The sequence below is a fragment of the Panthera onca genome, chromosome B1, assembly GCF_046562875.1.
Source record: "Panthera onca isolate mPanOnc1 chromosome B1, mPanOnc1 haplotype 2, whole genome shotgun sequence".
Classification (NCBI taxonomy): Eukaryota; Metazoa; Chordata; class Mammalia; order Carnivora; family Felidae; genus Panthera; species Panthera onca.
This window is the reverse complement of record NC_138342.1, coordinates 68,217,734-68,361,912: the sequence shown is the minus strand read 5'-3', so window position 1 is coordinate 68,361,912 and position 144,179 is coordinate 68,217,734. Positions and strand designations below refer to the sequence as shown.

At 40.3% G+C, this 144,179-nt stretch overlaps 2 protein-coding genes, 1 non-coding gene and 2 pseudogenes across 8 annotated transcripts in view; 2 read left to right on the top strand and 3 right to left on the bottom strand.

Moving 5' to 3' along the window:
* Positions 1–42,205: 42,205 nt before the first annotated feature.
* Positions 42,206–104,712, bottom strand: GPAT3 (glycerol-3-phosphate acyltransferase 3). 3 transcript variants are annotated; one of them, XM_078445964.2, is made up of 13 exons: positions 104,371–104,711; positions 103,941–104,218; positions 95,796–95,862; positions 61,485–61,755; positions 57,650–57,724; positions 57,038–57,127; positions 54,818–54,911; positions 52,329–52,444; positions 51,069–51,124; positions 50,460–50,545; positions 48,830–48,958; positions 48,266–48,345; positions 42,206–43,491 (listed from the first exon to the last, which is right to left on the bottom strand). In XM_078445964.2, the coding sequence occupies exons 2-13, from the start codon at positions 104,079–104,081 to the stop codon at positions 43,395–43,397; spliced, it is 1,302 nt and encodes a 433-aa protein (XP_078302090.1). In that variant the 5' UTR covers positions 104,082–104,218; positions 104,371–104,711; the 3' UTR covers positions 42,206–43,394. The 3 variants fall into 3 exon arrangements, with proteins under 3 accessions (XP_078302090.1, XP_078302091.1, XP_078302092.1); XM_078445965.2 differs by having other exon boundaries at positions 104,517–104,711; XM_078445966.1 differs by lacking the exon at positions 57,650–57,724 and having other exon boundaries at positions 104,371–104,712.
* Positions 104,713–125,488: 20,776 nt separating this feature from the next.
* LOC132693500 (U2 spliceosomal RNA) lies at positions 125,489–125,595 on the top strand (annotated as a pseudogene).
* A 2,378-nt stretch (positions 125,596–127,973) lies between these two features.
* Positions 127,974–129,407, bottom strand: LOC132692345 (vascular endothelial zinc finger 1 pseudogene; annotated as a pseudogene).
* A 1,495-nt stretch (positions 129,408–130,902) lies between these two features.
* LOC132693395 (U6 spliceosomal RNA) lies at positions 130,903–131,009 on the bottom strand. The gene has a single exon (XR_009616781.1). It is a non-coding gene; the product is annotated as a U6 spliceosomal RNA (small nuclear RNA).
* Positions 131,010–141,954: 10,945 nt separating this feature from the next.
* Positions 141,955–144,179, top strand: part of ABRAXAS1 (abraxas 1, BRCA1 A complex subunit) — a 15,894-nt gene continuing 13,669 nt past the window's right edge. Inside the window, exon 1 of one of the 4 annotated variants that reach the window (XM_060654688.2) lies at positions 141,955–142,141. In XM_060654688.2, the coding sequence (XP_060510671.1) occupies positions 142,055–142,141 (87 nt within the window). In that variant the 5' untranslated portion in view covers positions 141,955–142,054. The other 3 variants (XM_060654690.2, XM_060654689.3, XM_081795552.1) reach the window with 3 other exon arrangements.

The window sequence follows — 144,179 nt, the reverse complement described above, 5'->3', positions numbered from 1 at the left end:
TCAAACTACAGTGAAGAAATTGTGCCCCTGTTTACAGGTAAGGAAACGGAAGTTTGCAGGGATTACGTGGATTGCCCCAGGTTGTGTAGCTAAAAAGCAATGGAAAAATGGATTCTGATAAAGGACTATCTGACTCTGCCCTTAACATCTTTTTTTTTTTTCTTCTTTTCTTGGGGAGGTTCTTTTTCGTTTTGTTTGTTTTTTTCATTTTGCCCTTAACTTTGATTCATCAGCTATTGACCACTTTTCATACTTTCTTGACAAAAACCAGGAGAGGCATCCTACACTCAGCCCACTCTCTTCTTCTTCTAGAAGAATCTGTGCCAGGGCCCACCCAGTGCCAGGGCCCGCCCATCCTGAGAGTCCATCAGAGCACAACACGCTTAATTCCTGAGGCCTCCTGTCTGCAGACCCTCCCGGGACCAGCCTGGCTTCTCCGCAGGAGGATGCCACGCTCACAGATCGCTTCCCTCGAATTCAAAGCCGCTTCAACCCGGATGCAACTTTCAGAGCTTCCAGGCCTGTTTCATCAATCCGCTACTCCCTCTTAATATTGGAGGCAAATACATCGGAGGTTCCCACTTATTTTCCACCTTTGAAATTTTCTTTTTTTTTCTTTTTTTAAATATTTATTTATTTTTGAGAGAGAGAGAAAGAGAGAGAGAGAGAGAGAGAGAGAGAGAGAGCGCGCGCGCGAGCGGGGGAGGGGCAGGGAGAGAGGTTGACACAGAATTGAAGCAGGCTCCAGGCTCTGAGCTGTCAGCACAGCTCCATGCTGGACTTCAACTCACAGACCACGAGATCATGACCTGAGCTGAAATCAGATGCTTAACCAACTGAGCCACCCAGGTGCCCTCCATCTTTGAAATTTTCAATAAAGCCCAAATCTCATTTTTTAACATTTTTTTAACGTTTGTTTATTATTTTTGAGAGACAGGGAGAGACAAAGCATGAGTGGGGGAGGGGCAGAGAGACAGGGAGACACAGAATCCAAAGCAGGTTCCAGGCTCCAAGCTGTCAGCACAGAGCCTGATGCGGGGCTCCAACCCACAGACTGCAAGATCATGACCAGAGCCGAAATCAAGGGTTGGGTGCTTAACTGACTGAGCCACCCAGGCACCCCAAGCCCAAATCTCATTTTGAATTGAGGGCAAACTCCTTCTGACTCAAAGGTTTACTTGTATATTTTTATCTTAGATACTCCCTAAACACGGAGTTATTTGCATGGCATTTCACAGCTATGGGTATTTTATTTTCATTAAAAAAGGAATGTCTGGGAGCGGATCATCTCCACTCTGAAATGACATCCGTCCTTGTATTCTCATGGCCTCTGTACCTGTTCCTTTAGCACTTGGCTTATGCTGTCTTTTCTGCAGCTATCTGGAGACTTCACTCACCAGCCTACTCCAGGTAGAAAGCTCCATTGAGAGCAGATTTGTTTTGTTAATCTTCTGTCCTTGTAGGCTCTTTACATAGGAAGTGCTCAAAAAAAGCTGTTGAGCTGAATTTTATCTTTCTCTTATCCATAAACAAAGTCCAGAGAATATCCATCCTCTAGAGTGACCAATTCATCCTGGTTTACCAGAGATTTCATAGGGTTTGGCACTGAATGTCACATGTCCTGGGAATACCTGGATGGCTGGTCACCTACCACCCTCTCTCGCATATGTACATCTTCCTAAAGGGCCTCCCACTAGTCTGGGGGAATACTCCAAAGCAAAACCAAAATCATCACATGTACACATTTGGACTTTTCTGAGACACATAAAATAGAATCCAACATAGGTGTAGAGACGTAATTAGCTACCAGATAAACTTCAAAAGAATACAGGATTTTATCCCTAAAGATATTTCTTTTCTACTTCTTTTAAAGAACTTCATAGTTATATCATAACTGCTGAGGATGCAATTAGAGGGGTAAAATGATAGCGGAAGGAAGCCAGACCCTCAACATGTACCGTCATCTCTTAGAACACCAGTGCAATGTGAACTAAACTGCACCTGTGTGATTTTAGCAGCATACTGTGCACATGTTTAAAAAAAAATCAATTTTTCTTAAGAGCCAAAGGGTTAAGAAGAGGTCGCAGGCACAATTGAAGAGCCTAAAAGCCAGATATTATTTTTGAGAGACTATAATAGCCTGGTGATCAGTTCAAGAAAATCACAGTCATTCAAGATGATGTCTTACATGTACTGGCTTCTCTGTAAAATGAATTTACCTTTTCATTATTATTTACTGAGTGAGCCAGTATTTCATTTGTATGGATTTTATCCAGCAACTAGAGGGGGAAAAAAAACACAGAAAATCTAATAAAAAGATGAAGCTGCTGTACAATATTTTGAGTCTGTATCCTGTCTTTTGAGGTCACATTTCTGTCCTTTTTATGATGTTCATTTTAGAAAATGAAAAAAAAGTATACATATGGACATATGCATTTTATGTATTCCAATGGACAGTAAATTCAACCTGACAAGCACAGAGATATACTTATCAGGAATGATAACAACAGAATAGTGGCAAAAAGAGATCACAGTCTCACAAACAGGTTGGTATCATTGGTTTATCATTTGAGTAATAATGTAGAATCTTGTCTGCCTGGGACAGGCATTTCATTTCTACTATTTCCGGATGGGTGGTGGGGGTATAATACGGTTAGATTTGGCACACGGTACCATTCCCCACGCAGAAAGTTGAACCCCTAGAAAACATGTTCGTTAGCAAGTCTCTGCTCTTGAAAGGGACCTTCACTAAACCCCCGACATTTCCATTTCTCATCATCTACTATTAATTCCTGGGTGATAGAAAGCTTCACAGTTACACATCTTGTTTATAATATCATTGCATCGCACTGCCATCCAGATCAGAGTTCACTAAAAGATCTTTTAAAATTAAAATCTCTTCTGCAATCATTTTCCAATCTGTGCACCCCTAAGGGGCTACAGAGTCACTGCAAAGGGTCTATGACTCTATTTTGGATTTTCCCAAGCAATAGATACTAAAACCATAGCTACTAGAAGAAACCCAAGTGTCCAATGACAAATGCGTAGATAAGCAAAATGTGGTATATACACACAATGAGATATTATTAAGTCTTTAAAGGAAATTCTGAGATGTGCTATAATATGCATGAACCCTGAAGGCATTGTGCTAAGTGAAATACACTCATCACAAAAGACCAAATACTGTATGATTTCACTGATACGAGGTAGAGTAGTCAAACTCATAAAGATGAGAAGCAGAATGGTGATTCTCATAGGCTAGGGGCCCTGGGAATGGGAATTATTGCTGAATGGGTATAGAGTTTCTGTTTTACAAATGAAAATAGTTCTGGAGATGAATGGTGGTGATAGTCACACAACATTATGAATGTATTTTATACCATTGGACTGTGCAATTAAAATGGTTAAGACGGCTGGGGCGCCTGGGTGGCTCAGGTCATGATCTCATGGTTCACTAGTTCGAGCTGTGCGTGAGGCTCTATGCTGACAGCTCAGAGCCTGGACCCTGCTTCATATTCTGTATCTCCCTCTGTCTCTGCCCCCTTCCTCAAAAATAAACATTTTTTAAAAATTTTTAATGGTTAAGATGGCAAATTTTGTGTATTTTACCACACATAAAAAAATTGAAGAAAAATACATGTAACTACCATCATACAAGGGTTTCAAACTTTTTAACACAAAAATAGTGTCCTCATACTAAAAAAAAGTTTGGGAACTGTCAGTCTAGTGGGAAAGTATGGGTGGGAACAGAAACTGGGTTTATATCCTACCTCAGACGCAACTAGCTTTTGGAGCCTAAATAAGTTATTTGTCTTCTCTGTACCTTCTCTGCATCGGAAAAATGAGGACCGTGAAGGCAAGCTCATTGGGAAGCATAAAAGTACCCATCAAAGGAAATAGTTACGATTTATCCAGGTTCCTGCCCATTGCTAAAAACCATGACCCCAGATAGCTAATTAGCAATATTCGTTTCTCAAGTAAGTACCATCTCCACCTGGAACCACAATTATGAACCCCAATTTCACTGATTAGGGTTATTCATTCCAAGCCTATCCCTAATTGTCAATACTTGACCACATCGTGGTTCTCGATTCTTCAGCTGCTTTGTGAGCCATAGAAAGCTTACCTGTCAAATGACATTGCTTACAGCAGCCAGACACATGAGGTGATCTTCCCTGTTAATCAGTGAGCCATCTGGGTGTCTGTACTACCAAGATGCCAAAGCCATGCAGGCAGCCCGGAACCTTATGAGTCCATCAAGAGAGAGCCAACAGTCAGTCAGTACCCTCAGCCTGCCGGACTACAGGGAACAGTTGGGCCCCGTGTCACTGAGGTGGGAAGGTGGGACAGACAGGTGTTTGCTTGTTTGCCACACTAGCTATTACAAAATCTTCAGGCCCTTATACCTATTGTTGATTTCCCCTAATTTGAGAACTCAAGCTGAATCCTAAATCTTACCTCCAACTGAAAATCAAAATTAAGCTAAAATCGACAATAAAATCTGCAGTAATTCTGAACAATGGTGATCACTGAGCAGCACAGTTGTTCACTTTAAAGCTAAGTTTAAGAAATTCAATACTAAATACCTATTTGAAACCACAGCTCTGTGGCCCATCTTGATAGATATAAAATAACATTACTGTTTTTATGAAATAACATTAAGGAGGAAAAATGGAATATAAAATGGTATTTTTAAGACAAAGTAATAGATTGACTCATTATAGCTATGCAGAATGCTTATATGGACATTAGTAAAGATAGATTATTTTGAATAATAAAATGGCTTAATATTTATTATTTTTGGTAAAATTTGTTTACGGTTAGAAGAAAGTTAGAATGGAAGAAGAGATGTGCAGAAAGATTCACTACAACTTAAGTGCAGCCAGTTTTAAACAAGTGACCCTGTGATACTAGCCCATAAAAAAGCTCCCTTGGAAACCTCTGACAGCCTCAGGGTCAAATGTCTAGAAGTCAGTGGCCATTTCATTATCTAAATCCAGTGGGTGCCACCCTAGACAGACGCTCCACCATTGCCTTTATTTTCGTTGTTCATTGCTCTGCCCCCGGTTAGAAGCTGCGAGTTGGTAGAGAACCGTAAGTGCAGCTCCACCGGAAATAGGTAAAACCCCCCAAATGTTTGGTCAGATGGTATTATCTATCAGAGCAAAGGGGTCACAAAGCCAATCATGAGAGAAGACTCTCTGCTATATGTTAATGTTGACCTTCTCTGGAGCAACGTGCTCTCTCTAGCTTCTACACATGTCTAATCACTAGGGAGTTGTCTAGCTACACGAATTTTTCACATTTGTCAGCTAAATCAGCGCTCCAAATGCACAATGCAGCACTTAGAAACATTATGTGAATTTATTAAATTCTCTGGAGGACTTTGGGTCCATAAAGCAGTAAATTGATTACAGGGAACCGAGGCCATAATATTTTCATCAGCAACAAAAGCAGCCGTGCTCCCATATTGTCCATGGCACGGGAAGAGGAAGTGTTCCTCACTTTACGTAAGCCGGCAGGCTGAGAATCACACAGCAAATGAGAAGGCTCTGGGATGCGCCAACATAATCTGTCATTTAATCAGTTTCTTTCAGGATGCCCGGTTTCCAGTGCACCAGTTATAAGAAAACATGTGAGAAATATAAATGGCCTCTTTCTACTCTGGATTTGCCTATGAAAGCTTTCAGAATTAGCCCTGGAGATGATCTGCTCATTGACTTTACCGTGAAATTGCCTATTGACTTTGCTATCAAAATAAGGAGCATTAGTAGCAAGCCAGGAGGAGATAACGGGTCAATGTAGATGACATAATTTTGATACTAAACATCCTTATATGTGGTTTGGTGGCCATGTGACTGACTACCAATACCCTCTCCAAAGAGGGAAGGGACAGTTCTAACAGTTCTAACTAGAATGCCTAGTATGCCCGGAATTACTATCGGTGCTTCCCCATGTTATCCTACTTCGAGTACTGCAAAACCTTATCAGCTAGGAACTGTAATTCCTGCTTTCAAGTGAGAAAACCAAGACTTAGAGTAGTTCAATAAACTGCCCCAAATCACAGAGCTAATAACATGTTTAAGTTGGGGTCTGAACCAGAACTGTGTGTTTTCAAAGACGTCCTTTTTGTATGATCCCACTTCAAAATATTTGCTACTCATTTCTTCTAAAACTTTGACTCTTACAGAAGGGAACTGAGCCTCCTAGCAGTTTGTCAAGTTATACATACCAGATTATTAAGAATCACTTTACGAGTTGTTTTTAAACGTAGTAATTTCTGCCCCTGCATGGGGCAAATTTCACCATGGGGCAAATTTTTGCACCTGCATGGGGCAAATCTCAATCTTTCTGGATGATGAGAAGGTAAATCTGGGGGCAATCATGTTCGTGTCTTGGCATGAGACGTGTCACTTTAGAACCTTCCCCTAGAATATAACATTGACCATTTTACCGCGTCTTTGAACTTTCTGCAAGCATCCTGGAAAAGAGTATGATTGTAAAATGCAGGTATGACGAGTGATTTCTTTTAGTTTATCGCTGGATTTTAATAAACATCTAAAATAACCATAGTGTTCCCCTCTGTTTGAAGGGTGTTAGCACAAGAAGTATAATCAGAAGGCCAGAAGTTATTCCTCTGTAGCTTCCAGAATAGTACAAAAGGTCTCTGTTTGAGGGAAACAGGGCCTTGGATTTAGGGAATCCTAAAGGGAAGAAAGGACCATGTATTTAGGGAGTATTGACTTTCCTCCCTGCACCACAGCCCTTGGACCAAGACCTTTACTATGATGGAGCAGAAGCAGGGTCTCCATAAGGCCTGAAAACAGCTGGGCTAAAGGCTAACACAGAAGGACAGGCTCTGTTTTATTAATTTGTGGATTCCCAGTGCTTGGCAGACTGCCTGGTACATAGTAGACCCCCAATAAGTGTTTATTAAATTCGACTGAAATATTAAGACAGCTCAGCAGTTTGTCAAGCTATACGTATCAAAGTATTAAGAATTACTTTGTGAGTTGTTTTTAAATGTAGTAATTTGCAAGCGCAAATGTATTTCATACGTGGTTATTCACTAAGCCAAGTTCAGTACCTTCCCAGTTCATCTTAAAGCCATATATTCAAGCAACCCTTGACCCTGGAACAAAAACCAGCCACTATACTAGAATTTTTTCTAGCGTATATGCCCATCCAGAACAGTCTTTCAAAACTGGAATTATCCAGGCCACACCAGGGCATATAATCAATTTGGAATTAGCCATCGTTTTTGTGTATTTCTTCTCCCCCATTCAACTGGCTGCAGTTGTAGGACTCGCAAAGATTGTATTTCTCTCTGATTTTTTTGCTTATGAATGGTGGGGGGGGGGGGGGCAGGTTTTTTCCCCTTATTGCTTGTGTGTTGCTAAAAAATCCTATCAGTTGTTCATAAAATAACCTAATTCATTTTGAGATTAATATTGTAAACTCTATCACTGCCCAAATCCAAAAAGTCTCAATTGCTACATGAAACAGCACCACCTACTGGCACGATTGTCACATTACAACCTCATTTTTTTAGCTCTGAAATGTATCTAAAATGCTGAATTTTCTCCCTTTGGGAAACTTTGACAAGCAACTTCACAAACAGAACCAATTATAAAGAATTCAGAAATAATGAGTTTATTGCCCTATATTACCTTCATAGGAACTACTCCTTGATCACAGTATTTGGGGTTTTGGGGGTTTGTTTGTTTGTTTGTTTGTTGTAAGGAAAATACCTCATCTCTAACTTTTTTTTTTTACCATAAAGTTGTAAAAGACAAAAATTTCCTTCATGTCTGACACCAGCATCAGATGGATTCAAACCAAGCATTTCATGTCTTTGTGTTAAATTAGTTTAGCAGTACTATCCCATGTGTAGTAAATTTATTCCTTACAAAATACCAAAACAAGCTTTAATAATAATCATAGTTGGTTTTCTCACTGTGAATATTTTATTTTCTCATAAAAAAAAAATCCATCCAACAAGTATTCACTGATTACCCAGACTTGAGGATACCACAATGAAGAACACAGATCTTATCCCTGCCCACATAGCCTAGAAAGAAAAATAGACGACCTGTACAATGTCAGAATTTTTATAATGGAGGAAACCAGAGGCTGTGGGATCATAGAACAAGGGCATCTAACATAGTCAATGGGAATTCAAGGACAACTTTATAGCCGGTAATGTTGGTACTCCAACCAAATCCCCTCAACACACACTGAAAGTCACTGGTAACTTCAACAGATAGTTCTAGTCACACTGATGGTTTCCTACATCAAGCACTTTCTTGCCCCTCAGTAGACAATCCTGAAGTATATTCCAGTTGGGCACCTATGAAGTCCTTAGTGCAACATGTGCAATCAGTACTTTGACAGGACTGTTAGGATTTCACTAGATTCAATAAATAATAGCCATCTTCCCCACAAATGCTATCAGATAATTAATAAATAAGACCAAAGAGTAACGCAGACAAGACTTGGATATCATATTGTTACTATTAGAAAATGTGGTCCATATCTTTAGACAAGTGAGTTCCACTATAGTCAACCTAAGAATTAAACTTATCTTCTGGATAAGCACCACTGGAATGGGCAAGCCCCAGAAAGACAGCACCTGTCCCTGGTATATTTATGGCAAAGAGGGTCAGAGTAGAATGCAGGGTGCCCGGGTGGCTCAGTCAGTTAAGCATGCGACTTCACCTCAGGCCAGGCCATGATCTCAAGGTTCGTCCCGCCCCACGTCAGGCTCTGTGCTGACAGCTCAGAGCCTGGAGCCTGCTTGGATTCTGTGTCTCCCTCTCTCTCTGCCCCTTCCCCACTTGCACTCTGTCTCTCTCTTTCTCAAAAATAAATAAACATCAGAAAGAAAGAGAGAAAAGAATGCAAGCTTCCTGCAGGCAGACTCACTCCCAAGAGAAAAAGAGGAGAGTGTGGGCCACACAGTCTTGGTTACTCCTTCCCCCCACCCCACCCCTCAAAAAAGCCAAAAGTCCTACACTAGCAGATCTCCCTTCACACAAAATAAAACATCCTCAATGGAAAGAAGTGTCCCCAACACTACCACCAACACTCCATCCTGTCAGCAACACCCTAACATAATTTTGCTAGTCCAATGATTCCCCAACACCATTCAATAAATAGCAACAAAATCTTTTCATTTCCATACTCTCAATACTCTTTCCAAGTGATATTGGCCCCAATTAAGTAATCAATTATATGAACAATCATTAAATCAATGGTCTCTATGACATTAATAAATGAATTTTAGCCGTGTAGTGGCCCCCTATAAAAGGCATTTAAGAAAAGCTTTGCTTTTTTCTGATTTTTCTTTTGACATTTTGTACCCTTAAGGTGCCAATACCATTAGATATTTATTTAACCCTCACTAACCTACTGAGGTTAATACCGGTCTTATCCCCACTATAGTAGTGCTCCCTTACCCGTAAGGAATACATTCCAAGGTCCCCAGGGGATGGCTGAAAACACAGGTAGCACTGAACCTTAAATATACTATGTTTTTTTTTCCTAAGTATAAGTACCTATGATAAAGTTTAATTTATAAATTAGGCACCGTAAGAGATTAATAACAATAATAATAACATAGAACAATTTTAACAGTACACTATAGTAAGAGTTATGTGAATGCGTTCTCTCTCTCAAAATGTCTTGCACTCACCCTTCTTGGGCTGACATGAGATGATAAAATGCCTGGGAGATGAGATGAAGTGAGGAGGAGTAGGTAACTTCCTGACGCAGAGTTAGGCTACTATTGGCTTTCTGATGATTGGTCACAATTCTCTGCTTCTCCCCGCCACGCCCCCATGGATGGTGGTAATGAACCATTGATGGTAACTGAAACTGTGGAAAGTGAAAACTACAGAAGGGGCAGGGAGTGGCACTGTACCCAGATCAGGAACCTGAGACACAGACAGGTGAGAAAATTTGCTGAGTCACACAACTAACAGAAGTGGAGCCAGGATTCAAACCTTGGTCAGTCCAACCGCCAAAACCCATGCCCTCGAGCCCTACCCTATTGTTCCCCTGTAATCGTTAAGCTAAATGTGTGTCTTAAAATAAGTCAATTTGCTTTAAATTAGAAACACCAAGAGGACAAGGAGGTCTGAAACTAATTAATGAAGAATGTAAATTGATTCCAAAATCATTTCATGATTAATTATCACTCAAGGGCACAAACCAAACTCTGCTTGGAACAAAAGATTCCCAAAACTAGAAAGAGGAAGGAAATGTTTCTATCTTTTTAGACAAACCATTGCCACATGCCTTCCAATCTGAAATAACCTTTGTAATACCTCTGACTCTTTGAGGTTCTGTTTATCCCTATCCTCTATCTCAATGAGATTCTTTCATTTCAGTGGTTTTGATGGTCCACAGGCACCACCTGTAAAATATATACAATTCTGAAAAATGCTGCACACAGAACATACATACACATTGCATACTGCGATTGCAGCCTTTTGCTATTTGGTATAATTATTTTCCATGCCTTTAAGTTCAGAGGAGTCAGAAACATATTCCTAGCACCCGGAATGATACCTGACAAATATTAGGAATCAAATAGGCATTTATTTGAATGAATGAATAAATAAATGGAGGTTTCTGAAGTGCTTGACTTACTAAAAAATAAGTTTCTCACAGGATTTTTCTCCTTTGGAAATATTTTAAGTTTATTTATTTATTTTTGAGGCACAGAGAGAGAGTAGGGGAGGGGCAGAGAGAGAGGGAAACAGAGAATCCCAAGCAGGTTCCACACTGTCAGCACAGAGCTCAAGGCAGGGCTCGACTCACAAGTTGTGAGATCATGACCTGAGCCAAAACCAAGAGTTCAACACTTAACTGACTGAGCCACCCAGGTGCCCCTCCTATGAAATCTTTAAAGGTATATTAAGTGGACCCAAAATAGATCAATTGGAGAGAACTGACTTTGTGGTCAAGTTTTTTGTTTTGTTTTTCTATTTTTTTAAAGTTTTTTGTTTATTTATTTTGAGAGAGAGAGAGAGAGAGAGAGAGAGAGCAAGCAGGGGAGGGGCAGAAAGAGACAGAGAGAGATAATCCCAAGCAGCCTCCCAGCTGTCAGTGAGGAGCCCTATGTGGGGCTCGAACTCACAAACTGCGAGATCATGACCTGAGCCAAAATTGAGGAGGATACTCAACCAACTGAGCCACCCAGGCGCCCCTATAATTTTTTTAAATGTTTACTTATGAGAGAGAGAGAGAGAGAGAGAGAGAGAGAGAGAGAGAATGAGTGGGAGAGGGGCAGAGAGAGAGGTAGAAACAAAATCCGAAGCAGGCTCCAGGCTCCCAGCTGTCAGCACAGAGACTGATGTGGGGCTCAAACTCATGAACCCAGTGGAAATCAAGAGTCGGAGACTTAACCAACTGAGCCAGCCAGGCGCCCCTTGTTTTGTTTTTCTTAATGGAAATAAGATAGTTGGACCAAGAGAAGCTGGACCTAAAAGGAATACACATTATCCAGAAATCCTAAACTTGGTGTTGAATTCAACTCAATGTATCTTCCCTCTTGAGGAGGAGGGGAGTTTTTGTGGTTGTATTTATTCTCAGGAAACAAAGTATCTTGGCCCTTGCACAGTTGTATGCGTGGGGAAAGGCTATGGAATGTAGCACTGGGTTGTGTTACTCCTTCAGTTTACGCAAATTCCCAGGAAGCATCCTCCTATATCTTGTCACTAAGGTAACATGTTCATGTCACTAAGGTCCCTTCTCCTTCGCCCCCCGAAACTACAGGGGATAATCACCAGACTCGGGCCGGCTTCCTCATTCCCCTTACCGCATGACTGATGCGATGCTTGTTACATGACCCAAATCAGGCCAGCATCCTCCTTGAGATCCTTCTATTTGTTCCTTAGTCATAATGCAGAAACTATATGAAATCTGGACATCTGGCAACAATCTTCTCTGAAGCAAGAGGAACTAAACACCAAACAGAAATGAGAAACAGAGAGGGAAGGTCCTGGCAACACCGGGTCCTGGATCTAGCCTCCAAGACCTTGGCTGCTACAGCAACTCCTTCAGTTCTGTGAGATAAACCCTTTTCTTGCCTAAGCTAGTTTAAAATAAGTTTCTATCCCCTGAAGTTGAAAGAAAGCTGATTAATATACCAAGGCTTTGCCATAGCCAGGTAATGTAAACATCTTTTATGACATTGGTTCTATGGGGAGACATTTCTAAGTCCAAATTGCCCAAAAGCCCTCATAAACTTTTTAAACACAACCTTTCTGGCAAGTTGAGGAGCTGAATTCAATATCTTTATAATGCTGACCACAAGATGGCACCTAAAGCATTCTTTCAAAAACTTCTCAACCAGACGCTCTCCATGATTGCCAAATTCAAACGTCTTATTTATGCCCCACATAGATCCTATTAGGTTGCAATATTGTTCCCTTCTAGAGGATTCCATACGCATCCTGGTAGTTAAGTGAGCTTCACAGAGCATCTTGCACTTAATTGTCTTTAGCAGATTGTCAAATCACCAAAATAGTGAACAAACTTAAAGAGGTAGGTGTTGGTCATTTCCTTCAGGATAACCGATCTGCCTGTGATGTGTTCAGAAAATTTAGTCATATGAGCATGCTGTACGACAGGTGAAATCACTAAACCCCTATTTACACACCCACGAAATGAACCTGATTATCTGTCCTTTTTATGGCCAGACACAGCCCTATATTATTTTTAAACCGTTTTCCCTGTTGACAACTCAGAATCACCAGCTTATGTCCCTGTCTATAAACCAGATTTAGTGTCTACCAACTGGCCCAAAAAGTCTTCTTAAAACTTGCTTTCAGTTTTCAATCATAACTTACTACACATAAGGTCAACACAAAAATATACTACATCTTACAGATTGTATCTTTGGATTATGCTTGAATGTGAGTTTATTAAAATGGAAGGGCACAGCCTCTTAGATAAAATATAAAGGTTCTACCACCAGAATAAGTGTTTGTGAACCCTCTTTATGGGGAAGAGTCCTTCTCTGTTGCCCCTCCTTTCATAGTAAAACACCATCACATGTTATATGCTGATCACAGCCCGTAATTTTTCTTTTCAGCATTTGGCACAATTTTTAATTATACATCTCCATTTCATTATTTGCTTAATATTTTTCTCCCTTTCTCTACAGTTGCTATCCCCTTGAGGGAAGAACTGTTTTGTACCACTATGTACTTAACACCTATGCCAATGACTGGCACTCAATAAATATTTATTGAATAAATAAATGAGTGAGAGCATCACAATTCTAAGCCAATTTCCTGAATACAGAGTGTTACTATAAAACAGGTTCAATTAGTTGTCTGTATGCAATCTGCCTTTCTCTCTCCCACCCCAATACACACACACACACACACACACACACACACACACACACACTCACACCCATTTCTAGGCACTGTCTTTTCCTGCTTAATAGTGGAAAGAGCTTAAATCTAGAAATCTGAGTCTCTTCTTTTTCATTTGTAACAGCCTAACTCAGTTAATATTTATATGTAAAGGTGTTTAGTAAGTTGTTATATGCATAGAAGGATAAGATAGTGTGTGTATTGCTAATAAAGTATTACTTCTGAACTGCCCACCCCCTTCAGGGACCTTCTACCCTCTTTCCACCCTTGCTCCCTTAAATCCAGCAGCCTGATGACTAATGGGTTGGGGGGCGGGGAGGCGGGAAAGGTGGATAATAGAACAAAGAGCCTGATAACCCAGAACCCAAGAGGAAGTTACAGACTGAAAAGAGTTTAGTATGTTAAACTTTGCTCAGGTGTTGGGAGACTAACCCCTCACGGAGTCTCCTTGCTATTGCTGGAACCTTTAAGGAGGTCCAATAACAGCACACTTCTTCTCTGCCTGACTCCTGAACCAAGCCAGAAGTGCCATAAAGGAGTCAGAGACAGAGAAGCAAATTACCAACTGTATTCATAAAGGCTGGGCTGGAGAACAATGCCTATCGTCCGAGTCAGACAGCCTTCCTAAGCCTCTTAGGTCTTGATCTCAGAAACTCATCTAAGGGAAAGCTGACTCGTGCAGTGGGCAGATGCATGCCTGGAGGTCACTGCCTGAGCAGGGAAGGGCAAAGTGACCAAGCCCCATTCTTGGGACTTTTAGTGGGTTACCTCCCACCAATCCAGAAGCGTGTCTGTCACACACTTGGCATCTTTATTTTCAACTTCTAACTGAATTTAGTTAGAAATATAAACATCAAACCATGTGGTATTAACAGTATCTGTGACTTAACCAGTCAATATCACAAATATTTGCACATTTTACAGTTGTTGCAGATCCCATGAAATACGGCATAAATTCATCACTACTTTCAAATTACAGTAGTTATTAGACCTACTTACAGACCTACTGAAGATGTACATATATTATAAATGTTAAGCCAGTTTAATAACTATATTTTAATATAATTGGTTTCCTTTGTGATCCTACTTATTTTATGCTTTGAAAAGTATTTTTCTGAGCTTTACTAGACTAGCATATGATTACATGGCACAATAAAAGTTAAGCATCTCTGTTCTAAGGAGAGCCAATATAAGATTTTAAGCCAGCGACACGATCAGATTTGTCTTTCATAAAATAAACTCTGAGGATCTTTACAGAGTGATCTAGGGTTAGGGGAAATTAACATATCCTACAAAATCCTTTACAATGTGGCATTCAATGCCCTTGCCTGCCTATTGTCCTGCCTTTCTCCCACATCTAGCTGACCTTCAGGACAACTGGTCTTCTCACTCTGTCCCATACATTTCATGTTCTTTACTTCTCTAGGACTCTGCACATGTGATTCTCTCTCCTCCGCATGCCTGACATCCTCTCTCCCACATCATGTGCACCTAACATTCTTCACAGCCCAGTTCACATCACCCTCTCTTTGGAGCTACATTCTGCCATATTCCCATAACCATAGCACCTTGGACATAAGTTAGCCCCGCACATAACAAATGGCATTCCTCGTCTGTCTCCCAGACTAAGCTGTAGCATCTGTTGTCCTGCAATCCGCAGAAATACAGTCTGCCAGCCCTTGTGATCTGTCTGGTCTCATGCTGGTTTTGCTGCTTACACAATTCATTCTACCTTTCTTTGCTTCAAGGGCCTCAGTACCCACTGCACGCAGTAGTGTCTTGTGCCTGTCTCCTTCTCTTTGGCCACCATGTCCCTACAAGTCACCCTGGGCCCTCCTCATCTTCACACCAAAGCCTCTGCAAGTTCCTAGTTGACTCCCGGTCAATCCCGTGCCCCTATGGGTTTCTGTTCTATGCAACCTCATGCGTGCATGTGGGTGAATGGGAAGGGATTCTCTCCACACATTCCATGCCACCTTTTCTGCTCTTATTTAGCTGTGCCCATGTTAGCAGGAGGGTTGGGACAGAAGGATTTCTTTTCAAGACCTGCTGCCTCCAAGCTTCACCTGGGAAATGAGGGCCAGGTTGTCTCTGTTCTGGCATTCTCCAAATTTATTGAAAGTGTCTCGCCTTGGGGCGCCTGGGTGGCTCAGTTGGTTGAGGGTCTGACTTCGGCTCGGGTCATGATCTCGCAGTTCATGAGTTCGAGCCCCGCATCAGGCTCTGTGCTGAAAGCTCAGAGCCTGGAGCCTGCTTCAGATTCTGTGTCTCGCTCTCTCTCTGCCCCTCCCCTGTTCATGCTCTGTCTCTCTCTGTCTCAAAAGTAAGTAACACGTTAAAAAAAAAAATTAAAAAAAAAAAAAAAAAGTGTTTCGCCTTTTTGATCGTCCACATCTACCACATGGTTCAGTGTAGGAGTCCCCTCTGAGGCATTCACCAGCCTCAGAGTCTCAGTCATATTCCCCCCTGAATTTTGGCTTCCCACCAGTCACTTAGGTTTTAATGCCTATTGGATGGGGAACTGCTCCCATGCCTTTGTGCATCCTTCTCTAGACTATAATTAGAAAATAAAGTCAATGTGAAAGGAAGGAAGGAAGGAAGGAAAAAAGAAAGAAAAGAAAGTCAGTGCTGAAGGACTCCTCTGCTCTCTCAAAAATCTGATTCTTCCAAAAGGAAGGTTTTCAATATTATAGTGAATGTTGCAGTGTGTTTTTAATCAATCCAGTAACTCACTTTTTACATTTTTCAGAGCCGAAGCAACAAATGCTTCCAATAGGCAGAAGCCTTCTGGGGCAACAAGAAATTTGCAGGAAGAAAAGCATTTGCAATTTTATCTTGTCACACTAGTCTACGTGTTATGTGCAGACTTGGAAATGAACAATAAACGCATTTGGATGTGGTGTTTTAGAGTCAAATAATGAGCTAAACTAGGCCAACAGAAATCTTGAGAACTAAATCTAGCATTATTGAAAGTCAGAGTCAGGAAAACCTGGAGAATTCATTTTTGTCTAACCCTCTCACTTCAAAGATGAGGCACTGAAGCCTCGGGAAGGGACAAACAGGTGAAATTGCACGACTCACCCAAAGACACTTTTTACTTTTAGCTGCTACCTATTGGGTACTTGCTCTGTGCCAAGCACCCTGCTGTCACTGTCACTGTTTCAGTTACTCCTCCCAGCACCCCCTGAGCATTGGTGTGACTGGGCTCATTTTTAAAGGAGTAAGTGGGGCTTACGAAGGTTAATTTACTCGCCCAAGGTCATAACGCTACTAAACGAAGGGCATTTAGTTTTCAGTCCCATGATGTTCAATGCCAGAGCCCAGGCTCCTAACCTAGACCTACTGTGTGTCAGAGACCATGCCGAGGCCTGAGAACACAAAGGTAAGTAAACAAGATACCACATGTGGCCCTGAGCTGCTGAGTCCGATGACAATACAAGCTACTGTTAGTCCACTGCTGTAGCCACATTTCCGTCAAGTTAGAAACAAGGATTTCTCCTTTGAAATCTACTCAATAACAGCTACTCACTCACAGGCAATGTCGTTTAGTGCAAAGTTCAAGGACTTAGGGTCTGAAGACTTTGTTCCAATCTCCACTCTGCTGCCTGCTTATCAGGTATTGAGTTCTGTGCTGGCCTCTGTTTTCTATCTGAAAAGGTATAAAATGCCCATCCTGGCTAGCTCACAGGATGACTGTGAATTTCAAACATCAAACACTTGAAAGCCCTCAGGAAAGCTTAAGAACTGTTGCAAACACCAGCTGAAGTCACATTGCATATTCTCCCACAAAGGTGTCTGACCATTTTTATAAGTGATTATAGTCAGTTTGTGAAAACTTTAAGAAGTAAGGCACAACAGTAGTTCAGAGATGAAGGGGAAGGATGGGAAAAGAAAGGAACCACAAATCACTTCCTTAATCATGCCTTAATCAATGCCCTAATCATGTTCTGGCTCTGAAGTCGATCAGTGGTTCTGTGGGTGTTACATTTATTAGTGTGCTTCTTAACATATATACATGTGGTACGGACATTCTTTTTTATATATTAAATACTAAATAATAAACGTTTGAATTTTTAAACAAGGAAAGTAAGGCATTTACTGGGGGGAAAAAGCTGAAAAGCAACAAGTTAGAGATATGTAGACTCTCTTTAGAGGAACTTTTGTGTTTGGGGTTCTTTTACAAGGAGAAAACCCACAGAGATTCTATGGCTGGATGCAGGGGAGATGATAAAAAGCAACACATATGACCTACTGATTTCCTTAAACTCAGATACCCCACCACGTTTCAGCCTTAGAAGAATTCAGGGCTCACTTTTCCCTTTTGGATGGTAGGAGATCATTTCCTCTTCCAAGAAAGAACTCTCACCTACTCTAGAGAGATAACACATTTGTCATAACTATAAATCTATTTGGAAGAACAACTGGGCTTTACACAGGCCATCTGGAGAAGACAAATGTTTCATGTAAGCATGTGGGAAATTTCACTGACAACATATGTAGCTAAATGAGCTGTCTTCACCATTGCCAAAAGGAGAAAATTCCATTACACACAAGGAAGGTATTTCAACGATCACCTCAAAATACATACACATCAATATTTTAATTTAACTAAAACGTATGTAACGTGTGTAGCTATGTTTCTTTTCAATATACTGGCCACCAAATATGCAGCCCCTGCCGAGACATGCGTTGGGTTCACCCCCACAGGGACAGCCTTGAAATCACTGCGTTCATCTGCTCATGTTTCAAGAAATGTGTCTTCCTGCAATCTCTCCTGCTTTGCATACCCTCCACGCCTCTGAACACTTGACATGATGTTATGGATGAGGATTAGACAGGAAATCGAAAGTTCTAGTCCTACCCCATCCCAGCCCCCTGTCACTAATTCACAGAGTGATCTCAAACAAGTCCTGTGGCCATTTTCATTTTATCCACTCTAAAACAAAGAGCTCATTCCTTCCCTATTTACATTTTGGGGGGGTTTGCGAAGATACCATTAACATTTCATGCTAACATAATATTTTACAACTTAGTAAGTGTCTCAAATAGATTGTTTCATTCAGCCACAACTTTACCCCCATCTTACAGATAAGATATTGAAGCTGTATTAGGGGAAAGGTAATGCTACAATTAATAAATTGGGAAAAGTCAGTGGCTTAACACAGTAAGGTCTAATTCGCATTCATGTAACAGTCAGTGCGACGCAAGTGCTCCCGGTCACTGAGTAGCTCTCCTTCCTAAGGTGACTGAAGAGCCCGGGCTCATTCTGACTGTGGTGCCACCAGACCCTAGGACCTCAGAGTCCTCTGCCTCCAGCTGGCAGACAGTCAAAGGAAGAGTGGAGAAAGCATGCCCACTTCCTAGCAACCTCAGCCTGGCAGTGACCTGATGACTTCCATTCGCATTGCATTGGTGAGAACCAGTTATTAGCTCTACCTAGTTGCAAGGGGGACTGAGAAATGTTGTCCTTGGCTGAACAGCCACTTCTCAGTGACAGTGCTAGTCTGTGAAAGAGAAAGTATAACTTCATGGTGAGCAGTTAATTATCTCTGCCATGACAGAGTGGTTATGTAATTACTTCAAGGTTGTATAACTAGTAGATAAGTATATTAGCTATCTATTTCTGCGTAACACAATACCATAAACTCAGTGGCTTAAAGCAATACACATTTGTTTTCTCACAGCTACTATGGGTCAGGAGTCTGGACATGGGTTGTCTGGCCTCACAAGTTACTACAGAGTCTCACCAGGCTGCAGCCAAGGTATCAGCCTGGGCTGAGGTCTTATCTGGAGGCCAGACTAGGGAAGGATCCACTTTCTCTCTCACATGGTTCTTGGCAGCATTTGGTTCCTTGAACCTGTAAGATTCATGGCAACTTCCTACTTCAAGGTCAGCAATGAAGAGAGAAAGACTCTAGAGTGAGTAAGCTAGAAAGACAGAGTGATATATAATGGAAAGGAATCATGGAAGTAATATCTTGTCATCGTTGTTATATCCTACTGGTTAAAAGCAAGTCACAGGTACACATACACCCAAGAGGAGGGGAATACACAAAAGCGTGAATACCAGGAGAAGGATCATGGTCTGTTCGTCAGAAGGATCATAAAGTCTGTTCGTCACAGTAAGAAACTCAAACCCAGATTTTCTCATTATGAATACAATGTTCTTTCCATTTAATCATTTGTTCAACTTTCAACTCCATAGTCCTAATCTGTAAAATGAGGGGAATGTTTTCATATAATATATCCAGTTGTTCTAATGAACAAATGAAATAATGGATGTGAATGCACTTTATAAGCTGTAAATGCAATGTGAATTAATGTGCATTTATTGTTATTTTATCCCCTTGCTTGTGATTTTTCTTGCCTGTCTAAATCCTACTCTTCTCTCAAGGACCACCTCAGTGTAACCTCCTCCATGAAGTATATGTGCCAGTTGGGATTAGGTTTAGTTTCATGTAATAAGAAAACCAAATGATGTCTCAAATAACATAGAAAGTAGAGCTGATAAGACAGAACCACAAAGTCACTGGGACCCAGATCTCTGGTCTGTCCTGCCTAGAATGTGGTCCTTGTCCTCAAGGTCCAAAATGGCTACTGGAGCTTCAGCCATCACATCCCAAACCAACGAGCTAGAAGGAAAAAATATTTTTTATGGATACCACCCAGAAGTACTTGTATTCATGGTCTTCTGACAAGAAACTAGTCCTATAGCTAAACATGGTTGCAACAGAGCCTGAAGGATACAGTTTTCCACTGGATATGCTGAAATTGTAAACAAAAGTGGGGTCCCACAACAAAGAAGGAGGAAGAGAATGAATGTGGAGACCGTAAATGGTCTCTGCCACATGGTGTTTTGGAAACATCAAGTACACACACATATTTAGAGGAAAGGGGACAAATAAGAATTTCAGCAGCTTTGAACCAGATTATGGAGAGCCTAGAACTCCAGGCTCAGGAGCTGGACTTCATGTGGTATCTAATAAGGAACTATGACATAAGAAAGGGGATTTGGGGAAAATGCATTCTAAGGGTGGCTTCAGACTTAGAGAATTTGGGTTCTAAAATTTTTGTAATCTAGCAAGCAATTGAAAAAGTCTGAATGTTGACTGAATGGTGATGCCAAAGAAGAATTAAATAAGAGAAACATTTTAAAGGAAGAATCCAGTTATGTGTAAAAATCCCAACACTGGGGGTTATGCAGAGAACCATAGTCTCCCCCACCCTTATTTGAAATCAGGATTCTTAAAATGCCAACCACCATTACCGGCTAGCTACAAATCTGCCCACACAGCAGAGGCCACATGCAGCCCCTCCAAGAAGGACACCAATAGCAATCTCAGAAGCCAGGGCTCAAAAGCCTGACTCCCTGTCATGGCCCCTCCCACCTCAAGATGCTGGAGACACCTAACCGAAGATCTGCAGACAACCCTAGCTCTTGCCCAAGGGCCATGGCAACAGACATCCTGAGCTACACACCCAGCCTGGTGAGGCACCCAACATGGAAAAGTAACATTTGTTTCCACCCAGTCAGAGGCTGTCGGGAAGATTCTACTTCAGTGACCATGGAATAAATGAATGAATAAAAGTCCCTAAAGTTTTTGTTCAGAAAGTTGGGCTATGGAACAAGTGATTGTTCTCCAAGTAATCTGAACTGTTGCCAGAAGATCTACTTTCTGAATTTTATCCGTAAATATGACATGACAATTCTTCTGAACAAAATCTTCTGAATTGGAATTTATTAGAAAGAGTAGGGGAAAAGAAGAAATTTAAAACCGTGACCACATAGCAATTTCCATTATAAAAAAAAAAAAAAAAAGAATGCTAATATGACATTATTTACTTTCTTAATAGAAGATGAAGTTGAACTTCTGGCCTCAGACTTTGGCTTATGTCTATGAATTTTCTTCTAATGATGTAAGCAATTATTTGATGAGACCACTTTAGAAGGAAGAGAGATCAGCACTAGGAAATTAAATGCTTCTTTCTCCAAAGCAAATCTCATAAGAATTCACATATCCACTTGGAAATGCTTAGAAGAACTGAACACATTTAAAAATAATTCTGATTTGGTCATCACTTCAGTGATTCCTGTGCCTTTGTTAGCTGAAGGATCTGTGCTGCCAAGATACATGATTTTGATCTAAAACTACCTCAACAACCTATTAATACTAGCAAACCAACAATGAACTGAGCATAGGACGTGAACAAGGCCAGACAAGTGCTAAAGGAGTCACACTGTAAATAGAAGAAAAGAGAAGATTGGGAGAAAACAAGGTCAGAGAAACAACCAAAATGCTTTTCTTTTTTTTTTTTAATTTTTTTTTTCAACGTTTATTTATTTTTGGGACAGAGAGAGACAGAGCATGAACGTGGGAGGGACAGAGAGAGAGGGAGACACAGAATCAGAAACAGGCTCCAGGCTCCGAGCCATCAGCCCAGAGCCTGAAGCGGGGCTCGAACTCACGGACCGTGAGATCGTGACCTGGCTAAAGTCGGACGCCTAACCGACTGTGCCACCCAGACGCCCCAAAATGCTTTTCTTTAATACAGACTAAGATTCTCAGCCACGAAGACAAAACGGGTTACTTCTTACATTGTTTTTCCAAATGGTGCCCTGGTTTACACATGCTGAGATTCTGAGCATTGTTTTTTCTGTATTTTTCTGTAAAGCAGCATTCTCTTCTACAGTAGAAGTGTGTTTACAGACCTGCCTTCTCAGGCTCCCCCAAAACGTGGGACTTGAAGTTTTATACTATAGCATTAAGGTGACTGAAGAGCCCGGGCTCATTCTGACTGTGGTGCCACCAGACCCTAGGACCTCAGAGTCCTCTGCCTCCAGCTGGCAGACAGTCAAAGGAAGAGTGGAGAAAGCATTATAGAACCCTTAATTCTCAGTATTAATATATCCTTTAAGAGTCTGTTAAATTATCCCTTTTATGTTCAGCTGTCAGAATGGTGTGTTCTATGATGAAATTTACCACTCTCCAGCTTTTTACATAAATATGTGTTTAGGGTTGACTATAGGGACTTCGCTCAGACTACATACAGAGAGTAGAATCGGGTATAGATTAACAACGAGAAATATTCAAGACCTTAAATTTTTTTTCCCCCATTTCACCCCAAAATGGTAGACAGAGACTTCTGGAAAGTATTCCTCCAGTTCCTACGAGTTTGCATTGAGTCGGCCTTACCTCATACTGCCTGGCTATTTGCCCTGGCACTGACCAGAGATTCTGTGTTCTACAGCTGCTGAAAGAATCAATTATAAATCTGCAAGCTGCACTGTCTATGGAAACACCCCACACTGGCTTCTCGGCCTCAGACAGCAGTTCTGCACCAGGCAGGAAGATTCCAGAAGCTCCTGGGCACAATTACCTCTCTCAGCTAGACTCAGTTTTAATTACATTTATGTTTGATTGAGCTTAGTAGTGGAGGCTGTCCAAAAAACTACTCTGAGGAAGACATTTAGGTTCTTTTTTTTTTTTTTTAAGTTTATCCATTTTTTGAAAGTGGCCAGAGGGAGAGAGAGAGAAAGAAAGAATCCCAAGCAGGCTCACACTGTCAGCGCAGAGCCTAGCATGGGGCTCAAACTCACGAACTGTGAGATCATGACCTGAGCCGAAACCACGAGTCAGACGCCCAACCAACTGAGCCACCCAGGTGCCCCAAGACATTTAAATTCTATAAACATTCAACAAATTGTGTTGTACATATTTTGTATTTAAATCATTAAAATTAGGTCCAACAACTGAGGGAGGAAAATCCCTTAAAATTGCCTGTTTGCTGCCTTAAAGCTGTGTTTTGATTTTTGTCTTGCAGAGCCCTAAGGTTTCATAGATTTCCCTGGAAAGCATCGATGGAGGCGAAGGGTGACCAAGTGAATGAGGCTCTGGCTTCTAGAAACCCATCCCTGATTCTATATTTCATTTAATGGACTGTGTTTGGGAGTTCTAAGGAACATTTCATTTGGAGGGGGGAGAAAAAATAATCCCTTAGCTAAAAAAAGAAATGTGTCTGTGTGTGTATGTGTGTATATGCATGTGTATGTATACATATATATATTATACATCTATATTTGTAAAACCATTTGTTTTAGGGCTGTTTCATTTGCAACACACTATAGCTATAAACTTAACTGAATCTAAATGCAAACCTACTCTAGCTTGAATAGGGGGAAAGATTCTATCGACTATTTTATCTGGAAAGTCAAAGGGTTTCTGGCTTCAGGCATTGTGAAATGAAACATATCAAACTATATCATCAGGATAGGTCTCTCTTTTTTCTTCCCTGCCTTCCTTTCTGTTGGCTTCATTCTCAGGAAGGACCTTCCATGTGCCACCAAAGATGACCCCCAGGAGCTCTAGATCTATGTAGTTCTTTCCATGTGCAATCTCAGAAGAAAAGAAACTATTCCTCTGTGTCCCTGTTGCTCATTCAAAACGATTCTGCTAAGGGGCGCCTGGGTGGTTGATAAAGCACCTGACTCTTGATTTCAGCTCAGGTCATGATCTCAGGGTTGTAGGTCAAGACCCACATCGGGCTCTGTGCTGGGCATGGAGCCTACTTAAGATTCTCTGTCTCCCTCTCTTTCTGCCCCTCCCTTGCACACTCGCACAGCATGCACACAGCCCCTGTCTCTCTCGCTAAAAAAATTTAAAACAAAATAAATTAAATAATAATTAAAAAGAAAAGACTCTGCTTGACACTCTTAGGTCATATGTCCACACTTAAACCAGAAGAAATCCTCTAACTCGCCAGCCTGGGGGCCACGTGCCAACCTTCGTGGCAGAGAAATTGTTTTCTCAACATGATAACATGGCAATAAAAGGAAAGAATATGGGAAAGAGAAAGGATAACATTTACCCACTGCATCAAAGTAATATCAGACTTGTTTCCTAGTAATATCAGATCTCAGTTTTCAAAATGAAACTTGAAAGTGTAGGCTTAAAACATTTTAATATTCTTTGTTTTGTAAAGCCAAATTAAAATCTATCCAGGAGAGTGACCTAGTTATTTAAAAAGTCTATGTCTTAAATATGTTTCAAGGACTTGTCCAATTGTAATTTAAAGAAACATGTAAGATTGAAAGCACAGGTGGGGGCGCCTGGGTGGCTCAGTCGGTTAAGTGTCCGACTTCTGCTCAGGTCATGATCTTGATAAAGGACCATAAGGCAAGCTGAGGGCCAAGCACAAGCTAGCACAACTCCTCCACCCCCACGACCACCCCACATGTGGGATATGTGTGATATTCCTCAGGCACTCCTGGCTACCCAAGGACAAAGGAAAGGACAGGAAACAAATGGTTAAACTGATAGATTCTCCAACAGTTTACAAATATCTTAGCATATTACAAGAAAAAAGCAATCTTATCAATAGCCTAATCTCCAGGAACTCCCTACTATTTTAATGATGATGCTTTGCTAAGGAGAAAAACAACCTTAACTTGACAATAGCTATGCCTCTAGCAGTCTGTAAAACCTCTTTAGCATATAGAAATCCCTTTAATAAACTTCCTCTTGACTTTACCTCCCCCAAACCCACAGTAGAAAAGCAGTCACTCTGCACAACCCCAGTGCAGCTCTTTCTACCCACGGGGTCCTTTTCCCATGCTTTCATAAAATCACCTTTTTGCACGAAAGGCATCTTCAAGAATTCTTTCTTGGCCATTGGCTCTGACCCTCTATTGCCCCAAAACTTCATCAATCTCAAAATTCGTGAGTTGGACCCCCACATCAGGCTCTGCACTGGCAGTGCGGGACCTGCTTAGGATCCTCTCTCTCTCCCTCTCTCTTTCTTTTTTAATTTTTTTTTTTAACGTTTATTTATTTTTGAGACAGAGAGAGACAGAGCATGAACGGGGGAGGGGCAGAGAGAGGGAGACACAGAATCCAAAACAGGCTCCAGGCTCTGAGCTTTCAGCACAGAGCCCGACGCGGGGCTCGAACTCACGGACCGCGAGATCATGACCTGAGCCGAAGTCGGCCGCTTAACCGACTGAGCCACCCAGGAGCCCCTCTCCCTCTCTCTTTCTGCCCCTCCCCCACTTGTGCTGTCTCCCTCAAAGTAAATAAACTTTTTTAAAAAGGGCACAGTTTGAGGGGCACCTGGGTGGCTCAGTTGGTTGAGCGGCCGACTTCGGCTCAGGTCATGATCTCGCGGTCCATGAGTTCGAGCCCCGCGTCGGGCTCTGTGCTGACAGCTCAGAGCCTGGAGCCTGTTTCAGATTCTGTGTCTCCCTCTCTCTGACCCTCCCCCGTTCATGCTTTGTCTCTCTCTGTCTCAAAAATAAACGTTAAAAAAAAAAATTAAAAAAAAAAAAAAGGGCACAGTTTGAAAAAAGATCCACTCTGCAACCATAATGAAAGCAAACAAACAAAAAATCAGGAGCAGCTCTTTCACTTCCCCTTTCTCTTTTCCTTCACCCTTTCCTGAGTAATTCAGGCCTAAAGGTGGAGCAGAGTCAGATGGGCATCACCCTGGTAGTAGGAAGGCCAAGGTGGTCCAAGCCCAGCCCAATGCAGGGTGATAGGGGGTGGGGGCAGCCTGATAGGATGGCACACCAACACTACAGCATGTCACTGTACAACCTGTGCATGACCTGGATCTAGTCATGAAAAACATCATGAGGGGCGCCTGGGTAGCGCAGTCGGTTAAGCGTCCGACTTCAGCTCAGGTCACGATCTTGCGGTCCGTGAGTTCGAGCCCCGCGTCAGGCTCTGGGCTGATGGCTCAGAGCCTGGAGCCTGCTTCCGATTCTGTGTCTCCCTCTCTCTCTGCCCCTCCCCCCTTCATGCTCTGTCTCTCTCTGTCTCAAAAATAAACGTCAAAAAAAAAAATTAAAAAAAAAAAAAAAAGAAAAACATCATGAAAAACCCACCCAAATGAGAGGATACACTAACAATAACTAGCCTGTAATTTTTAAAATTGCCAAGGTCGTGAAAGTCGAGGAAAGATTGAGAAATGATCACAAATTTACCCATTCATTTAGCAAATATTAAGCTTATAGTGTAGTGGAGAATGCATAAAACAAACGCATCATGTCTGGAAATGAGTGCTAATGGGGAAAAAAAAGAAGAATAAAGAAAAGCAGGGTAAGGGGATAGGGAGTGACAGGGGCTGCTACGTGAGGGAGGGTGGCCAGCAAAGAGGGGACGTTTGAGCAGACAAGTCAAACTGGAAAGGAGCTTTGCAAATATCCAGAAGAAGGTCCTAACCTGAAGCAACAAGTGTCAAGACCCTGAAGAAAGACTATCTTTTGGCTTCAGAAAAAGAACAAAAAGGCCATGGTGTGGGGAGAAGTCGAACAAGGGAGGGAATGCTAGAAACCAGGCTGAGGGAGTGACAAGTGACCATACGGTAGCAAGCCCTTGGAGGTCAGGATAAGGATTTGGGATGTGATTCTCAGTGTGAGGGAAGCCACCGGAGAGGTTTGCATGTGGGAGTGACATGCTTCAGTCACAACCGGAGGCTGTTTACCAAATAGACAATTTTGAAGCCAAGAGCAGAGGCAGGGAGATCAGTTGGAAGATTCTTACTGTAGCCAAGGTGAGGGATGACGGTGGCTTGGGCTCAGGCAGGAAAGGTAGGAAAAGAGTAAATGGCTCCAAAAATACGAACGGGGAGCATTTCGGAGGCAAAGAGTTCTGTGATTATAAACAGCCCTCTCCTATTCGGGTTTTTATTTTTGTTTTTGTTTTATTGGGAGGAGGGGTAATGTATAACAGAACAAGAAATCCATTCACTACCATTTTCCCTAATTTCACCAGAGAGCACGTATTCATCCACCACAGCTTGCTCAAATGTGTTCCCTCCCACACACACAGCTCCAGCCCCAGCATTAATCACTTCTCCAGACTCCTACAGCATTTTCCTCCAGGGACAAAAAACGAAGGAAAGAAGGAAAGAAAGAAAGAAAGAGAAAGAAAGAAAGAAAGAAAGAAAGAAAGAAAGAAAGAAAGAAACACAAGGCCTTGCTACTTCCTGTGTAGTTAGTGGTGTTGTCTCCGCTTCTAAATTCTTAGCTTCTTTAATGCAGATTCCTATCCTGGGCAGCATAGAACCTCGGGACTAACAGAACCTGTCATCATATGCTTTTCATCAAACATATGTCAAATATCTAAACAATATTACTAATACAAACATTTTCCAGGGCACCTGTGTTATAGCAAATACTCATTGCCCAGGAAGAGACAAGTGACGAGCACTCGGGGAATCAGAAAAATATATTTATTTTGCACCAGTGTTGGCCCAGCGGAGTCACCTCCAAAAGCTGAGCATCCGGCTCCGGTTTTACTGGTCTTTTAAACACATGTGCTTCCGGGATGGGCAGAGCTAGTACAATCAAGCTTCAGGCTCCTGGCCACAGGCTGATACAAAAGGCAGGCAAGATTTGAAGAAGCCAAAGCATGCAAGGGGAGTGTCTGGCCTCGACCATCTGGCTGCACCTTTTTATCTACTTTTTTACCAGCTTTCCTTCTCACCTGGGTGGCTCAGTCGGTTAGGCATCCGACCCTTGTTTTCAACTGAGGTCATGATCTCACGGTTTCATGAGTTCAAGCCCCACATCAGGCTCTGCACTGACAGTGCAGAGCCTGCTTGGGATTCTCTCTCTCTTCCCCCCTCTCTCTCGGCCCTTCCCCTGCTCACACTGTCTCTGTCTCCTCAAAATAACTCAACTTAAAAAAAGAAAAAGAAGCATTTTCCAAAAAGAGGTATTAAACCAAGGGACTTCTTGGGTGAAACAGTAGTATCTCATTTGTCACTCCATTTGTTAACCAAATTACTGTAGAACCCACTGGACAGAACAGGGTTTCAAAGCCATTCCCCTGCCTCATCCTGAGCAAAATTCTGGCTCTTCAGGAACATTTTCAGAACCTGCCTTACAAACAACCAGCACTGAAAATTCCTTCCAGTTAGGTAATTTGGTACTCTTTTACTTATACCTGATTTAGTAACAAATAGACGTCAGGGCTACCTGCACCAAAAGATGGTTGCTATAATAAATAGGCCTTACCCAAGGTCAAATCCTCAGTAGACTCAGTGAATAAGCATTGTCAGATGTGCATTCCACAGACCTTAGGTTCGCTACCTTCTCCCAATCACAGAGCTCGATTCCATTGACACTGTAAAACTGTAAGAGTATACTTTTCCATAAATTCTCTCTAAGGAATGTTTAGGCATTTACTATCCCTGGGTTATTTGAAAAAAATTAAAGGCCACTAGGAATTCATTGCGATGGTTTTGTCCCAATAAGCTTCTTGATTTTTTAACTTTCCATCTTTGTCAGTAGATTTCCATAAACTCAGAGATTTGTCTTTCTTTGTCATTGCTGTGTCTCTAGACCTAGAACTGTGATGGACACAGCAGGTGCAAAATATATGCGTTTTACTTTATAAAGCCAGAGAAACAGTAATTTGAAAGCTTTCCCAACTCTAACCTGTGATTCCCAATTGATTTTTATTACTGGCAAGGATGTATCTTAACTAAGTCAAGGACACAGTTTTTCAAAAAAAAATTAAAGTCACTTATTTTCAAAATACGTATCCTATTTCACCTTGAGAGGAGACTGACTCTTTGGTCCCACTCTTCCAGACATCCTGCTCCCTAATCTTTGAGCTTGGGACTCAAAGGGATCTAAAATATTTTAGTTCACCAAGATAGAATACATACTCTGTTTTCAAAGCTATGCTGGGCATCTTTTCCAGATATAGAGCCAAGAACCCAAGAAACAGCCAGAACTGCTACATGCTTCCTACAACAGCAATGCGGCACGCCTCGGAGGGATTTTTGACCCCTGCGAAGTGCCATAAAGGGCCTTGATGGGACGGCAGCCTACGGTGTAACGTGAGCATCAAGAGAATTTGCCACTTACCACAATGCAGACAGAAAATATCACTGAACCTATAGCTGCTTTTGTGCTGTTAGGGTATTTATTCTCTACACACACTAAAAATCTAACAGCTTTTCCTGTATTGGTCTGTATCTTCCTGTGTACTTTCATCAGAGTATTTAATTTATAACTTAGCAGTTATGATTCTGAAGGAGACTTTTTTGCTCTTTATATTAAAATAATGGCTCAGAGAAACATTTTTTTTAGAGTTGTTGCTTTCTAGAGCTTTTATTTCTACCAACATATACCCACCATCTTTTTACATGATAAAAGAAAATTATTTTGAATGCTTTCTTAAACTAGCAAAAAGGTTATGACTACTCAGGCCAAAGACTGAGGGAAGATAGGTTAACCCACAGAGAGAGAAGCAGAGCAGAGAGGCCAGCTGTTGGCTTTCACTTTGAGGGCATTGGCTAAACCAAGCAAACTGGAGCAGTGGTTTCCAGAGCATCGAGGGCCTAAGGAACAAGAGATAAAATTGAAGACTGACTCAAGGTTGGAATTGGGAATCTCTAGTCTCCAACCAGAGACCCTTCAAAGGTGGGATCTCAAAGGGCTACAACTTTTAAGGAAAAAGAAAGTAGAAATTTCCCATCCCTCACACCAAGATGCCAGCCAGGGATACTGTCTTTATCAAACCTTAGTGCTAAGTGAAAAGGAAAAATAATTTTCCCCAAAGGATTTACAACAACTTGGCGATTAAAGGGAATGAACTGCTTTTAAACACAACAACATGGATGAGTCTCAAAAACATTATGCAGAGAATTTAAAACCACAAGATGGTTCTCATTTGGATTTATAGGCTAAATCCTCACTGTTTACATGGTTCAATAAACATCAAGCCAATAATTTAGTTTAAAGTGGTCCCAGATTGATAATGCTCTACAGCAGGAGCAGGCAAACTATTTGGGGTGCAGGACAAGACAGCAAATACTTTAGGCTTTGAGGGCCATTCAGTTACTGGTGCAACTACTTAACTCTGCTGTTATAAAGCAGAAGCAAACGCAGGCAATGTATAAATAAATAGGTGTGGCTGCTTTATAATAAGATTTTATTTACAATAACAGGCAGAAGGCAGGATTTAGTCTATGGGCTATAGTTTGCTGATTCCTGCTTTAAAGGTTTAAAGGAAGATAAAAAATCCATAGAAAATGACCAATCATGGTGAAATATCTCTAAACACACAAAGAAATAAGGCTCCATTAATGAGAAGCAACGGGGTGGGGGGAAAGGTGACTCATAAGATTTTGGAATCATTGGAAAAAATACAAAATCAATAAGCATAAGATGCTTCAAAACTTATTCAAGAGTAAGTACCTTCGAAAAAAAAACAGATTTAACTCATGGAAATGAGAAACTTAAAAATCAAAATTAAAAAGAAATCAATGAAAAAAACGTAACAGTAGACTAGATGGAACTGAAGAGAGCATTAGTGAAATTGTATAACTGAAGATTGTCAAGAAAAAAGTCTAGAGAGGCAAAGAAATGGCAAACATAAAAAATAGATTAAGAGACATGTAGGATACAATGAGAAAATCTAGTATTTGTTTTAATTAATCAGACTTCTAAAAAGACAGGAGTGGGAAACTGAGACAAAGGATATCTAAAGGATCTCTGAGAACTTTTGAGAATTGATAAAAAATACAAATCCACAGATGAGAACCCAAGAAGTCACAATTAACAAGAAATTCACACCTAGATACAGCAGAGTGATCTTCTAAAATAACAAAAACTGAGAAATGATCTTAAATACACCAGAAGAAATATCCTCCAAAAAAGTCATAATTAGGCTGATAGCTGACTTCTCAACACCAACTACAGAATAATCTTTAATGTACTCAGAGAAAAATAAGTGTTACTCTGAATATAAACTTCTACATCCAGCAATAACTTCAAGAATGAGTACAGACATATCTCTGAAGGCAAGGAAAATAAAAGCAAAAATAAACTATTGGGCCCTCGTTCAGATAAAAAGCTTCTGCACAGCAAAGGAAACAACCAACAAAACTAAAAGACAACCTACAGGATGGGAGAAGATATTTGCAAATGATACAAAAAAACAAATAAGTCAGTGAAGAAATGGGCAGAAGACATGAACAGACACTTTTCCAAAGAAGACATCCAGATGGCTAACCAACACATGAAAAGATGCTCAATATCGCTCATCAGGGAAATACAAATCAAAACCACACTGAGATATCACCTCACGCCAGTCAGAGTGGCTAAAATGAACAACTCAGGAAATGACAGATGTTGTCAAGGATGTGAAGAGAGGGGAACCATGTTGCACTGTTGGTGGGAATGCAAACTGGTGCAGCCGCTCTGGAAAACACTATGGAGGTTCCTCAAAAAATTGGAAATAGAATTACCCTGTGACCAGCAATAGCACTACTAGGAATTTATCCAAAGGATACAGGAGTGCTGATTCATAGGGGCACAGGTACTCCAATGTTTATAGCAGCACTATCAACAATAACCAAATTCTGGAAAAAGCCCAAATGTCTATCAACTGATTAATGGATAAAGAAGATGTGGTATACACACATGCACGCATGTACATACACACACACACACACACACACACACACACACACACGCACACAGTGGAATACTACTTGGCAATGAAAAAAAGTGAAATTTTGCCATTTGAAACATGGGTAGAACTGGAGGGTATTATGCTAGTGAAATAAGTCAGTCAGAGAAAGACAGATATCATATGTTTTCACTCATATGTGGAATTTGAGAAACTTAACAGAAGACCATAGGGGATGAGAAAAAAAATCAGTTACAAATACAGAGGGAGGCAAACCATAAGAGACTCTTAAATACAGAGAACAAACTGAGGGTTGAGTGGGGGGCAGGGGAGAGGGGAAAATGGGTGATGGGCATTGAGGAGGGCACTTGTTGGGATGAGCACTGGGTGTTGTATGTAAGTGATGAACCATGGGAATCTACTCCTGAAGCCAAGACTATATTGTATGTTAGCTAACTTGACAATAAATTATTTTTTAAAAAATGGGTATAAAGTGTATACTTACAGAAAAACAAAAACAAGGAGTTAGCCATTATCAAACTGTGATCCCAGATGTTAAAACTCAGATAAGAGGCAAGAAATAACAAAGAAAGTGGGAAAAAGTGTGGGTAAACATTGCCTGTATAAAGTAATAACCATGTTGCTGCTGATGACAATGATTATGACAATTTGTGAGACTATGTAAGTAATTAAAATACATAATATCATATACCATAAATTGGTGGAGGGGTGGTGGTGAATGATTGGAATTCAAATTCTAGGGTCCTTGAATTATTCAGGAGTGTAAGGGTAGTGACCCATTTTAGACGTTGGTAAGTATGCAAATTAAAAATTATAAGGCAACCACAGAACAAATAGAAATGAGACCATTAACCAACAATTAAGTAGAGAAAATGGAAAAAGGAAAGTAGTAAGTCCAAAAGAAGGCAAGAAAAGAGAAAAAATGGAAGAAAAAGTACAAAATAAAATAATAAAAAATAAATCCAACTATGTTATTACAGTAAATACAAAAATTTTTTAATGTTTATTTATTTTTTGAGAGACAGAGCATGAGCAGGAGAGGGGCAGAAAGAGAGGGAGTCACAGAATCTGAAGCAGAGTCCAGGCTCTGAGCTGTCAGCACAGAGCCTGATGCGGGGCTCGAACTCACAAACTGAGAGGTCATGACCTGAGCTGAAGTCGGACACTTAACTGACTGAGCCACCCAGGCACCCCTACACTAAATATAAATTTTGCTCTCCTACAGTGCAGATAGTTGATGTAAATTGCTACGTTTCTGGAAACAGTTTGGAAGTTTCTACACTGAAGTTAAACATGTTTATACCCTACTATGGAGCAATCCTAATTCCTACTAAACATACCAACTAAAGAAAAGCTCTTGTGCATGCATACTAGGAGACATTTACAACAAAGCTAAAAATAGTACTACTGTCAATCAGTAGTAAAAGGAATAATAAATTGTGACTTCTCATGCCTCCTAGGATATAGTTATTCATGTTTTACTTATTGGCCTGGGTAACAACTAACCAGGGTAATACTGAGAAATAAGTTTGCAATTTATCATTGCCCTGCACACTTTCATATATATTGTATTCTATAATTTCACAACACATTAAAAGATAAGTAGAAATCAGAGAATTGCCAAAGGCTGCAAAGCCAGCGAGTGCCAGAGCCACAATTAGAAAATGTCTTTATGATTCTTTATCTCATCATTTTAACCATTATTCCAAAAAATAACATCAAATACTACTAGCATCAATTCACTAGAAACCAGTGTTAAATAAGCAAAAGCAAACACACAGCTTTTGTCAAAATCCCTACTAGGGTCCCTAGTTTTAAGTACCAACCTTAAATGCCAATTTCGCCCCATCTCCCATTCCATCCTACTCTGGCCAAGCAGAAAGCCACACCTCAGAAACAAAGACTGAGAAAACTCTGGCCAAAAGGCAGTCCTCATTATGTATAGACTACATTATCTAGAGTCACAAGAAATGAACAGCCCTTAAATTATCAACAGAATACCCAACGTGTAACATAGGCAGAAGGAATGATGGCAAATCACCAAAGCAAAGCTGAATATGCCTTGGAAAGACTTGAGGAAAATTTCCTCAAGACAGTTCTTTGTTACAGACTATGATCCAGGTCTATTTCCCATGCTTCCAGTACGTTTACTGTTTCCTACCATGGTTGCTCATCTAATCCTAAAATGTACCAGGATATTTCAGAACATCTTGACATTCCTAAAACCCTGTGTCTGTAACATGACCAGGGCAAAGTTGGAATTTTAAAAGGCAAACTTGAGGCTCAATAAATGAATCTGTGCAAGAGGTTAGATTAAAAGTCTTTTCTAATGGGATTTTTCTACCAAATTCTACCTACCCTTGATATGCCATTATAATCAGAGAAGACTCAGAAGTTTAGAAGATTACATTCTGGGCATAGTACTTCTAAAGTAGGTACAAAACAATATTAGGGATATAGGGGAAGATGGCAGCATAGGAGGATGCTGGGCTCACCTCGTTCTGCTGATCGCTTAAATTCCACCCACATCTGCCTAAAGAACCCAGAAAACTGCCAAAAGACTAGCAGAATGGACTCTCCAGAGCCAAGCATAGACAAGAGGCCCACAGAAGAGGGTAGGAAGGGCGGAGAGGCGGTGCACGTTACACGGACTGACGGGAGGGAGCCGGGGCGGTGGAGGGGCAGCCTGTCCTGCAAGGCAGAGCCCCCGAGTCTGGCTTGCAAAAGTGGAGGGGCCGGACAGAGTGTGTTCTGCCAGCCAGCGGGACTTAACATCTGGAATGTTATAAGTCAACAGCTCTGCTCAGAGAGCAGGAGGGTTAGAGGACAACGGGACGGAGAGTTGTTGAGCCTCAGAAGGACAGAGGTCAGTGGGGGAACAAAGGCACTGGCAAGCGCCATTTCCCTCTCCCATCCCGCAGCCTAAATTCCAAAGGGAACCAGCTCCCATCACCGAACTTGCTTGTACCTCGAAAACGCCCAACATTGTGCTTCTGTGGATCCATCCCTCCAACGGGTCTGCCTCCCTCCCGGTGCTGCCAGGCCCCTCCTGCAGGGGACCACCAACAGTAAATGGAGCTAAGCCTGCCCCTCCGTCCCCTGTGCACCTTGCAGATCCACCCCTTCTAATATGCCCTTGGCCAGATCCCATCCAAGCAGTACCACAAGCCTGGCAGTGTCCAAGCTACCCAGGCAGGGGCCACACCACTCCACAGTGAGTCCTGCCCCTGGGAGAGGGGAAGATAAGGTACACACAAGTCTGGCTGTGGCCCCAGCGGTGGGCTGGGGGCAGACATCAGGTCTGACTGCAGCCCCGCCCACCAACAGAAGTTGCTCCTGACAGCACAGGGGAAGTGCCCTGCAGTTTGGAGCTACCACAGGCACTAACCAAAATGATGAACGGAAACATTCTCCTCAAAAGAAACTCCAGGAAGTAGTGACAGCTAACTCATTGATAAAAACTGATTTAAGCAATATAACGGAACAAGAGTTTAGAATAATAGTCATAAAATTAATCACCAGGCTTGAAAAAAGCATAGAGGACACCAGAGAATCTATTGCTACAGAGATTAAGGGACTAAAAGATAGTCATGAGGAACTAAAAAATGCTATAAATGAGGTGCAAAATAAAATGGAGGCGGCCATAGCACAGATTGAAGAGGCAGAGGAGAGAATAGGTGAATTAGAAGATAAAATTATGGAACAAGAAGAAGCTGAGAAGAAGAGAGATAAAAAAAATCCAGGAGTATGAGGGGAGAATTAGAGAACTACGTGATGCAATCAAATGGAATAATATCCTTATCATAGGAATTCCAGAAGAAAAAGAGAGAGAAAGGGGCTGAAGGTGTACTTGAACAAATCATAGCTGAGAACTTCCCTGATCTGGGGAAGGAAAAAGGCATTGAAATCCAAGAGGTACAGAGAACTCCCTTCAGATGTAACCTGAATCAATCTTCTGCACAAATATCATAGTGAAACTGGCAAAATACAAGGATAAAGAGAGAATTCTGAAAGCAGCTAGGGATAAACATGCCCTAACTTACAAAGGTAGACACATAAGGGTATTAGCAGACCTATCACTGAAACTTGGCAGGCCAGAAAGGAGGGGCAGGAAATCTTCAATGTGATGAACAGGAAAAATATGCAGCCAAGAATCATTTATCCAGCAAATCTGTCATTCAGAATAGGAGAGATAAAGGTTTTCCCAAACAAACAAAAACTGAAGGAATTCATCACCACTAAACTAAGCCCTACAAGAGGTCCTAAGGGAGATTTTGTGGGTGAAATGTTGCAAGGACCACAAAGTACCAGAGACATCACTATAAGCATGAAACCTACAGACATCACAATGACTCTAAACCCGTATCTTTCAATAATAACACTGAATGTAAATGGACTAAATGCTCCAACCAAAAGACATAGAGTATCAGAATGGATTAAAAAAAAAAAAAAAAGACCATCTATTTGCTCTCTACAAGAGACTCATTTTAGACCTGAGGACACCTTCAGATTAAAAGTGAGGGGATGGAGAACTATCTATCATGCTACTGGAAGTCAATCATATCAGACAAACTAGACATTAAATAAAAGGCTGTAACAAGAGATGAAGAGGGGCATTATATAATAATTACAGGGTCTATCCATCAGGAAGAGACAACAATTATAAATGTCTATGCACCAAATACGGAAGCCCCCAAATATATAAAACAATCAATCACAAACATAAGCAACCTTATTGACAAGAATGTGGTAATTGCAGGGGACTTTAATACCCCACTTACAACAATGGATAGATCATCTAGACACAAAATCAATAAAGAAACAAGGGCCCTGAATGATACATTGGATCACATGGACTTGACAGATATATTTAGAACTCTGCATCCCAAAGCAACAGAATATACTTTATTCTCGAATGCACATGGAACATTCTCCAAGAGAGATTACATACTGGGTCACAAAACAACCCTTCATAAGTATAAAAGAATTGAGATCATGCCATGCACACTTTCAGATCACAATGCTATGAAACTTGAAATCAACCACAGGAAAAAGTCTGGAAAGCTTCCAAAAGCATGGAGGTTAAAGCGCATCCTACTAAAGAATAAATGGGTCAACCAGGCAATTAGAGGAAAAATTAAGAAATATACGGAAACAAATGAAAATGAAAACACAACAATCCAAATGCTTTGGGATGCAGCGAAGGCAGTCCTCAGAGGAAAATACATTGCAATCCAGGCCTATCTCAAGAAACAAGAAAAATCCCAAATACAAAATCTAACAGCACACCTAAAGGAAATAGAAGCAGAACAGCAAAGGCAGCCTAAACCCAGCAGAAGAAGAGAAATAATAAAGATCAGAGCAGAAATAAACAATACAGAATCTAAAAAAACTGTAGAGCAGATCAACGAAACCAAGAGTTGGTTTTTTGAAAAAATAAACAAAATTGATAAACCGCTAGCCAGGCTTCTCAAAAAGAAAAGGGAGAGGACCCAAATAGATAAAATCATGAATGAAAATGGAATTATTACAGCCAATCCCTCAGAAATACAAGCAATTATCAGGGGATACTATGAAAAATTATATGCTAACAAACTGGACAACCTGGAAGAAATGGACAAATTCCTAAGCACCCACACACTTCCAAAACTCAAACAAGAAGAAATAGAGAACTTGAACAGACCCATAACCAGCAAAGAAATTGAATCCGTTATCAAAAATCACCCAACAAATAAGAGTCCAGGACCAGATGGCTTCCCTGGGGAATTCTACCAGACATTTAAAGCAGAGATAATACCTATCCTTCTCAAGCTGTTCCAAAAAAATAGAAAATGGAAGGAAAACTTCCAGACTCATTCTATGAGGCCAGCATTGCTTTGATTCCCAAACCAGACAGAGACACAGCAAACAAAGAAAACTACAGGCCAATATCCCTGATGAATATGGATGCAAAAATTCTCAACTAGATACTAGCAAATTGAATTCAACAGCATATAGAAAGAATTATTCAGCATGATTAAGTGGGATTCATTCCTAGGCTGCAGGGCTGGTTCAATATTCACAAATCAATCAATGTGATACATCACATTAATAAAAGAAAAGATAAGAACCATATGATCTTGTCAATTGATCAGAAAAAGCATTTGACAAAATTCAGCATCCTTTCTTAATAAAAGCCCTTGAGAAAGTCAGGATAGAAGGAACATACTTAACCATCATAAAAGCCATTTATGAAAAGCCCACAGCTAACATCATCCTCCATGGGGAAAAACTGACAGCTTTGCCCCGAGATCAGGAACACAACAGGGATGTCCACTCTCACCACTGTTGTTTAACATAGGGTTGGAAATTCTAGCATCAGCAATCAGACAACAAAAGGAGATCAAAGTCATCAAAATTGGCAAAGATGAAGTCAAGCTTTCACTTTTTGCAGATAACATGATACTCTACATGGAAAACCCGATAGACTCCACCAAAAGTCTGCCACAACTGATACATAAATTCAGCAAAATTGCAGGATACAAAATTAGTGTACAGAAATCAGTTGCATTTTTATACACCAATAATGAAGCAACAGAAAGAGAAATAAAGAAACTGATTGCATTCACAATTGCACCAAGAAATATAAAATACCTAGGAATAAACCTAATCAAAGATGTAAAAGATCTGTATGCTGAAGACTATAGAAAGCTCAAGAAGGAAATTGAAGAAGATACAAAGAAATGGAAAAACATTCCATGCTCTTGGATAGAAGAATAAATATTGCTAAAATGTCAATACTACCCAAGCAATCTACACATTCAATGCAATCCCAATCAAAATTGCGCCAGCATTCTTCTCAAAGCTAGAACAAGCAATCCTAAAATTTGTATGGAACCACAAAGACCCCCTAATTGCCAAAGTAATATTGAAGAAGAAGACCAAAGAGGGAGGCATCACAATCCCAGACTTTAGCCTCTACTACAAAGCTGTAATCATCAAAACAGTGTGGTATTGGCACAAAAACAGACAAATAGACCAACGGAATAGAATAGAGAACCCAGAATTGGACCCACAAAAGTATGGCCAACTAATCTTTGACAAAGCAGAAAAGAATATCCAATGGAAAAAACATAGTCTCTTTAACAAATGGTGCAGGAAAAACTGGACAGCAACATGCAGAAGAATGAAACTAGACCACTTTCTTACACCACTCACAAAAATAAACTCAAAATGGATAAAGAACCTGAATGTGAGACAGGAAACCATCAAAACCCTAGAGGAGAAAGCAGGAACAAACCTCTCTGACCTCAGCCGCAGCAATTTCTTACTTGACACATCCCCAAAGGCAAGGGAATTAAAAGCAAAAATGAACTATTGGGACCTCATGAAGATAAATAGCTTCTGCACTTCAAAGGAAACAATCAACAAAACTAAAGGCAACTGACAGAATGGGAAAAGATATTTGCAAATGACATATTGGACAAAGGGCTAATATCCAAAATCTATAAAGAACTCACCAAACTCCACACCCAAAAACCAAATAATCCAGTGAATAAATGGGCAGGAAACATAAATAGACACTTCTCTAAAGAAGGCATCCAGATGGCCAACAGGCACATGAAAAGATGCTCAACGTCGCTCCTCATCAGGGAAATACAAATCAAAACCACACTGAGATATCACCTCATGCCAGTCAGAGTGGCCAAAATGAACAAATCAGGAGACTATAGATGCTGGAGAGGATGTGGAGAAATGGGAACCCTCTTGCACTGTAGGTGGGAATGCAAACTGGTACAGCCACTCTGGAAGACAGTGTGGAGGTTCCTCAAAAAATTAAAAATAGATCTACCCTATGACCCAGCCAATAGCAGTGCTAGGAATTTACCCAAGAGCACAGGAGTGCTGGTGCATAGGGGCACTTGCACCCCAATGTTTATAGCAGCACTTTCAACAATAGCCAAATTATGGAAAAGAGCCTAAATGTCCATCAACTGATGAATGGACAAAGAAATTGTGGTTTACATACACAAAGGAATACTACTTGGCAATGAGAAAGAATGAAATATGGCCATTTGTGGCAACGTGGTTGGAACTGGAGGGTATTAGGCTAAGTGAAGTAAGTCATACAGAGAAAGATAGATACCATATGTTTTCACTCTTATGTGGATCCTGAGAAACTTAACAGAAGATCATGGGGGAGAAGAAGAGGGCAAAAAAAAGTTAGAGAGGGAGGGAGGCAAACCATAAGAGACTCTTAAAACTGAAAATAATCTGAGGGCTGATGGGGGGTGGGAGGGAGGGAAAAGTGGGTGATGGGCATTGAGGAGGGCACCTGTTGGGATGAGCACTGGGTGTTGTATGGAAACCAATTTGACAACAAATTTCATATTTAAAAAAAAAAAACAATATTAGGGAAGGGTAACATAAAAACAAATTAGGGAAGGGTAACATAAACATTCCTCTCTAGGAAGCATAATCTAAATCTGAGCAGTATTTGCTTTCTAAAAAGATGTTTACGGAAGCATGGCAATTCCCCCAACTGCAATTCACTTATTGTGCAATTCACAATAAGTTGCAATTCACTTATGCCAATGAAAACTAGCTGCCTAAGTCCAAGACCTACAAAGGTTCCCACTGAGATAGCATTAGACTTTCTAGTGAACATGTGATAGCATTATTGCTTCCAGAGTGCACTTGGAAAGATACATCTTACTGACATCCAAACAAAACAGCTGTTAGTTGTTCTATCAGCTTTTCTGATAACTGGGCTAATTAATACAATGGATTCATTAATTCAAGTTATATTGAATATGAAAAGTAAAAGGGAAAAAGGAACTCAAGGCAAAGAGTCACCCCGAATCAGTCACTTGCTGATTTTCAGTCAAGATCAAAGGGAAGAATCGGGGCCCCTGGGAGGCTCAGTTGGTGGAGTCTGTGACTCTTGATCTCAGGGTTGTGGGTTCAGGCCCCACGTTGGGTGTAGAGATTACTTAAAAATAAAACCTTTTAAAAAAAAGATCAAAGGAAAGAATCAAAGAGTAAGAACATAGGGAAAAAGGATGGGGGGTGCAAAGAACAGAAGAGTAGCTCACCATTTGGGTAACCTGGTTGCACATGTTCCTTTGGGAGCAAATCCATCTAGTTTGATAAGAATGTAAATCATAGCCCTATACCGGACATATGTATAGTGAATTAAAAGATAGTTACTTGGGTGGCTCAGTAGGCTAAGTATCCAAATTCAGCTCAGGTCATGATCTCACAGTTCAAGAGTTTGAGCCCTGCCTCGGGCTCTGTGTTGAAGACTCAGAGGCTGGAGCCTGCTTCAGATTCTGTATCTTCATCCCTCTCTGACCCTCCCCCACTTGTGCTCTGTCTCTCTCAAAAATAAATAACCATTGGGGCACCTGGGTGGCTCAGTCGGTTAAGCGTCCGACTTCAGCTCAGGTCACGATCTTGCGGTCCATGAGTTCGAGCCCCGCGTCGGGCTCTGGGCTGATGGCTCAGAGCCTGGAGCCTGCTTCCGATTCTGTGTCTCCCTCTCTCTCTGCCCCTCCCCCGTTCATGCTCTGTCTCTCTCTGTCTCAAAAATAAATAAACGTTAAAAAAAAATTTTTAAAAAAGTAAATAAATAACCATTAAAAAAAACTAAAAAGGAAAAAAAAGAGATAGTTGCCTGAGTTCACCCACAAATCAAGTGAAGTTTATGACTTGCTCAAGGCAGAGTCCACAGGGTCAGAGTCCAAATCATCAGGCAAAAAAAAAAAAAAAAAAGAAAAAGAAAAGAAAAGAAAAGTGAGAGACTAAGAGAAAAATTACCAGGTGTACTCACAACGGCAAAGAAAAGACCTTCCCCCCCCACCCCCCCCACCATTCCCGAAACCAGCCAGGGCGTGCCCAGTTGTGGTTTGAAATAAAGGCAGGAACCAATCAAGTTCTGCTGAGCGTTCAAATTTAAATGTCAACCAATAACAGCTCTGTAACCTCAAAAAAATCCCTAACTTGTTTGTGCCTGTCTATAAAAGAACCTGTAAGATCCTTGCTCGGTGCCTCTTAGCGTCACCGGCAACGAGTGACCTCGAACCGAGGACCGGGTTCGAACCTGCAATAAACCTGCAATAAACGACCCTTGCCGCTTGGCTTTGACTCTGGACTCTGGTGGTTTGTTTTCGGGGGGTCTCTCGAATCGGGGCATATCAAAAAGAAAAGAAAAGAAAAAACAAACCAAAACTAGCTGTTCATGGTCTCATTTCTCAGATATTCCAGTCCAATATAATCTAACTATGTAATTGATATGGAAAACAAACAATTCTTGTTTATAATAAGAAAAAATTTAACCTTCCTCAGACCAGAAGAGGGTAGAGGTGAGGGAAAATAATGCAACACACATTTAGAAATATATAATTTATTTATATTCACTGTAAGACAGTTTCACATTTGGTACACAGTTACCAGAAGAGATGGAACACTCCCAGAGTTTAACATGGTGTTATATTGCTATCAAACATTGCTTACACTGAGTAAATTGGGAAACACTTATCTTCCCCTTAAAAAAATTTAAGGCTCAGTTTCCAAAAGGTAATTTTACCACTCATTCTTCTGTTTAAAAAACTGGGAACATCCTGAAATAAACCTCAAAGGGGTAGAGGGTGAGTAGCAGCACACACGCCTGGCTCATTCATACCTCCCCTGAAGACAAAGTGATTTTTTTGTTGTTAAAGCCTCCTCCTGTTTGAAAATATGCTTCGGTACAAAATCAAACAAATCCGTAAATGGGAGAGGCACTACGTATAGATCTCTACTGTAACCACAAGGAAACCTTAAAGCTTTACCACCAGTGGCCAGCTAAAAAGTTGTTTATTCAAAACTTGCCTACATACAAGTGCACACACACAGTAACCTGCATTCACCTTTCTTCGGTAAAGCTCACCAAGTAATACTTCTCTTCTAACACACTAGTAAAAAAATATTTACATTTGCTTTCAACTTTCAGATCAAGTGGCCACAAATCTGTCCTTTCTCCTAAATACGATCCTCATTTTTCTTTTCAACCTTGCAGTGGAACACAACCCTGGCAGTAACCTTGAACTGATGTGTACTCCCACTGTTTAAGTGATTGGCGGAGGGGCGGGGTGGTGAGAAGGAGTGAGAAAACAAATCATCAAAAGAGCCTGGGGGATTTTTTTTTGAGAATTGCCATATCAACAAGTTCCAAACACAGTGAGTTCCAAAAGTGTTTTAGAAGCACTTTTTCCTGTACAAATATTTCATTCAATCAACAATGACTTCATCATTTTACACAAGACAGAATCTGTTTAAAGTCAGTAAACTACCTTATAATTCATGAGGCTATTGATATGACAACAAAAGCCAAAAAGGGCCCCAGATGGGTTCTGCCTCTGGCGTAAAGAGGTAGAGACAATTCATCCTATAGAAAAGATTAACATTAAAAAACAAAAACAGTAAACCAAAACAATACTCCACTCTCCCTCTCACCCCACCAAAAACAACACATTCCATTTCTAGGGGCTAGTTCTGGTAAGCCAAATTTTATCACCAGGGTGGGATTCAGTCTGATTCAAAGAGATCCATTGCCTACAATCATCTTGCTGTAATTCTTCTGCTGCTCTTCCTTAAAGGTGTCCTTCACCTTTGCTCTCTTCAGCCCTCCATCCCTGGGAATAGAAAGGCAAATAAATAAAAGATATTCCCAGCAATGATTTAAAAGCATTTGCTGTTAACACACACTGTGTGGTGCCATGACACTTTAAGTGGCTGGTCAACAATGGGGCAAAGCACATGGGATTTGGAAGCAGAAAGACCAAGATTTCAGTCTCTGTTCTACCGCTAACTAAATGTGTGTTACTCTGGGGAAGGAACGATCTCTCTGATGCTTAATTAAAATATAGAATAATATCTCCACTCAGTTTCCTTTTAGAAGTTAGGGTTGCTAGGGGCGTCTGGGTGGCTCAGTCTTTTAAGCGTCTGACTTAGGCTCAGGTCACGATCTCACAGTCCGTGGGTTCGGGCCTGCATTGGGCTCTGTGCTGACAGCTCAGAGCTTGGAGCCTGCTTTGGATTCTATATCTCCCTCTCTCTCTGCCCTCCCCCACTCGCACTCTGTCTCTCTCTCAAAAATGAATGACCACTGGAAAAAAAAAAATTAAGAAGTTAGGGTTGCTATATTCAATATTTGGACTTTACATGTTTTTTTTTTAATTTTCTAAATGTTTATTTATTTTTTAGAGAGACAGATTGCAAGCAGGGAGGAGCAGAGAGAGACAGAGACAGAGACAGGGAATCTGAAGCAGACTCCAGGCTCTGAGCTGTCAGCACAGAGCTAGACGCAGGGCTCCAACTCACAAACTGAGAGATCAGGACCTGAGCAGAAGTCAGATGCTTAACCAACTGAGCCACCCAAGGCGCCCCTGGACTTTATATTAAAACTAGGATTGTTTGCCTGTCTTTTTCTGCAAGGAAAGCAAAGTATTGTTTTCTTTCATCCAATCAACCTATGTCTTACTAGAAAACCCATATGGAAAATTTAAGGTACACTCAAATAGTGGTGAGGGTACTGTGTATGTACGGGTAAATTCCTTAAAGATAAGTGGGTTAATCATTATTCAAACCAAAGCCTTTCTTCCTTTCTTTCCTATGTCTACATAGGAAGACATATGGAAAATACATAGAAAATATGGGAAAGACATAGGAAAATACAATGAAAAGTTGTATTTTCATTCCAAGCACTACATATTTCAAGCATTAATGATCTCCCATATTACAAAACAGACTCAGAATAAAAACGAACAACAAAATCATAAATTGCATTTAACCAGTAGTTAGTGCCTATGTAAGTAGCATTCCTTAATTCAGAGTCTGTGAATCTTTGAACTCTCTCCACGGTGGTGAAAACACAGAGCTGCCTGGGTTATAAGGACTCTGCATGCCTTTCCTTCTTTGGTCAACACAAAGGAACAACAAACTGTAAGCTCTGAGAGGAGAACTGGACTATAAGGGGCCACGATCTCTCTCCTAATCTAATGTTTTTGATTTTAACTCCTAAGAGCATAGATGGTGAACTTGCTTACCTTATACGGTACCTGTTTAATTTTAACCCAGTTAAACACAAATGTTTACCAAGTGCCTTCTGATGATGATGAATGGATCACAGGTTAGCCTGTAAACTCTGCCATGAGGACAGAACTTGACCTACAAACAGACGCCCGCCTGAACCACTGCAATGTTTTGGCCTCTGAAGTCAAAACCAAGACTCAGCCTGCCAGTGAGTCCTCAACTTAAAAACAGACTAAAGTCCACCCATCTTCCAGGGGCTCAGATGTAGGAAATTTCCATGAAACAAAGTTATAAATTGTTATTAGCTCCCCAGAATTGTCCCCCAAAGCCTCTTTTATCCAGAAGAGCTGCCTCTAACTATTCAGAGCACTGATGTGAATTCTGAATAGTAGGAACTAAGGGGGGGGGGGGGGGGAGGCAGAAGAAAAGCCTTTCTTTCTTTCCTAAGGTCCAAGCCAAAACTGACAAAACAGTTAAAAACATTTGCCCTTGAGCATCCTGACATTATTTTGATGCAACTATCCCAAGCACCCAGGTATCACACACAGCTCTGAGCACCCCAACTGTGACCTGCCCCCTCTAGAGACTTTAAAGTTTTACCCAGTTCCCCTCTGCAATGGCAGCAGACCTGAGCTCCTAAGGATAGCAGCAACCATATGTAAAAACCTGTTTAAGATGATACAACCGAATTCTCATTTAATCTAGGAAAAAAGCCATGTAGACATGTTAATTCATACTCAGTGTGTGAATGACAGGTACACCTGAAAAGGCAGTGAGCCTTGCATATGGCCCAATAAAAGGAAATTGAAAAATTCTCAAAATCTGACAGATTTTCTTTAAGCCAATCTGATTGGGATCTGTCCTGTGGCTGACTTCCTTAGGCTGTTGTCTTTCAAGACTTTCTTCCTTTCTTTGGTGTCTGAGGCTACTGATCCCAAACTCCTAGATTTTCATATGGCTTCAGGGCAGGAGGAGGGCTTTGATGTCAGGTGAGAGGAAGGAGAGTAAAGAACTGAAAACAATGAGGAAAGAGGAAGCCAGATCCAGAGTGAACTTGGATTCACTAGGGCATTGATAAACTAGGACATGTGTAAGCCTGTCATTTCATGATATTATGATGTCTGTAATTTAGTTTCACCTATTTCAGCTTAGGTAGTGTGATACAAATGTTAGTTTTAACCTGTCTTGACCCTAGTCCTGGCCTTAGGACCAGTCAAGTTGCCCTAAATCAAGAACTCATACTCTGGGGATGATCAGCCAGGCATTTAATTAGAAGACCACCCTCCAAAGGTGTCACTATAAGGCATCAGCTATCTCTGTCTCCCATCAATTTCCCAACCTTTGTTAATTCACATAATGAATTTTAGAAATGGGTTTTCACTACAGAAATGATTGCCTTCCTAATTAGCATAACAGACGCCAGAAACAGGTTTCTTGGGTGAAATTGGTTGTACTCAAGGTATATGAATGGATAAAATATTCTAGAGACATTCCCCACCTTTGCATAAAGGAGTATAAGAACCCAGCAAGCCCTTATTCCAGAGGCTAATTCCTGAGCAGTCCCGGGTCCCTCTGCAGTTAGCTGAACTGGCTGACAACCTGACTCAGTCAAATCCTGCTCCTAGAACATAACTATAATTGCCTTAAGTGAACTTTTCATGCAGTGTTTTCAAAACACCAAAAATGATAAACAGAGGGACTTTATTAAACTTACAGGATTTGAAGTATGAACTGGTTTTTTTTAAGTTTATTTTTTATTTATTTTGAGGGGGGGGAGAGAGAGAGGGAGAGAGGCAGAGCAGGGGAAGGGGGTAGGGATAAAGAGAAAGAATTCCAAGGAAGCTCTGCACTATCAGCACAGAGCCCAACACAGGGCCCAGACTTATGAACCATGAGATCATGACGTGAAACAAAATCAAGAGTGGACGATTAACCAACCGAGCCACCCAGGTGCCCCAAAGTTTGAACTGCTTTATGCAAGCTTGCTAACATAATGTCTGTGTGTGTGAGAATTTAATCTCCCACTATAATGTAGGTATATAGTTAACCCTCACTGATACAGACTAAATGTTTATGCCTTCCCGACCCCCACCCCCCACCACCCAATTCATATATTGAAGCCCTAACCTCCAATATGATGGTATTTAGAGAAGGGGCCTTTGGGAGGTAATGAGGTTTAGATGAGGTCAGAAGAGTGGTCACTAATCTTCAAGATAGGATTAATGTCTGTATAAAAAGAGACACCTGTGAGCTTGCTCGCTTCTCTCTCCCCATACTCATACAAAGACGAGATTGTGTGAACACAAGGCAAGAAGGCGGCCATTTGCCAGCCAAAAGGGAGAGAGAGCTCTCACCAGAAACCGACCTTACTGGCACCCCAATCTCAGATTTTCAGCCTTCAGAACTGTGAGAAATAGATTTGTTTTTTAAGTCAACCCCATGTATGGTAGTTTGTTATGGCAGCCCAAGCAGACTACTACACTCCCCTACAACCTTCCTCAAACAAATAAAGAAAAAATTAAATCCAAAGTTTCCATAACTAAAATATTCCACTTATTTCCTTTCAAGTTTTTAAGTTTTCTCTAATTTAGTTATAGCTAGCATTAAATATGAACAAGCCTATAAGTTGCCCCTTGCTCCCAGGGTCCGTTCTCCAACCCCAAATCTATTCTCACGTTCTTCTTCAGTAAAAGAATGCTAAATTTCAGCTAGACACATGGCCTTCCAGAACAAAGACGGCATTCTCCAGCCTTCTTTGCGGTTGCCGTCATATTACTTGAGTTCTAGCCAATGGATACAAATGGAAGTGGCTGGTCCAACCTATAATGGTAATAATGAGAGGGGTGTCCTTGTTTTAAGTCTTCCCTACTGGCCATTTTCTGGACACATGGAGTAGCCCTGAAGCCATCAGCCTGGACCCGAAAGTGGAAGCACACTGAGGATGGGATACAGAATGAGCTGTTATACGAGCCTGTGCAGCCTGTGTTTAAGCAAGAGGGATAAACTTCTACCTTATTTAAGCCATTGGTATTTAAGTAAACCGCTCTTTCAGCTAAACCTCTGGCTAGCTAGCACAATAAATGACATTACTAAAGACGATTTTTTGGGGGGTGCCTGGGTGGTTGAGTGTCCAACTCTTGATTTCAGCCCAGGTTATGATCCCAGGGTCATGAGATTAAGCCCCATGTCAGGTTCTGCATTGAGCGTGGAGCCTGTGTACGACATTCTTTCTTCCCCTCTCCCTCTCCCCCGCTCGCTCACTATTTCTTTCTCTCAAAATAAACACACTTCTAAAAATAAATAGATAAATAATGCAAAATAAAAGTGATTTTTTTAACAAAAAAGAAATGATAGTACATCTAAAAAATTTCTCACCAGGGAAGCTCAGTCAATCCTCCTTGCACAGCAATAGCAGACTTAACCCTGTTAGCAAACTGGACAGCATCTTCTCCTTCCTGGGGAAAAGAAAATTACAAGTACATCCTGGGAATAGAGTTTTCAAACAATTCTTAAAATATCTCACAATCATTTAGATTTGTTTTAAAATGTAAGAGTCACCTTTTAGCTCAGTTCTGTTCTCAATCATAGCAAATATCATTTGGTCTGCCAAGAAAATGCAGTGCTGTAATGTTTAATTTTTATCGTGTACTTATATTATTAGCCTTACCAATATGTAACATTCCATAATATTTGTAGGTTCGCTAAACCAACAGCAAGTATAAAAACCATTATGGAAAAGAGTTTCTGAATATAAAAGAGCCTGACTTGAAGACAGCCAAAATACATTTCATTTTAAATGACTCGTTTGCTGAGAAAGCAGAAAGGAAGCCCAGCTCTTGCTACTGTGAGGAAGGCAGGCACCCAGGTTTTCAGGGAAAAGTGTTCTCCCCTGGATCTGACTGGATAAAGCACCAAAGACCAGTTGTTATCTATGGATACCTCTCTGGTCATGGGAGGCATGTACCACACGTCACAGACGATGGCCCAGCTGGTCATCATTCGAAGCAGGTAGCTCACCATGTTGTATTTACTACTGTTCCAAAATGCATCCCCAAACTGAGGGTTATACTGGGAAAAAAAAAAAAAAAAAAAAGAAGTAAAAGAAAGAAAAAACATTGCAGTCATGAACTAAGTGATGGCTTATCCACATTAGTGTTTCCGAGGCGACAGGCCAAACATCTCTACTGAACCCCAAGAGAAAGAGAAGCTACTTTGCTTGATAGAAATGATCAAAAAAGTAAACCAAGCCAGCTAACTCCTCTGACCAGAGCCCCAGAGTGCTGCAATAAGAGAGTTATCCACATGAGTCTTCAGTATCTGTCTCCCACTTCACTGAAATTGAGCAAAAGTAGGCACAGTACCTCTTTTGCTTATTACCGTGTCCTCAGGTAATACAATGCCTGGTACATAGTCCCCTGGAACCCGTCTGTATATGTACCAATAGAGACAGAATGATTGAGCAAACAGGGCAAAATGTAAACAGTTGGTGAATCTGAATAAAGAGTATACAAATGCCTTAAGGAAGACCTTATACACAACAGGTCTTTAGAATATGTTGGTTGGCTAAATATCTCTAACATAATGGCAGCACAATATTTCCACCAAGTAACGGTATAACCGTGAGACAAATTACACGACATCTCTGAGACTCAGTTTACAAACTGAGAAAGTTTAACTAAAGTTGTGGTTTCTAAACATTCTGGGTTAGCAGCAAATTACCAATCCTTTTCTTCAATTACATCTCACACAGAATCCCAGGATATAAAACAGATTTGCAAAAAGGAAAAACAGATGTGGAGAAAAGAGATCGTTGGTGCACTGCTGGTGGGGACGTAAATCAGTACAGCCACTATAGAAAACAGCATATGAGAGCATCCTCAAAAAGTCAAAAATTAGAACTACCATATGATCCAGCAACCTCACTTTTGGGTATGTATCCAATGAAAATGAAAACAAGATCTTGAAGAGATATCCGCCCTCCTATGTTCACTGCAGCATATTTTTCACAATAGCCAAGATATGGAAACAACCTAAGTGTATGTCAACAGATGAATAAAGATGTGGTGTGTGTGTGTGTGTGTGTGTGTGTGTATACAGATGATATTTGTGACAACACAGATGGACCCTGAAAGCATTATGAGGAGTAAAATAAGTCAGACAGAGAAAGGTAAGTACTGTATAGCCTCATTTATATGTGGAATCTAAAAAAGCTGGACTGATAGAAACAAAGATTAGAAAGGTGGTTACCAGGGCCTGAGGAGGAGAGACGGCACAGTGGAGGAACTGGGGAGATATTGGTCAAAGACAACAGACTTACAGTTATTAAGATAAACAAGTCCTGGGGACCTAATACACAGCATGGTGAATATAGTTAATAACACTGTATATTGTACACCTTAAATTTACACAATGTTATATGTCAACTATATTCCAATAAAGCTGGGGCGGGGGAAGAGTGTACAAGCACTTGTTATTCTTACAGATTTTAACACTGAAGTTATATCAAAATAAAGTTACCAAGTCACTCCCCTTTTGGGAGCCTCGGGGCGGGGGGGTATATCTGTTTTACCTTAATTGCAACTGGATGTATGGTTCCTCCAATTTCAAAGCTTCCCTTTTTAAACATCATGACTGAAGTATTGTTGATGCAAGTCCCTGCAGAAGGGAGAAAAGGGTATGGTGACTATTTTTAAAGGCAGTTTTTCTCTTTTAAACAAATTTTTAAAAGGAATTATTTTGACACAAAATAAAATATTCAAATCCTAGCAAAATTGGAGTTTACTCTTATTTCACAAATCAGTCCCTGCTTAATTAAGTAACTCAACAGTTCTAAGCAAGTTTAAAGACAAACTTTTACTTTGTTATTAAATACTCTGGAGATAAAACTTTTGCACAACAGGTGATAATTTTAATACTTTAAAAAATACTTGAAAAAATTAGGAACACTACCTGTACAAGTTCATTACCCAGAAATAACTTTTAAGATCAAAGAGGCACCATGCCTTCCATCAAATGTCAAAAGAAAGCAAGGGATTATTGGCTGAGAGAAGGCCATCCCATTCCTATAGGACAGCAGAGATCTGGACTAAGAGTGAACTTCTAGAACAATCCGATGCCTCACATACTTTTGGTGCTGGTTGGTATCAACTATAGCTTGGTAGGCAGTTACCCTTCTCACCTTCAGGAAAGATTAATATGGGTAGTTTTTTCTTATCAGCAATGTGTTCTTTTAGTCTGTGAAGAAAAATAAAGGATCAGAATGCTACCTTTATAAAAATAGAGGTGGGAATCCACTTTGGTGTTTACACTCCACTAGCACAAATATAATTGTATAGCAATAAGGAGGGGGAAAAATAAGACATAAGTAAAGGGAAAAACTCAAGTTGGTCCCTTTCTAAAAAGCATAATGCTATCTGTACTATTTTAATTTCTCTCATTTCAAAGTGAGCAGTTTTCAGTGCCTTCTGCCTACTCTTAAAATAGAACGCTAGGCAGTCATGTGACATGAGCTCTGGAGCCCCCCGTGTCATATAGTTTGTACCCTTCTCCATGTACTTATATTTCCTCATCTGAAAAATGAGAATACTGATCACTGGACCTGTCAGGCTTATGGCCATTGAGTATAAAGAAATTCCTTAAATGAGTCAGGCTCTGCTTTCCTGTGATATGTAATAGAGATGCCAGAAAGCTGAGAACGATGGAAGTTCTTCCAGGCTTAGATCCTGTCTCCCCTGCAGCCAGCTTTATATTCCCAACTGCTCACCAGAAACTGGTAAGACTGAGAGAGAGAAATTACAGCTACCCGTGTCCCATGCTAAATAATCTCAAACTGGGGAATGGTTTCACTAACCTTCAACAGATTTCAACAAGTACTTTTCATCTTACTCTTAAAAAAGCATGCCCTACCTTCAAGTTTCTAGAAGCAATAACCAGACGGCCTTCACTTAAAGGCCTCAGGCAAAAAGCTGTTGTTTCCCAACAAAGGCTTCTGATAGCTCCTCTCAATCCCAAACCCCAGAGATTTCTTCTGTTCCAATAAAGAGCATTAGCTCTGCCAGTCTCTTGATGGATTTAAATGATAACAGACATTCAGCAAACAATCAGCCATCTATTTACTCAGCAAACAGTTACCAATTATTTAACTTTCGTGGTAGTAAGTTCTAATTCTGCAAATTCAGGGACTGGACTATACCTAAACCACAGCAATACAAAATGTATGGGACTTCTAATCTCATCCTATAACCCACTATGACTACAGAATTCAAATTTTTAAGAATGTAGCTCAGACAGGTGATTCAGCAAAAAAAAGTCAACCACAAAGAAAACCCCATATATTTTAGGTTTAATCCTTAGTACTGCTCTGCTGTCTTTGCAGGAAGGCCAAGATTTATCAGATTTTATGTTACCCCAAAGAACACCGGGCAATGTCTCTGCTTACCGCTTAGTGACCAGGTGTCGATCTTTCATTTCTGATCGTTCAAACCAGACATGTGGACAAGCCTTCACCATGGCTCTCTGAATAATTCCCATCAATCCACCGTGAACCTGGCCAACCTAGAAGTACCATTAGAAAAAAAGAAAAATGTAAAGGCACAGATATGCAAAGAAAGCTTTTTTTTTTTTTTAAAGTACCAGTAAGTTCGTATTCCCCACCAAGAGAAAAGATTGGCCTTCTTCTACTGACTGAAGTTCTTAGTCTAATCAAAAGATATGAATGGCCAGATATAAGCAAAAAGTGTTCTTTAGTAGCACCTTTGAATTTAAACTGTGTTCCTACACTAGTTATAATCTAGCTTTAAAAAGTAAAGGTCTTTCAACTCAGTCAAGATAAGGGAAATGCAAATTAAAACTACACTGAAATACCATTTTTCAATCATCAGACTGACAAGGACTCAAAAGCTTAACAATGCACTCGGAGCCAAGACTATGGAAAATGGCACTCGTACATTGCCTGAGATGGGGGAGATTATAACACCCACAGAAGAAAACTTGGCAGTATCTATCAAAACTACATACACATTTACCCTTCAACTCAGTAATCCCACTTCTGGGAATTTACTCTGAAGATATACCTCCAACAAGATGAAAATACATATACACGAGGTCTTAATTGTAAGATTATTTGTAATTCCAAGATACTGGAAACTACCTAAATATTCAAACTTTAAGAAATCAGATGAATAAACTATGGTACATATATGCAATAGAGTATCATGCAGCTGGGAAAAGAGCAAGGTTGATCTCTATGACTGATAAGGCATGATTTCCAGGAGATACTGGTTGGGGTTCTGGTTTTGGTTTGTTTTTGTTTTTGTCTAATTTAATTTTTTTTAAATTTGAGTATAGTTGACACACAATGGCACCCTAGTTTCAGTTGTACAACATATCACTCAACCCAATGGAAAGTTAGCAGGCTCTACGCTTTTCTAAACTTTGGCTAATATTATAACTGCAGTTACAACAATAAAAAAGCCAACAAAATTCTGAGGCCCTCAGTCACAAATGAGTTTTATTCAACTTTTTGTTGACAGGGACAGAGAACAAATATGGTCCCAGAAACACAAAGTCATAATTAAGTAAGTTGGTTAAAATGCCTGAGCCTCTGCTTTCTCATCTATAACAAAATCTCAGCCTTAATCCCACTGCATTACAGGGAAGGTCACATACAATACATGTGAATATGCTTGTCCACATAAACGCAAGGAACTGTCATACACCCAGAACTGTACTGGGGTCTACCAAGGATTGTTAACATAAAGGTCCTTGCATGGGCTTTCTAAGAAGCCATAAACATCTTGAAATTATGCACAAAATTGTGCTTGTATGATGCACATGTATGTCATTGTTTTTCTCAAGAAAGAGTACATAACTATTAACTGATTCCTAACCTAAAAAAGGTTAAGAACCACCAATTCCCATAAGTCTTTTCCTAGAAGTAGTTAAAGCTTCCTTGGATTTAGAACAAGCTCCACAACTTAAAGATTAAATGTGGTTGCATGGGGCACCTGCGTGGCTCAGTTGGTTAAGCATTGGACTTTGGCTCAGGCCATGATGTCTTGGTTTCTTAGTTTGAGCCCTACATGGGGCTCTCTGTGGTAACAGCTGGAGCCTGGAGCCTGCTTCAGATTCTGTCTCCCTCTCTCTCTGCCTGCCCCTCCTATGCTCATGCTCTGTCTCTCAATAATAAATAAACATTAAACAAACTTTTTTTTAAAATAAATTAAAAAAATGCGGTTTGCACAAGAGTCGTATATCTGAACTTATTGATAGAGAAAGGCAATGTGTTATATATATATTTGTCTTTCTCATCTGATCTTCATTAAAAAGTCTGATTTTTTTGTTTGCTTGTTTAATTGTATATGACTCCCTGAAGGAAGACAGAACTAATTGGCTGGTAAGGGATTTGCACAGCTCTAAGGAGAAAGACTTTAATGTCTTGAAGTGTTATTGAACATTGCAGGGATTTTAGAAGCAAGATGAAGTCAACTTTGTAAATTCCTATCAAGTTCATGTATGTCTATATTTCACTAAGCTAAATTTTTTACCATCTTTTTTTTCTTTAAAAAGAGATTGATCCATTTATTCATTTTTATTTTTTAAAGATTTTTTTTTTCTTTTTAGTAATCTTTCCACTCAAGGTGGGGCTGGAACTTACAACCCTGAGATCAAGAGTCTTACACTCCACCGAGTCTCATACTCCAGCCAAGTGTCCCCAATTTTCTATTACCTTAAATATAATGGCTCTTTTCTTTCTTTTTCTTGCCCCATATAGTCCTCATTTAATGTGTTATATAATTCATACAGCTATCGTAGTATAACTGAGTCACTTTCTAATATAAAACTTTCTAATTTGTGCCAAAATAAATTAAAAGTTTGAACAATCCACAAATCATGCAATTACTTGAACTATCAATGAGCTGCTCTTACCATAGCATAGCATCCATCTGTTGTCAAGATCAAAACATCTATTGGAGAAGTATGGTTGGCAACACAAATGCCTCCCTTCTGGGGTCTGTACTGTCTGCAATTACAAACAGTGGTAAATACTATACCCTGGAAAAGAGCCACTATTCTGCAGCATGTAGAGATTCATCCTATTTTACTTTAAAAAGTACATTAAAAGTACAGTTTCAAAGTATATGGGCTCATCTTAAAAGGTTATTTCTAGGCAGTATGATGGGAGTGGGGTAAAAGTAGATAGAGAAGAAGGGGCCCATGACTTTCCCTTTATATATATTTACATTGTTTTTTTGTAATGATCATATTTTCCTTTTATAATGAAAAAGTAATTTAAAAATATTAGATTGAATTACAAAGATTCCACAACTTTAATATTGTGATATGTAAGTTTCACATATTTTGTAAGTATTTTCATATTATTCCACTCTTTAAATGCATCACTTTTAGTAGCTTCACAATGACCCAAAAAGTAAATTTACTATAGTTTCCTCCCTCTTATCCCCCTAAAGCAGAGGCTGGTAACTTCTCCTACTGAGGGCCATAATAAATATTTTAGGTTTTGCAAGCCAGCCAATCCCTGTCAAAACTACCGGATTCTGCTATTTGGGCACAAAGGCAGTCACAGACAATATATAAATGAATAAGTTTCAATAAAACTTTATTTACAGAAAACAGATGGCAGGCCACATTTGGCCTCCAGCCCCATAGTTTGCCGACCTTTATCTTAAAGTTCAACCAGTATTTGATATTAATGAAGCAAAGTAGTTTTTGTTGGCCCTATACAAAGAAGAAAGGCAACCAAATGCATAACAACTTTAGCATGTTTTCTTTAAAATTAGAAGTAATTCGGGGCGCCTGGGTGGCTCAGTCGGTTAAGCATCCAACTTCAGCTCAGGTCACGATCTCACCGTCCGTGAGTTCGAACCCCGCGTCAGGCTCTGGGCTGATGGCTCAGAGCTGGGAGCCTGCTTCCAATTCTGTGTCTCCCTCTCTCTCTGCCCCTTCCCCGTTCATGCTCTCTCTGTCTCAAAAATAAATAAACGTTAAAATAAATAAATAAATAAATAAATAAATAAATAAAATTAGAAGTAATTCTATATATAATAAGTTACGAACTCTCTATGTAATTAAAGCACCTTTTCTGTAGATAGTACCTCTTCTTGATCACAGTTCTATCAAAGCATTTTCTTCTACTTTTCACCCCAAAACTCACAGCTCAATGAAAAAATCATGTAATTTTAGAAACTTAAGGGGCCTCTCAATGTTGGTAACACATGGTAAAGCCAAATGAGAAAATGTTTCCCTTCTACAAATGAGACAGAAAGACCCAGTCAGGGAAAAAAAAAAAAAAGAGAGAGAGAACTTTTAAAACAATGAGATTTAACGTAAAAAAATAAAACTGAGTTAACAGAAAAGTAATTAAAACAACCAAAATTACTTCAATCAGCTAACAAGTTAGCTACCACTACCCCTACCCTCTACAGTTAGGGGTGAGGGAAGCAAAGTGTGGGTGTTCTGTCTCAAGGCTCAGTTACAGAATTTCAGAAGCAGCGGGACTGAGACTGGAAACCAGGCCTCAAGACTCGAAGGCCAGTCCTCCTTCCTCCACACTACAGGCCTGTCAACTTCATGGCTTTTAATATGGACAGACCCAGTTCACAACCTCACTCTGCCACGTGCCAGGCATGTGACCCTAGACAACCAATCCCAGTGCTCCCAGCTCTTCACCTGTAAAACAGGACACCAGTGTCTCTCTCATAGGATGGCCCAAGAGAAGCTCGGGCCTGGCTGTACACCATAAATGCCCAATTTTTGTTTTTCGTTTTTATGTTTTTTCATTATTTTTGAGAGGTGGGGGAGGAGGGACAAAGAGCCTTAAGTGGGGCTCAAGCTCACAAACCATGAGATCATGACCTGAGCCAAAGTCGGACGCTTAATGGGCTGAGCCACCCAGGCACCCCTGCCCAATTTTTAAGTGTCATCACATGTCTATTATTATGTTCCTTCTGCAAATGGATGGCTTTTTAAAAGGTTTTCGGGCAAAATTGTTATGTCTGTGACACTCTAAGCAGCAAGAATGAACACATTGGAAGGACTTTCATTTCATCTGCTTCCTCCACCTGCTACTGTCAGTCATGGGCTGGACTTCCTGAACAGAAAGGCAGAAGGAAGCAGGCACACACTCACTTGTTATGGTAATGAATGGTACCAGAGAGGGCTCGCACACAGATCCGGCAGCAAGTCAGGTGAACCAGTTCACTCAGCCAGTTTTTGAGGCTGAAAAAAAGAGGAAACATTTTATGGTGCAGTTCTGGGCACTGCTAAGAGACAATAGAATAAAAACTTCAATGTGCTCCTTCACAGCAGCATACTGTGTTCTGAAACACAAGCATAGTTCAATTCTTAAAGTCTCATTGACGCATTAGGACAAAATTCTAATGGAAAATAGCTCCTGCCCTACTAGACTATCATGATAAATGCCTGACCAAGATTAGCTGAAGCTTCTCTGGTCTCAGCCTGATGAGCCTGACCGGATGATAACGCTCTCGTGGTTTCCTTGAGTCCCTCACTCTATTTTCTTTTCTTCATTTCCCCTTTGAAAAACAATTTCTTAGGATTTATATGAAAGTGTGGTGGCAAATCAGATGAAGACTATGAATACGAAGTAAGCAAAATTTTAATAAGTGTGATGAGGCCATAAATTTGATGCAATACATAGGAATCAAATATTCTTTTATGAGGATAAGGCCAAGAAAAGGGACGATCCTATTTATGGCTGGGTGGAGGCAAACATTTCACCTGCCATCTGGAAGCTGCCCAACCAGTGTAGTTCCCAATACCAACAAACTGATCCCAATGAAAGCCAAGGTAACCCTGAAAAAGAAAAGAAAAGGTAATGTGAAAGTTAGTTGAATAGCAGCAGTACAGGGAAATAACCTGAAAATTCATAAATAATTACATTGTAAATAAGTTGCGAAACATGTATGGCAGTGCCATTAAAAAGAATCAGGTAGGGGCGCCTAGGTGGCTCCATCAGTTAAGCATCTGACTTCGGCTCGTGAGTTAGAGCCCTGCATCAGGCTCTGTGCTGACAGCTCAGAGCCTGGAGTCTGCTTCAAATTCTGTCTCCCTCTCTCTCTGCCCCTCCCCACCCCCAACTCATGCTGTCTCTGTCTCTCTCTCTGAAAAATAAATAAACATTAAAAAATTAAAAAAAAAAAAAGAATCAAGTAAATCTATAGATTCTGACATGGGAGAATGGTCCTTGGTACTTTTGAGAAAAGAAAAGCAAAATTAATTTCAAAATAATATGTAGAGTATGATAACCATTTTCAAAACAACAGCAAGCATATAACTAGTTGATAGATGCATAGAGAAGGCTTGGAAATTTATTTATAAAGCTATCAAATTCAATCTATGTAATCACCAAAGGGTTAAGTGGGTTAGTGACAAGAATAAATTTAAAGGCTTGCCCCTTTTGCTTTTCAGAATTATTTTAATTTTCAAAAATATATTCATATTAACTAACATCTTAGATAATAAAAAGTTTTATGTTGTATAAAGGAGTCACGTCAGGTTGAAAGGAGTTATCTAATTCTGTTCAGGATACATTGGTGGGCATACTGTGGGTGTAAAAGAAAATATTTTCCAAAGGTATGAAAGTAACTTGTTTTTCTGTGTTTTTTCATGATGGAGGGAGGTACAATTCAAATTTTTCTCAAGGGAATTTAAAATTTATAGCAAATCGCAAGAAAAGCTCTTTCATATTAAGAACACCAAATTATATCACCATGTAGAAATCCTTTAATGCAGACCTTTGTCCCTTTGCATGTTTGTGGTAACTCACATCTAATCTCCACGAAGACACTTTCTCAGTTTTGAAAAGTGCTTTTAATATACATTCTAATCACTTCAGAAAGAAAATAGTCACCTTTAGAAATGTAAGTAGGATTAACCCAAAAAGAAAAAATTGAGATTTAAAATCTTTCAAAATAAGGGGGACTTCCTTATAAACACCTTCTTAAGGTGTGAAACCTTGTTGAAGTCTTATTTTAAGACCTTTTGACAGAACAATTTGAAGTTCAGATTCCATTTTCTTTCGATGCCACATTTTCATGCCAGCACTGATGCAATAACTAAATCACTGCTTAATCTCATTCACCAATTATGCAAAAGTTTTAAAAGAACGTTTTGCTATCCTGCTGTAATGGCAATCATTTGTTCCTATACATTAAGTCAGAAGGGCCTTACATTTTAACATGTTTCATAATTGGGTTCAAAACTATTGAAAGCTTTTATTTGCTTGATGAACAGGCCAAAAAAATCTGTTTTCCAATTTAAGAGAGCCAACATGAGAATTCTCATAGATGACACAAGGTTTCAGTCACAACCTGTTTTTTATAAGAGTTCTACTGAGACACAAGTTACATATCATACAATTTACCCCTTTAAAGGGTTCAATGGTTTGGGGCCTATTCACAGAGTTGTGCAAACATCAACATAATCAATTTTAGCAAAGTCTGCTTTTTGAGTGTTCACTTTGTAGCAACAGCTCATCTTATAAAGCATTTTCAGAGCAATTCTTTCACACTGAAGAGTATGTACTAAGTAGGAGTCTCAATTCTGCCATTTCTTCCTGTTCCTGGGTGCTTACATTACTGGATTATCCTACACCTGCTTTCTTCACAAGAATCTTTTATGTTATTTCTTTAGTTTGTGAGTGTTATTTAAATGTAACTAGATAACAGAATCATAATACCATTTGCTGGCAGCCACAGCAGCCAAAAGCTAACCAACAAATGAGGGCATCTCAAATACTCTGTGTGGCAAAATCCTCACTTTTTTACCACGTTGCCTTAGATACAGTGAATGACTCATGGGACAAGTGGAGATATAAGAGCTAATCTATATACTCTACTTTATTGAAGTTTCATTCCTTTTTAAGAATAAGAACAGAATAGGGGCGCCTGGGTGGCTCAGTCAGTTAAACGTCCAACTTCGGCTCAGGTCATGATCTTGCAGTCGGTGAATTCGAGGCCCACATCGGGCTCTGTGCTGACAGCTCAGAACCTGGAGCCTGGTTTGGATTCTGTGTCCCCCTCCCTATCTCTCTGCCCATCCCCTGCTCGTGCTCTGTCTCACTCTGTCTCTCAAAAATAAATAAGTATTAAAAAACTTAAAAGAAAAAGAATAAAAAACAATAAATGGAATTTCTAATTATAAATAGACTAGAAATCTCTAATAAATAAAAGTTCATGCATGTATACCAGTGGATAGTCTTGTGCATGCTCAGAGTACATGAACCCCAGTTTGGGAACACCGGTTTAAGGTTGAAGGAAAAGTAGATGTGAAATCCTGAATTTCACTTTGTTATCACAGCTGAAATGATTCCCAAAAGACAAACCATGCCCCAACTGGCAACATGGGCACGTGCACACACACATACACACACACACACACACACACACACACACACACAATGTACCTTTGTACTCTTTGTACTCTTTGTACTCTTTGTACTCTTGTAATAGACCTAAATGAGGCAAATATAGGCCACCCGAGGGATGGTAAAAAAGTTTCAACTCATGTGCCCATTTAAGGTGGCTGATAGCAACTATCTGGAAAACTCTATTGAGAGGATGCCAAGGCTGTGTCGAGGGAAAGCAAACAAGACGATCAATAGCAATATTGTGAATGGTACACATGCCTACAACCTCCCATCACCATGCTGAATACACCTTGGCTACTCATGCTCCTTCCCACTGCACAGTGTCACTTCTGCTAATCTTATGTTCCACACTGTGGTTCCAGTAAACTGGACCTGAAGGTACCTCCTACCTCAGTCAGCATTCAAACTTAGAACCAGAAGGGGACACAGGTGGGGGAAATTTTAATAAGGAAAGTGAGGGACAGCTGGGTGGCCCAGTTGGCTAAGTGCCCGACTCTTGAGTTTGGCTCGGATCATGATCTCACAGTTCATGGGTTCAAGCTCTGTGCTGACAGCATGGAGCTTGCTTGGGATTCTCTCTTTCCCTCTCTCTCTGCTCCCCGCAAAGGGAAGGGAAAGGTAGGGAAGGGTAAGGAAGGGAAGGGGAAAAAAGAAAAGACAGAAAGAAAGAAAAAAGAAAGAAAGAAAGAAAGAGAAAAGTGAGTAATCATAATGGAACTGGATGGAACAAATTCAGTCTTCTGAATGGCTCTCTCCCATGTGGTAACCACTCTCAGAAATTTTTTTCTCTCCTGGGCAACTGTGAACTGCTAAAGACTAGCAAAGAAAGGCAGTTATAGTTTGGTTGACACTCTGGTGAATCCAAAACTATAAATCTTCTCTCTTCTTTTTTCTACTTCCCTTTCTATCCATCCTCAAATTATTTATGACCGAAAGAACAACATGGATCCAGACTGATACATAGTAGATTCTGAAAAACACTTCCATTTGGGAAAAAATGTGAAAGGAGAATAGATACTTAACATGTTCCTGTGGAGGTCACAGTTGGTGGTGTTTTGCAGGTGTGAAGGGGTGGGATTAGTACCATACTACTCTCATGGGACATGATTTACATGTCCCGATATACATGATTTAAAAAGAAAGCCGAACCAATTATACCATCAAATTACTGGGCAGGAGACATACCTCAGGGGTAGTAGGACGCAGTAGCGTACTATGACGCCCAGTACCCACACCATGGTGAGCCGCAGACTGATGTAATGGAAATTTACATTGGTCCTTGTGAGGAGATTCCACGACACTAGCTCCTCTGAGGAGAACCTCTGGGTCACTTCATCTTCCACAATGGCTTCCAAGCCCTTCTTGGAGAAATAGAACACGTCAGACAGCTCAAAGTCCCTTCCTCGCAGACCAGAGAGCCCTTTTTCCATGGGTGACTCATCTCTTTGGATAATACCTTAAAAGAAAGCATCAGAACATGAGAAAATGCCATAGGACACAAGAACTGACCAATGAGGCAACTTTGTACCGAAGACAAATAAACAGATTTAATGGGTAACACGAAGCAGATTTCAAAAATAAAAGACAAGCAACCACAGTGGGAAAAGAGGTGAAATCACTGAGTCTGCATGAAATGGACTCTACCGAATGACTTCAATTCACTACTGGTCCTCAGTAGCCTTTTTCTTGTTGCATTTCCTCCCTCCACACCGCTAGCGAACAAACTCTCCAGTATAGAACTAGACTGTGTGAAAATAAAACCTTCTGTTTACCCCTGATAAAAACCATACAACCAAAATGCAAGCAAAGTGGCAAAAGGTCTTTACCACAATTGGCAAAAGGCTGCTGTCTTTAATATGCAAAAATTATTTAATAAGAAAATCAGTCTCCTGTGAAAAAGTGAGCAAAGTTCATGAACTGAATTCATGGAAACATTAATATTAATAGTTAAGATAATCAGAAATGTAGGCAAGAGTGTTCACTGTAGCATTTTCCATTATAATCGATCCAGACAATGAGATATAATGCATCTAATAAATACCCTAGTTAATAAATACTCTAATGTTAAGTGAAAAAAGGCAAGATCTAAAACTATAGTTCGATCTAACTCTGAAATATATACGCATAGAAAAAATGTCAAGAAGGCCACATTAAGCAGTTATCTCTGGGCAATACGACTAGATTTTCCTCCTTAAACAATAATTGTATTTCCCATAAGGAAAATAATTCAAAGATTTTTAAGGTACCATAAATTTCATAAGTTGAAAAAATGACTACTGTCACCCAGTTTAACTACTAAGTGAGAGTCATAGATGAGATCTTTGAATAAAGAGTAGTTACACACACAGTGACAAGACCATCTGATTGCCCCTCTGGGGTGTGCCGCAAAGGAATTTACCTCCCAAAGTAGAAAAGTCTTTTCTTTTGAGATGGAGATTAAGAGGTTAAATTCCCTGAAAGAAGATCCCTTTTGATTGTCTCACTTTCCAGTTTACTGGGAAACCAGTGAGGAGAGTGAAGAGTGCTATATTACCTAACCCCTGGAGAACAAGTGCATGCATCCATAGATGAAGAGGTGATATATCAGTTTTTTGAAGGAATGGAAGCATAAGGCACTGGAGTAGAAAGTAAAGAGGACCTGGAGTCCAAGGTCAAGTTCTGTTTAGGACAAAAACGGCTCTGTGACTGTATAAACAGAAAAGTCACCTAAGTTGGTGTCCTCCTTTACAAAATAGGGGGTGGGAAAAGTTTTAGTTTCCTTACAGGACTCGAGTTACACGATTTTCCTTTTGGGTTTTTTGGGTGGTTTTTCTTTGGTTTTTTTTGTTTGTTTGTTTGGTTTTTGCCAACATGCAAACTAATTACCTTAAATTAGAGCAATAAAGCAAGTTCTGAGATGATTAGATTATCTTTTCCAGCCATCAAGTCTAAGTGGTTTAACCTTTCTTCACCATCTCTGAAAAGGATTTGATTCCTATTAGAGGATGAACCAAGACAGTGTCACTGGTGAACTACCCTCTTGCTCTGTGAACACTGCAATACCACTCAGAGCAGCTTACTCAATCCAAGTACTGACCAATATTTAGCGGGGCAAGAATTTCATTATTTAGCAATATATAGGGTTTTTGTGGGTTTCTTTTTTTTTTTTTTTTTTAATTAAAAAAAAAAAATACCTCTAGAAGAGTAGGGAGAACAAGCTATTCAGCAAATCTCAGAATGAAACACACTGGAGACAAGTGGACAGCCCTTCTAAACATAATGTTTTTTAGAGGGGCCAGAGATAAAATTTCAAGTTTGAGTTGCCTCATTTAACTGAGCGAGGAGAGAAATCTGTAAAGAGGAGCCAGCCCCCAGCGCTTATCCACTTGATGTGCAATATTCTCTCTGCCCCCCTGACCTACTTAATTTTGTGGAGCTCAAATAAAATATAACTCAATTTTATATTTTTGTTAAGCCTTTCTTTTTAAGTTTATTCATTTATTTTCAAGAGAGAGCGAGCACAGGTGGAGGAGGGACAGAGAGAGGGAGACAGAGAATCTGAAGCAGACTCCAGGCTTCAAGCTGTCAGCTCAGAGCCCAAAGTGGGGCTCAAACCCATGAACCGAACTGTAAGATCATGACCTGAGCCGAAGTCGGATGCTTGACCGACTAAGCCACCCAGGTACTCCTTGTTAAGCCTCTTTCAAAAGTATGTGGGTGACTACAATGCATCTAATTGACTAAGGATTAATTTCCAGAATATGTTAAGACATACAAGGGGTGCCTGAGTGGCTCAGTCAGTTAAGCGTCGGACTCTTGGTTTGGGCTCAGATCACGATCTCACGGTTTAGAGTTCGAGCCCCACATTGGGGTAAGAGCTGACACCGCAGAACCTGCTTGGGATTCTCTCTCTCTCCTTCTCTGCCCCTCCCCGACTCGTGCACTTTGTCTCTCAAAATAAGTACACAAACTTAAAAAAGAGAAGACATAAAAAAAAATAAGAGAAAGTTTTAAAAATATGTGGCAAACAATTCATAAAGAGTAAGCCTTAATGACTACACATTTTAAAAGATGTTCAACTCCACTATAAGCAGAGAAACACAAACAAAAACCACAATGAAATGCTATTTCATACCCATAAAGATTAATACAAATTTTAAATTGAACAGTATCCAGTGTTGGTGAAAATTTGGAAAACAATTTGGTACCACCTAGTAAATTTAAAGAAATTCGTAGCCCAAGACCCAGCAATTCTCCTTCCAGGTATACCTCAGGAAGACTTTTGTTCAATAATATCAAATCTACAGAAAAGTTGCAACAATAGTTCACTTTACCCAGATTCATAAATTGCTAACATTTTGTCACATTTGCTTTAGTGTTCTATCTCTAGATATATGTAAAATGATACTTTTTCTTGGACCACTTGAGAACAAATTGCAGGCATCATGCCCTTTACCCCTAATATTTCAGCATTGATTTCCTCAACACATGAAGTTTTACTTATTTAACCACAGTACAACTGTCGAAATCAGGAAAGTGGACGTTACTACAATACTAGTACAAATGTACAGCCCTTTTCGAATTTTGACAATGGTCCCAGTAATATCCTTCATATCATTTTTTCTGGCCCAAGATTCAACCAAGGATCATACACGATATGTACGTGTCATCTCTGTAGTGTCCTAATTATATGAAAAAGTTCCTCAGCCTTTCTTTGTTTTTCAAGATATTGACGTTTTTAGGACTACAAACCATTTATTTTGTAGACGGTCTCAATCTGGGTTAATCTGATGTCTCCTCATGGTTAGAGGCATGTTGTACACTTTAGGCAGAAATACTATATGAACGATGTATCCTCCATGCATCACACTGGGAACATGTGATATCTGTCCCACGATTAATGACCTGTTCCTTTGACCACTTGGTTTAAGATAGTTATTACCAGGTTTCTCTACTATAAAGTTACTATTTTTGTCTTTTTGATTAGTAAGTGGAGAATTATTATCGATAAGTATGTATAAAGGAGAGACTATGGAAATATTGAGACTATGGAAATGTTTGAGACCATGGAAATATCCTGCTCTTCAAACCTTCACCCAATATTAGCAGCTATTAATGGTCCTTCCTGAATAAATTGGTACTATGTGTATTCTAAAATGGTATTTTCTCACTCCTTCCACATGTATTATCTGGCATCCCACCTTAAAGAAGAGCTTTTCCCTCATGCTTGAGAGATTCTTATAAAATTGTGCAAAGTAGACATATATAAGAACATCTGCCACATTGTGGGCAATAGCAAAATAGCGGAATCAATCTAAAGGTACATAAGATAGATAGATAGCAATGTATTAAAATATCAAATCATTATGTTGTACACCTAAAACTTACTGTTGTGTTAATTATACCTCAATAAAAATAAATACTAAAAGGCAGTTCATATAAAAAAGAGATGGATACATACAGTGCATACTATGCAAGAGCTAAAAGAAATTAACTATTACAATTACTCCCTTAGGTAATTTGCAAACATCAGCAGGAACAAACAACTCAGAATGATATGTGGAAGGTGATATTTTTATAGAGCTTGAATAATGCAAAACAATAAATACTATGTATCATTTAAAGATATATGCATGTATAGGGGGAATATGAAAAGATGCATAAAAATAATAAACATTAAAATCAGAGTAATAGTTTCAGGGGTTGACAGGGGAATGGAATCAGGGAGGGATACACCAAAGAACTGTATTGTTTCTGTAAAGTTTTATTTATTAAACTAAGTAGTGGCTACACATGTGCTATACCCCCCCCCCAAAAAAAAGTTACATGAAACTGAAGATTTTTCCTAAGATAAAGATCTATATTATAAGAAAGCAGGTACCAGCTTAGAAGCTCTTTAATAAGGCACACAAAATATGAAAATGGGTATTATTTTAAAATTAGATGTCAAAAGCAGCACTACTAAATACGTAATATTACTTCCTTCCTGAATTATATTGACTACGATGGTCAGAAACACTGATTCAATTTACCCTAGGTATATCTTCTGAGAGAAAAAAAATATTTAATTCAATCAACACATAGGGGATACTTACTCTGTATCAGGCATCAAAGTACACATTAGAAAGAAAAAGAGGAAATATTTCTTTTGGCACGAAGACACATTTATAAATAGACTGAAAGTCTTCAAAATATAGATTAAAAATACATACTGGATTTAACTAGCACAGACACAATTTTGACATCAGTTTTTATTGTCATTAAGGAAACCTAGTTATCACCAACAAATTAGTCCTGATCCTTCAGGATCCTTCATAAACTGATGAGACCCTGATTCAAGGAAATATTTCCTTTTGTTTCATAAATCAAAACAGTAAGGCCATAAACATTTGAACTTTGTCCTAATACTGAACGCTTTGGCCAACCCAACAAGGTTCATGCTTGAATGAAAATAAAATGAAAAAACTATCTCTATCTAATGCAAGAGATTAATTGCACAAGCTGCCCTGTGCCCTGTGCCCTCAGCAAGTCATGGTACATAAATAATCAGCTATGAAAGTCCTGTTAAATGGAGGCTAAAGTTAAAACCATCTCAAATATAATTAACTCTAAATTAGCTGAGCGAACTCTTGGAATGACTGCCCATTTATAAATCACAGTAGTTTTTCAATCCTCTAGTTGTAAAGCATGTTTCTAAGTCAGCAGTTAGGGAAAATTAGGGCCCACTACAGACCAAAAGTGTATACAATGGACTTTATACAGAGAAGTTGATCTTTAATTTATGAATGGGCTATATTCCAAAAGTCAGAAGCTTAGAGTTCAAAACACACTCTCACCTGGAAACTTGAATTGAACTAATCTGTTTGAGCTAGAATCCTATCCAATCATAAGCCCAACTAACCCCAAAACATAGGTGATCATATACTAGTAATACCATGAAGTAGAAATCTCTTTTAGCACTGTTTCTACCAGAATTTTTTTAATTAAACCTGGTTTGGGGGCACCTGGGTGGCTCAGTCAGTTAAGAGTCTGACTTCAGCTCAGGTCATGATCTCACTGTTTCTGAGTTCAAGCCCCTTGTTGGGCTCTGTGCTGACAGCTCCCAGCCTGAAGCCTGCTTGGGATTCTGTCTCTCTCTCTCTCTCTCTCTCTGCCCTTCCCCCACTTGCATGCGTGCTCTCTCTCTCTCAAAAATAAATAAACATTAAAAACAATTATTTAGGGGCGCCTGGGTGGCTCAGTCGGTTAAGCGTCCGACTTTGGCTCAGGTCATGATCTCGCGGTCCGTGAGTTCGAGCCCCGCATCGGGCTCTGTGCTGACAGCTCAGAGCCTGGAGCCTGTTTCAGATTCTGTGTCTCCCTCTCTCTCTGACCCTCCCCCATTCATGTTCTCTCTCTGTCTCAAAAATAAATAAATATTTAAAAAAAAACAAAAAAAACAAACAAAAAAAAACCAATTATTTATTTTTGAGAAAGAGAGAGACAGAGCACAAGCAAGGGAGAGGCAGAGAAGGAGACACAGAATCCGAAGCAGGCTCCAGGCTTGGAGCTGTCAGCACAGAGCCTGAGGCAGGGCTCGAACCCACAAGCTATGAGACTAAAATTGGACACTTAACCAACTGAGCCACCCAGGCACCCTCCAAAAAAATTTTTTTAAGAAAATAAATTAAATCTGGTTTGGAATTAACAAAAATATACTTCCTTATCCTGTAGTGACTTAGAGGGGACACTGGGAAACTTTCAGGGGTACTGATAATGTTCTTTTTCTTGATCTAAATGAGAGATACATGAATAAATTGACTTTGGGAAATTAATTAAGTTGTACATTTATAATTTTACACTCTTGCCTATGTATGTTAAGTTTCAATTAAAAAAAAATTTTACTTGCGATCTGCTGTACAATATTGCCTATAGTTAACAATATTGTATTATACACTTAAAAATAATGTTAAAAGGATAGATCTCATGTTAAGTGTTCTTACCACAGTTTAAAAAAAATAAAATGGGGGGCACCTGGGTGGCTCAGTGGGTTAAGCGCCAGGCTTTGGCTCAGGTCACGATCTCGCGGTTCGTGAACTCGAGCCCCACATCGGGCTCTGTGCTGACAGCTCAGAGCCTGGAGCCTGCTTCGGATTCTGTGTCTCCTCCTCTCTCTCTGCGCCTCCCCTGCTCATGCTCTGTCTCTATTTCTCAAGAATAAATAAACTTAAAAAAAAAATTTAAAAAAATAAAGAAAGAAAGAAAGAAAGAAAGAAAGAAAGAAAGAAAGAAAAAGAAAGAAAGAGAATTGGGGGCACCTGCGTGGCTCAGTTGGTTGAGCATCTGACCCTTGATTTCATCTCAGGTCATGATCTCACAGTTCATTTATAAATTACAGTTTTTCCATCCTCCAGCTAAACTGTACTGACAGCGTGGGGCCTACCTGGATTCTCTCTTTCTGCTCCTCCCCTGCTTGCATGCCCTCTCTCTCTATCCCAAAATAAATAAACATTTAAAAAATTTAACAATAAAAAAATTAAATTAAAAAAAGAATTGAAGGAGGCAGTATCTGTGAATCCCGTTTCAGTGATTTATCCACTACAGGATTACATAAATACCTACTTCCATGATCAATCAATCAATCAATCAATAAATAAATAAATAAATAAATTCATATCCCCCTAAGCAAGTGGACAGGGAGGAGTTTACCTGTCTCTGCACCAACCACTGGGACTGAAGTCCCTTTCCTGGTGTGAGGAGCTCCTCTGAGGGGCTGTGGTCGTTGGCAAGGAAGCCGGGCGTACGTTCTACCCCCACCAGACTCCAATATCCTCCCTGACTCAGCCATGTGATTAAAGAAGAGACCAAAGTAAACTAGTTGTAAAGATTAACTGCATGTGGTTGGAGTCGGGGGTGGCATGGACCACTGCTGCTGGCTTTAAAGAACAAAAATATGCAACGTCAAGCTCCAGAGAAAGAAGACCCACATTCAAGCAATCGCTTAGATTTAGTTAAAGACTGAAAGGTATTTATTTATTTATTTTTTTAACGTTTTATTTATTTTTGAGACAGGGAGGGACAGAGCATGAACAGGGAGGGGAGGGTCAGAGAGAGGGAGACACAGAATCCGAAACAGGCTCCAGGCTCTGAGCTGGCAGCACAGAGCCCGATGCGGGGCTCGAACTCACGGACCGCGAGATCATGACCTGAGCCGAAGTCGGCTGCTTAACTGACTGAGCCACCCAGGCGCCCCAAGACTGAAAGGTCTTTAGATGGTTCTCACCAGTAAGGGCCTAGGACGGATCCTCAGACCACCAATCTCTGTTCTCGTTCTTTTCCATCAGTCATCATACATATGAATATATCCATCGGTGCATCAACTAAATAGCCACCTAACTGTACAGATTTCCAGCCCTCCCTTTGTCACCTTTTATCACAAAAATTTAGCTGTAACACGGCAAGGCTAAATGCTAGATACACCGTGTGCAAAAAATTCCCTGGGCCAATAGTCAGGTTATAATTTCTATAATTTACATAATTAGGGAATTGACTATGCTTATTTCACAGTGAATCCTTTGTGTTCCTGATTACCCCTGCTGTCCTTCCTAAGTACTTTTTCAAAATCCAGTGTATTGTTACTAACTTAGTTAACAATGGTGTCAGGGTTGTTTTTTAAAAAGTCAGTTTTTTGAGATGTATATACTGAAGTACTTAAAGGCGAAATGGCATATTCTCTGGGATTAGTTTTAAACTACTTCCATAAAAGGACGCATTAAGGTGAGAATATGGTGTTTCTGATAGCTTCTCTGTATTCTCTAATTTTCTACCTTGCTCACATACTGCATCTGTAATTTAAATTTTAATTAAAAAATACTTCCACAAAGGAAAAACTGAAAAAAGGACAGATGATGCAAACTCTTGTTGAATTTGGGTGATGGGTATAAGATTAGTGACACTATTGTTTATACCTCTTAAAAATAAATGCTACATTTTTTAAAAATTTGTTTAAGAAACTCGTTTGAAAAGTCAATTTCCTCATCTAAACCAAAAGCATTCATTCATTTAGTCAGTCGTCAGCCACTCTAGAGAGAGAATGTCAGGCACTAAACACAGAGGAGAGGGAAAAGGAGCTAGACTAGGCATGGTTCTGCATCAAAACATCTTGGGAACCTATAAAAATACAGCTGTTGGGGGGTGCCTGGGTGGCTCAGTCGGTTAAATGTCCAACTTCAGCTCAGGTCATGATTCCGCGGTCTGTGAGTTTGAGCCCCACATCGGGCTCTGCGTTGATAGCTCAGAGCCTGGAGCCTGCTTCAGATTCTGTGTCTCCCTCTCTCTCTACCCTTCCCCCACTCACACTCTGTCTCTCTCCCTCTCTCAAAAATTAATAAACATTAAAAAAAAAAATAAAAAAAAAAACACAGCTGTCGGGCCCAACCCCAAATCAACTAAAGTAAAACATCAACTACATTTTTAAAAATATACATGAGTGGAAGGGCACCTGGGTGGCTCAGTCGGTTAAGCCTCCAATGTCAGCTCAGGTCATGATCTTGCGCGCGGTTCCTGAGTTTGAGCCCGGTGTCACGTTCTGTGCTGACAGCTCAGAGCCTGGAGTCTGCTTCTGTTTCAGTGTCTCCCTCTCTCTCTGCCCGCCCCCCCCCCCCCCCCCCCACCGCTTGCACTCTGTCTCTCTCAGTCTCTTTCTCTCAAAAATAAATAAACATTAAAATAAAGTTCACTGAGTCACGTAACCTGGAGAAATCTCATAAACATTATACTTTGTGGAAAAAATAGGTACAACAGAGCACATACTGTATGATTCCATTTATGTGAATTCCAGAAATAGTTAAAACTAATTGATGACTGAAATCAGAAGAGTGGTTGCACAGGGACCGAGGGATGAGCACTATATATGGTCAGGGGCTTGAGAGAGCTTTTGAGATTTGGGGTATGTTCTTTAGGGGGACTGTAACAGGTTCTTTGACAGGTCTATAAATACACAAACATTCATCTAGCTGAACACTTGATATTTGTGCATTTTAATATGTTAATTGTGCCTCAATTTCTTAAAAATAAGAAAAATGTTACATTTAAGAGTCTCCACAATTTCTTGCTATAATCCCAATTAGAGGCTCCAGGCAATCATACATATTTTTCCCCTGAATAGTTTTAAATTTCCCATCCTAAACTAGAAGACAACTGACAGTTATTGAATGTTTTCTGATGCCAGACTCTATGCTAAACACTTGACACCTGCACTTCCATAATCCCCATAACCCTACGAGGTATTGTCTGTTACCCACATTTTACAGATGTGGAAACTAAGACTCAGTAGGGTTGAGTAACTTGCCTGGGGCCGCAAAGACAATAAGGAAGAGAACCAGGATTTGAAGCCAACTCTGTGACTCCAAAATGCAATGCTTCCTCACATCCGCAAGCTTCAAATTCCACATCACCCTCTCCAACACCTGCCCTTTGACAAGTCCCAAACGTGTACAATCTTTCCCATCGACTCCACATCAGGCCCAGTTCACCTTGTTAAATAGAAAGCCCTGAGTAACAGTTCTTACAAGTATCTATTCTATCTTTGAGGGAAGGAATGTAACTTTGATGCAAGAAAAACTATACATGGCCTCCACCTATCGTTAATCTGGATATGTACTTGTCACTAACTGACTTAGACTTACTCATCCTTCCCAGATAATTGTAACCCAAGTCACTTAAAACAAACAAACAACAACAACAACAACCAAAAAAAACTAGGGGAGGAATCTTTCATAGCCAGGAACACATTGATTAGGTCTCTAATGCCTTCTCATGATAAGCAGCCCCTGCTTGATGCTTCCCTAGTTCTGTGGTTTAGCCAGGTCTGAGTTGTCCAAGGAAGCTGTTCTGTCGGACTTATGACTTTATGACTTCAGCACACAAATGTCCTTCTGGTACTTTGCTCTTCAAGTCCTCGCTGTGGCAGAAGCAGCTGCCCCATCTTATAGGTTAGTCAAGGTTTAGAAAGAATAATCACCCCTGGTGTTTTATTGTTGTTGCTCTTAGAAATACTTTAACACCTTCTGCCTCCTCATTAACCTTGTCACTCAGCCAACCTTTTTAGGAAACAGCCTCCATCTCTTTTGGTTCCAACAATCTGTTGTGCCTTCACCCATGACTCTAGGTTTGAGCTCAAACTCTCTGAGCCAAAGATAGATTGACCATGAAGGCAGTAAGGTTCATCTTCAGTCTCTTCACCTGCACAGCTCCTTCCAAGGTCTCATTCCTAATTTTTTATATTCTCTTACCTAAAGATTAGGCTCTCCAAGTTGTATAAGTTTCAGGCACCCACAAAATTACATTTGCCCTTACCTCTGAATCACATTATCATTTTGTTGCTACAAGCACCAGATCTGTGATAAACCATTTACCTTGCAAATTAAATTGATTTAGAAGGAGAAATACTTAAAAGATGAGAGAACTGGGGCACCTGGGTGGCTCAGTCGGTTGAGTGGCCGACTTCGGCTCAGGTCATGATCTCGCGGTCCGTGAGTTCGAGCCCCGTGTCGGGCTCTGTGCTGAAAGCTCAGAGCCTGGAGCCTGTTTCAGATTCTGTGTCTCCCTCTCTCTGACCCTCCCCCGTTCATGCTCTGTCTCTCTCTGTCTCAAAAATAAATAAACGTTAAAAAAAAATAAAAAAAAAAAAAAGATGAGAGAACCAAGTTATTACCAATAAGTATTAGAACATTAGAACCAATAAGTACACAGACACACATTAACATATTTCTGCTTAATTTCACAAATTAGTGATAATATATTACCGATTTGATGATCAAATCAGCAATATACTCATTAGAGGACTGCTGTTGCCTAGGTTGTCTTTTGGTTATTGTTTTAAGGTCTGAAGTTTCTCTAATTTGGAAAGTGGAGAGGTTGAAGAGACATGCAAAAAACATGAATACAAGCAAAATGAAAAAAAGCTCACTACATAAGTTTCACATGTGTCCCTATCACAGTAAAAATGCTTTAAAAAACCAGATTATTATATGTCATATAATAGATCCATAAAAAGAAAAGGAGGGCAAAATCAGCACAAATATCATGACCTGTCATAAATATGAAAAGTGCTCAAAATTAATGCTGGCTTAGCATCTCCTTTGGTTTCCTAAGAGGTACTCGATCACAATTGCCTCATTTTAAAACAAGCATTAGTTACGAAACTACTCATGCTCTCCCTGGCAATGCTTCCCCAGTTGGCACATTTAAGAGTGACATTCAACTTTTTAGTTTAATTTTATTTTTTGACATAAAAAAGGGTAAAGTTTACTTTAAACACCTATATACCCCACAAATTAATCCAATTAAGGAAAATAAAATAAATATGGACGAAGCCCATATATGATACAAAATAAGAATTTACAAAGGAGAAATAATATCAACAAAATTATAAAAATCGTAAGAAAAAACTTTGCACAAAGTTCTACACAAATTTAATAAAAATCTGGGCAAAACAGATAGTTTTCTACAAACAAAACCAAAAACACGTGGCTATTACTAACACCAAGAGATGAAGGCTCTAAAGAGAACCGTTTGTAAAAATAAAATAATGTGTAGGCAGTAAAAAAAAAAAGTTTCACCACCCACCCCCAAGCACCAGACCAATAGCTTTACAAAAAATTCTACCAAGCCTTTAAATCTAAGAAGGAAGAGAGAAAGGGAAGGATGAAGTAAGGAGGTAGCTAATACACTAATCTCAAGGATCAATTGCAACAATTCTAACCCCAATTTGGCAGACAGTTTCCAGCATTATATTATGACCAGACAATGTTTAGTGCATAAATGTGAAGGTGGCTCACATAGTAACCTATTAATGAAATTTACCATAATATGTCTAAGGGGTAAAATATATATTCATCACCAAAAAAGCTGAGAAAAGTATGAAAAATGCAACATTCATTCTTCATTTAATATACTAAGAGTCAAGTACTTAACATGAGATAGAGAGCTAGACCAAAGCGAGTATGCTGTTTACTGGGAAGACACAGACAGCACTACCGCCTGTCCCGACCAGACCCGCAGCTAGCATCGCTGCCCTTCAGCAATGGACCAGAGTAGCGGCCAGTGCACTTAGACAAGTGAAAGAAATCAAGTAGAAACTGGAAAAGAAATCAAGGACAAACTAAAGTTGAATAAGAAGTGATTAAATCATCACTATTTTAAGTTAAAATAATTGCATACCTGAAAAAAAAAAAACAGACAGAAAATCTGAAAACCTACCTACAGTATGAGAATTCTTACTTTTATATCCTCCTACCTTACTAAAATCAAACACTTTCCAACATTGAGTGACACATTGGACCAGATGGACTTAACAGATACAGTCGGAACTTTTCGTCCTAAAGCAGAAGAATACACATTCTTTTCAAGTGCACATGGAACGTTCTCTAGAATAGACCACATACTAGGTCACAAATCAGGCCTCAACAAGTACAAAAAGATTGGGATCATGCCATGCATATTTTCTGACCACCACCCTATGAAACTTGAAGTCAACCACAAGAAAAAATTTGGAAAGACCATAAATGCATGGAGGTTACACAACATGCTACTAAAAAAAATGAATGGGTCAACCAGGAAATTAGAAATAAAGAAAATACATGGAGGGGTGCCTGGGTGGCTCAGTTGGTTGTGCATCTGACTTCAGCTCAGGTCATGATCTCATGATTCACTGGTTCGAGCCCTACATCGGGCTCTGTGCTGACAGCTCAGATCCTGGAGCCTGCTTTGGATTCTGTGTCTCCCTCTCTCCTTCTCTGCCCCTCCCCTCCTTGCTCGCTCTCTCTCTCTCTCTCTCTCTCTCTCATTCTCAAAAAAAAAAAACATTAAAAAAATTTTTTTAAAGAAAGAAAGAAAATACATGGAAAGAAGTGAAAATGAAAACACAATGGTCCAAAACCTTTGAGGTACAGCAAAGGCATTCCTAAGAGGGAAGTATATAGCAATACGGTACTATATCAAGAAGCAAGAAAAATCTCAAATAAACAACCTAACCTCACACCTACAAGAAGCTAGAAAAAGAACAAAAAATGAAGCCTAAAGCCAGCAGATGAAAGGAAATAATAAAGATTAGAGCAGAAATAAATGATATAGAAACTAAAAAAACAACAGAACAGATCAATGAAACCAGGAGCTGTTTCTTTGAAAAGATCAACAAAACTGATAAACGTCTAGCCAGACTTACTAAAAAAAAAAAAAAGAGAGAGAGAGAGAGAGACAAAGAGAGACAGAGAAGACTTAAATAAAATCACAAATGAAAGAGGAAAAATAATAACCAACACCACAGAAATACAAAAGATTCTAAGAGAATATTGTGAAGAATGATATGTCAACAAATTCAGACAACCTAGAAGAAATGGGTAAGTTCCTGGAAACATATAAAGTACCAAAACTGAAACAGGAAGAAATAAAAAATTTGAACAGACCAATAACCAGAATGAAATTGAATCAGTAATCAAAAATCTCCCAACAAATGAAAGTCCAGGACCAGATGGCTTCAAAGGTGAATTCTACCAAACATTTAAAGAAGAGTTAATACCTATTATTCTCAAATTATTGCAAAAAATAGAAGAGGAAGGAAAACTACCAAATCATTCTATGAGGCCAGCATTACCCTGATACCAAAACAACCCAAAGACACCACAAAAATAGAGAACTACAGGCCACTATCTCTGATGAACACAGATGCAAAAATCCTCAACAAAATATTAGCAAACCGAATCCAACAATATATTTAAAAAATCATTCACCACGATCAAGGGAGATTTATGCCTGGGATACAAAAGTGATCAATATTTGCAAATCAAGGTCCCATTATTTCCAGAATGGCTTGCCATCTACCATCTCTTCTTTCTCCACTTCTCCTTCCCTTTTCCTGTCTAATCCTACTTCTGCAAAGCTAAAGATACATGGAACTTTGAGACGCCCTCATCTAAAGAAGTACTTTATTAACCTGGCATTTGAGGCCTTTTAGGACTTAACTTAAACCTATATATCTATCTAATCTTAACTCCTATATCCAACTCATTTTCACTTATTCTAGTTCCAGCCAAACTAAATCAGTCTTTGGGCTCCTAATACTTCCTGGGTTCTCCCACCCTCCTGCTTTTCCTTACAATGTCTTCCACCTGATGACTCTAGTCCTAAAATCATTCAAAATTATTCACATCAGCAGAATGCCATCCCCCCCCCCTTTTTTTCAAGCCCATGAACCACGAACTCCATTCATTACATGATGCAGGCATTGTCATAACCAATTATAAGCAAAGATCAAAAAAAGACCAAGTTAGCTCAGGAGGAGGGGCCAACATGCCAGAGAAGTAGGGGGATCCACACTTCCCGCTTCTCTCAAACAAAGAAGTGCATAAGCCAAAAGACTTTGAACACCAGAGCCTGGGAGGAAAAGAGACTGAATCTACCAGAAAGAAAATGGGAAAGCTGGAAAAAAGATAGGGGTACTCCAAAGAACAAATCAAAGCATACCTGGTGGGAAGTCCAAAATAGTACTACGAGTAGGGTAATAAAATAACAAAAGTCACAACAACAGAGAGCAAGTAACAATCTCTGAAAAAATGTCACCTGAAGGGCCAGGCCCTGGACAGTATATGACCCTCCTTTAATATAGCAGGGCTCACAGGTGCAGAGCACACAACAAGCTTTTAAAATGCATAAGGGACAGAAAACTAGCCAAAATGACTAAATGGAAGAATTCTTCTCAAAAGAAATTCCAGGAAGTGGTGACAGCTAACAAATTGATAATACCAATTTAAGCAATATAACTGAACAAGAATTTAGAATAATAGTCACAAAATCAATCACTGGGCTTGAAAAAAGCATAGAGGACAGCAGAGAATCTATTGCTATAGAGACCAAGGGACTAAAAAATAGTCATGATGAATTAAAAATGCTATAAATGAGGTGCAAAATAAAATGGAAGCGGCCACAGTGCAGATTGAAGAAGCAGAGGGGAGAGTAGGTGAAGTAGAAGATAAAATTATGGAAAAAGAGGAAACTGAGAAAAAGAGAGGTAAAAAAATCCAGGAGTATGAGGGGAGAATTACAGAACTAAGTGATACAATCAAACGAAACAATATCCGTATCATAGGAATTCAGGAAAAAGAGAGAGATAAAGGGGCTGAAGGTATACTTGAACAAATCATAGCTGAGAACATCCCAGATAGGGGGAAGGAAACAGGCATTGAAATCCAAGAGGCACAGAGAACTCCCTTCAGATGTAACCTGAATCAATCTTCTGCACAAATATCAGAGTGAAACTGGCAAAATAAAAGGATAAAGAGAGAATTCTGAAAGCAGCCAGGGATAAACAGGCCTTAACATACAAAGGTAGACCCATAAGGGTAGTAGCAGACCTATCTACTGAAACTTGGCAGGCCAGAAAGGAATGGCAGGAAATCTTCAATGTCATGAACAGGAAAAATATGCAGCCAAGAATCCTTTACCCAGCAAGTCTGTCATTCAGAATGGAAGGAAGGATTAAGGTTTTCCCAAACAAACAAAAACTGAAGGAATTCATCACCACTAAACTAAGCCCTACAAGAGGTCCTAAGGGAGATTTTGTGGGTGAAATGTTGCAAGGACCACAAAGTACCAGAGACATCACTATAAGCATGAAACCTACAGACATCACAATGACTCTAAACCCGTATCTTTCAATAATAACACTGAATGTAAATGGACTAAATGCTCCAACCAAAAGACATAGGGTATCAGAATGGATAAAAAAAAAAAAAAAAAAACAAGACCCAACTATTTGCTCTCTACAAGAGACTCATTTTAGACCTGAGGACACCTTCAGATTGAAAGTGAGGGGATGGAGAACTATCTATCATGCTACTGGAAGTCAAAAGAAAGCTGGAGTAGCCATACTTAGACAAACTAGACTTTATTTTTATTATTATTTTTTTTAATATATGAAATTTACTGTCAAATTGGTTTCCATACAACACCCAGTGCTCATCCCAAAAGGTGCCCTCCTCAATACCCATCACCCACCCTCCCCTCCCTCCCACCCCCCATCAACCCTCAGGACAAACTAGACTTTAAATTAAAGGCTGTAACAAGAGATGAAGAAGGGCATTATATAATAATTACAGGGTCTATCCATCAGGAAGAGCTAACAATTATAAATGTCTATGCGCCAAATACGGGAGCCCTCAAATATATAAAACAATCAATCACAAACATAAGCAACCTTATTGATAAGAATGTGGTAATTGCAGGGGACTTTAATACTCCACTTACAACCATGGATAGATCATCTAGACACAAAATCAATAAAGAAACAAGGGCCCTGAATGATACATTGGATCACATGGACTTGACAGATATATTTAGAACCCTGCATCCCAAAGCAACAGAATATACTTTCTTCCCGAGTGCACATGGAACATGCTCCAAGATAGATCACACACTGGGTCACAAAACAACCCTTCATAAGTATAAAAGAATTGAGATCATACCATGCACACTTTCAGATCACAATGCTATGAAACTTGAAATTAACCACAGGAAAAAGTCTGGAAAGCTTCCAAAAGCATGGAAGTTAAAGTGCATCCTACTAAAGAATGAATGGGTCAACCAGGCAATTAGAGGAGAAATTAAGAAATATATGTAAACAAATGAAAATGAAAACACAACAATCCAAACGCTTTGGGATGCAGCGAAGGCAGTCCTCAGAGGAAAATACATTGCAATCCAGGCCTATCTCAAGAAACAAGAAAAATCCCAAATACAAAATCTAACAGCACACCTAAAGGAAACAGAAGCAGAACAGCAAAGACAACCCAAACCCAGCAGAAGAAGAGAAATAATAAAGATCAGAGTAGAAATAAACAATATAGAATCTAAAAAAACTGTAGAGCAGATCAATGAAACCAAGAGTTGTTTTTTTGAAAAAATAAACAAAATTGATAAACCGCTAGCCAGGCTTCTCAAAAAGAAAAGGGAGAGGACCCAAATAGACAAAATCATGAATGAAAATGGAATTATTACAGCCAATCCCTCAGAAATACAAGCAATTATCAGGGGATACTATGAAAAATTATATGCTAACAAACTGGACAACCTGGAAGAAATGGACAAATTCCTAAGCACCCACACACTTCCAAAACTCAAACAAGAAGAAATAGAGAACTTGAACAGACCCATAACCAGCAAAGAAATTGAATCCGTTATCAAAAATCACCCAACAAATAAGAGTCCAGGACCAGATGGCTTCCCTGGGGAATTCTACCAGACATTTAAAGCAGAGATAATACCTATCCTTCTCAAGCTGTTCCAAAAAAATAGAAAGGGAAGGAAAACTTCCAGACTCATTCTATGAAGCCAGCATTACTTTGATTCCCAAACCAGACAGAGACACAGCAAACAAAGAAAACTACAGGCCAATATCCCTGATGAATATGGATGCAAAAATTCTCAACTAGATACTAGCAAATCGAATTCAACAGCATATAGAAAGAATTATTCAGCATGATCAAGTGGGATTCATTCCTAGGCTGCAGGGCTGGTTCAACATTCACAAATCAATCAATGTGATACATCACATTAATAAAAGAAAAGATAAGAACCATATGATCCTGTCAATTGATCAGAAAAAGCATTTGACAAAATTCAGCATCCTTTCTTAATAAAAGCCCTCGAGAAAGTCAGGATAGAAGGAACATACTTAACCATCATAAAAGCCATTTATGAAAAGCCCACAGCTAATATCATCCTCCATGGGGAAAAACTGAGAGCCTTGCCCCGAAATCAGGAACATGACAGGGATGTCCACTCTCACCGCTGTTGTATAACATAGTATTGGAAATTCTAGCATCAGCAATCAGACAACAAAAGGAGATCAAAGTCATCAAAATTGGCAAAGATGAAGTCAAGCTTTCACTTTTTGCAGATGACATGATACTCTACATGGAAAACCCGATAGACTCCGCCAAAAGTCTGCCACAACTGATACATGAATTCAGCAAAGTCACAGGATACAAAATTAGTGTACAGAAATCAGTTGCATTCTTATACACCAATAATGAAGCAACAGAAAGACAAATAAAAAAACTGATCCCATTCACAATTGCACCAAGAATCATAAAATACCTAGGAATAAACCTAACCAAAGATATAAAAGATCTGTATGCTGAAAACTATAGAAAGCTCAAGAAGGAAATTGAAGAAGATACAAAGAAATGAAAAAACATTCCATGCTCCTGGATGGAAGAATAAATATTGCTAAAATGTCAATACTACCCAAGCAATCTACACATTCAATGCAATCCCAATCAAAATTGTGCCAGCATTCTTCTCAAAGCTAGAACAAGCAATCCTAAAATTTGTATGGAACCACAAAGACCCCCTAATTGCCAAAGTAATATTGAAGAAGAAGACCAAAGAGGGAGGCATCACAATCCCAGACTTTAGCTTCTACTACAAAGCTGTAATCATCAAAACAGTGTGGTATTGGCACAAAAACAGACAAATAGACCAATGGAATAGAATAGAGAACCCAGAATTGGACCCACAAAAGTATGGCCAACTAATCTTTGACAAAGCAGGAAAGAATATCCAATGGAGAAAACATAGTCTCTTTAACAAATGGTGCAGGAAAAACTGGACAGCAACATGCGGAGGAATGAAACTAGACCACTTTCTTACACCACTCACAAAAATAAACTCAAAATGGATGAAGAACCTGAATGTGAGACAGGAAACCATCAAAACCCTAGAGGAGAAGGCAGGAAAAGACCTCTCTGACCTCAGCTGCAGCAATTTCTCACTTGACACATCTCCAAAGGCGAGGGAATTAAAAACAAAAATGAACTACTGGGACCTTATGAAGATAAAAAGCTTCTGCACAGCAAAGGAAACAACCAACAAAACTAAAAGGCAACCAACGGAATGGGAAAAGGTATTTGCAAATATATATCAGACAAAGGGCTAGTATCCAAAATCTATAAAGAACTCACCAAACTCCACACCCAAAAACCAAATAATCCAGTGAAGAAATGGGCAGAAAACATGAGTAGACACTTCTCTAAAGAAGACATCCAGATGGCCAACAGGCACATGAAAAGATGCTCAACGTCACTCCCCATCAGGGTAATACAAATAAAAACCACACTGAGATACCACCTCATGCCAGTCACAGTGGCTAAAATGAACAAATCAGGAGACTATAGATGCTGGAGAGGATGTGGAGAAACGGGAACCCTCTTGCACTTTTGGCAGGAATGCACACTGGTGCAGCCGCTCTGGAAGACAGTGTGGAGGTTCTTCAAAAAATTAAAAATATGACCCAGCAATAGCACTGCTAGGAATTTATCCAAGAGATACAGAAGTGCTGATGCATAGGGGCACTTGCACCCCAATGTTTATAACGCACTTTCAATAGCCAAAATACAGAAAGAGCCTAAATGTCCATCAACTGACGAATGGATAAAGAAGATGTGATTTACATATACAATGGAATACTACTTGGCAATGAGGAAGAATGAAATATGGCCATTTGTAGCAATGTGGATGGAACTGAAGAGTATTATGCTAAGTGAAATAACTCAGGCAGAGAAAGATAGATACCATATGTTTTCACTCATATGTGGAACCTGAGAAACTTAACAGAAGTCCATGGGGGAGGTGAAGGGGGGAAAAAAAGTTACAGAGAGGGAAGGAGGCAAACCATAAGAGACTCTTAAATACTGAGAATAAACTGAGGGTTGATGGGGGTGTGGGAGTGGGAAAAGTGGGTGATAGGCATTGAGGAGGGCACCTGTTGGGATGAGCACTGGGTGTTGTATGGAAACCAATTTGACAATAAATTACATTTAATATAAAAAAGAAAAAAAGACGAAGTTACATCAAACTCATGAAATGGCTTTCCTAAGTTTCTAAAACAAGCTTATTCTAAAGGACACAATGGGTGGCTTTTCCTATGGGGGTAAGGACAGAATGGCAAAGCAATGGCTTTCCTTAGGGAAAAAAGGACATTAGTTCTTTTTGTTGATTACAAAATACCTGTCTTTCTCTCTCCTTGAATATATACCCTGAGACACACGCTTCTCTACTGACTGGTGACAGGCTTGTTGTGCAGAATGTCAGATGAACATCAAAGGCTGAACACCATCACATGTTGGGATTTCACAATGCCTGCTGGCTTCACACACTTGAAATCTGTTCTGGAGAGGTCATGTGGATTGGCCACTGGGTGCAAATAAACTGACTGTTGGGAACATTTGAGCCATTGAAAATGAAGATGCTCATTTATTTGTGTAGATTTGTACCAATGTCATTACAGAGGCAAGGAAAGGAAGTGATCTATATGCCTGATACTCTAACATAACAACCTAAAAAACTTACCACAGTTGGGGAAAAGGGGACATACACTTAATCCTTGCAAAGGCTTTAAGTACTGCACATACTCTACCAAGTAGGTGAATGTTATTAATTACTCATAGCCAAAACTTATACTCTCTGTCCAGTCTTAATCTCCTTTTTACCTCCTTCTTTTCTTCCTTTCTTTCTTTCTTTCTTTCTTTCTTTCTTTCTTTCTTTCTTTCTTTCTTTCTTTTAAAGATAGTCTCTAGAATTCATTATCAATTTCCTCTTTGTGTAAGCCAACAGAATTCCACTGGTTGCAAAGTGATACCAGAAATCATAATGCTGTTTTCTCTTATAACTTGAAGAAGAATGACACTTCATATGTATATGCACTGTCTCCAAAGTATTTTAGTTTTTTGTAAAGTCAATGTTCCTCCAAGTTGCTGTCCTCTGCAGACAGTGCATTTTCCCTTTTAAAGGTAAAAGGGCCAAATTATCCCACCCACAAAGTTTGTCTATGGCATTTCCTACATCCTCGGGCTTTCAGGTCCACTCCATTTCCCAGGTGAAATGAGTCAGTGCAGGCTACCCAGCACACAACACCAGAAAAGCACACAGGCAAGCCCCATCAATTCCAGAAATGCTGAGGCAAGACAGGGTGAAGGCTCTAAGACCCTGACAGAAAAGCAGACCACATCCCAGCTTTTTTTTGTTCACCAGGTGTCCCCAGAAGTTACAGGAGACATAAGGGCTCTACGGGTTCTACTCCCTGAGGAATCTTCAAAAAAAACAAAATAGGACTCCAGGGAATTAAAGTTCTTCTCTAGTCAGCTCAAGTTTTGAAGGAAACAGAACTCTGAGAAAGAGAAGTGGAAAAACGAGGCACCTGACCTAGAAAAGTTAGGAGAGGAGGTACAGAAAGAGAGCTTTCAAAACACTGGGGTTGGCATACAAGGGGAAGGTCCCTGTCTAAGAACTTTGCCCATCCCCAAGGCATCCAGACATCACCAGCTTCTTCCTACCCCAACCCAAGAAAAGGACTCTATCTAATCACAATTCTAACAGGCTTTCTCCTTTCCCTGAGCCCCGAGAGCCAATCCTGAACAACAATGGAACCACCACCATCTGCTCCCCATCTCCCCAGCCTTCTGTGTACCAAGCATGCTTTGGCACTCTAGCCTGTCACCTTCTTATTCATTCAAAAACTTATGCTTTCCCAAAAGCTTCAGCAAGAAAACAGAAAACTGGGAAATGCTATTATAAAACCTCCTAGAGGGGGGAGAAAAGGTGAAGAGGGCTTGATTGTCATGACTTATTGGCAGAATAAAGAGCCGATGAAGAGCTTTCTTGATTCCTCTGCCTATGGAGCCAATGACCCACAAACAGATACATAGAGACAAACACACACTGAAAAACTTAAGTTCTCGACTACATATTCTATTTGTGTTTTTTAAATTTCTTTTAATGTTTTTATTTATTTTTGAAGGAGAGACAGACAGAGCATGAGCAGGGGAGGAGCAGAGAGAGAGGGAGACATAGTATCCAAAGCAGGCTCCAGGCTCTGAGCTGTCAGCACAGGGCCCGATGTGGGGCTCGAACTCACGAACTGTGAGATCATGACCTGAACCGAAGTCAGACGCTTAACCAACTGAGCCACCCAGGTGCCCCAACTATGTATTCTATTTGTAAAACTTCTCTGTATTATAATCTACCTACTAGCTTGGTTTAGTTTTATGATCATTTTTTGCTAAGAATCTCTGTCTTACATGTAACAGTTCTTTTACTTTACAACATTCTTTTTGTTCCAACATTTCTTTAAATTTATTTATTTTAGGTAAGATCCATGACCAATGTGGGGCTTGAACTCACAACCCTGAGATCAAGAGTTGCATGCTCTATGGACTGAGCCAGCCAGGTGCCCTTCTTTTGTTCCATCTTTTATGGATGTGGAGGGAAAGAGGGATGGCTTCTACCTTCTAATAATTAATCAACTGTCATTGGAATCATCTCTTCTTTTTTTTCCAAATTCAATAATCAACCTTCACAGGTCTGGTTTGCCACTATATTAATCCTTTTTGCAGGTTTCAGAATTTCTTCTTTACCACCCTCAATATAAACAGTAAACCCAGGCTTTTCTATGCCTTTATATCACTTCAAAAGCACTTAGCATTTGAGCCCTTCACAACCTCATGTCACCTTCTTGCCAACCTTATTTCTAATGTCTGTTCCCTTCTATGAACTTAGCTCACTACCATTGCTGTCCAAGCTATTCCCTCATTCCCCCAGTTTAGAAAGCCCTGTCACCTCAGTTAATCCCAATCCACCTCTACATAACTGGTTCAACACTAACATGTTCACCAAAACACCCTCTCTGACATCCCCCATCCTAAACGATCTCTTTTCATACTACGTTTATGCATTTCTTTACTCGAGGTAATTATATTTATTTTTGTGAAATTCAACACCATCAGCACTGCCTGGTTCCCATTTGCCACATGGACATGTGGATATTGGTGATATCTCCTTAAGTAAGCTAAGGGTTGCCTGAGGGCATCGTTCAGCATATAACCCAGGTACCCAGAAAACACTGGGTAAAGTGTTCATGCAGAGACCAGGATGAGTGATTCAAAGCAGCTTGTCACTGTGTGTTGAACATGCTGGTTCTGCCATGAACTGCAGCATTATTTTCGGTTCTATACTTTCCCTGGCTTTCCATGCCTGATCTCTAAAACTCTGCCTCTGGCCCTTCTGAAGTGGCAAGCCTTTTCCTATCAAGGCTGGCTTTTCTATTCCATTTCCGAGCATCCACCTTGGATAAAGGATCTTGAATGTCAATCTTCTCTTTGATGGCTCACGAATCCAAACAATCAAGATCACTGTTGGTGCGAATGCAAACTGGTGCAGCCACTCTGGAAAACAGGGTGGAGGTTCCTCAAAAAATTAATAATAGAGCTACCCTACAACCCAGCAATTGCACTACTAGGTATTTATCCGAAGGATACAAAAATGCTGATTCTAAGGGGCACTGCACCCCCAATGTTTATAGCAGCACTATCAACAATAGCCAAAGTATGGAAAGAGCCCAAATGTCCATCAACAGATGCATGGATAAAGAGATGTGGTGTATATATAATGGAATATCACTTGAGTATCAAAAAGAATGAAATCTTGCCGTTTGCAACAATGTGGACAGAACCAAAGTGTATTATGCTAAGCAAAATAAGTCAGAGTAAGACAAATATAGGATTTCACCCATATATGGAATTTAAGGAACACAACAGATGAACATAGGGGAAGGGAAGGAAAAATAAGATAAAAACAGAGAAGGAGGCAAACCATAAGAGACCCTGAAATACAGAGAACAAACAGGGTTGCTGGAGGGGTTGTGGATGGGGGGATGGGCTAAATGGGTGATGGGCACTAAGGAGGGCACTTGTTGGGATGAGCACTGTGTGTTCTATGGAAGTGATGAATCACTGGGTTTTACTCCTAAAACCAATACTACACTGTATTTTGACTAACTTGAATTTAAATAAATAAAATTTTTAAAAAGATTACTTCAAATTCTATTCGGTTTCCTAGGTAATTTAAAACCCAACTAAGAGCATTCGGTCAATGATACTGCACTTTCAATACAACCCCTTGAACAATACAACAAATCTATGCCAAAGCCCAAGTACTCAAGAGGTTCTCCTCCTTTTAGTTAGTGATCCTTTGCTACACAGTGTGAGAAACTCCATTTATTCTCCAGATGGAGTGGTAACAAGGTTTCAACTTGTTTCAACTGTTTCATCAGCCATCACAGACCAACTCCAAATCAGTGAGAAGTGAGGGCGTGTCTGCAGGTTTGTGCTAAGGAGGCTACCCGGTGGTTCAGTGGCAAAGACTTCATCAACCAGAGAGGTCTTCCAGGGCCGTGGGAGGGGTAACAGATAGAGTGGATTTATCAACCCTGTTATTTGGAATAGGATACAATCAAAAGCTTTACTGAAGTAAAGGTACCTTCTATTTTCCTGTTTTCTATATGGCTTATATATCGGTAATAGAAAAAGTTGGCCCTTATTAAATTTAGAGTACTTTCCTGTTAGTGTCTCTCAGTTATCAAGACTAGAAGTACGAAGCTACAAGTAATCAAGACTAGAAGTACTAAGCTACAAGTACTGGAGACAAATTTTTGTTCTCCTGAGAAAAGCAGATGAGAAAATCAACTCCCTTTTTCACCATTATATACCCCAGTAGTTCCCTAGAAACTTACAAAATAACCAATGCTAATGATAAAAGAGGAAGATTTTAACCCCCAGATATAAATGTTAGTCATGAAATTAACCACGTGTTTACAACTGTTTTGAAGCATAAATGGAGGGAAGTATGGACACTGTTGTAATCAATTCTCAGTCAACACTGCAGAGAAACTAACAGGCATTTAGAATTAACAGGCAGAGTTTCAGTTTAACTAACATTTTAACATCCCATTCAGTATACTGTTAACCCATCTCTTCTTGGCTGATGGACCCCATTAACTTTGTTGATTTGGACATAACTCGTTTGATTAAACAAGAAATCCCACAACAGAGAAGCATCTATAAAACTTCATTGTCAAATAAGCCATCAAATCAATTATAATGTCAACATTATGGCTTGGCATTTATGTATAGTATCTTTTATTATAATTCTAAATGTTCTTAATAGATTTCATTTCTTTAAAAATTCTGGTGATGATTTGAAATTGAAATGTTATGTGTTTCCTAAGATGCGACGAAGCCAACTTTCAGCAGGGAGTTTCCATTTGTGGAAGAGTTACCTCAACCTTCCAAGGGAGAATGAGAAGGCATGGATTGACCAGAGGAGCAGGTAAGGAAGGTATAGTTTAGGCAGGGAGTTGTGGCATGCGATTCTGAATAGGAAAGACAAATTGGGCTTTCTTTTCAGTCTGCCCTGACTACTTAAATGATCTGAAGGAGTCACTTGACCTCCTTCACCCATTGTTTTCTCATCAGTTAAGAGAGAATTACCAAGACCTCCCTCATGTAAATAATTTTGCACAATGGAGCCATTGTTTAATAAATGGTGGTGATTCTTATTATTATTGACAGGATTTTGTCTATAAAGTAGAAACAAAATGGAGAAGCTTTGTAGTTTTGACTAGGGTTTTCTCGGGGGGGGGGGGGGGGGGGGGGCGGTGTTAGGTGGGGAGATTAGTTTGGGGAACACTTCTAGAGTGACAAGCTGGATTTTAGATTTGATAGGTACCTGATGAGATGTCTGCTCCTCCCAATGTCACAGAGAACTTCTCTAAACAGAGAATGTCTTCTCAAGTTGACTATCCAGTCACCTGATCCAGCTATCTTCTCACTCTCAAAGAATCCCTGAGTCTCATTCTCTCTGACTTTTTCAAACCTCCACAATTCTGAGATGCAGGTACTCTCCCAATCCGCTGAGGAGTTTAGGACTAAGAGAGCCAAAGCACCAACAAGATGGCCAACAGCTAAACAGTGCTGGGGATAGAAAGATTTAAAACCTGCTTTTAAATTTGTGTTTAAAAGCAAAACTCATTTCATAGAAAATAGGGATTGGGCACAGGGCATGTCACCTACTTTGTTCCTGCTACGTGACAAGAAAACAATCTGTAAAATAAGAGAGTATGTTTTATGAGCTTCCTAACTGCTTTCTTAAGTTAGGAGCCTTCCTTTCTGTGATTTAGGGCTTATATCACTCTCCTCCCACCCATCACTTTACAATGCAATGAAAGCCATTAGTCTGATCTGACTTTTTACTTTCTTTCCTGCCAGAACCACTCCTTCCTGCTTACTCACGGTTGGCCAGAATTAAATGTTAAGTCATCTCCTTTCCGGAGGTTAGAGTACATAGTTGTACACAAGTCTCCAATCCATTCTAAAATAAAGCTCCCTCCAAAACAGCATATTTTCATCAGATTATGAGGCAAAGTTTGCAGAAAGAGTCCCTTGTCTCACTTCTACCTTTCCTTAAGGAGCAAGCTTCCTCTCCCACCATCCAGTGTTCTCTGCTCACCCTGTTGTTCACGTGCCTTACCTCACTTTCTGTCCTTCCCCACACCAGCCACACCACCAAAAACTGGAAATCAAGTTCTGCTCCCTCAAGGGCCTATTTGTTAGAAAACTAAGATAAATTATGCTAATGATATTGGGTACCAATAGAAAAACACATTATTCTCTAAGAGCAGTGCTTTGCAAAGGAGAGGACAGAGGTTAGGAGACAGGAGAGGACTTTGCCCCCTGGGGACATTTGTCAGTGTCTGGAGACACACTGGTTGTCACATTAGGGGGTACACTACTATCATCTAGTGGGTAGAGACCAGGGATACTGCTAAGCATCTTACAATGCATTTACTCCCATGACAAAGGATTATTCAACCCAAAATGTCAGTAGTGCTGAGGCTGAGAATCCCAGCTCCAAAAGGTAATATATTTCGATTCCCATTGGTTTAAATGTCAACTCCAAGCATTGGACAGACTGAATGAAGATGTACTTTGGAGCAGGTAGGTAACCATCAATCACACCCCTGAGACAAATTTTTATTTTCTATTATAAAACTACTTCCACCCATCAGACTAAAGACTCTAGTTGAGCAATTCTTAATATTCTTAATATCTTATTGGTTGGGTTTTTTAAATTTTTATGCTTAAAATATAAGTTTAACAAAAAATTTTTGAGTTCAACAAAGAAAAAAGAGACTTATTGTCATATTTGCTTCAGGTATTCTTTTTTTTGTTTAAGGAAGGTAAATTTTTCTTAATGTTTATTTATTTTTAAAAGAGAGCACGCAGGGGAGAGACAGAAAGAGGGGGACAGAGAATCCAAAGCGAGCTCTGCACTGACAGTGGTGAGCCTGATGTGGGGCTTGAACTCATGAACCCCATGATCATGACCTGAGCTGAAGTCGGACGCTCAACTGAGTGAGCCACCCAGGCGTCCCTTCAGATATTCTTTAAAGAAAACAATTAGAGATACAGTTAAAGCCCATCTCCCCACCTTTTCTCCTCCCTCCTAGAAGACAAACACTAACCTATAGTACATTTCATTTCCACATATATCTTACACTTATCTACATATATCTACATAATTATATGGTATCTGCGTATAGTAATAATTTTAAATAAATGTTACACTATACATTTTATTTTCGCTTAACATTAAGATGTACATACTTTGTTCTCTTCATGTAAATCCAGTTAGTTCATTTGAACTAGCTCACATATTAATTCTCCTCCTGATGAGTGACAGGATTCTTGCCCTAGTTTCACTATTGGTATCCACTTGACGCATGTCTCCTAATACATACATGCTGAGAGTTTGGGTGGGTTTGATATCTTAGGAAAAGTGGAATTAAGGGGCTACCGTGTAATGGGTCTTCAGCTGTGCCAAATTGCTCTCCTAAGTGGTTGATTAAATTTCATTATATTGCTTAGAAATACAGAGGACTAATCTGACGGTTTACAAACAAATAAACAAGCAAAAGAATTAAACCTTGTCTTCCACAGAGCTATATTAAGCTGTGAGGATAAAAATGCAAGGTATGCAAGCGAAATTTTTCAGAATCACCTGCTATTAAGAACTGCTATTTTGTTCCAAGAACAAAAATTATACTCCATCTGTCCAATAAGCCATATCAATAAATAAATAAACAAACAAGTTCGTGGGCCATGACTGAATCTCAATTCAAATAAATCAATTATAAAAACATTTTGCAACTGTTAGGGGAATTTATATATGGACTGTATATTAGATGATATTAAAAAATTAGGTTTGAATTAAAGGGATAATAGCACTGATTATTCTTTAATCCTTTTTTAAATTTTTTTTTTTTTCAACGTTTTTTTTTATTTATTTTTGGGACAGAGAGAGACAGAGCATGAACGGGGGAGGGGCAGAGAGAGAGGGAGACACAGAATCTGAAGCAGGCTCCAGGCTCCGAGCCATCAGCCCAGAGCCTGACGCGGGGCTCGAACTCACGGACCGCGAGATCGTGACCTGGCTGAAGTCGGACGCTTAACCGACTGCGCCACCCAGGCGCCCCTTTAATCCTTTTTTAAAAACACATGAAAAGGGGTGCCTGGGTGGCTCAGTCGGTTAAGCACGGGACTTCAGCCCAGGTCATGATCGTGTGTTTTGTGGGTACAAGTCCCGCATCAGGCTCTGTGCTGAGAGCTCAGATTCTGCGTCTCCCTCTTTCGCTGCCCTCCCTTGCTCATGCTCTGTCTTTCTTTCTCAAAAATAAACATTTAAAAAAATTTTTAATTTAAAAATGCATGAAAGGATATGAAATTTTATACTGCATTGAATATTTTAGCAGAAAGTAAGAAGGCATAGATGAATTAGGTGTGGCAAAATCTTGACAAATATTGCCTATGTTGGGTTCAATATACTATTTCTCTACCTTTGTGTATGTTTGAAAATTATCATCATCTTCATCACCACCATCAGGCACAAGATTTATGAATAGAGGCAGACTAATAAAAGCATTTGGCCGTGATAAGGAAAAATCTCATGCTATAATCCTTCCATATCCCATAAATGGATTATTTTTCTCTCTACAAGTAGCTAGACAAGTTCCAATATTTTATCAGCAAGATAACCCCTTTAAATGCATTATACTCTATATCCTTGAGGACTTGTACTCAGGGAGTTTATGCCAAGACAATAGTAGTTGACAATTAGTTGATGTAAACAGACTATCAAAAACAGCCTGCCCGAAGCAAAAATGAGTATAGAAAACGATACTCAAATTTCTGTCACAGAATATTATCCCACATTTTCTATAAATTCAAGGTATTGAATTTATAATATCTTTATTGTAAATTACAATAAAGATAAATATAGTAAATAAAAATCTTTATTGAATTTACAATATCTTTATCTTGTGAATTTATTAAATTCACAATATTGATGTGACCTATATTGTACCAGCATCACCATGGTTGATCAAGTCTCACAGAAAGAATTCCAAGAGTAAAATCAGTGGAAATGTTAAGCAGCCTGAATTCTCTCTGAATAGGTATAACATGAGAAGTTTCTCCACAGCGTTTTGTCCTTTGTGTGTGTTTGGGTGGAGGAAGAGATGGGCTCTGGGGGTAAGATGCACAGGGCAGGAGAGAAATTCAGCACGGGGCTTCACTAACAACAGGCCATGTGACCACAGATCCCTGTGTGTGATGCCTCCTGAAGTGGGGCAAAGGGGAGGACTGAGGAGATGGCATGCATCTGGCATGCAGATAACGCTAAGTCAGGCCAGCGCCACATTCTAGAAAACAGTGCCAAAATGACTGAACCATAGCCTCTATTTATTGGTTTTGTTTGAGACACTCCAGGCCAAGGGCAAATTCGGGCCTTTCATCCTGCCTGTTGACCTATGGTGGGTAATTGTTCAAAATGTCCTAGTAATATAATGCAATGTACAGTGGAATTCATCTTGAGTCATGAAAATGGCATAATGAATCACAATGATTACAAGTGCAATCCTAATTACTATTTGAAATCTATTGCACAAGAAGTCTTCCAAATCAGTTAGGCACCCAAGGGTGAGGTTGGGGGCTTTTTTTTTTTTTTTCAAATAAATATAGCATAAAACTACAGTTTCATTGTTTTATTTGGGGTGGTTTTTTTTTTGTTTGTTTGTTTTGAGAGAGACGGGAGGTGTGCAAGTGAGAGGGGGACAGAGAGAAAGAGAATCGCACCTGGGGCAGAGAGAGAGAGAGAGAGAGACAGACAGAGAGAGAAAAGCAGGGCTCATGATCAACCCAAGCCAGGCTCAAGCTCACCCACCGTGGGACTCAAACTCACAAACCGTGAGATCATGACCTGAGCTGAAGTCAGATGCTTAATGACTGAGCCACCCAGGCACCCAAGGTTGGTGGCTCTTATTAATAGTCGATGGTCCTTTGCACTATTTACAACAAAGTAAAATAAAAGTTGATACTATCTCCATCAGACCACGTACCTGGGTCCGAGAAGATGCATTTGTCCTAAGGCTAGAGAGATAAAGCACAGCTGATGCAGAGAAGCAAAGGACCCAATAGCCTTCTTGTCTCTTGTTTTAGCCTCCCCAGCATATGAGCCCTCAGGAAACAAAAACTAGGGTAGAGGGGACTTCTACATTCTCCACTGAGTCAGGATGCTCAGAATAACACAGTTACTTGAAGGGGGGGGGGGGGGGGAATATTTACCTTCATGGTTGTATTAACAATGAGGAAAAGTCCTTAAAACTGGAAGAAGGTGCAATAACAGAGCTTCTTAAAGAGCTCTTGCTCATGATCATATCTGAAGCTCCATCAATAAATGAGACAGATGTTTAACAGAAGATACAGCAGAATATGGCTAAAGACAGAAGAGGATAATTTAACCACAAAGGTAATATTTCTCTAGGTTCAGCTTTTAGCTGTCTTACTAATAAAGGCACAGGAGAAATACACTGAAAAAGGGGTCTCACTGGAAAGAGAGACTTAAAAAGTATTTCCAAAAATGTGCTTCGGGGCACCTGGACAGCTCAGTCGGTTAAGCCTCGACTTTGGCTCAGGTCAGGAGCTCATGGTTCATGAGTTCGAGCGCTGCATCGGGCTCTGTGCAGACAGTGCAGAGCCTGCTTCAGATCCCCGGTTTCCCTCTCTCTCTGCCCCCTTCTCCCCGGCCCTCTCTCAAAAATAAACATTTTTTTTTTTTAATGTGCTTCATTAAGTAAAAGAGCAGCAGAGTGAATTTTGGGTGCAGAAAATAAACATAACTATTTTTCCTGTTTAGCAATTCTCTCCCTCTCAGTTTCGTAAACCTGTCATCAGCACTATATCATTCAGACATCACATCCGCACTCTTGGGGCTCTTGGTCTGCCTGTGACCCTTGCCTCAACTTTGACCGACTCAACGCTGACTCGGGCTACTGTTGGCTGCAGTACAGAGACATGATGCTCCGAAGGCAGAAGATTGCACCAGCCAGGCACACAAGTGCTCAGTGTGTGTGTTTCATCACCCTTGGCCAGTCTATCTAGGATTAAGATATTACCTCTTGCTGACTCCAAACAGCAGGATGTATCAATAGGGCACACACCCTCTAACAGGGCTACCCAAGCAGGATGTAAATCAGAATGGGAATGGAGGTGCATACCATGCACACTTGTGGGATTAACAGAGACGAAAGCAGGATATATCAGAGCCTAAATTAGATCCCATGTTGTCCTTTGCTTATACACCTACTTTAGCATTTATCACAGTGACCGGTCGGATACCTGTCTCCCCACAGGAACCTTATCTGCATCATCTTTGGATTCCCCACCAACCTTACGGATATCAAACACTCATAACTGCAACAGTCACTCCCAATTTCATGGCTAAAAGGAAAGACGGCTACTCTGAATGAAAGAAGAAAATTTGGTAGTCTTCAGCCATACTCTAAGCCATTATGATTTCTGTTTTCTCCTCTTGTTCGCTTCTATTCTTTCCTGGTGGTACCATGGAAAAGACAGATGTGTGACAAAAAAAAAAAAAAAAAAAAAAAAAAAATTCAACAAGTGACATATTCACGTCTATTTAGGCTAAAAAGTGCTAAGGAAACCCTCACCTAGAGATTTTAATCCTCTTAACCTACCAAATTGAAACACCTTGTGCCCTTTTAAATTCATGGCCCAACACATGCACCACCAATACCCCAATCTCTAGGGCTCTACAGAATTTCACTCAAGATCAGTGACAGCCCAGGGGCGCCTGGCTGGCTCAGTCGATTAACATCTGATTCTTGACCTCGGCTCGGGTCATGATCTCACAGTTCTTAAGTTCAAGCCCCACATTGGGCTCCACGCTGGCAGCCTGGAACCTGCTTGGCATTCTATCTCTCCCTCTCTCTCTGCCCCTCCCCTGCTCTCTCTCTCTCTCTCAAAACAAATAAACTAACAACAACAAAAAAAAATCAGTGACAGCCCAAAGTCTCACCAAGTACAACAGAAAAACCAGCAATAAAGTTTGTTGTCTCCTTAAATCATAAGGAGTACGTAATCATAACGTACATTTTTAAATGTACCCAGAAACATAAAATATTAGTAGATCTGCTATGTCCAAGAGAAGGTACCTGGCAATAAAAAGGGGATTGTGTAGCACCAAAAATATCTAATTTTGGTAAAATGTTACTGATGATAATACTTGGTGTCCAAGTATACACCTTGAAGGTCTACTAGCTGCTTCAATCATTTGAACATAACAATCCATTTACACAAAATGAGCCAATGTTTTCACTCAAATACTTTATTTCCAAAATGCACTGTGGTATACCATTTCTACAATTTCTCCTAGACGAGCCTCTGGAAGATAAGTTCCTTCTAGTGAAGTGCTTAACACTTTGGTCATCTTTTATCCTAAATTAGATAGGCACAAAATTGTTTGCACATTATTTTTGAAAAATACACGAAGGCTTAGTCTTTTAATTAAATCAAGTACCTAATTTCGTAGTCATCCTTTCCATAGAATTCTACTCTCCTATGATCCCCCGTGTCTTAACCAATTCTTAAAATTCTTACCCTAAAAGTGAAAAAGTTTGTTGGAACAAGAGCAAAGCAGTAATGGATACACGAGTGAGCTCAGCTGACTTGTCAGCTCACTTCTAACAAAAATTAAACAAGTTTCTTTACTGTAGGACATTTCTGAGCCTTTGTTACTGTGTAATATTACTTTCCAAAAGTAAGGTATAGCATGTGGTGATTCCCAAACTTATTTCATGGGACCGTTATTATTTATTTCATGTATTATCAATCAGTCGTTAGCAGGAAAGGGTATTTTGAGGAACATTTTTGAGAACCGCAAGTTAGACTACAGTGCTAATAAAACCTCAAAAATAGGTTTAACTCCAAAGGAGTCCAATTAGCATTATTTTTTCAAAACATTGACTGCATCTTGAAAACTATAGGCAGACATCTTCAAATGTGTGCCTTTAGAAGTAAGAACACATAGATGAACTAGCACATTATTACCACCTTTCCAGTGAAAACTCATTCAAAACTCAGGCAACTGCTATTTTGCATAAAGAACAAAATTATGACTGATCCTAGGCCTATAGAATGCACTGCTCTCTGCATATTTAAAGTTCAAATTTGGTAGATGTAAATTTTTACAGTGTGGATATGTTAGCCATCATAACTGAAAAAGGAGACTTACCAACAGAAGCTGAGTTTTTAAGGACCGACTCCTTTGAGACTCCCTTTTCAATGCGTATTGTGGCCCACTGTTCAAAAATAAGTAGTGTTGTTAATTTAAACTGTTCCATAGACACAATGTAAAATACTCAAACCATGCTTATACAGAAGTGAAATTAAACATTATGCCCAGGACTATCTGAATTAAAGAGATACCTCAGTAAATCTCAGAAGTAGCAATATTCAAAGTCTCAAGTATACTCTTTTATATTAGTTACTGATCATGCCCTATTTACCCTATATAAACCCTATTTAAACCCCTCACACACACCTGGTACCCCAATAAACTACTCCTTGAAAGAGTCATGAAGCATGTCAGGCAAGAGCTCAGGTTATGGCATCAACACTGAGTTCAGGGGCGCCTGGGTGGCTCAGTCGGTTAAGCGTCCAACTTTGGCTCAAGTCATGATCTCACGGGTTCAAACCCCGTATCGGGCTCTGTGCTGACAGCTCAGAGCCTGGAGCTGCTTCGGATTCTGTGTCTCCCTCTCTCTCTGCCCTTCCCCTGCTCGTGCTCTCTCTCTCTCTCTCTCTCTCTCAAAAATAAATAAACGTTAAAAAAAATTAAAAAGACTAAGTTTAAAGTTACTTAATCCCTCTAGGCCTCCATTTCCTCATCGGTAAAATGAGGATAATAGTTCCTATCCCATATGGATGCTATGAGGATTAATTGAAAGATGGGGCCCAAAAAATAACTATATTTTCATAACAAATTAGGCATTCAGGGGCAAGACACATTCAAACAGACCTAATTGCCTATGTCAGAAATAGGCTTAAGATCTGGAGAGCTTGGGGTGCCTGGGTGGCTCAGTCAGTTGAGTGGCCGACTCCAGCTCAAGTCATGATCTCTCGGTCCGTGAGTTCGAGCCCCGCGTCGGGCTCTGTGCTGACTGCTCAGAGCCTGGAGCCTGTTTCAGATTCTGTGCCTCCCTCTCTCTCTGCCCCTCCCCCGTTCATGCTCTGTCTCTCTCTGTCTCAAAAATAAATAAACATTAAAAAAAAAATTTTTTTTTAAATAGACTTGGAGAGCTGGATAGGGTGCCTGGGTGGCTCTGGGTTTCAGCTCTAGTCACGATCTCACAGTATGTGGATTTGAGCCACACATTAGGCTCCACACTGACAGCAGGGAGCCTGCTTGGGATTCTCTCTCTCTTTCTCTTTCTGCCCCTCCCCTGCTTGCACACTCTCCCTAAGTAAAAAAAAAAAAAAAAAAAAAAAAAAAAAAAAGACATGGGGAGCCGGAAAGGAATTAGTGAAATTGCTAACAAAGGAAACCACCTGCCGACCTGTCACTTGCTTCTGTGGGGATGGACAGGGAAAATGTTATGAATATGAGGAACCACACATCTGTGAGAATTTAAGAATGGGGAAAATCAATTCCCATTTAAAAAAAAATTTTTTTTAATGTTTGTTTATTTTTGAGACACACACACACACACACACACACACACACACACACACAGTATGAGCGGGGGAGGGGCAGAGAGAGCCAAAGACACAGAATCTGAAGCAGGATCCAGGCTCTGAGCTGTCAGCACAGAGCCCATTGTGGGGCTTAAACCCACGAGCTATGGGATCATAACCTGAGCCGAAGCTGGACACAACCGACTGAGCCATCCAGGCATCCCAATTCTCATTTTGTTTTGAATGTACATGGAAGTATAAAGAAATACACCAAGATGTGACTTGTTATTTGCTTCTTTATGCGCTTTTTTACGCATTTCCAAAATTATCAACCATTAACAATAGTTCAAAAACCACAAATGAACTAACTTTGTTGACAGCATCCTGGAAAATCCCTATGACTATTTTTCTACTTTAGAAAGGGAACAAATAAAATATTATTTAAATGATTACAATGGTGATTACAATTCCAGAAGCTAACATTGTCAAAGGTGACGGGGGAGTGGGAGGAGGAAGGGTGAAATTAGAGGTGAAAGGCATTGTGATCGTTATAATTAGGACTTAAGTGCCCTTGAAGGAGCAAAAAGAATTTATCAAAAACCTAGTGGCAAAAAACAGGTATTTCTAGGCTCACAAGGAATTAAACAAATTTTTAAAAATTCAAATCAATAAGAAAATGACGGATAGAGACTAAATGACCTAAAACCTATACCTGAAGGTCATGAAGTAGGGCATGATCTGACTACGTCAGGACCCCTGCACAACATCCCAAAGAGCCAAGTAGGAACATGCTATTTGTGCTTAGAGAACAGCCTATAAATAGAGACTTGATCTTCTGGGCTTCAAGTGGCAAGTCACAAATGATAATCAGACTCAATCTTAATCTGATTGCAGCCTTTTCCCTTCCTTGCTGATTTGGTGTAGGAGTTCTCAAACTCTAGATATACCTCTCATGTCTTCTCAATAGAAGGAAAGGTTTATTTCCATAGTTTTTCCACTTTAAAGCTTTAGCCCCTGTTATCATTTATAAGTAGCAATATGATTTTATATTTTATATAAATGATAATTACCTTAGATTAAGACAATTATTCCATGCTTATTTTATGGAAAATATTGATATTTTGAGGCTGTTATGGGCTGATTTTGTGTCTCCCCCAAAATTCATATGTTGAAGCCCTAACTCCCCGGTATCTCAGAATATGGCTGTATTTTGAGATAGGACCTTTTAAAAAAGGTGACAAAGTTAAAAAATGAGGCCTTTAGGGTGGGCCGTACTCCAATATGATTGGTGTCCTCATAAGAAGAGGAAATATGAACACACAGACACCAGGGATTTGCACACAGAGAGGAAAGGCCATATGAGGACACAGAACGCAGCCATCTGCAAGTCAAGGAGAGAGGGAGGCCTCAGAAGAAACCAAACCTGCCAACAACAGTTTCATTTTGAACTTCAAGCCTCCAGAACTGTCAGAAAATAAATTTCTGTTGTTTAAGCCCCCCAGTCTGTGGTACTTTGTTATGGCCGCCAGAGCGAACGAATACAGGGGCGTGCTTCATACAGCATGATGTACTACAAAGAGCTCCATGTTCTGTCACAAGTATCAGAATGCATAACCTCTCCTGAAATGGTCACGCCAAAGGTCTGTCCTACAAAATGCAGTCACAAATTTTCAGGTGGAAGAAGTCATTTAATGTCAAAGGAAATTTGCACTAGAAAACCATTTTCTTCTTTGGGCTTACTCTCCAACAAAAGTGAAAAGCGCTAACTCTTTGCAGCCAGAAACATATGCATACGAATCGCAGTTGTGTGCTCCTGGCTGCACTCCGCTCGGATGAAAGGTTGTCACCTCTTGGGACCCCAATTTCATCATCCCTACACCAGGGACAATACCAAGATAAAAGAGTAAGGAAGATAATCTTTCCAATGACTACCACCCAGTAGGCCTCAAAGTAGAAAACACTGGCTTCCTCCTCCCACTTCACGCCCCACAATTTATTTAGCTTCCAAAATGATCACTTTTTCGCAAACCACCCAGTGCATTTCCCACAAAACAGCTACTCCACTTCCACCATGCCAAATGATCAAGTAAGCCCGAAGACAGAGGTTGGAATATCTCTTCAGAGGTTCCCAACCTCTTATAGTGGTTATCTCAAAACACATCTGCCTCTTGCCCACAGGATGATGCTGAAGTATGATAGTAGTTTCTAATCTCCATGGCTACTCCCATCTCACTTCTCCCTACAAAGAAAGGTTGAAAGACACTCCCTTCAAATCAGGTTCTCACTCTACTCAGTTTTAAAACTCCTCTTGGGGAGCAAAAGGTAGCTGTCTCTAACTCACCAAAAAAAGAAAAACAGGTTAAGTCTGAGTTTTAAAGCTTAGATCAAAAGCTTGCAAAAATGATACTGTCATCTAGACAATTACAACTTTTAGTTTTCACACTAAAAAGACATTTAAAGATTAACTAAAAGAGAAACTAAAGATTAACTAAAAAGAGAAAAGGAGAGGATGAAAATGTATACAATTACATAAAAATTCAAAATATTAGGTTTATGCAGGTAACAGCAGGCCACTGTCTGTAGCCTAATAAAACAGTTTGCTTGACAAATCTGTCATCTTGGCAGAGCAAGAACTCAGGCTCTAGATTCAAATTAAAATCCTAATTCTACTACGAACAGCTGTATGCCACTATCTGGACAAATTAACTCTCTGAACCTCCATTCCCCAATCTATCAGTGGGAGTAATATAGACTATGTCAGAGAGTTGTGCATTTAAGCACAATGCCTTGGTAGCTTTTCTTTATTATTACTTTCTGTCATAAACAGCCATGGCCTTCTAGCACATTTATTGTATTTCTAACACCAGGAATAACACCTGAATATCATATTAACAGAGGTGTTATAAACCATCCTACGTGACATTTATTGACATGTCTTTTGAAAAGATGAAAAGCTAATTGGCGGATGGAGGAAAGTGTAAAGGGGAAGAAAAATAATTAAGACAAAAGGTAGGGTGACTGGCTAGCTCAGTGTATAGAGCATGCAACTCTCAATCTTCAGGTCGAGTAGGCAGAAAGCCTACTTAAAAAAATATATTTTTAATAAAATAAAATAAAAGGCAAGAATAGTCTGCTCTGAGTATGGATGCTAACTCATTAAAGATCTGAAGATGGGTTAAATCTCAAGCCACATAGGAGCAAAGACAAACAAAAAATAAAAACAAGACCAAAGAGTGTTTCCATTCAAACTCCACTGAGATTTGAGCACCTACTGTGTATCGTGCTTTCCCTGACCTCTCCTCATTTCATGCACACGGTACAGTAACTCTCGGAGGCATTCTCCTATACCCCCCCGGTAGAAACTAAGGGTGAGATGTTAAGTGACCTGCCCAAGGTCACAAGGCCAGAAATTTGGAGGAATCTGTTTATCCTTCCATCTTATTTCTCAAAAGCTGAGGGAAAAATTAGCCCCGTAGACATTCATTATCTGTCCATTGACTGTATTACCTGGTTAGATTAGATAATTTACATACCATTGCCCTACCTTCTTCTCCACTAATGCTTATACTCTCTTCCCAGACTTTATTTCCCTCTAATCATGAGCCTTAGGCCAACAAATAGCAATCCTCACCCCCCCTTACCCCCATCGATTTCTGTGGTTGAAAACAGCACTTAATCCATACTCTGTGGTTGAAAACAGCATTAAATCCATGCTCCTATTTAATATACATGAAAACTTCACACACGCACCCTCCAGAATTTCTGATACACCACCCTACAATCCAGATGGACTACCCTCTACACATCCCCACCCAAAAGTTTTACTTTTCATAATTTGAATTGCTAAAAACAATTTTCCCAATATAAAGTTGTAATAATGCCATCTATACTCCTTAGAAATGATTATATACCCCTTGAAAATCACTGGTTCAGAGAAAGATACAACCAAATCCGTTGAAAACAAAGTGCAATGAGTAACTGAAGGGTTGGGCTTTGCATAGAATCTACAAAAAGACAGCATTTGTCCAGACCTAAAGATGTCCTAATACTAAGCAAACAGCACAAGTTTTAAGGGAATTATCCCTACGGTCAGGAAAAGCAATTCGCTATACTACCCGCCGCCTAACAGAAATGTCTTTGAAACATCTAAGGCTGTTCTGGCTGAAGGATGAGAAACCCTGGGTCACCATTTCCCTCCCCCGTGCCTAAAGCAGACATCATTATGGGATCACAGCTCCTTCCTGATGAGCCCAGAGGCTCCCAATCACAGGCACTCCGAGCAACTACTGTCAGAGCTGGCCCACAAAATGAATCTCCATTCTAATTACATATATGCCAAGCATCACTCTGACCCAAAAGCTTACTCTCAGCAAAAACGGAAGTTCCTTATGCTGCCATCTACCTGGTTTCCAAGCTAAGTGGTCTATCTCCCACTAACCAAGCAGTGTATCTCTGAAAAGTCTCTTCAACTCTAGATGGACAAAAATTAAAACTTGAGGCCCCACCTAATTGATGGTCAGACTCTAAGCTGGATATATCCCTTCCAAGTATAGAAGTTATTTGCCAGGTTGACAGCAACTAGCTGGCCTCTCTCCTTGACAACTCTTCAGTCATACATTGAATTATTAAAGCAAGACCAACAGGAGTCAGCCGCTGAAAACCAGTGTGTGCAATTTACCTTCACTCCAATGTCACTTGGGGTATAAACTCCAAAAGACACTGCTGTATGGGAGAACAATTCAACCATTTCAGAGTTCTGAGAAAGAGTTCTGAACACCAGCCAAAGAGGATCATCTGCTATGGGGAAAGTATTTGAAGAAGATCTAGCAGTAAGAGGCAGCCTGAGAAGTTCACAGCACAGTGTGACCAAGTTCGGAGCGTGAAGTCAATACAAAAGGTTCAAAACTGCAATATCGGGGCACCTGGGTGGCTCAGTCGGTTGAGCGGCCGACTTCGGCTCAGGTCATGATCTCGCGGTCCGTGAGTTCAAGCCCCGCGTCGGGCTCTGTGCTGACCGACCAGTGCCTGGAGCCTGTTTCAGATTCTGTGTCTCCCTCTCTCTGACCCTCCCCCGTTCATGCTCTGTCTCTCTCTGTCTCAAAAATAAATAAACGTTAAAAAAAATTAAAAAAAAAAAAAAAAAAAAAACTGCAATATCTCCCAAGCAAAAACAAAAGACCTTTGAACCCATGAGAGCTGAGGATGAAGAATCAAATATGACTTCAAAGACTAGATAGAAAAATAACCACGAGAAAGAAAGTGCAACAAAAATCTGGGGCAAAACAGGAGATTAGCAGGTAGAAGAGAGTCTCAGGAGTTTAGTAGGTGAGAGATTAGCAGGTAATCTCCAGGTGGGAGATTAGCAGTTTACAGATGTGTATCTGGGAGCCACCCTACTCACTGAGAGAGAAGAGCAAATAAAGCCAAGTTCTGGGGGTAGACGGAAAAGAAGGGCAGAAAAATGAGAACCCATATTAGAAGGTACCAGAGAAGTTAGAGAAACCAGGATGCTAGAGTCTAAATAATAATAATATTCTTTTAATAGCAGCAAACATTGATATAGTACCTAACACCCCACAGGCACCTTTCTAAAATGCTTGACGTTTAGGTCAGTTAAACAACCCTATGCAAATAGGTGTTAAATTGTTATTCCTATTTTACAGATGAGGAAAAGGAAGCACAAGAAGTAGGTGACTTCCCTGAGGTCACATATTGAGAAGCAGAACTGGGATTTTGGAACCAAATCTAAGCAAACCTGTATCTAGAGTCCATCCTCCTAAATCACTAGACCACAAGTCCTCTCCTCAGTTAAGACTCCTGTCTCCACTTAACTCAAGCAAACCGCTGAACTTAGCTCTAAGTCTCAGTTTCCTTGCCTGTAAAAGGGGGATAACATTGGCCCTCCCTACCTTCCAAGGCTTTGGGGAGCGTCTGATGAAAGAGCAAATGGGAAAGCCCTGTGTAATTTAATTAAGCTTTGTGTAACGGTGAGCTGCTGTTCCCTACCAGGCTCACGTCCATCTAACTTACCAGCTTTCTTAGCAGAATTTGGAAACAGGAGTGTAGAGAGAACAGAGATCAAAGAATATAAACTTACGATGACATTTCAAGTGCTTTTGGTTAGATAAAATTTCCATGACTCCATTAAAACATAATCAGATTTCTCACTACCGCCCCGCAATTGCTTTCTTATCTTGAACATAAACTAGAACAGGATGCCTTTCTGGACAGCATGCCTTAGTACACGAAAAGGACCTCTGAAACCTGGGGCTGTAAAAACTAAGGAGAGTGAAGGGACAAGGGCACTACATCATGGATGTAAAAGAATCGATGATATAAAAGACGGCTGCACTGTTATTCTAATCAGTAATAATAATAACAACAACAACAACAACAACAATAATAGCAGTGGGTGAGGATGGCTCTGCATTCAACTAGGGGAACAACACGGTGGTCCCATGGTCTCAGCCCGGATCCCTTCACTCTGAAGGAGTAGCCAGGATGCTGTCTGGGCGCTACTGAGGGGGATAAACTGAAACGCACAGCCCTCGGGACCGCTGACCTTCGGAACTGGTCCCCTCGCATCAACTCGGCTCTCAACAGCTCTACTAGCGGCCACCACTGCCCCAAGTTCTCTCTCCCTAAAGCCCTCAAACGGTGCTGGGGCGCCGCCTTCCCCCCCCCCCCCCGCCCCAGCACTCACCTCTAAAGTTTTCACCAAGATCTTCATGTACATCTCAGAGATGCCCAAAGACACCCCGAAGGCCGAAGGCAGGAGGATGAGGCAGATCACCAGCGTCAGCCAGGTGGAAAGGATCTTCCCGGCCAGCTCTGCGCCCTCCATGGCTCGGCGCACCCTCTCCGAAGGAGTCCACGGGAGACAGCTGTCCCTGTCCCCAGACAGTGGGGCAGCAGCTCCGGGAGCGGAGGCGCGGAGCCGGGCTCCGGAGAGTCAGAGCCGCCGCCTCCTGGCACTCACCTCTGCGGGGAAAGAAAAAAAAAAGGAAGGAAAAAACTTTCAGAACGACGGCAATTTCCTTCCTTCCCTTTCGGGCTCCTCCCGGCCCGGCCGGTTAACTCTTTCTCCGCTGGAGGCCCAGGCCAGCGCCGAAACCACAGCAGCGGGCACAGACCTGGTCGTGCCGGCCAGAGGACGGGAGCTGGGGGGTGAGCGAAGTGACACGGCGGCGCGGGCAGGACAGAGCAGTCGGGAACGCGCCCCACCCTTGTGCCTAATTTCCTCTGGGTGGCGATTACGACGACTCAACGGCTGACTCACAGAGGCCCTCCCGGAGGCCCTCCCCGAGCGCGGATCCCTGCGGGCGCACCGCACCACTGCACACCGGCCACTTCCACAGCCGTGCGGAAAGGGCCCCAGGCCGAGCACCGTGCCGGAGGCAGGCTGCGCTTCCGCGCCCGGCGCCCTATTTCTGCGCCCTGCCCGCGCCCCACCTCCCCCGCCACCCAACGGGGAGCTTCCAGGCGGGAATCTGCACCGCCAGCGCCGCAGCCTCCCGGGAGGCCTCCCTTCTTCCCCGCGCCCCGCCTCCCCCAGCACGCCTAGCCAAGGTCCTTTAGGGAGCAGAGTTTTCTGCAAAATGTTCGCATTTCTTCACCTCCAGAATGAACTACTGACGCACCCGGGACTCTTGAGAAGGTCACGTTTGTGTGGTTGTAAAACAACCTCTTTAGAAGAGCTTTCAAGAAGAGGGAAAGGCACAGAGCGCCGCTGAGCCGCGGTTTGCGCCGCTTTTGCAGGTCTCCCACGCCTCTCTGCCCTCTCCCCTGAGCGGCTGTGCGGCTCTCTCTTGCTCCCCGGGAGAGGGGAAAGCTCTCTCCACGAGTCTCCTACTCCACTCAGCCGCCATCTCCCTGGCACAGGAATCCTTGGGCTGGGGGGTCCCTCTCTTCCTGGGGGAAGATTCCAACCAGTTTGCCCAACCGTTCACCCAACACCCTGAGCGCACAGAAGCTGCAGAAAAATGCCAGGCCGGCTCAAATCTTCACCACGCTGACGCGCGCCTCCTGGGCGTTCAGTTCCCCTCACGCACAGCCGCCTTGCTAGCCCTTACTGGAACAATGAAAGGCAAAACCCTATGTGGCTGTTTGCTTCACTGCAGCTCATGTCTCTTGGGGACCTACTCTGTTTTTAAGAACGAACCTGAGATGGGATGTCCAGACTGTAGGAGACAGAAAATCAGGCTGCCCAGGGCTTCCAGATCATTACCGAATGAGACCAAAGTCTCCTACAGACGGGTCTCTTTCAGGTGTTATTTCAAGCTGGAAAAACTGGGAGGGCAAGCGAACTGAATTGAAGCAGTATTGATAGCAAATACTGTAAAGAGAGCTGCCCCTGCCTAGGGTGTGGAGGAAGTGGGGTGCAGAAAGATGCAGAGAAGCCCCAAACCAAAGAATGTAAATGTTTGCCCTCTGCACCTTCTGCCAGGTGTGTATCACAACCTCCTCCCCAGCTAAGAAAGAAAAAAAAAATTATGATTTGGTCATGCGAACCAAGTTATGAATAAAGAAGTTTTAGGGGCTTGGCTTCTCTGTATGTTCTGCCAGTTTTCAAAAACAAGGAAGACACAATTGCCAAAATCTGTCCAGAGTCCTTGCTGAAAATAAACATATATTTAGCATAAAACCTCAAAGATTATTCTGAGGTGCCTGGGTGGCTCAGTCGATTGAGCATCCGACTTGGGCTCAGGTCATGATCTCATGGTTAGTGAGTTCAAGCCCCATAATGGGGGGGGGGAAGGGGGGGGCTCTGTGCTGACAGCTCAGAACCTGGAGCCTGCCTCCCATTCTGTGTGTATGTCTCTCTCTCTCTCTCTCTCTCTCTCTCTCTGCCTCTACCCCACTCATACTTTGTGTGTGTGTGTGTGTGTGTGTGTGTGTGTGTGTGTGTGTGTGTCTCAAAAATATATTCCATTAACTCATTTAACAAAGATTCTATTAACTCATTTAACACTCCAGGCAAAATCCTTACTCTCCTTATATTTCCTCCAAGGAAGGTGACTAAGGAATGCTGAATGTTTATACCAAAGTTTACCCAACAAAGTCCCAGTGCAGGCAACTCAGTGTAAGGATGGCTTTTTCTACCCACCCACACACAGGTGCTGACTGCCTTCAATCCCTAATAATTTCTGCTGCTCATGACCAAACTCCATGAACTGGTTTGAGTTTTTTGTTCTTGGGTTTTTGTTTTTTTTTTTTCACTATTGTGGAGGAATTACTGTCCCCCAACGGCATGGTCGAATGATAATAACATGGGATTTGTAGTTTTAGGTTGAGTGTCCTTCTGTGTTTCCGCTTTCTCATCAGTAAAATGGATCATTTTTAGGGTCAAACATGATAATGAGCCTGAAACTACTTTTTTAACCACAAAGCTCTGTGCAGAGATCAGATGGCAAGTTGGTGCAAGTGCAAAAGCTCTCCATTGTTTTCTTGCCTAAAACACACAAGAGCCAAGATAGGCTCGCCTTTGCAAGTGATGAGGAGAAGGAGAGAAGGGAAGAATGGGTGAATGGTTCCAACGTTCCCTTTCACTCCCTTCCTTGCACTCACCTCACCTCTCCCCTCTCCTGCAGCCCTTGAGTCGCTTTCAATCAAACCTAAGTAGGACCCTTCTCCCTTTCATGCATTTGGGACTCCTTCACTTACTCCATTCGTTTCCTGAGCCTGCCTTAACAAATGATCACAGACTTAGTGATTTAAAACAATAAAAATTTATTTTCTCAGTCTTGGAGGCCAGAAGTCTGAAGCGAAGGTGTCTGAAGGGCCAAGCTCCTTCCACTGGCTCTAGGGGATGATCTTTCCTCATTTCCTCTAGCTTCTGGTGGCTCCCAGCGTTTGCTGGTTTGTGGCAGCACGACTACACTCATAGCCTCTGTCTACACATGGCCTTCTTCCTAAATCTCTTCTTGCCTTCTCCTCTGTGATAAAGACACTTGTCATCCTGGATTTAGGACCCCACCCTAATCCAGGGTGATCTCATCTCCGAGATACTTCATGTAATTATACTCAATCGGCAAAGACCTTCTTTCTAAACAAGGTCACATTCACAGGTTAGGACTTGGGTATGTCTTTGGGGAGGCTACACTTCAATTCATGACACTTATCATCTCTGTAAACTGGGGATAATGACACCCATTTGGAGAGGTTGGTATTGGGATTTGAGATTGTATTTTTAAAATTTAGCCAATAGTAAAATGCTCAATAATGAGGTTTTTCAGGACAATCCTATTTTTCACCTTTTGTCCTGGCACATATTTTAATAATGCTTCCTCTTACTCTCAAAAATATCCTGGCTTGAATGGTAAATCACATGGTTTCCTTTACATAATTTCTAAGAGCCTTCCCAGTTCTAAAATATTAGATTCTTTGACAAAAATCACTGTCGTGTCCATGCTTGACCCCTTGTCAACAACGGAGGCCAAATGAAATTGTGCTGGTGGATGAAGAAAAGGGATTGCCATCTCATTCAGATTTTCTCACCTGTTAATGTGGGTAGAAATCCCTGGGGCTCTTGTTAAAATGTAGGTTCTTAGTCAGTAGGGTTGGGATGGGGCCTGAGATGCTGCATTTCAGTGTGTTCCTAGGTGATGGTAATGTTGTTGGCCTCAGACCACACTTGAGTGGCAAGCCCTTAGAGTATAGACAAAGGATGAGTTTCACATTTGACAGATAATAAAAGATTGCAAGGGTTCAGGTAAGTCTTTGGGATCCAACACAAAAAAGAATTGATTCTGGGGGCACCTGTGTGGCTCAGTTGGTTGAGCATCCAACTCTTGACTTCAGTTCTGGTCATGATCCCAGGGTCAGCTCGCTCTCTCTCTCTCTCTCTCTCTCAAATAAAATTTAAAAATACATATACATTAAAGAAAAAAAAGAATTGATTCTGAAGAGCTGGTCCTTATCTAAGAACTCCTTTTGTGATTTTGCATCTTCTTTATACCCTTGCTTTGACAGCAAATGGATAATGTGAACAGAGGAGTTTATGCTAAAAAACTTTGACCAATTGTCAATACTCTCATGAATAGATGCCTACAGCAAATAAGATGCCATAGTTGAAGCCAAATGATGAACATTGATTTAATATAAGAGGTAGGATAGAACAGAGAAACCTGGGGATGAAGCAGATTGCTGAAGCATTTTATTAAACAGACAAGTTTTGTATTTCTCATCTCCAGTCAGTATGAGACTTCTCTTTTCTCAGATTTCACACCTTTCTTGGGCCTTCATCATCTCCTGCCTTGATTCATGTATTTGCTTTATTGTCCCACTGTAAACTGTTTCCTGTCAGGGATTTTTTCCTTCTTCTGTATTACTCCCTGCCCTCTGTTATCCACTCCTCCACCTGCACAGAATTTTATTTCATGGCACACTGTTAGTCAATGCCAGCAGTGTGACCCTAATGGTCACAAAGTTCAAATATCTTTGGCTAGTTCTTGAAGCACTCTAACTTTATTTCCCATTATGTTCTAACAAAACTTTCTCATCTTCCTCTGGTTTCTGCAGGGTTGCTTCTTCTCTGGGTCTTTGATCACATCACAGTTCCCCCTCCCTGTGCCCCCCACCAATATCCCTGTCCAACTCCCACCCCACACCCCTCTTCTGATCTCTCATCCAAATCCCTCACTTCATAGGTTAGGGATCCAACATGGGGATCCCACCAGTTGCTGAGTATTCTATTGCAATTATGCATTTCAAAACTGGGGAAATACCCACAGGATGGATTTGAGGACTTATTGGGCTCACTGTTTGATGGACCTGCCCTAAAACTCCATCATTCACCTGACCTCCATAAACTCCTACTTTCACTGATAAACCAAAGTAATGTTGTAGGTCTCCAGGAGTTAGTGTCAATTCAGAAACAGCCTCCAGTATTCCCTGGGAGTCTGATTACTACCCTTTTTTCAATGGACAATCACCATGATAAATGGCCATAGGTCTTTTGGGGGAAGACAGATGAACAGTTTAACACTTGTCAGTCTTTAAGGGGACTCAGTCTCCCCTTCTTTGAAGTGATTCAGTGTCTGTAATCTGGCTCAAGTTGAGGAATTCATTGAGGGACTGAGATTATCTCTCTGTGATTCAAAGTAGACTTCTATTGACTAAACCTAGAACATCTTCCACTTCTTCAGAATACAAGTGAGAATCCAGTAGAAAGCCCATCTGGTTTTTTTTGTTTTCATTTTTGTTTTGTTTTGTTTTTTTTTTTTTTTTGGTCAACTGGTCAACACCAGAGGTTTACTAGATTCAAACTATTCTGATAACTACTCTGATTTTGCTCCCACTATAGTCATCATACTCACCATCTGTGGCAATTAAGTGCAGCCACTTGGCCCCTGTGTTCCTAGTGTCCCATGATCCCCATTATACTTATGGACCCCAGTTCCCACTGTAAATTCTAACCTACAGAGAAAAGCAACCACCAACCTCTTTGAGAATGCTGGGGACCCCTTTCACAAATTTATTTCTCCCAGTTGAAGTGAGGGGTACATCTTTGGATCTTCCTAAGATGAGTGACCTTACATGACAAATCTGCTCTAACATTCCAATCTCCCTAAGCCTTTGGATACTTTCCTCATACTACACCAAGGTAGTTCTGCCTTTTCAACTTCTTTCATGGAGACCATCTTTGGATTCATGTTTCAAGCCACCAATCATACTGTTAGAGTCCTTTCTGACCCCTTGAGCTGAAACACCAAATCTGTAATTTCTGCTTAGCGGGCTCATTTCAATAGATTTCACCTGATCCATACTCTTATATTCCTTCCTTGTATTCCTTATATAAATATAAATTCCTTATGTTTATATTCCTTCCACCATATTCTTACACCCTTAATATCCATTCCCACACATAGTCCACAGATTTCTGCCCATCTAAGTTTTAAAACTCATGAAGTTCTTTTGGAGTATAGCACATTTCCTCATGGCATATACTTTGTACTTTACCTTCCAGGGCTGCTAAGACTTGAGTGTAGTTACAGGTCTAGAAGCCAAGAGTGATGGAGAGTCATCATTGTCTTTCAAGGCAAGTACCTCAGGGGAGGCCATTACAGGTCCTTCAGGCAAAGGAGGACTGAGTTCTTCAGGCAGAGATAGAAAACTGCTTCCTCTGGCAAAGATGACTCAGCAGAATTTAAGGGCTCAATGTCTCCTGGCTTTGTCAAATATGCCCATATATCCACTTGTCAGTTTTCAGGATCCTGTTTGTTCCCAATCAATGCCATAGCTTTCATGTTGCAATTCAGTCACTCACAGAATGAGGCTCTAGGTTTGCTTTTCAGACATATTGGCCCATGGGTCAGAAGGTTAGGGTTCCTTTCAGGGCACATACAGAAGAAGCTGTCAGGTCATCTATTTGGAGTGCCACCCAAGAATTTGAAACCCTAAGCTCACCCTTTTCTTTCCCTACTACTCAAGTATAGTTAGGAACGAATACCAACCTCATAATATTCCTTAGTTTAACTAAAATGATCGAAAATAGTAAATATAGGGTCACCCAAAATCTTGCCTTCTATTAATATTGATTAGGAATATCCCATGGCCATATTTTGCATGTCTCCTACCGTATCTTGAGGTGGACCACCAGTGTCCTCTTTATCCTTGAAAATAGAGGCATTGGTGCATTTAAATCTAATCAGATTAGAAAAACTACTCCAGAAACTCATCCTTAAGATTCTGAATGAGTAAGTCGTGGGAATAAAAGGCATGGCATAGGAATATAGTCAATGATATTGTAATAGCCTTGTGTGGTGACAGATGATAGTTACACTTGTGGGAAGCCACAGCATAATGTATAGACTTGTCAAATCACTATGTTATACACCTGAAATTAATGTAACATTGTGAGTCAACTCTACTCAAATTAAAAAAAAAAAAAATTTAAAAACCATCTATCACACTTACGTGAAAATAAGGGGAAAAAGGAAAACTAATGCCTTACTATTACCATAAAAATAGTTGTGACTTCATGTACCCCTGACAGCCTCTCAAGGACCTCCAGGAGTCCCTGGGCTATGCTTTGCAAACTACTGAAGTATACACAAGTATTTGTCCAACAAAAAAATAATAGTGCATAGAGGTACATTATTTATGCCAGAGTTGCCTAATACCTCATGCCTCATTTTTACTTATGTGAATTAAATTATATGACTAAAAAATGAAAAGAGAAAAAAATTAAATAATGGCCATTCCACTCAGGTAGCATTTTGAGATGGGGAGCATAAATCTTTTCCTTCTCAAGGTGTCAGTTCCTGGATGGGGGATGAGGGTCTCTCAAAGTGTGAACATTTCCCTTGCTGGGTATGATTCTAGTGTTAAAAACTAGAATGCACATTTTTCAAACTGCTTAGCCCTAAAAGCCAAGCAATTTCTTCATCTGGGCTCAGTCCAAGGAACAATGAATCTATTCCAATATTGGAAGGAAAACTGACATGGTAAGAGGTAGTCTCTCAGTTTCCATGATGGAGAATTTCTAGTGAACTCTTCAAGGATGATTTTGACATACTCAACTTCTTTTCTTTTTTCTTTTTTAAATGTTTATTTATTTATTTTGAGAGAGAGGGAGAGCACATATGAGAGAGAGGGGCAGAGGGACAGAGGGAGAGAGAGAATCCTAAGCAGGATCTGCCCTGTTAGCCCAGAGCCTGACTTGGGGCTTCATCTCATGAACTGTGAGATCATGATCTGAGCCAAACTCGAGAGCTGGACACTTACCTGACTGAGCCACCCAGGTGCCCCTCAACTTTTTCTTTTGTGGGTAGGCTAAGAAACTAACTCTTGGATCTAGAATGTGACCCCACAGATTATAATCTACAATCTGATTGGGAACCACTATCATAGGACCTGATAGCTGAACCTACTATGTTTAGTCTCCAAATGTAGGAGCAACAACTAGCAGTTAAAATTTTTCATGCCATGGAAAACTGTTATGATATAGTGATATACTTAATGCACGTTTGCTGAATTGAACAGAATGTCCCAAAAGGGCAAGAATGTAGCTTCAAGGAGAATGTACATAGGGAGAAGGGAAGTCTCTGCCTAAAAAGTCCAAGCTCCCCTTTTCCCAAGCCATTTATTCATTGATTTTATGTAAATTAGCCATCAGAAATTACAGCGCCTTTATAAGACCCATTCAATGCTTTTTTAGAAAATTTGAATTGATAATCCACGTATTAAAATATTCACACTAAAATTAAAATTTCTAGACTCTTATAATCAGGCAACACTGAGCATGCTTCCTATAGGCAGAACCTCTCCATCTTCATCCCTCTCATGATCTTTTGTCATAGAATGCCATTGATGTGTTTCTTATAGTAGAACAATGACTTGTACTTTGTACCTAGGGAGTTAGCAAAATTTTTCTTAACCTCAGCCTATTTCTTCATTTTCATTACCTACCCAGCCTCTTCCAGTAGGTATTTGAATTTGAAAGTAGATAAACCTCAGTTAGCCCCGTTAGTCAGAATTTCTTCCACAGGGAATTTTATTACCCCATTGCTAGCAAAGCTTTAGAGTTTCAGTACTCCTAAGAGCTGGATATCATGAAGAAATAACTTTCTTTTTATTTTCTTTTTCTTTCCTTCTTTTGTTATTTCCTTCCCTCTTTTAAATTTTTGTTGTTATTGCTGTTGTTGTTGTTCAAAGATTAGAGATCTTTATTCAAGATTAGAGAAGGAGGGGGTCACCTGGGTGGCTCAGCTGGTTAAGTGTTGACTTCGGCTCAGGTCATGATCTTGCTGTTTGTGGGTTCAAGCCCCGCATCGGGCTCAGCACTGACTGTTCAGAGCCTGGAGCCTGCTTTTGATTCTGTGTCTCCCTCTCTCTCTGCCCCTCCCCAACTTGTGCTCTGTGTCTCTCTCAAAAATAAATAAACATTAAAAATACATTTTTTTAATTAAAAAAGAAAAAGATTAGAGAAGGACTTTGATGGTCAAGTGCCCTGTGTCCCCAAGAGACAGAAGACCCCACTCTAGAATCTGGCCAACATTTTTATTATCTTCCAATTTTATTCTCCTTTGTCATCATCTCTCTTCCTTTCCCCAGAAATTTAGGGAGAGATGATGACAAAGGAGTATAAAATTGGGGGATAATAAACATTTTGGCAAAAGTTTCCATTAAGGAACTGGTCACTTAGGGAAGATCTTCTTCCTCAGGCAGCTGTAATCACTTTATACCCAGTAATATCCACATTTACATAATTTACCAATATTCCAGGGGCACCTGGGTGGTTCATTCGGCTAAGCATCTGACTCTTGATTTCAGCTCAGGTCATGATCTCACGGTTTCATGAGTTTGAGCTGCACACTGGGCTCTGCACACTGACCTTGAGGAGCCTGTTTGGGATTCTCTGTCTCTTTCCCTCTCTGCCCCTCTCCTTCTCACACTCTCTCTGTCTCTCTCTCAAAAAAAATTTTTTTACCAATATTCCCAAAATATTTCCCCAATTTTGGAAGAATCAAGACATTATTATAATAACCAGTAAAACCTTTAAAAGATTTTGTTTATTTTTCTTTAACAGATTTTAAAAATTGACTTTATATTCAAAATTTCTGGATAATAGCAACAATTTGATGAGATGCTAATACTACATCTAGCCATCTGAACTTACCTGAGAGTAAGTAAAATCCTCATCTCTCCGGTGAAGTATTATACCATATCTGCACACACACGTGCACATACATAGTTGCATGTACATAGGTCTTGGTGGTTTGGTGAGTATAGGCATGATTTCATGATTTACCGTTCTCTGATGACGTAGTCAGGGACTGAAATTCATTCATGACTGGAAAACTTGTCATGGAGATTGATTTTCTGTCTTTTGTCCTTAAAATATTCACATTTCAGGGAAAATTAAGAACTTACAGATAAAAATTTTCAAAGACCAAATGCAGTTCTAAATTATATATTTGGACAAGTGGTAATAAATAGAAACTGGTATTTTAAATATTATTTAGATGCATACCTTCCCTTTTCTAGGGCGGAATAAAAATAAGTAGATTAGTAGTTAAGAAGAACAGTCAAATTTATCCCAGGATTAGTCCTAGAGTCTTTCATTCTGCAAGTTCATAAGTTAAAAACGTTTTCAAATCACGAGAGTTGCCTTTAATTAATGGCTTGTTGTCACCGCCCTATAATATATAGTGCTAAAGTTCACTTCTGCATTTTGAGCAGAAAGCAACTAGCTGACAACAATTAAAAAGAAAATAATTTGCTGACTAATTAGTAGCTTCAAATGCACTCTGACCTCTTAAAAATAAAATCTCTTCAACTATCGTGATGACTGTTATAACACACTCCTGTTATTTATAATACTTCACCCATTTCTCTTTATTTGTCTCCTCCTGGTGTCTCCTCCCTGAAGTTGGAGGAAAACCACTCTTGTCATCAAAACAAAGTTTAGTTGAGCAAAGCTTAAAATGAGGTAATGATGCCAAGCACATTCCAGTGTGATTTCTATGCTTCAATTATTTCCACCATTCTTTTTTGTTATTTTAACAAATGAAAACTTTTTTTGTTTTACTTACTTTAAAGCTATCAGGTATTGCTTTCACTAGAAAATGACTAACAATGTTTTGGGCAGGACCTCAACATAAATGCAAAGAAAACTGGTTAACCCAACATTGTCCATGAATAAGTCAGGTGAAGACAATCATCCCTCCAGTTCCTCTCAAAATGGGGTTCCTGGAGCCACAGGGACACAGACATAGTCTGGGGGATCCATAAGTCTTCTGTGAGTAAGTAGTGACCATCTACGCTTTCAATTCAGTATTTCTTAACTTAGAGCATACAAACACATTAGAGATCTGAGAATAGTCTGGTTTGAGCATCCCAGGAAGATGGTGATATGATTTTGAATCTGATGAACTTAAATCTGTAGGAAATGTTCTTTCTTTGGAACCACGAAAATCCCAGCCTATGGCTCTGTTTCTAAAGACCTTAAAAAACAGATGGTTCATCCACACATTGGTGTTGAATGAATTAAGGAAAACATCAGCTTCTTCACTGTTGACTAAAGTCTCAGCCTCAAACTCTCCTATTGACCTGCCTTTACAAAAGTATGTTGGGGGCATTTTCTTGGTGACTCCTACCTGGAAAATACCATGACTCAATCTCCCCAGCACTCCTAAAGCCAAATGCAAATGACTCCACAGCAGAGATTTTGCAAGATTGCCTAGGAATGAACTACCCTGAGGAGGCAGGTTCTTCCCGTAAAATTCCTCTGGGATTAGAGAGGGTGAAACAGAATATCAAAAATGGGGACTCACAACTACCTTAGTGTAATCATCTCCACTTGAGATAGCTAAAATAGCCCTTGGGTTTAAGATCTAAAACTTGGTTTAGTCAAGCTTTTGTGGCCGATTCATAATAATCAAATTCAGAGGAGACTGAGTTATGAATCATGGTGCTTAATACCATATATATGGTGCTGTATATATTTTTCTAGTAGCCAGAACATCTTCAAAATATAGTACCTCCTCCTTCACTCTGTCAAAGGGATGAAAGGCAAAATTCACAAGCAAAAGAAATGAGAGCAGGAGAGTTGTAGTTAGTGTCGAGGGTTCTTTCATCCATGGCCCAATTCTACCTGGACTCTCATCTTCTTTAAATGGGTTTCTTGATTGTCAGTGAAGTCATGGTTCCTTTTGGGTTAGTCATATTCTGGTGGTTCTTCTGGGAAATGTACTCTAGTCACTTTCATGGGTGTTTCCCACATCTCTTCCACAACACATTTGCCAGTTTTTTCTGATTTTTTTTTTTTGCTACAAATGACTCATTATGCATAGTTGCATTCATCCTCTTAAATAAGTAATCCTTAAGAAATAAAGAAATTAAAAGTGATGAACAATAAATGTATAAATAATAAATGTATACCTTATTTTAATTCTCAATGGATGTTCTTATTTCCAAATTCTGGTGATCCAAGGATATCTTACTCCATTCTCTATATAATGACTTTTTTTAGTAACTCCTAATGAAAAAGTCCATTCATTCAATAAGTAAATATGGAGGACATACTATTTGTAAACCAGATATTGTGATAATCTCAGAGGTTTAAAGAAAAATAAAATTGTCCAGTGCATGTGAAGAAATTAAGTAAGAGGGTTCATAAATACAGAATAATCTAGAATGAATCCACTTTTACCCCTTCTAATACATTTTCCACTATGCTATTTGAGCAGTCATTTTGAAAGCAAGCATCAGCATGTTTTAGCTTATTTGGTCTTACAGCCATGTATAAGATATCAACAATCCAGCATAGATTGGGTTTTCCAAGCCCAGTCCTATTCCTCATTACTCTCTTCTAGTAGAGGTAAGGACCCTGGGTTCTTTGCACTAATGCAAGAGCTCTGGAGCTCTACAAGCAATTCTTAAATAATCCCACATCTGCCTCCCCAAGGATAAGCCTCCTTTGCTGTATGTAGCAGGAACCGTAGGCATAAATAAAGCCAAGAAACATTTCCCACCACAGAAGCAACTGAGTCCCAGTGTAGTAATAATTCAAGCTGTGAAAATTAACAAAAGGAAACCTCACTAAAATAGAGTCAGGAGGCCAGAAGGGGGAGCTCTCATGTTGTGACACTCAACATCAATTAACTCAAGAATTGCCAATTAATTAGCTATAGACCCCCAACAGAGGAACCGTCAACAGAAGAGAATCATCAGTTATAGGCCCCAACAGGAAAAGATGTACATTGCATCTCCGACATAAGAAATCAACTTACCCCAGCCACTCATCCAGATGACAAACCATCATCATCCTGAACTCTTGCTTTTCTCCAATGGACTTTCATTCAGAACCACCCCTCCCAACATCCTCCTTCTTCTCCACAAAATAACATTTCTCTCTTTTGTTTGTTGGACTTGCCTATGGTTTTTGCTGTAGCTTGTTTGCCCCAAATTTCAATCCTCTGCTATTCCCAAATAAACCCATTTTTGCTGGTAAAATAAAGGTTTTAACTTTAAGGTCAACAAAGCATGTACAACTATTTAGAATCCAAACATGGCATTGATTAAGACTTAATGTCCAAAACATCTCTATTCCTATTTTCCTTTCAGGTTTCTCCTAAAAACAAAGCGTAAGCACTTGCTTTACGTTTGTATAATTAAAGAGTCTATTTACAGTTGACTCAAAATAAGATTGCAAAATGTATTCTAATTTTCTCTCTCAGCTGAGGTAACGCTTTCCTCAGGTTTCAGTCCTGTCTTCCACACCTGGTGTTCCTTTCCACCCCTTCCTCCCTGGCGGTGTTTAGGTCCTTAAACAGACATTTCCTGATCCCAACACTAGGGGGGGGTTAGGTACCTTAATTATCCTTGCTTCTAGCTTTCTATCTTTCCTACAAAGTGTTTATCAGCATTATGTAATTATGTCATCACATAAGAGATTATGTCTTTAATGTTTTTGTCTCACATTAGATTATAAATTCCATTAAGGCAGGCACTGACTAGCCTGACTTTAAAGTACATATTCACGAGTTGTGAATTCATGAATATGAGGAAAGTATAAGGCCAGGATTCCTGTCTTCTAAGAATTTAGAATAATATTGAGGGGGAAAAAATCCAAGAAACACCTACTATATCCAGAAGTTAAAAAAATTAAGAAGCAGGGGCTCCTGGGTGGCTCAGTCGGTTAAGCAGCTATCTCTTGATTTTGGCTCAGGTCATGATCTCACCACTTGTGGGTTTGACTCTAAATCTCTATTCATATGAAGCTCACATTCTAACAAAATAATTGATGTTGGTTAGAAAAATTCCATAGGAGTAAAAATAACTTTGTACAATGGTGAAGGATTTAAGGAGAAAGTGGAACTCTAACAGGCGAGATGCAGATTTGTAGAAAAGAAAGAAGGAATGAAAGGTCTGAATGCTTGTGTCTCCCCCTTCCCCATTCATATTTTAAAATCCTAAGCCCCAGGTGATGGTTGTAAGAGGTGGGGCCTTTGGATGCTAATTAAGTCAGGAGGGCAAAGCCCTCAAGATTGGACTTAGCGCCCTTGTAAAAGAGACCCCAGAAAGTCAACTGCCATTGAGGCTACTATGAGAAACCCTCATCAAACACCAAATATGCCAGCACCATGATCTTGGACTTTTCTAGCCTCCAGAACTGTGAACAATAAGTGTTTGCTGTGAATAGACCACCTAGTTCATGATATTTTTGTTGGAGCAGCCCAAAGAGACAAAGACAGAGCTATAAGAAAGTAAAATTCAGTAGAGAAAGCATGATTTTAGTGGGGAGGGGGGAAAAGGCTTAGGACAGTGGAAGATTAGGTGGATCAGACAGTGATTTAGCAACAAAGCAATCTGCTATTTTAGGAAATGCATTAATTTGCTTCAGCTGCCTTAACAAAGTACCACAAACTGGGTGACTTCACAGAAAGTCATTGTCTCACAGTCCTGGAGGCTGAAGTCCACGCTCGGGAGGGCAGGCATGGATTTCTGAGGGCTGGGAGGAAGAATCTGCTTCTTTCCTCTCTCCTAGCTTCTTATGGTTTGCCTGCAGTCTGGCATTCCTTGGCTTGTAGACACATCACAACATCTCTGCCCTCATGTTCACATGGTGTTCTCCCTGCATGCACCTCTGTCTCTTTACATGGTGGTCTTGTTACAAGAATACCAGTCATACTGGAGTAGGGGCCCACCCTATGATGTAAGCAATGTCCTTATCTCTAAAAGTTGGTAATAAAAGCATTTACAATCTTCTGTAAAGTAGTGGTTTACAACCCTGACAGCTATCATAACTGCATTTTTCAGAAATGACAATAGCTGGGCCCTACCAGCCTTCCTAGCATTCTCGGAGGATTTTCCAAAGTCTAATGGCCTTATATGTGAGGGTACCTCTTCTCTCTCAATCACCTCTTCATTCTTTTTGGTCTAGTAAGAAGGGTATAGATAGCACTGGGAATCGGGACCCCAAAGTTCCGGTTCCGACTCTGCTTCAGATTAGTATTTACAGTTCGTTGCAGCATTATTAATTAATAGTTAAGATATGGAAATAACCTAATTATCCATCAAAGGGTGATTGGATAAAGAAAATGTGAAATGTATAGGAATATTATTCACCTTTTTAAAAAGGAGGAAACCCTGCCATTTGTGACAACATGGACGAAACTGAAAAACACCATGGCAAGTGAGATAAGCCAGACATAGAAAGACAAATACTTCATGATCTAAATAACCATAATCATAGAGACACAGAGTACAATGGTGATAGACAGGGGTTAGGGAGTGGAGAAGATGGGGAGATGTTGATCAAAGAGTACAAACTTATAGTTATTCAAGCTGAGTAAGGTCTGTGGATCTAACATACAGCACAGTGACTATAGTTAATAATGCTGTATTGTATACTTCAAAATTTGCTAAGAAGGTAAATCCTAACTATTCTCACCACACACACGAAAAAGGTAACTATGCGGGGTGATGGACATGTTAACCAGCCTGATTGTGGTGATCATTTCACAAAGTGTACAGATATCAAAACGTCAAGTTACATACCTTAAATATATACAATATCTTTCTGTCAATTATACTCCAATAAAGCTAAAAAGAGAATGAATCTAAATAAATATTAACCATATAAAATAGTTTGTAGAAAATAACTATTTATGAATTTGGATGATTCGATTAATTGCTCTGGGCTTTTAGTTTCTGCATCAATAAAATGAGAAGGGACTAAATAATCTCTGAAGTTCCCTTTAATACTTGTATTATTTGATGCTTGCAACCAAGGAGAATGTTTAGTAAATCTGCATGAAATAAATAAGGTGAAGTGCTTTAGAACATGCCAACCCAAAATATACTGCTTTAGCATATTGATTATTTTGAGCTGAAGACATCTGAAAAACAGCAGAGGCAGAAAGAGCACTCGAACCTACTCTTTCTACCAAAAAATAGGTCATAAAATTTCTCATGAGAGGGGCGCCTGGGTGGCTCAGTTGGTTGAGCGTCAAACTTTTTTTTTTTTTTTTTACTTGAGCATTCAACTCTTTTTTTTTTAAGTTTTATTTATTTATTAGAGATGGAGAGAGCACAGGTGCAGCAGGGGCAGAGAGAGAGAGAGAGAGAGGGAGAGACAGAATCAGAAGCAGGCTCCAAGCTGTCAGCACGGAGCCCAACACAGGGCTTGAACTCACAAACCGTGATCATGACCTGAGCTGAAGTCAGACGCTTAACCTACTGAGCCACTCAGGCACCCCTGAGCATTCAACTCTTAATTGGAGTGTCCAACTCTCACCCTGGGGTTATGATCCCAGGGTAGTGGATTGAGCCCATGTCAGGCTCCACACTGCTTAAGGTTTGCTCTCTCTCTCCCTCACTCCCTCTCCCCCACTCATGCTCTTGCTATCTCTCACTCTAAAATTTAAAAAAAAAAAAAAAAATTTTTTTTTTTTTTTTTTAATTTCTCATGGGAAAAAGGGCCTCCTTGACCAGGAAGAGAACGAACTTTTTTCATTGATTTTTCTCCATTGTTTTTCTATTTTCTATTTCATTTATTGCTCTAGTTTTTATTATTTCATTCTTTCTACTAGCTTTGGGTTTAGTGTGTTCTTCTTCCTCTACTTCTTTAAGTTGTGAATTAGGTTGTTGATTTCAGATCCTTCTTGTCTTTGAATGTAAGTATTTATAGCTATAAATTTCCCCCTTAGCACTATTTTCAATGTGACCCATAGCGATGTTATGTTTTCATTTTCTTTTTTTTAACACTGATTTATTTTTTGAGAGACAGAGAGAGACAGAGCACGAGCAGGGGAGAGGCAGAGAGAGAGGGAGACACAGAATCTGAAGCAGGATCCAGACTCTGAGCTGTCAGCACAGAGCCCGATGTGGGGTTCAAACCACGAGATTATGATCTGAGCTGAAGTCAGACTGAACCACCCAGTCGCCCCTCATTTTTTTTTTAATGTTTATTTGGTGGGGGGGAGGGGCAGAGAGAGAGGGAGAGAGAATCCCAAGCAGGATCCCCACAGCCAGCACACAGCCTGACACAGGGCTTCATCCCACGAACCTGTGAGACCATGACCTGAGCCAAAATCAAGAGTCAGACACTTAACTGACAGAGCCATCCAGGCAGCCCCATGTTTTCATTGTCATCTCTAAGTATTTTCTAATTTCCCTTGTGATATCTTTCTCTGATTCATTGATTGTTTAAAAGCACGCTGTTTGGGGCGCCTGGGTGGCTTGGTCGGTTACGCGGCCGACTTCGGCTCAGGTCATGATCTCGCGGTCCGTGAGTTCGAGCCCCGCGTCAGGCTCTGTGCTGACTGCTAAGAGCCTGGAGCCTGTTTCAGATTCTGTGTCTCCCTCTCTCTCTGCCCCTCCCCTGTTCATGCTCTGTCTCTCTCTGTCTCAAAAATAAATAAACGTTAAAAAAAATTAAAAAAAAATAAAAGCATGCTGTTTAATTTCCATAATTTTGTGAATTTTCGACTTTTCCTTCTGTTATGAATGTCTCTAACTGCATCCCACTGTGGTTGGAGAAGATACGTTGGTATTTACCTTTTTAAATCTCTTGATTTTTAAGTGTGGCCTAACACATGGTCTTTCCTGGAAAATGTCCCGTGTGCACTTGAGCAGAATGTGCACACTGTAGTTACTGGGTGAAGCGTTCTGTACATGTCTGCTGGATCTACTTGGTTTATTGTGTGGTTTAAATCCTCTATTACCTCACTTATCTTTCGTCTGGCTGTTTCATCCATTATTGTGAGAGGGTGTTGAAGTCTCCAGCTATTATTGTAGAACTGTCGATTTTTCAGCAGTTAATTTCTTGAATTAAAAAATTCAACTCTATCCGTTTTTGCTTCTTGTGTTTTGCTGGTCTGTCATTGGGTATGTAAACGTTTATAATTGTTATATCTTCCTGCTGTGTTGAATTTCAATTCATATATGGGATTCTTCCTTGACTGTTGTAAACTTTTTTGATTTAAAGTCTATTTTGTCTGGTATTTACACAGCCACCCCTGCTCTCTTTTGGTAACTATTTGCATCGAATATCTTTTTTCCCTCCTAGCTCCTGCAAGCTGTGTGTAAGCTGCTCCAGGAACATATGTCTATCTGGCTACTATGGGGCTGGGAATGGGACAGGGTAGCTGCCACTGTGCTAAGAGCCGAAATTGACTGATTACTCCAGGTAGATGCTATCAGAACTGAATTAAATTGTAGGACATCTGGCTGGTTTCAGAGAATTGCCTGATATGTGGAAAATCCACACACCTGGTAACAAAAGCATTACGTATCAATAGTGAGAGTAAATGAGAAACACACAGGATGAGTGTATTTTACCTATCCATGTGAGTGTTATGGGTTGAATTTTGTCCCCCAAATTCATGTGTTAAAGTCCTAAGCCCCAGTATCTCAAAATGTGACTATATTTTGAAATAGGGAATTTAAAGAGGTAATTAAGGTTAAATGGGGTCATCAGGATAGACCTTAACCTAATATGAAAAGGAAATTTAAATGCAGACACACACAGAGGAAGGACCAGGTGAAGACACAGGGAGAGGATGGCCATCTGCAAACCGAGGAGAGAGGCCTCAGATGAAACCAATCTTACCAACACCTTGATCTTAGACTTCCAGCCTCCAGAATTGTGAGGAAATATATTTCTGTGTTTAAGCCACCAAGTCTAGTATTTTCTTCTGGCAGGCCCTAACAAACCAGCACTGTAAGCACAGACCATTTTGAAAATTTGGGAAACAGTCATAGAAAATAGCATAATTATGGCAAAATTCTTTGAGCCTACCAATAAAATTCAACAATATATTGTAAGCTAATAACAGTCTATATTTGCGTGTGATTAAAACTTTTTTCTGATACATTGTTTAGATATTTTATAATTCCATTTCCATATTGTACTGTATTCTATGTAGTGACTTTATCTAAAGAAAATTTAGTGTAGGGGGTGCCTGAGTGGCTCAGCCCGTTAAGCGTCTGACTTCAGCTCAGGTCATGATCTCACAGTTCATGGGTTTGAGCCCCGGGTCGAGATCTGCGCTGACAGCTCGGAGCCTGGAGCCTGCTTTGGGTCTCTCTCTTCTGCCCCTCCCCACCTCTCAAAAATAAATAAACATTAAAAATTTTTAAACAAAGAAAATTTAGTGTATATTCAGAATGGAATATTATTCAGCCATAAAAAAGCAAATGAAGTTCCACCATTTGCAGCAATATGGATTAATCTTGAGGGCATTATGCTAAGCGAAACAAGTCAGACAGAGAAAGATAAATGCCATCTGATCTCACTTTTTGGAGCACCTAGAAACGTTGAGCTCATAGAAACAGAAAATAGAATGGTGGTTGCTGGGCCTGGGCAGTGGGGGAAATGGGGTGATGTCAGTCAAAGGGTACAAACTTTCACAGTTATAAGATGAATAAATTCTAGGAATCTCATGTATGACATCATGACTATAGTTAACAATACTGTATTGAATACTTGAGACTTGCTAAGAGAGAAGATCTTAAATGTTCTCACCACACACACATACAAAAAGTCAAATATGTGAGGTTACGGATGTGTTAATTAACTTTATTGTGGTAATCATTTTACAATATACATGTACATGAAATCACATTATATACCTTAAATTTATACAATTATATTTTCAATTATACTTCAGTAAAGCTTGGGACAAAAAGAATGACTTTGTTTTGACCTGTAATTGTCAACATGAATATTTACATTGGATCACTGATGGGAATTTTAAAATAAAAAAGATTGGGGTGCCTGGGGCACCCCAGTGACTTGACTGGATAAACGACCAACTCTTGATCTCAGCTCAGGTCATGATCTCACAGTTTGTGAGTTCGAGCCCCGCATCAGGCTCTGTGCTGACAGTGCAGAGCCTGCTTGGGATTCTATCTCTCCCTCTGACCCTCCTCCATTCCCGCTGTCTCTCTCTCAAAATCAATAAATAAAAAATTTTAAAAAAAAGATTGGGGTGCTTGGGTGGCTCGGTTGGTTAAGTGTCCAACTCTTGATTGGCTCAGGTCATAATTTCGTGGTTCATGGATCGAGCCCCACGTTGGGCTCTGCATTGATAGCTTGGAGCCTGCTTGGGATTCTCTCTTTCCTCTCTCTTTCTGCCCCCTGTCCCTTGCACACATTTGTGTGTGCGTGCATGCTCTCTTTCTCTCTCTCTCAAAATAAATAAATTAACATTTTTTAAATAAAATAAAAAACACTGCCACAAATTGAAAATGGGATCTTTATGGCTCAGGAAGACCTTCGTGGGTGACATGAGAAGGCAAGCACTCTGTCCATTTGGATCCTGAGAAGTAGACACAAAGACAAGGTTAGATGTTCAAGAGCCATATTGGGGAAAATATCTGTGAATGATAGGGGAAAGACAGGTGAGTAAGGAGGGAGAGGCTTCACAATGTCATGCATGTCTGACACCTGGAAAAGGATAAAGGGAAGGAAGGAGAGTTGTAGAGGAGTCTCAGACTACAAGGCAAGCTAAAAAAAATCTCCGCCAGGCTGATGGAGACTCTTTGAGCAAGTCCCCTGCTAAAGGAATGTGGTTTCTCATAAGGATGGGCCTTCATTAGTACCTCCATCATGTGCACTGACTGTCTGGGAGCAGCCAGGGTGGGGGAGAGTGGCCACAGCTCTCATAGAAGCTGCAGGTGAAGGTTTTCAGCCAACTGTGTCCCCCAGTAGGTTCCCTGGAAGACCTGAGTGGAGCATATCCATGGCCATACATACTCAATTTCCTTTGAAGAAACTATAATTGGTGATAGGCTGTTAAGATAATTTATATTATCTTGGGGTACCTGTTAAGCAGTTAAGCATCTGACTCTTGGTTTTAGCTCAGGTCATGATCTTACAGTTCGTGAGTTTGAGCCCCACATCGGGCTCCACGTTGACAGAGTGAGCCTGCTTGGGGTTCTCTCTCTCTCCTTCTCTCTTGCCCTTCCCCTGATCATTCTCTCTCCCTCTCTCTCTCTCTTTCTGTCTCTCTCCCTCTCTGTCTCTCAAAATAAACTTTTTTTAAAAAGATAAACTTATATCTTCCTTTATGATACTCATTTATTTTCAGGCATATTTATTCAAAATTTGGCCCTCATCATAATTGCAATCATTGCTTTCTATATTCTTTTTATGATCCTTTTTTTTTGGTTATGATCCTTTTTATGGGAAAAATAGATATATAAAAATGTGAATAAAGAGGTAAAAAAAAAAAAAGCATGGTTTTCCTTGAAATGATTTGAGTTTGCATTAACCAACCTCTTTTAAATGCCACAACTATTGCTTCTCGGCCTTTTGGCTTAGATCAAGGGTAGTATCTGTTCTTACAGGTTTAATAAAATGTTGCAACTATTTTTTCTCTACATTTTGTTTATTGAGACACACTAATTAAAAGGCACAAACAGAGGGCATGTTTACATGGACATTATAACAAAACATATACATTAAAAGTGTAGGAATGTGTTGCCTTCCTGCCAAACAGAATGTTCCTAAGTTTTTATATGTACAGAAGTTGTACAACTTAATGTCCTAAAGTACAAAAGATAATTTATAAAGTTACTTTACACTAAGTACTATTTTATGTTTTACTATGTAGTTCAACCCCCTCAAACTGTTTTGTATAATGACACACAGATATCTGTCCATGATGTAGGAAGTCTGCCTCAGATGTAAGGTGTTTGATGCTTGAACTGACACAGTGGGGTATAAACTGAAGTCATCCAATTTGATAGTCAGTCCTGCCAACATTCTGCAAGATTAATACAACTAAATTTCATTTCCTTTAACTGCAAGATTAAAAAGGGGGGGGAACCCCAAAAACATATTGTAACTTAAAAAAAATCACAGCATCTTGGTTTTAGGAACTTTTTTTTTTAACACAATGCTTTAAAAACATTAATGTGTGGCTTAATGGTGTAAAGAGTATCTGTTTCCTTAACTTTTGGTTTCTACTTTACATACAGAGATAAAACATCCTGCTAAGAAATAAAAAGCACATGTCTTAACGTGCAGAATCATTCCTGGGTTCCTACAGGGAGTACAGATAAATGCCTCCCTGAAAACACCACCAAGCTGATACAAGTGTTTTTTCAAAGAAAAAAAAAGTGATGTCCATGTTTACAAAGTTGAACAAATCTGCACAATACTTGATTAAGAAATGGAAGGAGAAATTAAAAAAAAAAAGATACACTCTGCTTGTTCTGAAGGGGCATACTACCTAGTCCTAGCTGGTGGTTAGAATACAAACTGTATACAATTTAATATAAGACATAAACTGCAGTGAGCAACTAACACATCTTTCCCTATCATAGCATCAACAGGTTCTGATTGGGAAAGAGAGGGGAGGGGCATATCACATCCCAGTGCCTCCAGCATCTTCCAATTTAAAGCAATATATTTTGGCTGTTCTAAAGTACTTCTTGGCCCCTGAATAAGAGTCCCATGGCCTCTGTTTGTTAGGGGTCTGCCTGTTCACACACTTGACTTATCCACTGTCAGTTGAGGCCTTTTCTTACCAAAACAAAATTTGTATATTTTGGTGGTTGTTGTTTTTTTTTAAGTCAACTACAATGCTATGTTCTATCAGGATTAATATGCTGAGTGATATTTACATCTCCAAATATCAGGTCACGATCTCTATTATATGTTGAAAGTAGAATCATAAATTATTATACGCTTTGCATATCAGAGCTGCTATCACCTTTCCCATAAAGAATGCTGCCTGAGGGGCGCCTGGGTGGCTCAGTCGGTTAAGCATCCGACTTCGGCTCAGGTCATGATCTCGCGGTCCGTGAGTTCGAGCCCCGCGTCGGGCTCTGTGCTGACAGCTCAGAGCCCGGAGCCTGTTTCAGATTCTGTGTTTCCCTCTCTCTCTCTGACCCTCCCCCGTTCATGCTCTGTCTCTCTCTGTCTCAAAAATAAATAAACGTTTAAAAAAAAAAAAAATTAAAAAAAAAAAAGAATGCTGCCTGAAATTAACATATTCTCAAAGGTAAAATGCATATTCTCCGAAAAGCATTTTATTATGACAATGCATGTATTTACCCATAAAAACAGTAAGCACAGACAATTCTATAGTAGCTCTCACAAATTCTAAATTTGTGGATTTAGGGCTTCAGGTTAAAATCAGCCATCCAGCCATCCACTTTGTATGGGGAGAAGAGTTCTGCTAGTGTTTAGAATAAAATGATTTCTTGGGATTAGAAACAGTAATGCTGTTTTTTTATTTTGAAATGGGTTTTGCTTTTTTATGATTGGTTTTAATTCTGGCATTTCATCTTGCCAGCTACTATCCTGTTTAAGCAATGCTGTCAGCTAAAAGGAATTTCTGATTAAACTAAAGTGGTCCAGTGATAAATTACATATACACCCTGCTTTGAATAATCCCAGCCAAATTGGAGAAAAATGCTACTACACTATTATTAACTAATGTAATGAAATATCCCCATTTCATGGTTTACTTTTTTAAAATTTTTTAATGTTTATTTATTTTTGAGAGAGAGAGACAGAGCACAAGCAGGGGAGGGGCAGAGAGCGAGAGAGACACAGAATCCAAAGCAGGCTCCAGGCTCTGAGCTGTCAGCACAGAGCCCAACGCAGAGTTTGAACTCAGGAACCGTGAGATCGTGACCTGAGCTGAAGTCAGCCGCTTAACCGACTGAGCCACCCAGGTGTCCCCATAGTTTACTCTTTGCTTTAATAAATTAAAAGTAAGTTGCTGGTAAATATTTACTTTAACCCCTTTTTTTAAATTTTATAATGCTATCAAGGTGGTGATGTGGGTAAGGCTTGGGGTAAGAAAGGCATGCCCTCTACGGGCCTCACTGCTATATCGAGAGGGCCAGCTAACGTCACAGGTGTTGGCAGGTTCACTGGAGACATGATCGTGACAGGGTGGGCTATATTCACTGGAGCAGTGACAGAGGAGAAGGTTGACTGGGGTAGTGAATGTTAAAGGAGAGGTCATGGATAATGGGCTGGTTATAGTTACAGGGTGCCCTCTGTTCGTTGGGCTGGTTATGGTAACTGCACTTGAAACATTTACTGGATGCTTCATTCTCGTTGCTGCTGCCACTGTGATTGGGTTTGACATCGCCCCAGGTGACACGCAGGACATTACATTGAATGGAGCAGTGAGAGTCACAGGTGTCATAGCAGCCACAGAGGTCTGGCACGGGTTGGCAGCTTCTTGCTTGCTTGCTTTGACAGCTTCTTCCCCCAGTTTCAGTGTCCCCACCTGCTTCCCCGGTCATCTATCACATGTTGTTGTTGCCGCTGCGGCTGCTTCTGGCTGCCGGTCTCCACTCATGCATGCATGTTCTACTGACGCCTTCTTCACATGTATTACAGCTGATACTTTGGCTCTGCCCGTGTGTCTTTAAGTGGCTGGAGATGTATGCTGCACTCAGAAGCTTCCCACAGACGTTACACCGTACCTTGCCTTCGTGGCGCCCCGTGCATGTCCGCAGTCTGTCTTTGGTGGCCAAGGCAACAGGGCACGTGTCGAGAAGCCTTTCCCACAGACACTGCCAGTATGGGGTTTGGTGCTGCCTCCTTTGTGAGACCCCACATGAGAAGTCATCGGCCCTTTCTCTTGAAGCGCTGATTGCAAACAGGACACTCGAAGGGCTTTTGGTCCGAATGGGAGAGCCTGTGCCGGTTGAGGTGGTACACATCCCGGAAGGCCTTCCCACACATCTGGCAGGCATGGTTCTTGACAGGCTTACTGGGTTTCTTGACGGCCGGGGCCACGGCCATAGCTGTGCTCCTGGCACTGCCGCTGGGGTTGGTGCCCGAGGAAGACGCAGTGACTGTTGATAGGATGCCAGCAATGGTAGAGACCAACGAAGTTCTGCTGCTGTCCCTGGCGATGGTGGAGATGAGGGGAACCACCGTAGTGGGAGTTTTCTTTGACCGGGACACCAGCTTGATCCCTGTGTGGCAGGACTCGTGGTGCCTCAGATGATAGCTGTCCCTGAAAGCTTTACTGCAGTTAGTGCACACGAATGAAGTTTGGGGTGTTTCTTTTTTAATCCTGATGGCATCCTTTCATGTTTCTGGTGCCACTTGAGGTTTCTGAGTTATGGAGATTGGAAGCAATGGTTTCTGATCAGGGGGCTCTGCAGCAGGGCTCTGGAGGGGCAGCAAGCCGTTCTGTGCTGCCTGCTCGTGGCGATGGGAGGCTTCATGGGCTGCCATTTTACAATTTCAGATGTCTGTGGCAGCATAAAGTATTTTTACAGAATTGCTGAAGCTCACTCTCACACACGGGTCACACCAGGTCTCTGCTTCTTGAGTGAAATGCTGTAGAATGCCTCGACCACCACGGGAATCACTTTCTCAGGATTCTTAGGATCCCCACATTTCTACATGAAGCCTTCTTTTTTTTATATAGAATTTTTTTAAATGTTTATTTTTGAGAGAGAGAGAGAGCAAGAGCGGAAGAGGGACAAAGGATCTGAAGCAGGCTCTGTGCCTAGAGGCATGAGCCCGATGTGGGGCTCAAACTCACGAACCGTGAGATCATGAGCTGAGCCCAAGTAGGACATTCAACCGACTGAGCCACCCAGGCGCCCCATTACATGAAGTCTTCTAACAGGGGAACTGGGTTTCCCTAATTTGTTCTCTGAGGAAGAGACAGAGTAAAATAACAACCATCGCCTGCCTTCAGTTAAGTGATTAAAAAAAAAAAAGAACTTCTGGGGAGACTTTTGACTAGTATCATCAAACCAAAGCTTTAATTTTATCTCCCATCTCTTTCAACTTTTTTTTTTAAGTTTATTTATTCATTTTTGAGAGGGACAGAGAGAGTGAGCAGGGGAGGGGCAGAGAGAGAGGGAGAGAGACGATCCCAAGCAGGCTCTGCACTGTCAGCGTGGAGCCCAACGTGGGGCTTGAACTCATGAAACATGAGACCGTGACCTGAGCCGAAACGTAGAATCAGATGCTTATCCGACTGAGCCACCCAGGCGCCCCCCCCCCCCCCATCTTTTTCAACTTTAAGGCTTTTTTAATCCTGTGCAAGCTTTCCTTTTTCTGGGGTTGGCGAAAAACAAAACAGAAATGCTATTTCATCACCCAGGGTGGTAGGATGTAGCAACGTGAAATCTCCAGTGCCAGAGGGCACAAAAAATTGTACTGAAACAAATTAGCATCAGTGAGTCATACCTTGAATGTCTTGTTAGGAGAATCCATCAAACATCTTAACAGCTGTGGCTTTTGCTTTCCACCAGGTTATCTGGAAAGCAAGCAGGTATTAAATTGTTTTAAAATATAAATTCAATAGTATGCTCTAGGAAAAAAAACAAGAGAATTTAACACTCCCATTTCTCCAGGAAAATCTACTTAAGACTGAAGCTGAGTGAGTCTACTCATACCTTTCCATAGAAAAGACTGAAATAGTCTCTTTACCCATTCAGCTATCATGGGTTCTAAATTATTTTTCCAACAATTTTCACTGCACACATCGCCAAGCCCAGGATCAAATATTAGCTTTCACACTTCTCCAGCAGGTGGAGAAAAAGATTTTAATTGCTGAAAAAAATTGAATCATAGAAAACCTAATTAACGAGTTGATCAATAAATGCTTGGCACGTGTTTTATCCAGGAAAAGAATTAACACAAGTATTCCAAAAGATTGTTCATCTAGCTTTCCAAAAATAAGTTATAGGTTTTTCTTTTACATAAAGATCTCAAAAATATGGAACGCTTCTCGAATTTGCATGTTATCCTTGCGCAGAGGGCATGCTAATCTTCTCTGTATCATTCCAATTTTAGTATATGTGCTGCCGGAGTGAGCCCTACAACTATTTAATAGAGATGAATATTACTGGATCCCAATTTTAGTAAGCAAGTACATCCCTCTGAAGCATCAAGTCTCTAACTAACATGATTCTAATAGAGCAGCTGAACTGCTTTTCTTATACTGTTATCTTCTATATTCTGGTATTGAACTACTAGGTCAATATGCTATATTATTCACGAAATTGTTACAGTGCAGAGGGCATAAATCTTTTTCTCTTATTCAAGTAAGATACCTACTAGTTTTCACAGGAATTCCAAACATAGAATGAGACTATACCTCATTACGGGTTTATTTCCCTAGAAGAAAAACTGTAATGTTGCTGTTGATTACTGTATAGACCAATGTCTAGATGAATTCCCGCATTTCAAAAATATACATCAATATAATATTATTATTAAAATATACATCGGGGCGCCTGGGTGGCTCAGTCGGATGAGTGTCTGACTTTGGTTCAGGTCATGATCTCATGGTTGAGAGTTCGAGCCCCACATCAGGCTCTGTGCTGACAGCTCAGAGCCTGGAGCCTGCTTCAGATTCTGTGTCTCCCTCTCTCTCTGCCCCTCCCCTGCTCAAAGTTCTGTCTCGCTCTGTCTCAAAAATAAATACAAACATTTTTAAATAAAATATACATTAATCCGTTAGTTTTGTCCTTTCTGTACTTTATATTTATTTACTTGTTTTCTCATTTTCCCTGACATAATTATACATAGAGTTCAATAAAAGAAAAGTTTCAGTGTTTGCATTTCTTTTCTGGACTTTATCATTATTCATTTTATTTTGTTATCATTACTGAAAATAACTTTGTTGTATAGAAGAAAGAAGGTCAAAAAAAACCAATATGCTTGTTCCAGGTGTCAAATACACTAGACTCACCACTGGAAGGCTATACTCTGGGGTAGGTTATTTCCTCAGCCTGGCAATCCCAGACTCAAATATTAGGTCTACCAGCCTCAAAATATTAATTTCAGAAAAATTAATTTACAAATTGGCTTTGCTTAGGTCATGTCACAGAATAATTCAGAGATCTTTCACATAAGTAGCATATTAGGAATTTACTTTTGTTTACAATCAAACAAAGGTAAAAAAAAGATTTTAAAAAAAGATGATAAAACAGGAAGAAAAATGATAGTCTAGGAATAGGGGTTCTGTTTTCTTTCACTGAAGTCTCTGATTGACTGGAAGTTACCCTTGAGAGCCCATCCTGGAGTCTGCTCTAGAGCATGCTACTGGGTCCCAGGGAAAACAATTTCAGTTGCTTGCAGACTCTTTTGAACAGTGGTTCTCCAAAGTTAGCAGGTTCTAGGAGAGCTTGTTAAAACACTGAGTGCTGTACTGATTCCTTAGGTTTGAGGTGAGGCTGGAGAATTTGCATGTCTAACAGCTTCCCAGATACTCTTCCTCTGGGAACCACACTTTGAAACCATTGCTCTGGAAAGCCATGAAGAGTCTTAGCTATAGTGTACCACGTCTGCCTTTGCTCTCCTGTTGACAGCTCTATCTAGTTAAACCAAAAGTGCATCATTTTCTTCATCAGAAATTCTAGTTACCCCCTTTTGGTTACTGTCAGCTCTCAAAGGAACAGAGGTGTACATAAGGGCTGCTTTTTGACACAGTATTCTTAGTTGGCTTTAACCTTGAGATATCTTTAACCTTGAGATAACCTTGGCTGTATAGCAACACTTAAACACCTACATATCAGACAATGGGGAAAGACAAAAAGATGAATGCAATCATGAATATCGTAAGAAATATTTAGAACCCACTTTTACATTCAATTCTTTAGTCAGCCTAGAACTATCCAATTTGGGTCATGGTTAAGTTATGTATCACAGATTTTTGTTCAAGAACTTGCAGTTAGGTGAAACAAAAAATCCTTGTATAAACCAGTGACATGCAGCGTCTCAGACCATTCCTGGTAATTTATCATCCTAATAAAATAAAGAAACTGGTGGGTTTGTTTTTGAGTATTTGGAATCTAACTGATGTGTGTTGGGTTCGCTGAAAGCCAACACTGGGATGGAATTTTGCCTATAGGGCATTTATTAGGGATGAACACTTGGGAGGTAGATAGGAGTAGGATTAAGCAGAAGGTGAAAACAAATGGTCATGCAGACCTTGCAAATCCTTGGCCAAACCACAGGGAGCTCTGGGGCATATAGGACTCATCAAACTTAACCTTCTTTGGGCCAAAATGGCCAGGCCTTTATACCCCTGCAAGATCAGTTAGATGTTAACCATGAGGTGACTTCTGGAGCTAAGGCAAACCTTGGCAGCTGAGAGTAAATCCTGTTCACCAGAATCATGCCCAAATTACACCCTGCATTTTGATGAGGTAAACACAGGGAGAAATGTCCCAGGGATTCTCATTAAGTAGACAAATGTGCAGTTTAAGGTAACTTGAAGGTATCAGTTGCTGCTTTGATTTAGTTGGTCTGATTATTGAGGACACATGCCCTGAATGGAGTTAAACAAATCACATAATGGGTTCTATATGACTTTGTGAGAAAATAATAAGATAATAGCTTCCATTATCAGCCTCACATCTCTTTTATATTCTTGATGTCTTCTGGGTTTCTTCAGGGCCCTGGAAGATAACAGTCATAGCAGTTAATTATTGGAGGCCTAGGGTGTAATTAAGGCATGTAGATGTATTGGGACTGATAATATTCTAGAGGGTTCCAGTGTCAATTAATCCAATAGTTGGAAAGTCCAATGGTTAGAAAGTCCAGTGGTTGAAAAGAATTGCAGTCATTCAATTATTTGAGAATGATATTTAGGGATTTTAAAGCTCATTGCCAGATCATGGATCTTGATCATAGATGATGGGAGAAAGATGTTTATACCAAGGACTATAAAAACTCTCAGCACAAATGATTCCAATCCAAACTCATACACTAAGAGCCTTGACCAAACTTTAGCATGGTTCTGAGCAGACTAAGGCCATGTCCCTGGGATGACTGCCCCTCCCCCTACCTTGCATTTCTGAGGGGAAGAGCTCAAGACTGCCAAAAGAACTTGCTATTTGTTTCAGTCAATATCTGATGATAGGCCCCTGACCTTCCTTTCTTAGAGCACTTACTAAAAAGGGCTTACAATCATAAATCCTTCCTCTGCCCCTTTGAGATATATTTGTATTTCCTATGACCAAGAGTGTCTTTCCCAAGGACCAAAAAACCATACCTTTGAAATGTAATAATGAGAAAGGATAGGGTCTTTGCCTCCAGTCTTTTGGGGGAGGGTAGAAGCCTAATTTTGATAGATGCTAGTTAGCAGAAACAAATGGTCTAATCACATTTACGTCGACCAACTCTCTTGCCCTTTTTATGTAATTTTTCACTTCCCTGACTCTGCTTAAGCCTATACTTGCTCCCCCCTCTCTCGTCCCTCATACTCCCTTTAATATGCCCTATCATCTCTGCACAAATTGGAATGGACCTAACTTCTTTCCCCTATGACAGTAGTTACTAAATAAAAGCTGCTTTTACCACTTTATCAAATGTCCAGCTTTGTTTATCTTTGACAATACCCAATGGTATCTTATTGATATATTGATCGTTTGGAGACAGCTTTCTACTTTTGGAAGCCTTCTACTTAGGGAGACCACTTAATGAACCTCAGCATCAGATCTCCAGTGGAACTGGATATCTGGAATCCCAAACACATCACGCTGGTGGTGTGGACTGAATTGTGTCCATCCAAAATGCTTATGTTGAAGCCCTTACCAACAGAACCTCAAACTGTGACTATATTTGCAGGTAGGGTCTTTAAAGAGGTAATTAAGTTAAAATGAGGTCATTAGGGTGGGCCCTAACCCAAGCCACTGATGTCTTCATAAGAAGAGGAAATTTTGATATACAAGAAGATATCAGGGATACTTATGCACAGAGGAAAGACCACATGAAGACACAGACACACAGCGAGAAGGAAGCCATCTGCAAGCCAAGGAGAGAGGTCTCAAAAAAAAAAAAAAAAAAATCTTGCTGTTACCTTGATCTTGAACTTGTAGCCTTCAGAACTGTGAGAAATAAATTTCTGTTATTTAAGCCACCAGGTCTGTGGTGTTTTGATATGGTAGTCCTAGAAAACTAATACAGCTGGAAAGCATATTTCCACAAGAGTATGCATTGGAACTTAGGAAACCTATTTAAGGTTGAAATTTCCTTTCTAGTATGTTCTAAGGCTGGCTTCTATTGGTGTCTCTTCTTATATCTTATGATGGTACATGAGGGAGGAGTATGTCTAGAAATGCTCCTTTTGGAAATGTATCTCATACATGTTGGACATATACTGTGAAAATGGTGTTTTGAAAATACTTGACAATATTAGAAATGTACCAGGAGGAATCTGTCATGGTAGGAGTCAAGCCAAGTTTCATGAGAACTTCCTATAAAATTTTCATATGGTGACAGTTTATGAGTATTTTGAGGTAAAGATTGTATTATTATTATTATGCTGGAGTAAAACTTTAAATTAAGGAAGATTATGATTTTTGAAAAATTCAGACTGTTCTCTTATAATAGATCATCTCGTTTTATTTTCTTAGAGTTTGGGGAATGATATTCACAGTGACATTTCTGAAAGTCTCTTCCTCAGTTCCTTAAGTATTTCACCTGTAGAATAGGGTGTTTAAAAATTATTATTAATAAACTATATTAAAGGAATTCCTTATGTTGGAAAAACAAATGTATATATGTGTATATATATATATATATATATATATATGCAGAAAAGTTTCAATATGACCAGAAAATTTACAAACTATTATTTAAACATACTCAAAGATTTGCAATTTGGGTAACTGGAGGAGGTCTTTCTATATATTTTTAAAATAGTTCTTAAAGTGGAGATTCCAGGGGCGCCTGGGTGGCTCAGTCGGTTAAGCGTCCGACTTCGGCTCAGGTCATGATCTCGTGGTCTGTGAGTTCGAGCCCCGCGTCGGGCTCTGTGCTGACTGCTCAGAGCCTGGAGCGTTTCAGATTCTGTGTCTCTCTCTCTCTCTCTCTGACCCTCCCCCGTTCATGCTCTGTCTCTCTCTGTCTAAAATAAATAAATGTTAAAAAAAAAATTAAAAAAAAAAAAGTGGAGGTTCCAAAGTTGCTCTATTTTTCAGGTTTTCCTGAGTTATCATATGCTAATGATGGAAAAAAACAAAGAAAAATCAGGTAAAAGTATTTTTCAACAACAGTTCAATATTGTTTGAACCAATTTGTCCCTGCCATTGTGGGTTATTTCTTACAGCATTTAGTTGTCCTGTTTTTTAAGTTTTCTTTAATCTAGAACAGTTTCTCAAACTTTGTGTTCCATACCTTTGACATTTATGAAGAGTACAGGTCAGTGATTTTATAAAATGTTCTTCAGTGTGAGTTTGTCTGATGTTTCCTCATGGTAAAATTCAGATTATGCACTTTTGGCAAGAATATCACAGACAGGATGTTCTCTTCTCGGAGCATCATGTCATGAGGCATCTGATCTTGATTTGTCTCTTTATTGATGATGTTAACTTTCATTTTTTGGTTAAGGTGATGTTTGTGAAGGTATATTTCCTCCAGCCATTCATAAAAATCTTTGGGGAAGATACTTGGAGACTACATTAATAGCCTATTACTCAAACATTGCCCAGTGGTGGTATCAGTTGCCAGTAATTGCTTTTTTTTTTTTTTTTTTTTTTTTTTGAGAGAGAAAGAGAGAGCATGTGAGCAGGGGAGGGGCAAAGGGAGAGGGAGAGAGAGAATCTTAAACAGGCTCCACACCCAGAGCAGAACCCAACAGGGAGCCTCATCTCACTACCCTGAGATCATGGCATGAGCAGAAATCAAGAGACCGAGGCTTAAGCAACTGAGCCAGTCAGGCCCCCCTGCTGCCTGTATTGATGATGATGAGGAGGAGGAGGAGAGTTCCCAAAAGAGATTTTCTAATTTCATAATTTCTTCTACACTTATTAGTTGATATTTTACTGAAAGTAAGAGCTTCCTCTTACCCTAATTATTTATTCATTCATTCATTTACATCAATATGAACTCAAATATTCTTACTTTATTTAGTGGGACATAATCCATTATTATTGTTATTTTAATACTCAAATTGCCTCAGATTTGGTTAGTATCACCCTTTTCCACCTGACTCTTAGGCCAAGGTGACATGTTTACATCATTCTTTGAGCCCATCTTTACTATCTGGCACCCCCCCAAAAAAAATTAGTGAAGAAAGGCAACAATTATCATTTTTTAAAGTCTTTTAAAAACAAAACTATTGTCTGTGTGAATCTAGTGTTTAAACTTTTGGTAAATGATCTCTATTATGGTTCCATGCAGCCAATGCCATTAGTGATTAGTCATAACTAATAATTGCCTCTAATTCCAAATAATGTTTTTTTATCATAACATAGGGAGGTGTTCCTAAACATGATACTTTAGAAAGATTAAAGAAATGAATGGAAATTTTAAATACAAAGCTTTCAATTTTCTGTATTAAAATTAAAAATTAAAAACCATCTGAGAAGAAAACACTTTCAATATTTGACAGACAAAACTTAATATCTTTAATGTATAAACACTCTTTAAAAAAATTTTAATGTTTATTCATTTTTGAGAGACAGAGAGAGACAGAGAATGAGCAGGGAAGGAGCAGAGAGAGAGGGAGACACAGAATCTGAAGCAGGCTCCAGGCTCTGAGCTGTCAGCACAGAGACCGATGCTGGGCTCAAAAACACAAACTGCGAGATCATGACCTGAACCAAAGTCGGACGTTCAACCGACTGAGCCACCCAGGAGCCCCTATAAATGCTCTTTTAAATCAATAAGATGTAAGCAACAATAGATAAAGAGCAAATATACATTGATGTAATTCATGAGAGAACAAGTAAAAATGGCCAAATAATGTCTCAACTTCATGAGCAAGCAAACTACCTATCATAACAACTGAAACTACCTAAGAGAAAATTTTTGACATTTAACCTTGGCAAAGATTCCAGTTAGTGACAATTTATTTTTTCAAGGTAGTCATTTCTCATGGAATTATCAATTACAACAGTTTTACTCTAGGACAATTTGATGGTGTAAAGTAAAAACCTTAGCAGATTTTTGGTTTTACAGTACTAAGTTTAGAGACCTCTTTTAGGCAACCAACCTGAGCAATGAAAACCTGAGTAAAGTAAAAGTGCCCACAGTGACCCCCAGGCTGAATACAAGCAAGCCATTAGGCAACCCACCTCAAAATGTCCATAAACCCTAGCTGACCAAAAAAGGAAAATTCTATTCGTTCCCATACCTCCCATCCTTCCCCTGTTAACTATAGCCCCGCACCACTGCCTCCTGGCAGACAGTCTCTTTGCTGCCCTGCCCACTGCTTCCTTGCAGTGTATTCAATAAACTTCTATCTCCTTTGTTCTGCCTTGGGTGAACTCTTTCATCTCCTGGACGACTGCCTCCACCCGACTGGATTGCCCCACACTAAGTAGGAAAAGTGTTCCCCAGTCAGTTATAATATAGTTAGAAAACAAAATTCAACAGAGTAAATTTTATTTTATTTTTTAAAAATTTTTTTAACGTTTATTTATTTTTGAGACAGAGAGAGACAGAGCATGAATGGGGGGAGGGTCAGAGAGAGAGGGACCACAGAATCAGAAGCAGGCTCCAAGCTGTCAGCATAGAGCCCGATGCGGGGCTCGAACCCGTGAACCATGAGATCATGACCTGAGCCGAAGTCGGACACTCAACCGACTGAGCCACCCAGGCGCCCCTCAACAGAGTAAATTTTAAAGATTTTATTGGCTTTATTCAAAGATGCATAAATCGGGCAGCATTCAATCTAGCAGACAGAAAGGAGCTCCAAGGAGCTGTACAGAATGAAAGACTTTTATAGGCAGAAGGGAGCAGAAACAAGGAAGTTATACTAGACAAAAAAAAAAAAAAAAAAAAGGTTGATTATTGCCAGATTGCTTTCCTTTAGGGGGATGGCAGAGCTCTATCAGGCAGATTACCTAACTAGAGCTAATTAGGCACTAATGTAAGATTCCATCTCTGGGAGAGAAGAAACTCTAAGTTAAGTCTCAGTTTGGTGGCATGGGACTTTGCAGAAGTGACTCCACTTTAGGCCTGTTGTCCTGTTTTTACCAGTATCTATCCCTCTAAAGCATTCAGATAAAGGAGACAAAACCTCTTCACATAAAGCCTGTTTGAACATTACAATTTTCAAACTTTCACCTTAATCCTATCAACTCTTACATTTCTATAGTCTCTCAATCTAATTGTAGCCCCTGGTAGGGCTTCACCAACAGTTGTTGATACCACCATGCATGCATCTCCTGTGTCCAGAAATCTTGGAAACTTCTTTTCTTCATCCTCTGACCATTCTACCTACTCCTGAGTGTTAGGCTTTGGGTCCCCAGCCAAGGGACCCTGCCCTTTTGTCAAACTTTATTTTGCTTAATCTGCCTATTGCCCCGGGTGATCATAGGCTAGGTTTCTCATTGTATTCTTTGCCTTCCAACTTTTTAAATTCCTCCAAGTTGGGGTAAATAGAGCAAACTCATTTGGGGCATTTTAATGTTGGGGAACCAGCAGGGGGTTCATTTGGTCCACCCAAACTTCAATAGTGCTGTAGTAAGTACACTTTTCAACCCCATCAATGTCCGTTTTATTTATCTTATTTGTTAATAACCATCTAAAGATTTCCACCTTACTGGGAGAGTTCTTTGACTCTTCTCTGTTCCCTTCCCCATTTCCTTGTCAGCTAATTTAATTTTTTTTTTTTTTTTTAATTAGTCTCTGGAAGACCCATGAGAGGAAGCCCAGGAAACAAATTTGGTAAGACTTCTCAGACATTTGCTTGCTTTTGCCCAGGGAAATCCCATTCTTCAGGAGTTTTAGTGGAGGTTTCATTACTTAGGCAAGATTGATCGAATCATTGGCCGTTCACAGTTAATCTCTAGTTAATCTCTAGTTCCTATCACCTAAGAGGTCTGGAGTGGAGCTAAAAATTCCAATCTAATTAAGGCTTGGTCTTTCTGGCAACTAGTTCCCATCCTTGTGCTATCCAGCTCCCCCAACCCTAGAGCACATTAGCAAAAAGATACTTTTATCACTTTGGAGACTCCAAGAGTTATAGGAGCATTGTTCCTGGATGCAGGGACAAAGACCAAACATATTTTTTATTATACCGTTGCCATCCTGATGCATGTGAAGTAATATCTCTTTGTGGTTTTGATTTTCATTTCTCTAATGACTAGTGGTGGTAAGCATCTTTTTGTGTGCCTATTGGTCATCTGTATATCTTGTTTGGAGAAATGTTTATTCAAGTTCTTTGCTCATTTTTTAATTGGGTTATTTTACTGTTGTTGAGTTCTTCCTTATATATATTCAGGATACTAATCTCTTATTACATATATGGTTTCCAAATATTTCTCCCATTCTGTGGGTTGCCTTTTCACTCTCTTAATAGTGTTCTTTTTTTTTTTTTTAAACATTTATTCAGTTTTGAAAGACAGAGAGCGTGAGCAGGTGAGGGGCGGAGAAAGAGAGGGAGACACAGAATCAGAAGCAGGCTCCAGGCTCTGAGCTATATCAGCGCAGAGCCTGATGCAGGACTCGAATTCACAAACCATAAGATCATGACCCAAGCCAAAGTAGGATGCTTAAAAGACTGAGCTCCCAGGCACCCCTTGATAGCGTTCTTTGATGGACAAATGTTTTTAATTTGATGAAATGCAATTTCTATATTTTTTCCTTTAGTGTCTCTGCTTTTGGTATCATCCACAGCATCATTGCTGAATCCGACATCATGAAGCTTTCCCCCTATGTTTTCTTCTAAGAGTTTCATAATTTCAGGTGTTACTGTGACATCTTTGATCCGTTTTGAGCTAATTATTGTCTGTGTATAGGGAAAGGGCCTAACTTAATTCTTTTGCATTTGTTGAAAAGACTGCCCTTTCCCTAATGAACAGTCTTGGCAAACTTACTGAAAATTACTCGACTTTTATTGAGGGTTTCTGATCTCTTGGAATAGTGTTGCATTTTATTTTTTAATCCTTTAGATTATTACCATTCACAAAACAGAGATTATGTGACAAATCTTTTCGTATTAACTGATTTTGCTAAACTGAAGGCAAGAAACCTAATTTTAGGTAATAAACATATAATTCTACACATCTGTCTTCAACGTATTACTCAGCCAAACACAGCCGCCACACAACAAAACCCAGAAATATGCAACAGTAACTCAATTCAGTAGTCTGATATTTTGCTGACTTAATAATTTAAGAAACATAGCTTTACATATTGTGTGTGGAATATCGTCAAGCCCTGGTCTTCCCACTCCCCTTACCATTTATATCAAATGACTCAACACAACACGGTTATACATATCATTAAACAATATTTATAATCAGCATATTCTTTAACCTGATTCTTTAGTTTTCTAAAAGATAGCAAATCCTCAAAGAAACCGAAGCGGCCACCCCACCACACAGACGCACACACACACACACACACACACACGCACGATGTAACATCACCGAAGAGTTCTAGAAGAGACTATGAAAAGGGTGCCAGTATGCTAGAGGTCTCAATGGGTAAATGGCAGTATCACGCACTTTGAAATCCATACCCAGGGTATTTCCATTGTGCTATTACAGCGACATAAGCACTGTTTCTATTCTGTCAGCATTGTTCGTTTTTTATAGTTTGCATATACGCCACAGGGCCCTTGGCAGCAGCTGGCCACCCAAACGCACTTCGTGGTGGCCAACAACCAGCCGCCTTTACTGCGAAGCCGTCAGCGGAAGCCACGATGCGACCGGGACCGCGCCCCAGGTGAAAAACCCACAGCGCCCCGGCCCCGCCCTCCACAGCCGCCTGGCCGCGCCCTCCTCCACCGGGAGCTCCCTCGCCTCCCCGGGCCCGCCCCCTCGGCGGAGCGCGCAGAGTCCAGTGCGCCGGCGCAGGCACCACCTCCTCGCTCGGCCCCGCCTCACCGCCGCGACGCTCCAGGAGCCGGGCCGGGCCGCTTCTCCCGATCCCCCCCTGCGCGTTGAGCCTGCGGAAGCATGGAGGGGGAGAGTACGTCGGCGGTGCTCTCCGGCTTTGTGCTCGGCGCGCTCGCTTTCCAGCACCTCAACACCGACTCGGACACGGTGAGCCCGAGGGGCGAGGCGGGCTCCAGCGTCGCCTCGGGAGAGGCCCCGAGCGCGGGCACCCTTCGCCGCCGTTACCCCGGCCCCCGCCCATGAGCTTCCCGACGGCGCCGCGCTGGTTCTCTGCCCTGGGGCTTTGCCTTGTCCCTCTCCCGGGCGGTCGTAGGTGTGTCTCCCGTCCGGCAAGTCTTCTCCGGGAGTAGCCATTCCTTTTCTAACCAGTGTTTATTTCTTCGCCCGGACCGGAGTGTCCCACACACACGCGTTTCTTTTCCAGCAGTCCCCCTTTTTTTCTGATTAAACTTAGTTGTGAAAGGATGGAGAGTTCACATAGCGTTCTCCCACTACGGTAGGAAAGGTGTTGCGGGTTAACTTTACGTTCCTCCTAACTACCGATAGTGGTTTTCAAAGGCCGCTGAATTTTTTCGTGCAGAGCAGCCGCTGTGCGCGTTTGTTGAAATTGTAGGCCAGTGAAGGAATAGAAGATGCATCCAGTGGCTGTTCTGGGGCAAAGCTTAGTGGATGGGAAAGCCTAATTTGGAGTATGTGATACCTGATTTTTGTTTGCATTGGTGTCAAGTTTATGAAATTGTAAGGCCTCAGCTAGTTCCTTTTTGATGCTTTCAGTTACAATAGAAACATTTAAATTTATCCTCAAATTTAGATACTATTATTTCATACTTCTGCCAGGTTCAAAAATCTCCGGATGAAGTAGTGAGGTAGTTTTTTAAATACAGTACACGTTTTGAAAAACTTACGAAATCAGAAAAATACTATAAAACTTTGAGCCCAAGAAATACTGGCTTAGATTTAAGAGCTTAGTATGCTAGTACAGTTTAGAGAATACCATACTGAACACAGCCTACTGATTTCTGCTAAATATTGTGTATTTCATGTTGTTTCCAAAATTGTTTTTTGTCACAATCCTAATAAGGTTGGAGTTGATACCTTTCATGTATACAGTTTTAAAGTTGGGGGGGGGGGGTTCTTTCTTTATTTTGAGAGAGAGAGCACAAGCAGGGGAGGGGGAGAGAGAAAGACCAAATCCCAAGCAGGCTGGGTGCCATCAGCTCTGGAACTCAGGAACAGTGAGATTGAGTTGGACACTTAACTGACTGTGCCACCCAGGCACCCCTACAATTTTAAATAACTTTGTAGATTAATACCTAGCTAAGAGCAAATATATGACAATTTATAATGTGTGTGGCTGTGGAAATTATTTTGGAAAGTCTTTGTGTGAATATAAACAAAATGGGTCCTTAAGTCTCTGTAGTTTAAAGGATTAGCCCTTGGGAAATAGCATCGTGTTAGAGAGGCCATTACTCTTACATCTTTTTCCTAACATCTTTAAAAGGTGATTTTCTGGATAGCTATTCTTGCATTGACACTGCTTCCTTTCCCAGGGTTTGTCTAAAAAACTGGACTATAGAGTTCTGGATTGTTCCCCCTAGATTCCAGTAAAGATTCACATTATTGAAACATTTTTTTTTTTTGTCATTTTTTTTTTTTAATTTTTTTTTAACGTTTATTTATTTTTGAGACAGAGAGAGACAGAGCATGAACGGGGGAGGGTCAGAGAGAGAGGGAGACACAGAATCGGAGCTGTCAGCACAGAGCCCGACGCGGGGCTCGAACTCACGGACCGCGAGATCATGACCTGAGCTGAAGTCAGCCGCTTAACCGACTGAGCCACCCAGGCGCCCCTGTCATTTTTTTTTTTAATGGAATGGGAGGGGGCATTCTTACCTAATTATAAAGAAGATAAAATCTTTGTCCATCAAGCATATTGGGTCTTTAAATGTGCCAAATGAAAATATTGAATTCTCTGAAATTCAAAGACATCACTGCTGTTGTGGCAAAATGCCTGCATTTTAAAACAATTAGGGCTCCTAGTTCCCCTTTTAGAAATTAGACTTTGATACTGAATTCCAAATCTTTAATATTTTTGTATAACTTTTAGTCTAAAGCCACTGATCATTGTGTCATTTCATAGCTCAGAAGCACCCACTGGCTCCCAGAAGCATGTGCCATTAATCCA

Bases quoted from the DNA above. Each gene is read 5' to 3' on its own strand.
- GPAT3 (XM_078445964.2), bottom strand. From the start codon at position 104,081: ATGGAGGGCGCAGAGCTGGCCGGGAAGATCCTTTCCACCTGGCTGACG. The intron at 54,912-57,037 runs GTGAGTGTGTGC...TTGTAATTGCAG, and splicing joins ACCATTCATTACCATAACAA to ACAGTACAGACCCCAGAAGG. The intron at 48,346-48,829 runs GTATCCATAGAT...TCTTTTCCCCAG, and splicing joins TGCCTCCCATGACCAGAGAG to GAAGGAGAAGATGCTGTCCA.